We start from the raw sequence: 144,179 nt of genomic DNA, 5'->3' as shown, positions 1-144,179 counted from the left end.
TGGTGTTTCATACTAGACCTGACACAGAGGGTCAGGCAGGTGGTTCATAGCTCTGTTCTAGAAGATACTTTCACACGATACAGAACTGATCCTTGAACAATCTGGGTTTGAACTGCGCGGGTCCACTTATACGTGTGGGGTTTTTTTTTCAATAGTAAATACTTGAGTGTTACACAATCCATGGTTGGTTGAATTTGTGGATATGGAGGGTCAACTAAAGTTAAACGTGCATTGGAGGGTCAGCACCCCAACCCCTCATTCTTCAAGGGTCAACTATAGTTTGTTGTGGTCAGACCAGGTACTTCATTGGGTTTTGCTGTGTGGCCAGATTAGGAGGACAACCCCATCAAAAAGATGACCACAATCACTCCTTCCATAACTTTTTCTTATCTTTGCTTACTTACTTCACCCCTCTTGAAATTCTTTGAGTGCTATCCTGTTTTATTAGCAGCTGTTCACATCCATTTAAATATCTCCAAATCATCGAGACTAAGTTGCTTTTTCCCTGGCAGTGAACTGATGCAGATGTTACCATGTCGGGCATTTGGTTAAAGAATCAATATTAAGTGTGGGCATTCTTTTCCATGCACCCTGACATCACTCCCCTGCAACCCCAGGGGGGACGTTAAGAGGCAAAATTGATCATTCTACTTATTTTACTGAGAAAAGAATTCCCTTTTCATGTTCTTAATATCACGAGGGGTACGAGCCAGGTCACTCCCACCCTGACCGTGGTAATGCAAACGACCCTATTTCCATTGCTGAAAAGGAGGCCATCTTAAAACCGTTTTGCCTATTACAAAATCTAATGACTTCTTTTGTTCAATATAATCTTGCACCTTTAGAAATCTTTTTGAACTCTACGCTACTGAAAATTCCACAAATGTTCCCTTGACCCTCACAAATCTTTATCCTTTTGAAAATGTACAGTAAACATATCAATAAGCACTATTATCAAATGCTTCTGATTATATATTTCCACAAAAGGATTCTAGCTTTTATCATTTTTCCATCAGAATGTCACTTCTTGAGGCTGGAAATATCAAACCCTGCATTAGAATATCAAAGCTTGTAAAAATATATCACCTCCTTATAAATTCTAGTTTTGAAAACTGCTGTGTATTGAAGGGAATGAATAGGATTTTGCATCGGGCCTTTGGGTTATGCATGTACTTTATAGGTTGCTTCTTTTGCCTTTGAGACTTGAAGTGTAAGTAATCAATGTAGAAAGGAATTATTTAAAGTATTTCCCCCCAGCATCTAGTTCTTTTATTAAGAGCATAAAGTAAAAGGGGAATAATTATGTAGACGCTGTACATGCTTCATGGAAGAAGGAGGAGGAGAGACACGCTCTGCATAGAGTGATCAGATTTACCAAATAAAAATGCAGGACCGCCAGTTAAATTTGAATTTCAGATAATCAATCATTTTAAGGTAAATATATCCAAAGCAATATTTGGGACATACTTATACTAAAAATTCATAACCTATGTGAAATTCAAATTTAGTCAGATGTCCCTTATGTCACCTGGCAACCCTAGTTCTGAGAGAGGTGATAGGGAGGGACATGTAAGGAAGAGAAAAGAATGAGTGATGGGCTTCCCTGGTGGCGCAGTGGTTGAGAATCTGCCTGCTAATGCAGGGGACACGGGTTCAAGTCCTGGTCTGGGAGGATCCCACATGCCACAGGGCGGCTGGGCCCGTGAGCCACAACTGCTGAGCCCGCGCATCTGGAGCCTGTGCTACACAGCAGGAGAGGCCACGATGGTGAGAGGCCCGCGCACCGCGATGAAGAGTGGCCCCCGCTTGCCACAGCTAGAGAAAGCCCTCACACAGAAACGAAGACCCAACACAGCAAAAAAAAAAAAAAAAAGAATGAGTGATATATTTCACATCTACAAGGATTCACCAGACAGTTAAGGGAGACAACATAGCTTGGTGAAAATGAGAATAAAAGGTATATTAACAAATCAGGACGGACTCATGAAAAGATGCTCAACACTGCTAATCATCAGGCAAATGCAAGTCAAAACCACCATGAGATATCACCTCATGACGGTCATCATGGCGATCATCAAAAAGAACACAGATAACAAATGCTGGAGAGGGTGTGGAGAAAAGGGAACCCTCCTGCACTGTTGCTGGGAATGTAAACTAGTGCAGCCACTACGGTGAGCAGTATGGAGTTTCCATAAAAATACTAAAAATAGAACTGCTGTATGATCCAGCCATCCCACTCTTGGGTATATATCCGAAAAAAACAAAGGCACTGACTCCAAAAGATACATGCACCCCAATGTTCATAGCAGCATTATTTACAACGGCCAAGATATGGAAACAGCCCAAGTGTTCATCAACAGATGAATGGATAAAGAAGATGTGGTGTATATGTACAATGGAACACTGCTCACTACTCAACCATAAAAAAGAATGAAAATTTAGGCTTCCCTGGTGGCGCAGTGGTTAAGATTCCACCTGCCGATGCAGGGGACGCGGGTTCGTGCCCCGGTCCTGGAAGATCCCACATGCTGTGGAGCGGCTGGGCCCGTGAGCCATGGCCGCTGAGCCTGCGCATCCGGAGCCTGTGCTCCGCAACGGGAGAGGCCACAACAGTGAGAGGCCCGTGTACCGCAAAAAAAAAAAAAAAAAAGAATGAAAATTTGACATTTGCAGCAACATGGATGGAGTTGGAAGCATTATGCTAAGTGAAATAAGTCAGAAAGTGAAAGGCAAATACTGTATGTTACCACTTATAAGTGGAATCTAAAAAATAGAATGAACTAGTGGTTATAACAACAAAAAAAGTAGACACAGATATAGAGAACCAACTAGTGGTTACCAATGGGGAGGGAGTGGGATGTACAAAATACTGGGAGTAAGATAGGCTACAAGGATGTATTGTCCAACATAGGGAATATAGCCAATATTTTGTAATAACTGTAAGTGGAGTGTAACCTTTAAAATTGCATTAAAAATAAAAATTATTTTAAAAAATCGGGATAGAAAAAAATAGTAGCATTCATGTCATAGGGTGATTATTGCATTTTAATCATTGCCTAGCAGGTTCCTTCCCTGGGATAGTCTTAGAGATCCTGACAGATGAACGAGTGGTGCCGTCCTTGCCTAAGATAGGAGGTGAAAGGAGGAACATTGGATTCGGACTCAGGAATTCATACAGCCTGAGACCCGTGTTGGCCACGTGCCCTACTTTGCTGGACCTCAGTTGTCACACTTGGAAATGGAGCCAACAGCCCCTGTCTTGCCAACTTTCTAGCGATGTTCTGGGAATGAGAGGCCTTGACGGATGTCTCTTTTAGAGATTGTCAGGGAGGCACGACCTGATTTGTATCTTTTAGATGCTAAGTCTGGAGGATCAGAGACCAGAGCTGTCTTCTTCACTGCCTCATCCATAGCTCCTAGTGAAGACTTAGCACAGAGTCAGACTAAAACAAAAATTTATTGTAGGAGCAGATGAATATCAGTATATACATTGTTAAATTTAACCAGTCGTGTAGAAAACGGAAATGCACAATGTAATGTAAACGGCTGCTGTAACAGCGGATTAGGGGTGGAGACTAGCAGTTCCAGACCCTCCTGATTTCCCCAGATGTCAAGACAGCACAAAATATTGTTCAAATAAGTAAGTCCTTAAGTTTAGGAGTTACTACAAAACTGTTCCACGAATAAAAAGTAATTCTGTTGAAAGAAAAAGGGTGATGTTATGGAAGAGAAACTGGAAAGGCACACACACAAGTTACGCAGGGAATGTCCACCTCATTGGGTAGAACACTTTTTTATTCTCATCTTTCCTCTCTCAGTGGGGAGTTTTATTTGCATAACAAGACTCCAATCACCCATCGATGTGGCACAAGCCAAAGGCATTTCACCCCCTTTTTGCTAGTTGATGATCGCATTGGCATTATGTAGGGTCCCAAGCATGAAAATGATCAACGTGTAATTAATTACTATTCATCATGGGATGAAATAGAAACCAACATGATTGAGATGTTTGTTCGCAGGAGCTGAACAGTCCTTTTCCATTTAATAAAAAAGTGATCATTTTGAGCCTAATAAAGGCCTAAGCAGGGGCTTCCCTGGTGGCGCAGTGGTTAAGAATCCGCCTGCTAATGCAGGGGACACGGGTTCGATCTCCTGGTCCGGGAAGATCCCACATGCTGCAGAGCAACTAAGCCCATGCACTACAACTACTGAGCCTGTACTGTAGAGCCCGTATGGCCATTCTTACCTAGATTAAAAAATAAATACCTAGATTAAAAAATAAATACCTAGATTAAAAAATAAATAAATAAAAACTAAGATTCCAGTCGACTCGCTTTTAAAAAAGTATTCATAGACTTCTCTCCTATTACAAAGTAAGCCACCAGTTTATTTAAATGATTTTAATCTCTCAGGGCTTTATCTTCTGTTTCTCCTGCACTCATTTCATGTATAGGGGAATGTTTGCTCTGTGAGACCTGTACCCAGGTTCTGGTACTGTATTTCCTAGACTCTTTTATACCTGGGGTGAGTAACTCATTCTAGGTATTTAATCATATTTCCTGAAGACACCTAAGTTTTAACATGTGAAAGCGAGGTCAAGTAACAGTCATCTGTGATATCACTGGCTTCCTTGAGTCCATATCTAGTCACTTAACTTTTCCTTTGAATTCAGCTCCTGACTCTCCCTGCATCTGTTTTTGTTTTAATTTTTAAAAATTTTATATTGGAGTATAGTTGATCTATAATGTTGTGTTAGTTTCAGGTGTACAGCACAGTGATTCAGTTATACATATACGTATATCCATTCTTTTTCAGATTCTTTTCCTGTTTAGGTTATTACAGAATATTGAGTCGAATTCCCTGTGTTATACTGTAGGTTCTTGTTTTTTATTTACTTTATATATAATAGTGTGTATATGTTAATCCCAAACTCCTAATTTATCCCTTTCCCCTTTGGTAACCATATAAGTTTGTTTTCTATGTCTGAGTCTATGTCTATTTTGTAAATAATTTCATTTGTATCATTTTTTTTAGAATCCACATACAAGTGATATCATATATTTGTCTTGCTTTGTCTGACCTCACTTAGTATGATAATCTCTAGGTCCATCTATGTTACTGCAAATGGCATTATTTCATTTTTTATGGCTCAGTAATATTCCATTGTATACGTGTACCACATCTTCTTTATCCATTCGTCTGTCGACAGACATCTAGGTTGTTTCCATGCCTTGGCTACTGTGAATAGTGCCGCAATGAACACTGGGGTGCATGTATCTTTTCGAATTATGGTTTTTCTCTAGATATATGCCCAGGAGTGGGATTGCTGGATGATATGGTAGTTCTAGTTTTAGTTTTTTAAGGAACCTCCATACTGTTCTCCACAGTGGTTGCTTCTTTTCCTTTTAAGATGCAAGAATTATGTCCTGGAACTGGGCTATTGTGATGTGGCCTCTTTACTGAACTTCTCACGCTCATTTGCATCTACCCCTATTCATCTTTCATTTGCTACCCAATTAATTTCCCATCGTATGATAGATAGATCCAGTTCCTGAATTTTTGCATCATCCCACACTGAAACTCCATACTCATTAAATGGTAACTGCCCAGTTGGGGAAATCCACGTTCCACAGAGACGGAGACTCATTACTCTAGCCCCCGGGATGACTCACCATCTACTGTGAATCGCAGATGTTGCCATAAAAGCCCTTTGAATTATCTGGTCCTTGGAAGCAGCATACTGGTTCCCAAATGGCCCCCGGTGGTCGGTTTAAATGACCTGGCCACGGGGAATTAGTACATTTGGGGTACTTATCATTTATATTTTACTTGCCCAAGAGTCTTTTCACATTTCGCACAAATGCCCATGCTCTGGTGAGTAAGGAAGGAGAGGCTGTAGAAATCCCCCATCCACACTTGGGAGGACCAAGGTCAAGGGCTCTCACCTCAGCATCATTAGAATCACCTGCAGGGTTTGGAAACCACTGATCAGCGGTTCTCAAACTGCCTGACAGTCATTGGCCGGGGAAGGGGGGCTTTGAAAATAACCGACCTCTGAGTCCCACCCCAGACAATGTGGTTGAATTGGTCTGTGGCAAGACCTGGGAGAGGGAGCGAGGGATGGAGAGAGAGAGAGAGAGAGAGAGAGAGAAGAAGGATATGGAAGCACTATATTTGATAACAAAAAAATAGTTTTCCATTTTTGCAGTCAGCCAAAAATACTGCATTCATTTAGTTTGGAGTGGAAATGTACTTAAATTTTTGTATATATTTTTATTAGATAATTATAAGAATTTGTTTTTGGCCAGGTAACTATTTTTAAAGACATAATACGGAGGGTAGACTATTATGTTTCGTTCTCTGATCCCAAGTTTCCAATACTCACCAAGCCCCATCTCCATGAATAGCGCTGTCCTAGGACCCATGACTGGAACCACATCGGCCCTTCATCCTCAAATTCACATCAAAAGTGCAGAGTAAAATTATTTTTAATAGCTATTGCTGTTTGAAAAATTTTAATAGTTTATTTCATAATGATGATAGTGATTACTGAGAAGTATACTTGAGAGACCGCAGTGGTGTAATTACTTTACATCTTGTATCTCATATGGTCTCTCCAACCAGCCAGCAGACCTCTGTTTTATGCATGAGGAAATTGAAATTTCCTAAAAGATGACTTTTGCCTACTAAGTATCAGAGTCAAGAATGAAACTCAATTCTCTGACTCCAAAGCCATGCTGGTCACCATTGAAGATGAATCCATTCAAATGGCCTTTCCATGGGACGGGGGTGAGTAGGGGGATGCTTGCAGGACTAGTTTGCCTGGGGCCCCCATTCCACTAAGCGCCTCAGGTGAAGACCTTAAGCGTTGTCTACAAGGAAGGCTGTGACGACACAGGAGTCCCACCGGAGGATGGGAGAGAGGCGTCCGATGGTCACTAAACCATTTCAGGCTTCTGTCTCATTCGCCAAAAACAGATTGGCAGTGGCTGTAAATTAACATTTTTATAAATGCCATAATTATCTTGTGACTAGTACCGTTATGTCACAATGTTTTTGCCTGTGTTGACAGTATTTATTTAGAAAGTGTCAACATTTACAGTACTCCACAGTTTGTGTCAACTTGTGTTGGCATCTCTCTTTAAAAAAAAATGAAAGGAATCAGCTGGGCTTTTTTGGCCTTTACGGGGCACCCTGATCTTGTAAGTGAGTTGCTGCTGGTATGAAAATAAAACTGTGTAAATGATAAGGGATGTCAAGGAGAGGGGAAACTTCCATCAGGCAGAGTGATTATGGTCATGGTCAATGTCAGTTCATCCAATGATAATTTTGTCTTTGTAATCAGACAAAAACACAAAACCCAGGAGAATTAACAAAGGGATCCCTAAAATCCTAAAGCACCTCATCCTCTCTTGAAGACATGTTTTCTTCCATCCTGAGGCAGCGTCGCCCTCAGGTGAGGTTTATGTTTTTATTTATTTTTTATTTTATTTTTTGGCTGTTTTGGGTCTTCATTGCTGCTTTCGGACTTTCTCTAGTTGTCGCTCGCGGGCTCTAGAGCACAGGCTCAGTAGTTGCGGCGCACGGGCTTAGTTGCTCCGCGGCATGTGGGATCTTCCCGGACCAGGGCTCGAACCTGTGTCTCCTGCTTTGGCAAGCAGATTCTTAACCACCAGGGAAGTCCCTGGTTATCTATTTTAGATGTAGTCGTGTGTATCTGTTAATCCCAACCTCCTAATTTATCCCTCCCCTCCCCCCGTTTCCCCTTTGGTAACCATAAGTTTGTCTTCTATGTCAGTGGGTCTATTTCTGTTTTGTAAATACGTTCCTTTGTATCATTTTCCAGAAGTGTTGTCTCTTAAGAGAGGACTTCAAGTTGAGGAGAGATCAGCCAAACATCCAGGAAACACAACACCCCGGGAACAGCCCTAGAGGTGAGTGGAGGCCTCACACATTCTGGGATCTCTATGGTTGCCCACGGTCAGTGGAGGGGAAGGGGATGGGGTTGAATGCTTGGGCGGGTCGGTGTGGGGTGAGGGCTCCTGATATCAGGCAGAAACCAAATGAGGACAAACTTTGTTACCCCAGCACGGGTTTGGGGCTTTCGCCTGAGGGCAGTGATGAACTGCTGGAAAGTTTTCAGCAGGAGGTGGCCTAATTAGATTGCATTTCAGGAAGAGTTTCCCCTGCCTGCCTTTGTCCCTAGGCTCACGTTAGAGTCTGTATCGAATAACTTAATCTTTAATTACACATTCCATAAACAAAAAAACACCAAGCTCCATTGAAAGGGAACATTATCTTATATAGCACTAAAAAGCAAACACTGCATATGATAAAACACTGTGGATGGTAAGATGGATCTGAAATTAAGTGATACGAAACTGAAAAAGATGTCATGTAAGAATGTATGAAATGCCCAGAGTCACTTAAGGCTTTGATGTCTTCCCAGTTTCTTTCTCCAGCGAGTTTGGGGGTTGTGAGAGTTCAGACCAGGCTTTACACTTCTATAAACGTGGCTTTAGAGAAGTGTATGCTGCATGACTTACTGACCTATTTTTCAATCAGTTATGCAGTAGGTGTTAAATGCATACAAACGAACTGAACTAGAAGATATCCTCTCATTTGAAGGGAAGACCAAAAGTTCCGGCGTGTATGAGCCGTTTTCATCTTTAAGAAATGGGCCATTTGGGAGAAAAACTACAAAGAAAATTTGTAAAAATTCACTGCATGAAAAATATCAAAGCCCTGCATGACATAATTTAAAGAATCATACATTTCAAACAGACTTGTGACAAATCAAAACAAAACAAAACCAAAACAGTCCCATCTGCCCATTTCCCACTCATCACCGCCCCCCCCCCCCTTATTTTTGGCCACATCACGTGGCATGTGGGCTCTTCCCCGACCAGGGATCTGCAGTGGAAGTGTGGCGTCTCAACCACTGGACCGCCAGGGAAGTCCCTGCCCATTTTCCCCTGCTGGAGGCAACCACTCTATTTTGATACATTTGGGGCATTTATCTCTATAGTTCTAAGTAGTATGTTTTATTGAAACGTTCCTTTTTGTTCTGGTTCTTATTGACTTTATTAAAAGAAAATTCAGAGAACTTTATTTGTGAATACCAGGATTTACACCTGAAATGGGGATAACGATCTCCACCTTGCACACACAGAAGGAAATTTGTGGGAATCACATCAGTTAATGGAGGCGACAATGACTTCATATATTACACGTGACACAAATGGAAAGTCTATTATTACTTGACTGCATACAAGAATATTGAAAACTAGACTTATCTCTAGGTCCTAGGAGAATACTTAGCAAATGATAGGATTTCAGTAAACATGTGTGGCATGAATATACATACAGTGTCCAAAACAAAACCGTCAGGTAAAAACAGAAATTTTCATGGTGAGTGTGTATCTGAATGTGCTATTGAAGGTAATTCTGGTTGCTATGACAAAGAAACCCAACACTATGATGGATACATGTAGTACTTCGATCGTGGTGATGGTATTTTGGGTGTATGCATGTGCCCACACTCATCAAAATGCATACATTAAATATGTGCATTTTTTTGGTATATCAGTTATACCTCAAAAAAGCTTTAAAAATCACCCTGAAAAAATAAACCGAAAAATATAAAATGGCTCAAACTCAGTAGAAGTTCATTTCTCACAGCTAGAGCCCTCCATGTGGTTTTTCTGAATCGCTGACTAGAACCCTTCAAAGCAGTAATCTGTTCCATGTGTGGCTCTGGCAACGTCAGCACAAAGCTTCTAAAATGGACGTGAGGGACTCCCCGGCGGTCCAGGGGTTAGGACTCGGTACTTTCACTGCCGGGGCCCTGGTTCAATCCCTGGTCGAGAAACTAAGATCTTGCAAGCCACGCGGCGTGGCCAAAAAATAAATAAATAAAATGGATGTGATATCCCATGACAAGATGGAAAAAAGGAAAAAATAAGCAGAGAAGGCACATCTGCATCTTTAAGACACTTAATATCTGCTTATATTGCCTAGTCAAGGTGTGCTCACATGACTCCATCTAGATGACGGGAAATGGGATGCTGGGAAATAGTTGTGGGATGAGCGACTGCTTCCAGCAAGAGCACATTTGATGAACAGGTAGCCATGCCGTCACTGTCTGTGTCTTCGCCAACCCAGGTATTCTGGTTCGGAGCCAATGCTCTTTTGACCTTTTGATGCCTGCGTTAAATTGTGTGTGTGTGTGTGTGTGTGTGTGTGTGTGTGTGTAAAATGAAAAAACGCTTCTTACTTTGTTTCAAAATATAAAGACATGCAGTATTTTCCACATTGTGGTACAGAATTTCTTTCTTCCTCTTTTCCTTTACTGAGATCTTCCCAATTCATATCCATGGACTGGTTGGGTGTTCTTGATGGGCAAGGATTCTACATATTCTTCCGACTGTCCAGTCAAACTCCATGCACGGAATTGGTACTCAGTAGCTATATTAGTAAATCAAAAATATTTAAAAATATGTGGGTATACTGACGAGACCTCTTTCTTTGTAAGCAGAAAGAAACCCACTTGGGTTAACTTAAGCCAAAGGTGATTTAATGGACAGAGATTAGGGGGTTCCTGGAACTAGTGGGAAGCTTGATACTGGCTTGGGAATGGCAGCTCAAGGCAGCCCAGGGAGACTGGGCATGGGGACTTCATTAGTGCTTCCTTGGCACAAAGGGACTAGAAAACAAGCCACTTTTGGGGTGAAATGGAACACAAGCTATATTCAATTCTTTGTACCACTGTTCAAGGTGGGGAGAGCGGTGTAACTGGTCTAGCCTGGCTCACAGTGACCAGCTGAATAGAATGCATCCGATGCTGAAAAAGAATTCTTATGCAAATAAATATGGGATTGTTAAGAAAGAGCAACTGATTCTGGGGGAATCACGTGGAGAAATGAATACATAAGAAATGCCCAGCACATTCAGTATAATTTATTTTATTTTATTTTCAACTCAAAGCACCTAGTCCTCTGGGGGTAAGTATTATTTGCATTACAAGACTCCAATCCCTCACCATTGAAGGGAAAGTCAAAGGAATTTTGACCTCCCTTTGCTAGTTGATTTTTAATATTAGCATTACTTGAGGTTGGGTAAACACATTACTACATCTCATTCTTAGTCCAAAGCTCAGAGACAGTTAACTTGCCATTACTATTGATTTGTCATAAATTGCTTCTCATCGTGGGTATAAGTAGGTACCATACAGATTAAGTCGCTTGTTAGCAGAAGCTGAGATTCAGTTTCATCCACTTATGAGTTCATCACAGAAATGAAATTCAGTGACAGAAAACTCTCTCTTTCTTTGTCTTTGTGTACACACACACACACACACACACACACACACACACTTAGGGCAATACATTTTTATGTATATAGGGAAGCTAAAGGGAAGAAGTGATGTAGCATGTGCATAAAAATTCAATTCACATGTATAAAGAGAGAAAGGAGGTAATTTTGATGTTCTTTCCCCTGCAACGTCTTAAAAAACAAACAAACAAACAAAAAACAGTTTAACACAAAAGCAAGAGGGGCCAGCCATCTTCATTCAGCCTCTGTTAATGCAAGCGGAGTCAACCACGAGATGCATGAAATACTCCATGACCAAAGAGGGATCGTAATTGAATGTTTCTGTCAACGGAGGCCAAGTTCATCTGTGAAATCTCTCACGGTCTTCGTTCCAGCTGAAATGCCCGTATTGAAGGCAAAAGGCAATAAAGAGAACACCTTGCCCTTTCCCTGACCAGCTGAAAGACCTGATTCGTGAGTGTGTGGGACCAGCCTGAGTGGGTTCCTTAACTGCAGTCTTGGCACGTCACATGTCACTCCCATGTGACATCTAAGGGCAGCAGAAGTGCTTAGGGGAAGCACTAGTGTTACCGAACACAAGTCCGTGTGCCTGGCGCATCGTGAGGCCAAACAAACTGAAATGTCAGTTTGGAGCAGAGAAAGGTTTATTGCAGGGCCAAACAAGGAGAACGGGTGCTTTTGAAACCGTGGAACTCCGACTGGGACTTGAACCAATGCACTGGGACTTGAACCTACGGTCTTGTATCTGAGATCACACACCTGGTCTCGGGACTTAATGAAGTTCCTGTCTTGATGTCTCATTGCAGAAAGAATCCAGTGAGAGACAAAGTGATAGGTAAGAAGTGGATTTATTTAGAGAGAAACACACTCACAGACAGAGTGTGGGCCATCTCAGAAGGCGAGAGTGGCACCAGGGTATAGGGTTGTCAGATTTTAGAGCAGTGGGTCATTTCATAGGCTAATGGGTGGGAGGTGTATTCCAGCTATTTGGGGCAAGGGGCGGGGATTTTCAGAAATTGGGCCACTGCCCACTTTTTTACCTTTATGGTCATCTTGGAACTGTCATGGCGCCTGTGGGTGTGTCATTTAGCTGATGTGTTACTATGAGCGTATACTGAGGCTCAAGGTCTAGTGGAAGTTGACTCGTCTGCCATCTTGGACCCGTTTGGTTCCGATAAGTTTATGTTGTGTCCGAGGGCTACGTCATTCTTCTTAAGGTTGTGCCCTGCCCCCTTCCCTCCAGTTTGAGTTTGTGCTCAAAAACCCTGAACTCCCCAATGGTTTGGGGAGAGTTTTTATAGGCAAAATTTGGGGTGAGGGATGCAGGGTGCGTGACTTTCTTCTGATTGGTTGGTGGTGAGATAACAGGTGGTGCTCCAGGAAACTTGTGCTCAGCCTGAAGTTACCATCCCCCACCTGGGTGCTGCACTATTGTTTCTTGACAGCTCCTCCTTTGTTTCTTCATCCCCTCCCTTCCCTAATTAGCAACTGTTTGAGTCTGCACTTTGGTACTCAGGGAAGGTATAGGCGGCTGAAGCCTACAAGTAAGAAATAGGGGACTTGGAAAGGCTTTGGTGCCCAGGAGGGTCCCACGGGATCCTGCTTGGTTTCAGCCTCAGACCCTACCTCCTTCTCCTTAGTCCAGAATATATACACATATGTGAAATAAAATTTGTATTTTATGGCAAGACAAGAAAAATTTAAACGTGAAAAATTCTTTTCTGCCCTTTGCCCTCTCCTCTCTCCTGCACTGTGCGTTGTGTATCTGCATTAGGCATCGACCAAACCTCCCCCCGTCAGATAAATACCTGCTCAACCATAAAGAACAACATTTTCCCAGCATCAACAAGACAGCTCCTTAAAAGATGACGTTCTGGGCTTCCCTGGTGGCGCAGTGGTTGAGAGTCCGCCTGCCGATGCGGGGGACGCGGGTTCGTGCCCCGGTCCGGGAGGATCCCACATGCCGCGGAGCGGCTGGGCCCGTGAGCCATGGCCACTGAGCCTGCGCGTCCGGAGTCTGTGCTCCGCAACGGGAGAGGCCACAACAGTGAGAGGCCCGCGTACCGCAAAAAAAAAAAAAAAAGATGACATTCCTTCCTGATCTTGTAAGGGGTCACATGACCCACCACAATGGCAATTAGATCTGGATTACGTAAACTGTCAATATATGTCATTTGATGTACAGCCGTCTGTCTCAAAAAAACTCATATAAACTATGTCTTCACTTCTAACGGGCGGAACAGTTCTCAGAGCTTTCTGAGATGCTCTTCCCGGGTTGTAACCCTCTAATTTGGCTCGAATAGCACTTTCCAATTTTTTCTTCGATCGAATGATTAATTTTTCATTGACACATACCTCACCTTGCCTGGCTGTCTTTCAAGTTCCTCATCATTACGTGGATTCCCCGTGCACATGTTAATACCTTTGATCTTCTCCTGTTAATCTGCCTTATGTCGTTTTAATTGCCAGCCAAAAGAACTGAGTGGGAAAAGAGGGAAAATTTCTTTCCCCCATACACTCAAGCTCGAGCTGATTACATCCACGATGCACCCTTGGCTTCTGTGCATGGGGTGGAGTGAAAGGTCTTTAGGCTGAGTCTGAAGAACTTTTGTTTCAACCAAATGGTTAGTACTTGCATTTGCTGGTGTTCACCATCTAAGAAATGATGGCGCCCTTGTAGGTCATCGTGTCCTTGCAGAAGACGCCGCACCCAGAGAAGGCGCCAGGAGGGAGGAGGAGCCTGACGTTCCTTGGTACGGCAGCCTTGCCCCTTATTTCTGTCTTGTCTGTAACTCTTGGAGGTGGCAAAAGCCAAAGACAACCTTGTGAGTAGCTTTGCTTTCCATATTGATTTCCCTTCCTGGGAATGACGTCAGTGGGTACAGCTGACATTAACAAAAGAACAAGCCTTTGAAATACGCATCACTGTCGTTAACTGAATCCACTTACTGCGCAAGTATGCTTTTGGTTGATTTTGCTTGATGTAATTAGGGTTTCTCAACCCTGGCTGCACAGTGGCGTGAATAATCTTAGGAGCTTTTGAAAATAATCATGCCTGGGACTCAGCCCCAAAGACTCTGATTCACTTGTTGTGAGATGAGACCCAGTTGATGGATGACATTATTAAACAACTTCTAGGGTGATTATAATGCGCAGACAGAGCTGAGAATCACTGACCAGCTTCTGTGATCTCTGCCGGGATGATTTATCATTTGCATTGGAATGTGTGTCAGGGCAGCTCCATGTCCTGACAGGCTACGTACGGAGGAGTTCTCCCACATTAAAGTGTGACAGTGACAGAAAACTTGAGATACACTCTGCTGTGACCATTTGTTATGAACACCAGCATGCATGTGTCACCTGTGTTATGACTAGTGGCAGAAAATCCTCAGAGCCAGGATCTGGGGGGATGTGTTTCTAATGATAAAATAAATGTTCTAATGTCGAAGTTTTGCCATGGCTCAGGAGAGTAAATTATAGCTCTGGGTAAAGTTTAACAAAATAAGCCATAAATTTGGGTTGGGCATCAGGTTCCCAGTTTGCTAGACTGGAGTTGTTTTGTGGGACTGTAAGGCAATGATCAATTCTTGTTAATTAGGATTCTCCCTGTCTTAGAACTTCTCTTACCTGTTATGACCAAAATGGACAGAGAAAGGAAGCTCACAACAATGAAGTTGTCATGATTTTTAAGAAAAATTATGGTGATTTAAAAATACCTATCAGATGTGCCCTTCAGGGTTTTTTTTTTTTTTTTTTTGCATCTTTATTGTGATGTAATTGACATAACGTAAAATTCATTCCTTTAAAGTATACAATTGACTTTTTTGGGTACGTTCACAAAATTGTATAACCATTACCACTATCTAATTCCAGGATATTTTCATCACCTCCATCCCCCCGCAAACACTGGCCCTGGCAACTACTCATCGGTTTTGGTGAATTTTGCCATTATGGATATTTCATAGAAATGGACTCATATGATAAAATGATACAAGGATAAATGGAATTATAGGATAGTCTTCTGTGCCTGGCTTCTTTCACTTAGTGTATTGTTTTTAAGATTCTTCATTTCCTAGCATGAATCAGTACTTCATTTTTTTTTTTTTTTTTTTTTTTTTTTTTTTTTTTGCGGTACACCGGCCTCTCACTGTTGTGGCCTCTCCCGTTGCGGAGCACAGGCTCCAGACGCGCAGGCTCAGCGGCCATGGCTCACGGGCCTAGCCACTCCGCGGCACGTGGGATCTTCCCGGACCGGGGCACGAACCCGTGTCCCCTGCATCGGCAGGCGGACTCTCAACCACTGCGCCACCAGGGAAGCCCAGTACTTCATTCCTTTTTATGGTCGAATAATATTCCATTGGATGGATAGGCCATACTTTGTTTACCAATACATCAGTTAATGAACACTTTGTTTCAATTCTTGTCTATTATGAATAATGATGATGTGGACATTTGTGTGCATGTTTTTGGGTAGCCATATGTTTTCGATTCTGTTGGGTATTATTTAGGAGTGGAATTGCTGGGTCATGTAGTAACTGTATGTTTAACTCTTTGAAGAATTGCCAAGATGTTTTCCAAAGCAGTTGCACAATTTTACATCCCCACCAGCAACGTGTGAGGGTTTCAGTTTTTCCATTTCTTTGCCAATACATGTTATTGTCCAACTTTTAGATTCTAGCCGTCCTAGTGGGTTTAAAATGGTACCTCATAGTAGTTTTGATTTTTCACTTCCCACTAACGATGTGGAGCAAACTTTCATGTGATTATTCACCATGTGAATATCTTTTATATAGAACGTTTAATTCAAATTCTTTGCCCATTTTTACAATGAGGTTGTCTTTTGATGTCGAATTGTATGGGATGTTTATATCTTCTGGATACAAGTTCCTTGTCAGTTATATGAATTTCAAATATTTTCTTCCATTGAGGTTTGCCTTGTCACGTTCTTTATGGTGACTTTTGGTGAACAGAAGTTTTAATTTTGATGAAGTCCAATATCTAGTCTTTCTTTTGTCACCTATGCTTTTGGTGTCGTAGCTAAGAAGCCAGAACCTAATCCAAGGTCATGAAGATTTACTTCCGTGTTTTCTTTTAAGAGCTTTACAGATTCAGAAATTACATTTAAGTCTATAGTCCAATTTTGAGTAACTTTTTGTATACGATGTAAAGAAGAGGTCTAATTTTATATGCAGGGTGGGGTGCCAATCCCGCCATTCTCCACAATGTTTAAAGAGAAATCTGAATTTTTAAATATGAAATCTCAGGACTTCCCTGGTGGCACAGTGGTTACGAATCCGCCTGCCAATGCAGGGGACATGGGTTCGAGCCCTGGTCCAGGAGGAGCCCACATGCTGTGGAGCAACTAAGCCCGTGCGCCACAACTACTGAGCCTGCGCTCTAGAGCCTGCGAGCCACAACTACTGAGCCTGCATGCCACAACTACTGAGCCCACGCACCTAGAGCCTGTGCTCCGCAAAAAGAGAAGCCACAGCAACGAGAAACCTGTGCACTGCAACGAAGAGTAGCCCTTGCTCACCGCAACTACAGAAAGCCACACACAGCAACAAAGACCGAACACAGCCAAAAATAAATAAATAAATTTATTTTAAAAAATATGAAATATCATGTATTTGAAATTTTGGTAACTAATTTTTTTTAACATTACAAGATCAAAAAATCAAAAATATCTGTGTGTCTGATTTGGCCAACAAACCACTTTCAACCTCTTACTTTAGCTCCCTGCACCTCATTTTCTTCAACTCTAAAATGAAAATAAGAATGCTTGACTTGAAGAGTAGTAGGGATTTGAAAATTCATAATATTAAATCATGGCTCTTGGACTATCATGAATGTTTGATAAATGTCAGCTCCTCCAGGTATCCCCAATAATTTATTGACCTACTAATTCTCTCTTGGTTCCTTCCCCAGATAAATCTGTGTATAACAGGCAGGATTATATGATCACACAACTCAAATTGATCATCCAAAGAGCACTCACTGTTTTGCGTTCTAAGTGGCACCTGAAATTCCAGAAAAAACAATTTGTAAGCCTAGAGGGGAATTCATAAATGAGGTCAAGCCTTTGACTTATCGATACTTTCTAAGCCATTGACGCCCTTTGAGCAGCTGTTGTATTTTGGTACATACCCCATTCTCAGTGCATTTGGTTGAATTCCTCTTTCTTTCTCTTTGTCTCCGTGTCTTCTGTCTCCTTTGTTCCCCTTTTATCTGGGGAATGAAGGTATTAGGGAAGTATTTCATTTGCCCATTTTTCTTTTGAGACACGGCACAAGAATTAAGTTGCAGGAAGGCAGGGTTTCCGTCCACTTTGCTCACTGCTATAGTCCTGCCAGTCTGTCAGCTAATAGATGCTCAAGAAATCATAGTTAAATGATTTTAAATGCATAGCTAAATGCATACATAAACTTGCAATGTGGAGGGTTCCTTCTGCTCTTTGCCTGGCACGGGGTGCAGGGGTGACATGAATAAGTGGTGAGGCCATCTGTGCTCACCATGCAACCAGGTCCTCCCCCCAGCACGCGGGGAACGGCAGGTGATGGAGGCTGTGCCCGGGCATCAGGGCGTCACCAAGGACCCTGCCACGTGCTCCTCTCCGTCCCTGGGTGCAGTGCTCATGGCTTGTTAAACAGCTCCCCTGATGAATGTCATTGAACGCTTCTCTCCTGCTTCATTTGAATAGAGGTTCGCATGTATCCCTCCGTACAGTGAATTTTGTGTCATGGGTGTTGGATTGTATAGCCTAGGTGGAGAGGGAGAGAGGGGCCCCATCAGCGAGTTCCTTCCGTCTGTTTATCATCCATCCCTGGGCCAGGGAGCAGCGTCCGTGTCACCTGCAGAAGCAGACGCTCCACTGTCCTGGTGTCTGGAGAAAAGACGACGCCAAGATGAAAGTCCTGGAGCGTCTTTCATCTCCCCGCGCTCGCTGCTTCATCAGCATCGCGGCCTCGCTGCCAAGATTGATGAAATGCTTAGAAGCGTCCCAGCTCCTGCGCCCTCAGTGCCGTGTGCGCCGGCAGCTGCCACCTCGTCCCACCTGTGACCCACGCGCGTCTTCCCGGAACGGCCAAAAACAAACTTTCTCCACCCATTTGAGTTTCTTGTCAAAGTCGATCAGCAATGTCAATCAAGTCTGTGCGCTCAGTTAGGAGCTTAAAGGCGTCTGAAAACCAGACCGCCATCCTGGAGGTGGAATGTCTCTGCATCCATCGGATAAATAACCCGTCACTGTGCCCAGCGAGGAAGAGGGGCTCCCAGAGGAAGGTGGGTGAGTGAGCTGGGGTCCGGTCATGCAGAGTCTCAATTTTTTTGTTTTGTTTTTTATCAACTCTTTAGGTAACAAGTTTGTTATGTTCACTACATTATCTGAAATCCCACACTCTCCTATGGGGAAGTGATATTAGTCCAGGGTTGGATTATGGACAGTTTGAACAATAAACCATTTTGCATTCTTTAATCCCTATCTTACTCTCCCACTGCATTTAGGATAAAAATGTTTAATTAGTTTTTATTGGCATATAGTTGCTTTACAATGTTGTGTTACTTTCTGCTGTACAGCAAAGTGAATCAGCTATACATATACATATATTCCCTCTTTTTTGGATTTCCTTCCCATTTAGGTCACCACAGAGTGTGGAGTAGCGTTCCCTGTGCTATACAGTAGGTTCTCATTAGTTACCTATTTTATACATAGTATTAATAGTGCATATGTGTCAGTCCCAATCTCCCAGTTCATCCCACCCACCCACCTTTCCCCCTTGGTATCCACCATACATTTGTTCTCTACGCCTGTGTCTCCATTTCTGCTTTGCAAATAAGATCTTCTATACCATTTTTCTAGGTTCCACATATATGCGTTAATATGCAATATTTGTTTTTCTCTTTCTGACTCACTTCACTCTGTATGACAGTCTCTAGGTCCATCCACGTCTCTGCAAATGACCCAGTTTCGTTCCTTTTTGTGGCTGAGTAATATTCCAGTGTATATATGTACCACATCTTCTTCATCCATTCCTCTGCTGATGGACACTTAGGTTGCTTCCATGTCTTGGCTAATGCAATAGTGCTGCAATGAACATTGGGGTGCATGTGTCTTTTTGAATTATAGTTTTCTCTGGGTATATGCCCAGTAGTGGGATTGCTGGATCATATGGTAGTTCTATTTTTAGTTTTTTAGGGAACCTCCGTACTGTTCTTCATAGTGGCTGTATCAATTAACATTCCCACCAACAGTGCAAGAGGGTTCCCTTTTCTCCACACCCTCTCCAGCATTTGTTTGTAGATTTTTTGACAATGGCCATTCTGACTGGTGTGAGGTGATACCTCATTGTAGTTTTCATTTGCATTTCTCTAATGATTAATAATGTTGAGCATTCTTTCATGTGTTTGTTGGCAATCTATATGTCTTCTTTGGAGAAATGTCTATTTAAGTCTTTGGCCCATTTTTGGATTGGGTTGTTTGGTTTTTTTGATATTGAGCTGCACGAGCTGTTTGTATATTTTGGAGATTAATCCTTTGTCAGTTGCTTCATTTGCAAATATTTTCTCCCATTCTGAGGGTTTTCTTTTCATCTTGTTTATAGTTTCCTTTGCTGTGCAAAAGCTTTTAAGTTTCATTAGGTCCCATTTGTTTATTAGGATACAATTTTTATACAAAGAATTGCATAAAGAATGTGTCCAAAAAGTACAAACTTCCAGTTATAAGAGAAATAATTTCAAGGGATGTAATGTGCCGTGTGGTGACTATAGTTATATTGTATATTTGAAAGCCACTAAGAGAGAAGACCTTCAAAGTTCTCATCACAAGAAAAAAATTGTAACTATGTGAGATGCTGGATGTTAATTAAACTCATTGTGGTAATCATTTCACAATTTATACAAATATCAAACCATCACGTTGTACACCTAACATCAATACGTTGTCAATTAAAAAAAATAACGTGGCAGATGTTGTTGAAGGCTTTTAAGTGGAAAGGTGGTGTGGTCTGATTTATTATTTAAAACAAAAGACACGAGAGGGATTGGGAAGGCAACTAGGGGCTCTTTAACTGCCCACACAGGAGGAGACGGTGTGTGGACAAGGCTGGTGCCGAAGGAAGTGGTAAGATGTGGACAGATCTGCCGGCTCCTTTAGTAGCTGTGGTTCTGTCCCCACTGCTGTACACGGGTTGGACGATCGTCTGGGTGATAGAGGTGGTAGATCTTTCTGGGTTGAATCTCCTTGGGGAGCCCTCAGGAACCACGTGGCTTCTAGTAGATTAGCCGCAGATATTCCCAGCTTAGCTGAGCAGGTGGGCATGCCTGGGAAAATGGCTTCAGCTGATGAAAACTGGAGTGTGAGCACACTGAACAGAGCCTACCCATTCTCAAGTCTTGATAACTAGAAAATAATAAGGATAACCAGCTGCCTTGGGGTACCCAAAGGAGACAGTGTTTCCTAAAGCATGGTACCTCCACAAACTGTCTTTCTAAAACCAAACTCTTTAAAAATATTTGATGATAGTAATAGCCAGCATTTATAGATGGCCTCCTCTGTACCAGGCACAGTGCTTTAGTGTTCAGGGTGGAAGAAAGTGGTTACGGGATAATGCAACATCCATTATCTAACTCCCTTCTCCTTGATCATCTTTGAGTTGCAGTGGCCAAATTCTAGCCAATGAGGTACAAGTAGAACTCTTCCATAGGATTTTGTAAAAAGCATTTGTTTTGCTAATAATCACTGCCTCCCTTCTGTCTTTCTTCTTCTTCCTGCTGTAGACACAGCTGCGATGTCTAGAGCTGCAGCAGCCATCTTGTGATTATGGGTCAAAGGACCAAAAATATCAAAACTTTTGGTCCAGACATCACTAAGCCCCTGAGCTAAAGTCATCTGTTTCTAGACATCTTGTCATATAAGGAAGATAAACCTGTTTATTATTTAAGTCACTGTGGTCAGGTTTTACTACCTGTAACCAAAAGCATTTCTTACTGATACACAAATGCTGTATCATTTTATCTTTAAATAGTGCCCCTTGTTACAGAGGACAATATTAATGTTATTTATGGTGGTTCAGCTACTAAGTGGTAGAACCACGTTCTGTGCCCAGATAAGACGAACCATTTCTATTTTGTCTTGTGGCTTCTCTGAAAAATATTAGCCTCAGAGAATAAGTTCTTAATACACCATGTTGTGGATTATTTAGAAAACTACTCTAACATAAAATAGAAATTACCCTCCCAGAGGTAACAGCTATAATTTGTTTGGAAAGGGCATCATTTCCTGTTATTTAAAATCACCGACATGCACTCAACCCTCATGCCCTGCCTTACTATGTATTTTTATAACACTTACCACTTTCCAATATCCTTTATAATTTGCCTACTTTTGTTTATCACCCTGTTTTGCTGAAAGACCTGCTTTCAGCTTCAGGTTCAGAGAATTCACCAGCAAAATAACCACTCCACACTTTAGTAAGCAAGAAATAAGAAAATTTATTATATTAGTAGTAAGTTTAGTATAAGGACAAGTAATATATATATATATATATATATAGAGAGAGAGAGAGAGAGAGAGAGAGAGAGAGAAAGAGAGAGAGAGAGAGAGAGAGAGAAATAAATGTACGTATATCACCAAATTGGGACAAACAAGCAACATCACTAACCTGGGAGGATTTGCATCACCAAGTTGGGAGAACAAGCAATACCTAGAGAGATAAAAGCGCGTACATTACCAGTTGGGGAAACACCACGTCCAGATCCAAGCAATGCTGGGAAGTCCCTGGAACAGCATTCTGGAGTCGCAGTTGGGAAGGGTCCCAGGTGGTGCGTCCACCCCTCGCGTGAGACTTCACAGTACTGCTCAGAGGAGTCCTGCTTTTAACGCCACGCCGCAAGCGGTCATCATCAGCGTACGTGCAAATACGCAGCTCCGGCTATTATCATAAATGCTTTGATATTTTAGTCGTAAGTTTCAGAGTGTTCACTGATCCCTGGGAACGGGCCAGATTCCCAAGGTCCAGGAAGCTTCACGACTTACTCCCTTCTTTATCTGTCGGTTCTCAAGACCTACCTTCACCGTTTTTGCCGACGGGCACATGGTCCGGCAGTTCGGCATGGAGCTTCTTTCAGGGTTTTTATTTAGTCAAAGGCCTACTGTTGCCTGTGAAGCCTGAACAAGACTATGACTTTTCCCAACAGCCCACCCCCAGCCAGAGTATAAACGTCCCAAGGCCGAGATCTTTGTCCGTTTTTATAACTAGCAAATTCACAGGAATGCATGAGATGCCTGTGTGTTCCCGCAGCTACATACCTGTTTCATAAAAACTGTTCCATTTGTTTTCTTGAAATAATTGGCTCCCTGAATAAATGAAATGTAATTAATACACGCATAGATCATAAAACAGTGCCGTGCCCAGCACACGGTTAGGGCTTAATAAATAGTGACTATTGTTCTGATATTATTATAAAATTGGTCCTCTGTCTTCTAAATAAACAATAATCCAGTCCAGAGGCTAGATGGGAAAACATGCCATGCCACTCTCTCTCCGTCATTGCTTTGTCGCCATCTTGTTTTCCCTGCGTCCAACCCACCATTCATCTCCAGTTAGAAAACCAAACTCACGAAACATTCATGTTAGCAAGCTGCTGCTTCCCTGCCGCTGCTACACATGTGCGCTTGCAGAGCAAGGCTGCCTGCATCTACCCCAGCAGAAGCAAGTTTTCAAGGAGAGTATTATTTCAGCGTTATTCTTTATAGTATTGTATAAAAACCATTTTACTGCAGCTATTAAAGCAATCTGCGTAAACAATTTTTATGGCTGAACGATACTCCAGCATATGCCACGCTATCATTTACTTAACTCTTTATTGTTGGATATTTAGGACATTTCTTGTGTTTCATGATTACGAGCAGGGTGATGATATTCTTCTTGGACATAAAAGAGAAAGTCCTCCTTGAGGGGAACCTTGATGATGGCATAAAAAAGACAAAACTCAGCTATAAACATCTGTGGGGGGATGATTTGCTCTAGCTGAGATAAAAAGTACTTTTATGGAGGAGGGGATTCACCAAGGCCCTGGGAAGGGAGCCCTGACCTCCCAAAGCCTGGTGTGACCTGCACGCAGGTCCAGAGAAAAGATGCCCCAGGCTGAGGACATGTCACTGGGTGTGTCCGCAGAGGTTTATCAATATACAGGAGACACCATAGTGTTCATGCATTTATTCATTTAATGAATATTTATTGAGCACCTACTATGTACCAAGAATTTTTGGAGCAGAGCTTCTCAAAGTGTAAACATCCCCGACCAGCAGCATCAGCATCACCTGGGAACTTGGTAGAAATGCAGATTCGTGGGTACCACCCCAGACCTACTGCATCAGAAACTCTAGGAGTGGGGACCCCAAACCTCTTGTTTTGACAAAGCTTCTGGGAGACTCTGATACGTTCTAACATTTGAGGATTATGATTGTAAAGTGGCCCAGGATTACAGCAGTGGATAAAATCCCTGCTTGCTCTGAACTTACAAGGTAATGAGAGGAGATAGACAGCAAGCATGTGTTTAAATACCACACAATACGTCAAGTGATGAGTTTGGAGGAGGAAAATAATGCAGGGGTATTTGGGCAGATACCTGAAGGGGATGAAGGAACATCTGGATACTTGAGGGAAGTGCGTTCCAGACAGAAGGCACGGCAAGCATGAAGACACGCCGAGATGCTCTGGGTGGGCTTGTAAGAGTCTCTGTCTCCACACCAGGCAATAGACTAGATTGCTGAAGTACCGTCTCTGTGCTGTTGGGTTTTGCTGTTTGTGGTGATTAATTTGATCTGTCAGCTTGACCTCGCTAAGGGATGCCCACCTAGCCGGTAAAACATTATTTCTGGATGTGATTATTTCTGGAAGAGATTAGCATTTGAATCGGTAGACTGAGTAAAGATAATTGTCCTCACCAGTGTGTGTGTGTGTACGCGGGATGCGGATGGGGGATGAGGGCTTTGACAGCCAAAAGAGAATAAAAAGGCAGGGAAAGGGTAAACTTGCTCTCTGCTTGAGCTGAGATGTTTATCTTCTTCTCTCTGGACCCAGATGGAACTATGACCTGGTTCTCCAGTTTGCATAGGGCAGATGCTGGGACTTCTCAGCCTCCACGATCACGTGATCCCATCCCTCATAATAGATCTCTTCCTGCGTATATCTATCTATGTCCTCTGGGTTCTGTTTCCCTGGAGACCCCTGACGAATACACAGTTGGTTGGAGATCTTGCAGTGGAGGGTAGGGGACCCAGAGATGAGGATGCCCTGGGTAGTGTGGACAATGTAAAGAGTCCCAGGAGAAGAGTCCAGGAGAACAGTGTGTGTGTGTGTGTGTGTGTGTGTGTGTGTGTGTGTGTTTGTATGTGTGTGTGTGCGCGCGTGTGCACGTGCAATGCTGACTGTTATTCTGACTTTCCCCGGAAGATATGCATTAGCTCCCAGATCTGAAACCATCCAGGGCAATTTAAAAAGCATTATGGGGGGCTTCCCTGGTGGCGCAGTGGTTGAGAGTCCACCTGCCGATGCAGAGGACATGGGTTCGTGCCCCGGTTCGGGAAGATCCCACATGCCGCGGAGCGGCTGCGCCCGTGAGCCATGGCCGCTGAGCCTGCGCGTCTGGAGCCTGTGCTCCGCGACGGGAGAGGCCACAACAGTGAGAGGCCCACGTATCGCTAAAAAACAAACAAACAAACAAAAAAGCATTATGGGGAATTCCTTGGTGGACCAGTGGTTAAGACTCTACGTTTCCACTGCAGGGAGCACAGGTTCCATCCCTGGTTGGGGAACTAGGATCCTGCATGTGGCACAGTGTGACCAAAAAACCAAACTAAAACAACAAAAACAACTATAAAAAAATTTTAAAAAGCATTGTGAGTTGATGAGTTTCTCACTCTTTCCTCCCCTACTCAGCAACCTCAAACAGGATGAGGGTGAGACGGGGTGAGAAAACTTTGAAAAGCTTTGTGGAGCGTGGGATTAGAATCCTTGGCGTGACTGGAGAAGCTCTCCAGTTGACATCATCCTCAAAGAGCCCAAGATGACTACAGTCCTTTGCCTGAAGTCATCAGGTAATGCAAGGACACGACTGCAACTGTTCCTAAAGTCGCCTCCTTCAGAGTTGCTTTTTTTAATTCTGAGAGAGGCTCATTAACATGAAAATCTGCCATCTGCATTCGGTCAACCCGTCGATCCTGAACATATTATCTGAAACGTTTTCTCTGTTACCGAGCTGTCATCTTGGGAATGAAAGAGATGAGGCGCTGAATGGGTTTTGATGGGCTCGGGAATCAGAAGAAAAGTCCAAATGATCTCAACTCACTTCTTTGATGGTGTTATGATTTGGGCTTCCTGGTAAAATCTTGGTTTGATTAATAGGAAAGTGTGTATGTCCCTAAGTGGCATTTCAGAAGAGAAGCGAGACATCCATGTATTTCAGTGTCATCCTCCTGTGACTTTGCCCGTGTAAGTGATGAATTCTAACGTATGACTGACTCTCAACGTGTGTGCCCTGGGTTGGGCATGGTGGGATGGGTCTTACTGCTATACTCATACTTTAGACCGGGACACAGGAGCGAGCGAGAGTCCTATCGTGCAAGTTTACAGCTGAAATTAGACGGCAGGGATTGGTATTTCCGTTTGCCATGCGGAGGGACCCTGATCACTGCTTTACGTTTGGAAAAGGGAAAAGACAATCCCCTTCATTGAGATACTGAATTTGGTTACTTACATGGGCCTGGGACAACCTTTGAAACGTACTAGACGTCTCCCATGAAACGGCATCTGGGAAACACTTGGCAGCCGCTGTCAATGTAAATAATTCAGTGTTAACTGATTACACACGTGCTTCTGAAACCGACATGCCACATGGAGTAATAGGATGATGGTGTCATGGAAAGTGATGATGTGAGGATTTTTATTCCTACCCCACCTCTGCGGGTTGTAGCAGAGAGAAGACTCGGGCTTCTTTTGATTCATCTATGAATCAGTCATGGACAGATGTTTAAAGAAATCCCATGTTCTGTGGTCTCTACACTCTGAGAAAGGATGGTACTGTTTTAATTTAATGATGACATATTCTCTTGGGGAATCTGATTTTAATCAGCAATTTTGAAATAACATCTACTTGGCTAAAATGAACCAATCTGAGTCATGGATTGTCTACTCAAGTGTCCACAGTTTATCACGGGGGTGGGAGAGAAACAATATGGTAGAAAGGACATTTTTTTTTTTTTTTTTTTTGTGGTACGCGGGCCTCTCACTGTTGTGGCCTCTCCCGTTGCGGAGCACAGGCTCCGGACGCGCAGGCTCAGCGGCCATGGCTCACGGGCCCAGCCGCTCCGCGGCACGTGGGATCTTCCCGGGCACGAACCCGCGTCCCCTGCATCGGCAGCATCGGCAGGCGGACTCTCAACCACTGCGCCACCAGGGAAGCCCAGAAAGGATATTTATCCAGATCTGAAACTCACATAAGACCTCATATATAATCATATCACTTTATCTCAAAAGACCGTCATTCTACTTGGGAGCAAGTATTTAAAAGAACATTAATTTGTAAGCATTTAAAATTTTACATGGTTTTTGTTACCTTACTTCTAGAAACTTTAATAGACATAGAGACTTAGAATAAGCCCCTGGTCTGGGTGTGATTCAGCCTCTGAGAGATGAGGGTAAACACTTTTTTCTAGGACTGTCACCTACCCCAGATTTCTCACCCCCTCCTTACATTAGAACTCATTAACCACAAAGAGACTCCCACAGACCTTTTTCTTCCCAGAACTGAACTACTGAACTCAGTGGTGACGGGCTCCTTATACAAGTAACCAATTGCTTATTGTCTTCTCTGCCCTTAGATTGTGAGCTCCTGCTCACTTTTAATTATTATTGTTTTATTATTGTCTCAGCATCTTTCTATAAGGCTGGACCTGACACACGGTAATATTTGAAAGTGGATCCATAAGATCAAAGCACAATTATGCTGGAAAATTTGATGTGTCCCTGGAATCAATGAAAATGTAAATGCAAATAGAAAAAATGACTACGTACAACATGGGCATGTTTTTAAGCCAATTTATAATTTTCATTTGTGGTCAGCAGGCAGCTTAAACAGAAGTGAGTTCAAACAATATCATTTCTAGTTCCTTGCAAAGATTTCCGAATCAAAATCTCAGCTTTGTAACTGGTTAAAAAAATAGGCTCTCCTGTACCTGAAGGATATATATATATATATATATATATATTTTTTTTTTTCTGAAGGATATTTTTAAGAAATTCTCAATTCTACCAGACAGAGCCATGATCCATTCATTTTCTCCGCCTGCAGGAAGCCTTCCCTGACTGTTGCAGACTCTTCCTTCATCTTGGCTCCATTGGCAGACTATTCAGATGGGGAACACCCTGGATCATCTCAGGGTGTGAGCTCCAAGCCATTAGGGGCCCAGAAGATGATATAAGATATAAATGGGGTTAGCCTTAGTGCTAGTTATTTTCTTAGCGTAACAGAGTAGGGACCCATGAGGCCTTCCCAGAATAGACCCCCCATGTCCTCCACCTGCCTTTTGTCTGTAGAAAAACTTTAGTCAAAGAAGAAATTTAATCAGAGAAGTGAGAACATGCAGAAAGAAAGGAAAACAGTCAAGCAAGACAAAATAATACTTTAGCCATTAAAAAAAGTCAAGGACCTTTAGTTTTTCCTCAAGACTATAGATAAGGGCTTCCCTGGTGGCGCAGTGGTTGAGAGTCCGCCTGCCTATGCAGGGGACACGGGTTCATGCCCCGGTCCGGGAAGATCCCACATGCTGCGGAGCAGCTGGGCCCGTGAGCCATGGCCGCTGAGCCTGCGCGTCCGGAGCCTGCGCGTCAGGAGCCTGTGCTCTGCAACGGGAGAGGCCACAACAGCGAGAGGCCCGCGTACTGGGAAAAAAAAAAAAAAAAAAAGACTATAGATAATATTCTGAGCCATGGTCTTTGACCTGTTTTGCAGATACTGAAACCCGCACCAGGTGGAAGAAGTTAACTGTCGGCTGCCCACAAGCACATAGACCCCAGAGCGGTTGGAACCAGAAGGTTGATGATGCTGACTCCCAATTACCTCATCACCAACCAATCAGAAGAAGGTCCATGAGCTGACCACGCCCTCTTTGAGCCATTGCTATAAAACTCCTCCGTAACCCCCTCCAGGTCAGGACGCACAATTTTGAGGGCATTAGCCCGCTGTGGTCCCCTTTACCTGGCAAAGCAATAAAGCTACTTCTTTATACTTCACCCAAAACTCTGTCTCCGAGGTTTAATTCGCCTCGGGTGTACAGAGGCCAAATTTTGGCAACGTTAGTGCTAGTTATTTTCTATTATGTCATAATCTTCATAATCTTATTCATAGCACTTATCTCTATCTGAAATGATTGTTTCTTTGCTAATTGTTTATTATCTTTTTCTTCCCATTATGAGATAAGCTCCAAGAGAGAAGGAATCATATATGTCCTGTTCAGTGAAGTAATGCTGATGACAGGAACTGTTCCTGACTCCTAATAGGTCCTCAATAAATATATCTGTTGATGGAATGAATGAGGCCATAGTGTCTACACTATAATAAATATTCATGATTCCTTCTGAATGGCTGAAGTTGCTTTATGCAAACACCTGTTCCGATGACATTTTCCCTCAAATGATGCAGCAATAAATATTCTTGTGCCTGTAGATTTGGTGGCTGGTGAAAATATGAGTTAGATATATTCCTGAAAGTAGATTGCTATGCACTGGAAAGTTTTTATAGATACTGTCAAAAGGCCTTCAAAAGGTTAAGCAATTTGCATCCCCATCAGAAGGGTGCAAGAGGCCTTTTTTTCCCAGGCCCTAAGCAAAACGGATAGTATCAATGTTTTGAGCTTTAGAAGGAAGTTTGAAAGGATGGAAAGATGCTCTCCTGCTGGAGACCTTCCTTGGGTACAAATCTCAAGGGTATAATGTCAGGAACAGAGGAGGGTTCATATTGTCAAAACGTGTATGTGTCTGTGTGTGTGAGCAGGGGTAGGTGTGCAAGTGTGTGTCTGTGTGTGTAAGTATGTGTAGTTGTGTATCTGTGTGTGTAGATGTGTAAGCAGGTGTCTGTGCGTGTAAGTAGGTGTAGGCGTGTAAGCGGGTGTCTGTGTGTGTCTGTGTACAACCGTGTGTGTTTGTCTGTGTGTGTAAGTACGTGTAGGTGCGTAAGTGGGTGTGTGTGTCTGTGGATAAGCATGTGTCTGTGTGTGTAAATAGATGTAGGTGTGTACGCAGGTTTCTGTGTGGGTGTGTAAGTAGGTGTAGGTATGTAAGTGGGTGTCTGTGTGTGTATAAGCTTGTGTCTATGTGTGTAAGTATGTGTAGGTGTGTGAGTACCTGTGTGTGTCTGTGTATAAGTGTCTGTGTGTTTGAAAAGACTAAGTTGCTGCTTGAAAAACTTGGAAGCTCCAGGAAGTGTCACATTGACTCTAAATGAACTTCCTCAGGCGAGGATGGGAGTTCGTGTGGGATGGAAACTTCAGAACTTCCTTAGGACTCAAGGTTTGCCAAGCCCCCATCAGCCTGGGAACAAGTAAGAGAAACCAAGGACCTCATTTTCTTGGACATGGTTCTGTGACAGCCGGGAAATGAAGGAAGGTTCTTCCAAGTGTAGGGGCAGTTAGGAAAACATTTTTAAAGCATAACACCTTGTTAGTTAAACCTGGAATCAAAACCTCTGGCCAAGTCAGTCGGGAGGCAGATTTGCCATGGAATTTGATGTTTGGTGCAACTTTGAACTTTGATAGTCATAATAGTGAGATATAAATAGATGAATACAATCTCACTTGATGTGCCCGTTTTCAAATAACAGTTTTGCCATAAAGGTAATAATTCACTCACAGTTGTAGAGCTTTAAAACGTGCAGCTTCAGCCATTACAGTGGTAACGCCACTTTGACTAATAATCAGATACACCTGCCACTCTTTATGAGGATCAAATGAGAATTATGCAAATTTTGAATTATTTTCCATTTCCAGGAGTGCACTCTCCTCAGAAAATAGCCCTGCTCTGTGTTAAAAGCAGGCCACGACACAAAAGCCTTGGTACTCCCTGCCACAGATAAACACTGAATGGTTTCAAAAAGCCTTGGCTCATTGCAAAAAGATGATGCAGTTAGAGGTAGGTAAATTATTTTCAAATCCTCCTAACAGAATAGATTTTTACTGAGTACTTAATATGTAAGTACTCTCTGTGCTAGGATCTCTGTTAAATGCTTGTAAGTATTTATCTGCTAACGATGATTCTAGAGGTGGGAAAAGTTACTTTCCCCATTTTACTGATGAAGACACTGAGCCTTAAAGATGGTAAAAGCAATTTTTCTTCCTTTTTTTAAAAATTTTATTTTATATTTGAGTATAGTTGATTAACAATGTTGGGTTAGTTTCTGTTGTAAAGTGATTCAGTTACACATATATATGTATCTATTCTAGCAATTTTTCTACACTTATACTGTCAGTGAGTCATAGAGCCAGGTCTTGAAGTGACCCAAGAAAAACCTACCTAATACCTTCTCCTCAAAAGAACAAAACCCTGGGGCTTCCCTGGTGGCGCAGTGGTTGAGAGCCCGCCTGCCGATGCCCGGGGACGCAGGTTGGCGCCCCGGTCCGGGAAGATCCCACGTGCCGCGGAGCGGCTGGGCCCGTGAGCCATGGCCGCTGAGCCTGAGCGTCTGGAGCCTGTGCTCCGCAACGGGAGAGGCCACAGCAGTGAGAGGCCCGCGTACCGCAAAAAAAAAAAAAAAAAAGAACAAAACCCTGAGGCCTCTGTGATGGAAGGAAAGTAAGCGCTATCCCACCTCCACCCCAGGGAACTGGGAAAAGCATCAAAGAAAATTCCTCTCCTCCTGGAGGAGAGAAGGAAACCATTCTGGGCAAAGAACATTAGACACCTCTGTCATGAGTGTTAGTCAGCTCGTGCTGCTGTAACACAATACTTCCCCAAAGCCCTCCCTTCCAACACCACGGCATTGCGTGTCAGGTCTGGAACTGATGCTTTCCTGCAGTCTGGGGCTAGGTCAGCCCCAGTGGGACCAGATGGAGGCAGAGTAGGGAAAGGCTATTTCCCCTCAAGAAAGAGAGAGATGGCGAAAGCAGGGAATCAAGTGCTCATCATAAGCGGTTGTCAGAAGAGGAAATTGGAAAAAAATTTGGGCCACCTTGTGATCTAAATTGAAAGCTGGGAGGAATGTAGCCGGAGAAGAAAGAAACAGGACATCCAAGGGCCAGACAAATAGTTCTCTCATTCTCCTTCTATTGTTTTGCTCTGTTATGAAAATAAATAAAATGCTGAAGCAATTTAAGAAACAATTTCCTTTCTTTGGAGCAAAACTCTAGCTTGGCTCAGAAATATTGCTTTTATCGTCTTCCCACTGTTTGCAACACTACAAGAACTGTTTACTAGAGTGCTATTAAAATGAGATGGGGGGCTTCCGTGGTGGCGCAGTGGTTGAGAATCTGCCTGCTAATGCAGGGGACACGGGTTCGAGCCCTGATCTGGGAGGATCCCACATGCCGCGGAGCAACTGGGCCCGTGAGCCACAACTACTGAGCCTGCGCGTCTGGAGCCTGTGCTCTGCAACAAGAGAGGTCGCGATACTGAGAGGCCCGCGCACCGCGATGAAAAGTGGCCCCCGCTTGCCACAACTAGAGAAAGCCCTCGCATAGTAATGAAGACCCAACACAGCCAAAATAAATAAATTAATTAATAAACTCCTACCCCCAACATCTTAAAAAAAAAATGAGATGGGACGTTTTTATTTGTCTGCAAGTTTATACACGAGAGCCAAGACTTTGGATGCGTGTGTCTGGAGGGGAGGTGAGGGGTGTACCTAAACGCACAGTTTAAAGTAAAGAGAGAGAGAGAGAAAGCAAACCCTCTTCTTCCTCCGTGTACTCAGACCTGCAGTCTTTGAAGGAGTGAAGGCATGGATGCCCTGACTGGATGGCTTGCCTCTCTTCTGAGCAGTAGGGATAAAACAATCTCTAGCCCAGGCTGGGGGGCTGTCACTCCTTGGCTATCTCAGTCCTGGTCTTGGTGTTTGTGTTTAAACACCAAGTTCAAGGAACTGAGTATTTAACTAAGGAAGAGACAAAAAAGCAAGGTCCTGGGTCACTGATTTGAAGTATATCCGTGGGTACTACAGATGCATCTCATCCTTCCTACTCCGGGTGGGCAAAGACTGCCCCTGTCTCTACTATAGTTGCATCTCAGGCGTGAGAAAGCATGAAGGAAGTTGGATGCCCTCTGTGCGCTGACGGATGCTGTATTTCACACAAGGCTGGAATAATCCTTTCCTTTGTATGAAAAGGGGATGCTAAAAATGTCAATTTCTCATTGGTCAACACCATAATTGCTTAATTCCGATGAATAGCAATGGAAAGGGGAAATTTTGCACCTGTGATTTAATCAAGGCGCCAACTGCTTTATCCCACTAAGTGTTGATCTATTTTGCCAAGTTTCTTCGTTAGGCCAAATGTTTAGAGAACTCCGCCTCCCAAGTATTTCCCCAGAGTTAAGAGTTCCACCTGTTATGATTGAAGGGTCATTTCAATAAGAGCAACTTTTTTCCATCACAACTTTTCATTTACTCTGTGTCCCGTCCCCGAATAGCATCATTTTCATGAGGATAAAATGCCTCTGTAATTAGATGGTCAATGGCTAGCATTTCAGATTAAATCCAAAGTCCACCCTCCTCAAATAGCAATGACTTCATTAAAATGGCATATTTTCATTCCATTTGATAACATAATATAATGTATTTGGTAACAACCGACTTTAAGATGAGCTATTGAATTAAGGTTCTTCAAAAACCATTGGGATAAGACCCTAATGCACCACTCATGATTTTTATATCGAGGAGGGGTTACATCAGGGATGGGGGTGTGTGTGTAAATTGTCCCTTCTCTGCAGCCACTGGGATCTTGATGGGACGGAGGAGCTGACAGTTTTACATACCAGGGACATCAGTTATCGGGTGGTTCTAGAGGGGGAGGGCAGCTTTGATGCTAAGCTTCAGGGAATTCCTGAGAACTTGCTCGGCTCCAAAGTGAGTTTGAAGAAAATGAATTACCTTTACAGACCTACTCCCACTGAAAATGGTGACTGGTGTCTGTGACACCACAGTCCCTAAGGAGACAAGTTCAAAAGTTGTGTGACCCACGATTGACATGCGAGCTGTCCACGAATGTCTTCACATCCTGTGCGTTCTCTAGAGTTTTCCAAAGAGTGAGTATGGCTGCATTTGACATAGCCAGTGATGACTCCATCAGATCGGCTGATGAAAACCCTTGGTACAAATAGTGATGATGTGCTGGAAGTGGAACAGGGGTCCTCCGAGGATGGGTGTCCAGCCACAAGAAGGGACAGCCTCCTGGGAAGCTGGATCTTACAGCTGCTGTGTCCCTGTCTCTCTCTGTCAGCCTGGACAGCTGGGTGGCTGTGCTGACCTTGGAGAATCCTCCCGTGTCTTTCCTCTGCAGCTCACAACGGCCATGTCCCGTCAGTCCATGTGTAGCAGCCGCAGTTGATGCCTGTCTGAGATGCCCATTCTCTGCCTTGTGGGTCAGTCACGGTCACTGTCTGTGGAAGAAGAAGACAGGAAGTGCTAGTTATGGGAATGTCTTCTGTCCAGTAAGATCTGCAGCTCTCGTGCTTTCTTCAGTATCTCTGCAACGCTGACAGCAGACCATGCCCTGTCTGTACCTTTGAGACCCAGCCCCTTTACAATTATACAGCTTGTGAGCATTTGGGCTTCTTTCCGGCATTCTCTCATGATTTAAAATATTCTGACTCTGACTGACAACGTTTGCATAAGGAGATGGGGGGGAGAGGTAGACGGGGCGGGTTGGGGGGAGAGAGAGAAGAAGAGAGGTCTCTAATATTTATTTTAAAATCTTTAGTATTCTTTAGGGTAGGAGCCATAGGAGACCAGCAGCTAATGCACAGGCCAGTTCATATTTTTGTCTTCAGGAGACCTCCACATTATTTCTGTTTTCTGAGAAGCCCATGAGCTGTGTCTGCAATGTCACCCCAGTCTGGGGCTGCTATTAAATTAGCAGCCACTGAGCCCCAAGCAGAAGAAAATGTCCTACAGTCCCTGAAGAGCTGACATCTTTTGAGAATCCTCTGGCAGTCCAGTGGTTAGGACTCGGTGCTTTCACGGCTGGGACCCAGGTTCAGTCCCTGGTCAGGGAACTAAGATCCCACAAGCCACGCCGTGAGGCCAGAAAAAAAAAAAAGTTGACATCTTTTCCTCCAGAGCCAGACCCACAGTCATGTTCACAGCTCTGCCTTGGCAGTAGAGCTCAGCAAACACATCCCAACGTCCTTTCTGCTAAGTTCAAAGTGTTGACATATCTTAGCAGACTTTGGTCTGTGTCGAAGCAGAATGTCAGCTTTCTCTTTAGAGCATTAGAAACCAAAATGAATTTGAGCTGTTTTGCAGGGTGGGGGGGGAGGCGGGGATATTTTGACATTCTTTTAACATTTATTTCACCCCAAGGAGCATTTCCGTGCTTCTGGGAAAGTGCTTGGATTGATCTCTGAGAGGGAAGACACAGCATGTCCTTAATTTGACTGTTTTAGGACCAGTTAAGGTTCCCTGCTCTCAGCCAGCAGTGCAGTTGGTGAGCCCGCAAAAGACACTTCATTCCACCCTGTGTGACGCTGTAACGGTGCAGGCGAGTGCACGAAGCATCTTTTCTGAAAATGCAGATCCCCAGGGAGGGGTGAGCACACCGGAAACACGAACTCTGGCCATCTGGGAGAGGATTATTAGATCTTGATAGAGAGCTTTACAAAAGAGGGAGGTTATAAAGGCTGAAATCCACACATGATGCCTCTGTAGATTTTTCTTTCCTTTCCTTTCTCTTTTGTTTCCGTCAAGGGATTTTATTTTCTGTAGCAAAGCAGAGGGCACGAGAATGGATGTTTGGGAGATGCAGAAATAGGACAGAGACTCAAAATAAAGTGATAAGGAAAGAATCGATCATTCACGCAGTCAGGACAACCAGGATTTCCAGTGAGAGGAAAAAGCAGTGAGAATGGATGGGCAGGTTTTCTTCCTCTGATCCACGCAAGATGGATGGTACCCGGGCTATTCTGCAGTCCGCAAAAAGTCATAGCTGTGATATACAATATTTTACCAAGAGCAATGATACTGCGGTTTAAAGTCGGGGGGAAAAAAAACTTGCAATAGTAAACACTCTTGGTGAGATAAAGCCAATATTGTGCAGAGATGCAGCCACTTTGGAAGCAGAAGTAGGTTTGGGGGTGTCCCGGAAAGCTAAACCTACCCTTGCCTTTGAGCCCAACATCTTTGCTCCTAGGTGTACACGCAAGAGAAATACGTGCCTGTATCCAACAGAAGACATGGCTATAAATTTCCATTGCGGTTTTATTAATAATAACCCAACCTGGAAACAACACAATGTATATTCATATAATGGAATACTAGACAGCAAGTAAAAGCATAAACTCAAATTTCACTTCTGGGCAAGATAGAGTAACACGAACTGGATTCCCACCCCCTCCCCACCTAAAAAACAACGGCAAAAGAAAATAGAACATGTGAAACAACATTTTTAAAGGCATCAGACCACAGAAGACAGCATCCCTGAGACACAGGAGACAGGTGAGGTGACAGCTATGATCTCACTGGCTCAGGGCCTTGAGAGGGTTTTCTGGCCACGGTGCAAGGAAGGGTATCCAGGTGGAGCCTGTGAAAGTCTTGACTTGAGGGATGGAGTTGAGATTCCCCGGGAACAAGGCGGCTTGGGTATTAAAGAGAGGACAGCTCCGAGGGAGGGGGGCCTGGAGATCTGCAGAGGGTTTTCCGGGAGCCTTCAGCAGAGAGCTCATCAGCCTGTGTGTCTCAGCAGCTCCCCGAGGCAGAGGAACAGAACCATCTGGAAAGAGTGGTGAACAATCCTGTTGCTGATACAGGCTGGGAATAGTCCCTTCTGAGAACTTGGGGTGGAAATTCTTCATATACCCCCATGGCACGGAAATAAGCCTGAGGAGCACTGATCGGGTCACACTTACCAACACTGGATACACAGTCCGCTCACCTGGAGAGTTTTACAAGCCAGGGATGCTCAGCTCCCAACCCAGACCAATTCATCAGACTCTCTGCGGGGGAAGGCCCGCTAACTCCCCACGTGATTCCTACACCCAGCCAGTGTGGAGACCCACCACTCTAGGGCATTCTTCCCTGCACGGGTGGTGACAGAACAGGTGAGGCCACCTGGGTCCACATACTTTCCTTATTGCTGTTTGCTGTGCTTAAAATCACTGGGTTGGACAAGAAGCCCGTGATGAGCCTTGAGGTCCTTCTGACCAATTCTGCTGCAGACCACGTGTGTCGTGCTCCCCAGGGCCATTCGTCTCGGAGACATCGCTTTCCTTGTGTTCCTCTCTGCTTGTGCCTCTGGTTGAAATGAACATGGCCACGTGTGGCTTTAATTTACTTCGCACCAGATCCATTTGCCTGTGCTAAGGTCACAGGTCCCGGGAAGATAGTAGGTTTTTCAGCAACTTGATGGGCAAGACCAGAGGGCGACAGGGAGTGAACCAATCTGGATCCTCAGTCTCTAGGAACAAGAGATTTTCGGTTTATCCCAAGGGGCAGAGGGCTGAGGAGTGAGGGCTTTTACTACTCAAAGGAGACCCGGTTGAATTATAACAATCTGACAACAATAATAATCTACCGCTAATAGCAGTGTAACCTGATATATGTCAATATACATCAGTAAATCAATAACCTGACATAAGGCCATCTGGATGTCTGATGAGACCTCTCCACCTGGATCCCTCTGTGTTATCTTAGTTTCTCCTCAAATCACTCCAGTTGCAAAGTCCCGCCCTCTCAGACTCCACAGCAAATCGACTCATAACAGAAATGTACTGTGGGGAGCGATACATTAGGAGTTTGGGATTAACATACACACGCTACTATATATAAAATACATAACCAACGAGGACCTACTGTAGAGCACAGGGAACTCTACTCAATATTCTGTAATGACCCATATGGCAAAAGAATCTGAAAAAGAATGGATATATGTACATGTTACTGAATCACTTTGCTCTACACCTGAAACTAACACAACATTGTAAATCCACTATACGCCAATATAAACTAACATTAAATTTAAAAAGAACTGTATTGAAGATTTGGGTGGTTACCCGAGTTTGATTAAATGGTACAGAATTCCCCTGATTTCTAGCTTCACTTTATCTCCCACCCCATCTCTACCTCTCAGCTCCACCTCAGAAGTTCTCACCTTCCCCCACCCAAGGTGCTCCAAATTCTCCAGTTATATGAATATCCTCCCCTCAGGAAGAAAGTTGGGCCTTAGATGCCTGTCGTACACAAAGACGTTGGATTAATGTCAGCCCTTCACATAAAAACAATATTCCTCTTAAGAAAAATGATTATCTAGGGCTTCCCTCGTGGCACAGTGGTTGAGAGTCCGCCTGCCGATGCAGGGGACACGGGTTCGTGCCCCAGTCCGGGAAGATCCCACATTCCCCAGAGCGGCTGGGCCCTTGAGCCGTGGCCGCTGAGCCTGCGCGTCCAGAGCCTGTGCTCTGCAACGGGAGAGGCCACAACAGTGAGAGGCTCGCGTACCGCAAAAAAAAAAAAAAAAAAAAAGAAAAATGATTATCTAGAACGTCTTCAATCTCATTACGGTAATAAGAAAAACTGGCAGTGATAGTAGCAGCTAATGTTTATCGAGTGCTTTCCAAGTGGCAGGCATTGCTCTAAGAATCTGGGATTAATCATTCCTAGAATCCTCACTGTACCTCTCGGAGGGAGGTGCTGTGTTTAATAGACTTTATTTGTTTTAGAACAGTTTTAGACTTGCAGAAAAATTGTGAGGATAGCGCAGAGAGTTCCCGTAGACCCTACCTCAGTTTCCTCTACTTTGCATAGTACTGGTACCATATATTTGTTGCAATTAATGACCCAATGTTGATACATTATCATTAGCTAAAGTCCAGTGTTTATTCTGATGGCCTAAGTTTTCAGCTAATGTCCTTTTGCTGCTCCATGACCCCATCCAGGATGTCACATTACACATACTTGTCAGGTCTCCGGGGCCCCCTCTTGGCTGTGGGAGTTTCTCAGATTTTCTTACCTTTTTTTAAAGGTGAATATTCATACTTTTTAACTGAGGTATAGTTTATTTACAACATTATATTAACTTCAGGTGTACAACAGAGTGATTCAATAGTTTTAGAGATTATGCTCCATTTATAGTTATTATAAAATATATCTTTGTAGCTTATTTATTTTATACATAGTAGTTTTTACGTCTTTATCTGCTCCTCCTTCTGACCCCTCCCCCTTCCCTCTCCCCACTGGTAACCACTAGTTTGTTCTCTATATCTGTAAGTCAGTTTCTGTTCTGTTGTATTCATTTTTAAATTTCTTTTTAAAAAAAATATGTATTCTTTTATTTCTTTTGGCCTCACTGCACTGCATGCAGGATCTTAGCTCCCCGACCAGGGATCGAACCCGTGCTCCCTGCAGTGGAAGCGCAGAGTCCTAACCACCGGACTGCCAGGGAATTCCCCTATATTCATTTTTAAAAACTGAAGTATAGTTGATTTACAATGTCGTGATAGTTTCTGGTGTACAGCAAAGTGATCTCGTTATACATATATATACATATTCTTTTTCATATTCTTTTCTGTTATGGTTTATTACAGGATATTGACTATAGTTCCCTGTGGTCTCCAGTAGGACCTTGTTTATCTATTTTATGTATGGTGGTTTGTATCTGCTTGTCCCAAACTCTTAATTTATTCTCCTCCACCCTCTTTCCCCTTTGGCAACTGTAAGTTCATTTTCTATGTCTGTTTCAGACTTTCTTATTTTTGATGACTTTGATGGTTTTGAGATATACTTCTCAGTATTTTGCAGGATGCCCCAGGGCTGGATGTTTTTTCTCTCATGTTTGCACATGGGGTTATAGTTTTGGGGGAAGGAGACCACAGAGGTAAGGCGTCATCTGTTACCATGTCATACCAAGTGTACGCGCCACCAACGCGACTTATCATAATTGAGCTGACCTCGATCTCCTGGCTGGGCTCCGCACTGTAAATTTACTTGTATTCCTCCTTTTCCACGCTGTCCTCCTTGGAAGGAAATCACTCTGTGCAGCCCACACGGAAGGAGTGGGGTGGGAGACGCAGGTTATATTCATCCTCCTTGAGGGCAGAATGTCTACATAAGTTAGTTGGAATTCTTGTGGCATGGAAAATTTTCTCTTTGCCCCATTTATTAATTTAGTCATCCTTTATTTATATCAGTATAGACTCATGGACAGTTATTTTATACTTGGGGTTATAATCCAGTACTGCTTCATTTATTTATTTATCTTTGCTCCAAGTGTTCCAACTTTGCCCACTGGAAGCTCTTTCAGTTGGCTCCTGTGTTCCAGTGACAAACCAGCAACAATGTGGAATTTTAAAAATGCATTTCCTTAATTTCTGGCACTTTAAGATGTTCCAGACTCATCTTATGTATTTCATGCCCCAGTCCTAGCATCAGCCTTTCTCAAAAGAACCCTGGTTCCTTGAGGGATGGAGTTGAGATTCCCCGGGGACAAGGCGGCTTGAGTTCACAGGGTATTGGACAATGATATTAGCAACCAAGATCTAGATGCTAGGTGTGCTCACGGCTACTGGGTGTCATTATTTTTAAGCCCTTTCAGCTGCTGAAGCAAGGAGATATATGTAGGTATACTAACCCTTGTATATCTAACACATATCTATAAATATTTCTATACGTGGCTGTCTGTATCTATGTGAAAGTACACGTGAATTCATAGTGATGTCTCCAATTCTGGTCCATTACCACAGGGATTATTCCAGTGTCCTCTTCTTGTTTGTCTGTAAATTCCAACTCCCACGATCAGAGATATGGTTCCCACCATCTGCCATCTGCTTACTGAATTGTTCAATTCTACATGCATGCTATTTTTAAAAACTTTGGAAATAATTTTAGACTCACATAAAAGTTGCAAAAATAGTACTGAGAGTTTCTGTGTACCTTCCAGCCAGCTTTCCTAATAACATCTTACATAACCATGGTGCAATTACTAAAGCCAAGAAATCAGCATTGCTGCGTTACTCTTAACTGACCTATACGACTCCTTTGGATTTTACCAGTTTTACATGCACTCTTTGTGTGTGTTTGAGTGTGAATAGTTCTATGAGGTTTAATCGTATCTATAGATTCATATAACCACCACCACAATCAAGAAACAGAAACAGTCCATCACCCCAGGAAACTCGCTAGTGTTACTATTCTCTCCAACTCTGACTCCTGTTCTCCGTCACTGTAATTTGGTCATTCAAATCATACAGTATGTGACCCTTCTAGGTTAGCTTTAAAAAAAAAATCAACATAATGCTCTTATAAGCCATCCAAATTGTTTTGTATATCAGTAACTCATTTGTTTATTGCTTAGTATTTCATCCTGAGTATGTGCCTTAGTTTATTCATCCTTTCACATTTTGATGGACATTTGGATTGTTTCCGGTCTGTGGCTATTACAATGAAAACTGCTGTGAACATCTGTGCAGAGGTTTCCGTGGAAAAACAAGTTTTCTTCTCTCCAGGATAAATACCTAGGAGTGGGATTGTTGGCTTACAGATCTGGTACCCCAGCCATGCAGCGGTTAAGAAACATGTCCGAGTTCATTCAGTTTGTAAGGGGACAAACCAAGATTTGGCCGTGAGAAGTCGAACCCCAGATCCTGAGTGTTTAACCACAATACTATGCAGCTATTTATTTGTTATTTCTTGCTGCACTGCACAGCATGCAGCATCTTAGTTCCCCCACCAGGGATCGAACCCGCGCCCCCTGCAGTGGAAGCGCAGAGTCTTAACCACTGGACCGCCAGGGAAGTCCTGTGTGGCCTTTTAATAACCACAATCACAATAATAATAAGACGCATGTTAACTGAGCATTTATCACGAACGGACCATACGTGAAGCTCTGCACTTTAACCATCTCTAATGTTCACAGCACCCCTGTGTGAGGGAGGTCCGTCCTGTCATGACCCTTCATTTATAGATGAATAATGGAGGCTTCAGGAGGTTAAAGAATGTGGCCAGGATGAGACAGAAGTTCAGTGGTTAGGGACCAGACCCAGGGCCAAAGCAGCTGCTCTCCAGATGGAAGGGGATCTGCCTTTGTTCTTGGCCGTGCAGTGTTTACCACGTGCATAAAGGCTGCTAATCCTACCTCCACGATGAGAGGGGAACACGTCTCAGTCAGTGTGACCTGGGGCCATGAAGCTTCTAGAAAGCGCTTCCCACTGGGAAGCAGAAAATCCAACTCATTCTTCCTGGGAGCATTATGGCTCTGTGCCAGCTTTGTTTTTGTTCTTCAGGGTTTTAGGGACAGTTTATTAACTGACAATTCCACTTCATACAGCATCATGAGAATTTTGGACCTTGAAATGTCAAACGAATGTCTAGGACTGGGGAGCTATTTGTTTTGACCGGATGATGGATGTTCCTACTTGAAGCATTAAGCCTCTTTGGTCCAGACAACAGCAATCACCTCTGGCTCTCTGATGCAATCAGAAAAGTATCTGGAAGAAATGTCAGGTGGCTGCAAGAATCTATGAGAACGGGATTTCCCTGGTGGCGCAGTGGTTAAGAATCCGCCTGCCAACGCAGGGGATACGGGTTCGAGCCCTGGTCTGGGAAGATCCCACATGACGCGGAGCAATTAAGCCCGTGCGCCACAACTACTGAGCCTGTGCTCTAGAGCCCGCGAGTCACAGCTACTGAGCTCTCGTGCCACAACTACTGAAGCCCGCGCGCCTAGAGCCCGTGCTCTGCAACAAGAGAAGCCACCTCAATGAGAAGCCCACGCACAGCAACGACGACCCAACACAGCCAAAAATAAATAAATAAATAAACTTAAAAAAAAAAAAAAGAATCTACGAGAAGACTGGGGAACAGACTCGAACGAGGTATAGAAAAATACCTTGGATTTTCTGCAGACAGTTGTTGCCAAAGGAAGTTCCAGTCTTTTCCGACCCCCTGCATTCATCAGACCTGCTCTGAGTTTCTGCTCTCCGTTACTTTAAGCGCCTGTGTATTCAAATTCTGCCTCCCTGGGCTATTTACAGTCTCACCTTTGCTTCCATTTATAGTTTGAAAACTGATTTTCCCGGACTGAAGACTTCTTCCTTTTTTTTTTTTTTTTTTTTTTTTTTTTTGCGGTACGCGGGCCTCTCACTGCTATGGCCTCTCCCGCTGCGGAGCACAGGCTCCAGACGCGCAGGCTCAGCGGCCATGGCTCACGGGCCCAGCCGCTCTGCGGCATGTGGGATCTTCCCGGACCGGGGCACGAACCCGCGTCCCCTGTATCGGCAGGCGGACGCTCAACCACTGCGCCATCAGGGAAGCCCCTTTTTTTTTTTTTTTTTTTTTTTTTTTTTAATTCCAAATCATGTGTAGGTGGGAATTGGTTTTCTAGGCGGGGAGCCCTCTTTCCACACTTACTATCTTGCCACTTAGGCCCCTTCCCCGGGTGTTGGCATTTCATTACAATATTGGCTTCCCACGGAGGGAGGATGTTCATTCCTTGGGGGCAGGGGGGAGGAATGGCAGGGTCCAGCAGAGCCACCACCAGTGCAGGCTCTTGGATGCCAACCTTGGCTAAGCCCCGTGTATTACTTCAAGGGGATCACTCTGCCGCATTTCACGGGTTCAGATCCACTTCCCTTCCTCAAAGAAGGCAGTGTGGACGCAGCCACCATGCTGGAAGAGAAAAAAGGGTCGCTGTCTTGGATTGTGATATAAGACTCTGGGTGGGGAGGGGCACATCAGAGTGGGGGGGAAACATCCCATCTCAGGCGACTGCAAAGGAGAAATTTTACCTGAAGGCCCAAGCCTCAGTATTTTGATTTTTACAGCCCATCCCTCCCATGTAGTGAAAGCCCATCCCCATTTTCAAAAGCTTCCTCCCCATAAAAATCTGCCCAACATCCTTCTCCCCCCTGCCTTTCACTGTATTCAAGTCATAGGTCTTGATCTTTTCACCCAGAAAAACAGGGAACATTTTCAGAAGACATGAATTCCCATAAGCCTCTCAGCTACAGGCAAATACTGTCCCCAAGAAGCTAGCACTTTGCCCCAGAAGCTCCATATGGAGTTAGTTTTGCCCACCAGTGGCTCCCTCTTTCTTAAAGAATGTCGTTGGGCTCTTCTTAAAAGTGGAGGTGAAAGTAATACTGGGGGAGATTTTGTGTCTACTTTGTTGTGGTGTTCTGTGCTGAAATGACCTATAATGGGAAAAAGAGACACTTGTTTTTTCACCATCTGGACCAAGGTTGGATTCTCAAAATATCACTCCAAGGCAGAGGCTGTGTTTTCTAGTGAGTATTGGATGCCCATATATATTCACAGAGGTGGGAGACCTATTGGGTTGGCCAAAAAGTTTGTTTGGGTTTTCTGTAACATCCTACGGAAAATCTGAACAAACTTTTTGGGCAACCCAATACTTCTCTTGCTGCCCTGGTGTATATCTCAAGATGTGTTTCACTGGATTCTATAGTCTTTCTGACACTGAATCTTCTGGGTACCCATTGATCAGGGAGACAGTGAGGAAGGGGTGAAAAGACCTGAGTTGGAATCATAGCTGACATTAATTAGGCACCCAATGTGTTCCAAGAACCTTTCCAAGTCCCCATATGTGTGTTTTTATGAAATCTTCACGTTAGCTCCGCAAATGGCATCGGTGGAGAAGTCCCCGTTGGTGCGTGGATTCAGGACTCCGTAGGTCATGGCTGAGTCATCGCCATAAGCTGTTTTGGGTCTGATTTGCTGCTCAGTAATTCCTGCGCTCTCTGTGTGCACAGCAGATCTTCCTACCGTTCTTCTTCCACGCAGGCCATGGGGATTTTGGTGGTGCTGTTTTCAATCCACGCTATTTCTTTGCAGCTGCTCTCAGTTGTGGAAGAATTTACCCACTGCTTCTCGGACTCTCTGGGCCGTGGTGGAACCCTTTGATATTTCCTCCTAGAACATCAGGCAGGCATTGCACTCTGTGGTCTTGCCGCTTCCCTGGAGAATGGGATGGAGACCGAGCCCCCCAAACCTGTCTGAGGTTTTGTGGTTCTGTCCCTGGGGACCCCTAATGTCCCATGCTCCTCAGGGATCAATAATGTCTATTCCTGCTTCCCCAAGTTCCAGAATTCCTAATCAGAGGGCTTCTTTTTCTTCCTAGTGGGGTAAGAGAGAGGTAAAGTATTCCTTTGACCCAATACGCATTTTTCCAAATTTCTTTCATCATCTTCTTTATATCTCCATGGAGAGTTTAGAGTTTTCAGTGGCCCCCGCCCCCCGCCAAAATCAGGTGAATACTCTTACTTTTCTTTTTCCATCACGTCCTACCTTCCTCGAGGCAATAAACATAGAATGCGCTACTGCTACCTAGATGTGGGTACGCGTCACAAGGCAACGTTTAATACATGGGTTCGTATTTCAAAAATACGTTTCTACCACTTGTGCCATATTCTTGAAGCTGTAGTTTGTTCACAAGTGGAGTAGAGATATATGCTGGGGAAGCTAGTATGTTAGTCTGAGATCTTCTGGTTTTTTTGGCCGTGCCGTGCGGCTTGTGGGATCTTTGCTCCCCGACCAGGGATCGAACCCGTGCCCCCTGCAGTGGAAGCTCAGAGTCCCAACCACTGGACAGCCAGGGAAGTGGTCCCAGTCTGAGGTCTTCTTACTTGCCTGTGCCTTTTGTGTTCTCGTTATTCTTCCACCTTTCCGTGACTCAATAGTCCACAGAAAGCAGGATTCTTTGCCTAAATGAGACACCATTTCCAAGCCCGTCCCTCTGTGCCTGTGTCATCACCTGACACACTCATCTATGTCATGGATGCCTCGTGCTCACCTGCCATCAGCCACCAGTCTCATTTCTGGGAACACCTTTTGCTCTTGGATTTCTCCTTATTTCTCTTAAAAGTTCCTCTTTGCTCTCCGTCCTCTTGATACTAGACTCTCAAGGCTCGGTCTTGAACGTCTTCTCCTACGCTCCTTCCCGGGGTAACTTCATTGAGTCTTGTGGCTTTAAATACCATTTTTCACTAGTGTCTCTCAAGGTCTTCCCTCTGATTCTAAGGCCCCATACCCATGTTTGAACATAACATCTCCTAGTACGCGTATAAAATATATTTCAGATTGAACACCTCCCAGATTAATCCTCATCCTCTCAGTGCATCTCCTGCCGTTTTCATTATCTCATTCAAAGGCGTCATCATTCATGGAGTTGCTCAGTCAAACTCCTTGAAATTGTCCTTGACGCCTTTCTTTTTCTTATAACCTAGAATATTTCCCCATTTCCGCTATTACTTCCTCAACAAGAATGTAAGCACCAGGAAAGCGGAATCTGGGGTTTGTTCCCTCCTGAATCCCGAGTCTAGAATGATGCCGACAGGTAACAGGAGCTCCAAACATATTTGATGAATGAACAAATCTTTTACGTAGCCGATCCCATTAAAGTCGTTTTTATTCTAAACTTTCAGAGGAATAAGATTATTTAAGACAAAAAATCCCTGTCTAGAAGATTCAAGAGTTGGTGTATTTCAGGACCAACAGTGTCTCACATTTTGATCTTCCATTTACCTGGTCCTCAGGGGCCAGGAGATCAGCAGGGCTGATGCAGAGGAAATTCTGGTGATCGGGGCAACATTTATACCATATCGTTGTTCGCAACCACATACAGAAAAGACTGAACTCAGGGCGTGCTTTAGAAAAAGCTTTCCAAATGACACCGAATCTAGATCCCCCCTCCCCTTTTTGTTGGGACAGCACAGTCTCCTCAACCAAAAATACACTGTTCCCCTAAGCCACTGCTGTCATAAAACACTGTTTGACAACACAGGTGCCGCCTCGTATTTTTAGCTCTTGGCTTTGGATGAGAGAAGCAACCGGAGATTTATGTGCCTGTCAAAGAAGGGCAGGATAAAGCACATTCTACCTATGCCTCATATATTTTTAGTTATATATTCCGTCCGTGGTGCTGGCGATATTCCCTTGTTTTGGCTTCTGTCTTCTCACTCTGCTTTGATTCATATTAATCACTAGGAGACGAAGATGTCATTTCTATGGGTGAGACTGAAAAGAAATTTACAAGTGAAGTAGAACGTCATTTTCTACGGCGGGGACTTTTCCTTCTCATCCAATCAATTCTCAGAATGTCGCCTGCTGAGGTCGGACACAGAGGCGTGCCATGTGGGTGAAGTTACTCTGCATACATACACTCAGGTCTTTTAACTCCTGGGCAGTGCAAAAGAAATGGCCTGTGCTGCTCATTGTTGACTACTGACAATGATTCAATCGCAGTCAGGACGGGTGGATGTCTGGCCTACAAGTCTTTCAGCAGCTAAAGGTTTGATTTGCATTGTGCCTGAGTTTTCAAGAGCCATAAAAGATTTCAGCCCATGGGATAAATCAGACTATGGATTGATGCGTGGTTGCTATGGCAACTGATACTGTCGCCATTTAATGACCTCATCAAACTTGAGTATTTGGTAACAGTGCAGAACCTGTACCTAATTTAACAACAACTTGTGACTCCATCTGAAACATCCCAGGAAAAAACTTAAAAGCAACCGGAAATAAATCACCTCAAGCCTGATATGTGTAAATATTTGAGCTGTGAGAATGGACATTTTCTGGAAAAGATTTTACGATTGGAAGTGCTATTTTTGATGAATGGTGCAAAACCATGATTGGTTGTAAGGGATATACCTTTGTAGCCAGACCAGTTTTTCCTGCTCACTTTCAAATAGGCAAAGAAAAATACATGTTTTTCCACAGGCTTCAGGGACGTGTTTATATCACTGACCACTGGAATTATGGAACGTGAGTTTTGGCCATGGATTCTGGTATTTAAAGATAAGATATTTTTTGGAGGTTGTTTTATGACATACAGATTTTTTTAATATAAATTTATTTATTTATTTATGGCTGCGTTGGGTCTTCGTTGCTGCATGCGGGCTTTCTCTAGTTGCGGCGAGCAGGGGCTACTCTTTATTGTGGTGCGTGGGCTTCTCATTGTGGTGGCTTCTCTTGTTGCGGAGCACGGGCTCTAGGCACGCGGGCTTCAGTAGCTGTGGTACGTGGGCTCAGTAGTTGTGGCTCACGAGCTCTAGAGCGCAGGCTCAGTAGTTGTGGTGCACGGGCTTAGTTGCTCCGCGGCATGTGGGATCTTCCCGGACCAGGGCTCGAACCCGCGTCCCCTGCATTGGCAGGAGGATTCTTAACTACTGCGCCACCAGGGAAGTCCTAAAGATATGATTACTACAGACTGAATCTGTGTCAAAAGTATTGCCAGTGGGTTAAATTGTTAATGGCGTTGGTCTTGATGACGTGATTATTTGTATTTCTATATATTCTTTTTTAAAAACTCAAATGTGTTTTGTGAAGAAAGCTACGTCCGTACTTTTCTGATTTTTCTGGTGTGTCATCTTGGTCAGCCTGGTGGAAATAAATTACAGAGTTAAGAGAGCCCTGCATCCTCCCATTTACATGTTTCCCCCAATTCCACATCACCATCCAGAACCATATAACAGGCTATTGGTGAGGTCCTACGTACCAATCTCATATTTTATTTTCAGAGTCAAGTGCAGAAGATGCTGTTAAAATAATGGGTGAATAGACAAAGAATGTACAGATAAGGTCAGAATTGTTTTCTCTCTCTCATTTTTTCTATATTATTTAATCTTTTGACTCTACCATCATTAATCTCCGCCTTGTATCAGGAGTTAGTTGTGTGCGTACTTGGCTACGTCTAGATCCTGAGCCCTTGGAAGAAGAGCTTATTTCTCGATTCCTGTCCCCCCCCAGTAACTTAGCCCAATTCTTCACCGCACGTAGTAAGTTCTCAGCCAACATTGCTGAAATCACTCATTGGAATTCCAAGACTCTGGGGGCTTCAAAGAGTGATGAAGTGGGGGGATGATTTCTTTTTAAACTTTACTTAATTTTGTTATTGGATGTGCATTAAATGTCTTTTCTTCAAAAGGTGTTGTGAACAGATATGACAGGAGAACAGTAAATACTTGTCATCTCATCTTAAAATCTGGAGCAAGTGGGTACCTCCCTACTCATCAAATTATTTAAATTTCTGGGGCATAAGCAAAGCACAGTAAGTGTCAGCCCAATAAATCTTTTGTTGTCCCCTCTTCGTCAAGAATAAGCACAACAAACACAGCCTTGTAAAGCAACAACACTTCAATAAAAGTTAATTTTTAAAAAGAAGACAAACCTCTCTTCTCTTGTGCATGATACCATCTTCAGCTCACCAGCTGGCAGCCCGGCTGCAGTTAAACAATGTTATCAGAATTTCTGGTTGGGTCTTTGAGTAACTGGAACTCCTGGGACTGGTTTTCAGCTAAACCGGCCCTGATTAGCATTTTGTGTTCGTCAAGGGTGTCAGGTCAGCCCTGCACCGTTAGAGATGCTGGAGCTCTGGTGTATTTCTACTGCACCATTTTTAATTATTCCACGTGCCTGTCTCGCCTGGCTGCCTTCAGAGAGTCTGCTGCCTCATGCCTTACTGAGTGGGTGGTGGGTTTAGCGATTTGACCTGGTAACAAGATGGTTAGAGGAGAGTGAGCACAGAGGCCAGAGCTGGACCACTCAGAACCTCTTTCCCGGGACTCTGGACTTGAGACACAGATTTTCTATTCAGTCTCTGTTAGACAGTGGAGGGGCCATGGTTCAGACTAGAGAAAGTCTACCTGCAGGAGGGCAAAGAAAGGGGCAGATGGTCAGAGAGAAGCAGAGGAAGAGAGGTCAGAAGCCTTTAGAAACAGGATAAAGAGAGGAGCTGTCTTGTTTATTGGGAATGATCACTCTTTGAATCCTTGTGTCTTTCCAGTAACCCCCCTCTTTGCCTCCACAAGGCAAAGCAGGTGCTATTCCTTGCAAATAAAACAAGGATTGGCCAAGTCAGAGTAATTTATAAAATAAATCTCTGAAGCATGTCTCTTCCCTCCTTAGGTGGGCCTGAAGTGGGCTCGGATCATGGCTTCTCTCTGCATGTATTGGTTACTATTTCTTTTCAAATTACCTGCAATGGATAATACATAGAGGAAGGCTTAGATATTTAAGGAAGTGAAGTTACTTGGTATTCAGATCAATGTTTATTTTTTCGTTGTTTTTTCTCTTCATTTTCGTGGTTAAAATACAACATACTATTGGGACAAAATAATCTGCATAATGACTTGAGTAAGAAAAAACACAAAATATTTGCCTTTGGTTGTCACTTGGCATTATCTAATGATATTTTACGATTCTTAAATGCAAAACTTTTGGAAACCAGTTCGAAATTGCCTCAAAGGTTCCATCAATTTACTGAGAAAACACCACCATTGCTATTTCTGGCTTTTTTTTTTTTTTTTCTGAATAATGGCTACATACGTAAACGTGGATATATATTGCATATATATGTGTGTGTGTATGTCAATTAATGTTTCTTTCCGTTTGGCAGTGTTTAATACAGCAAAGAAACTTTTGACAATACCTAAATACAGGACAGAATTCAGTGTTCCTAAGACGTTATAACCAGAGAAAGAATGAAAACGTTCACAGTTCAGATTGACCATCTTCTAGGAGTACTACGTGCTGAATTGAAGACTAACCCCCTACGAAAGCTTCAGCACAAATGGGTGGCAACCAGGTCCTCTTCTTAAAGTCCTTGGATGATGACAATTGTCAAATACTGGGGCCGAGAACATCAGGAACAAATGTAATAATAAAAATGTGGCAGAAGCAATTTTTCTATCAATAGAACAGCCCTTTTGTGCCAGGAGGAGTGTTTTCAGAAGATCAGACTCGTTTGGGGTTCTGTGTTTCTGTGCTTGAGGACTTTTTATATAAAATACATTCAACGTACAGGGATCCGGATCCATGCACTGCTGTCAAATATGTGTGTTTAGACACCCTGATGGAGTGACCCCGAAAAGAGGGGGCAGCTGAGGGTGCGGGGACGAAAGGGAGAATTGCTGGAGCTATTTCCTCGAACAGGTGAGGACAGATGCAACCTCATCTGGAGGCGGAGGGATCTTGAAATAGGAGCCCGGCCGGTTCCCAGATGCTGTAGGGGGGGTAGGCATCGGATGCAGTCACAGGCAGGTGGGAGCTTGGGGAAAACCTCGGCTGCTTCAATACTGTTCGCGAAATGGAAGTAGCTCGTGTCAGGAGATGGTTCGGTCAGCGACCCCGCTCGGAAAGGTCCGGTCTTGATCCGAGATTCCGCGAGCTCCCACGGACGCCTGTGCTGCTGGGATCCCCCACATCTTGGAGCTTCTGTTCTGCTCAGACAGGGGTGCTGGGAGGGACTTGCTCCTTAAAGGAAAGCGGATGCACGATGGTCTTGAAGCCGATGCCTTCCGGGACTCCTGGAGGGTGACTTAACGGGGCGTCTGAAGGCCTGTGGCCTCGACCTCTCTCCATTTCAAGTGCGAGCCCCCCAGGAAGGCGGGCCTTCAACTGTGGGGAGACAGCGCGTGTCTACACCGCCAGACCTGGAGAGGGTCTACACAACCCGCAACCCGTAGGTCCGCATCGCCGTACCCGGTGTGGGCCTACACCTTCCACACCTCGCGGGCCGGATTATTCCTCCGCGTGAACGCCAGGTGGCCCATGCGTCGTCATGTCATTTCACAATCCACAGCCTGAGAGTCCACGTCCTGAGGGTGCCCAAGACTGCAGGGTGCCGGTGTCGAACGTGCATATATTCATGACAAGGGGGGCAGAGTCACCTGAAGTCCTAGGACTGGGCGGCAGCTCTGGGGCCCTGATCCCGCGGCCCCACCAAGTGGCTGGAGTGGCCCCGCCCCTCGGCCCCTCGGCCCCTAGGCCCCGCCCCTGCCGCCTCCCGAGGTCGGAGCCGCAGGGAGGACAGGGGCGCAGGCGCAGAGCGGCTGTGGAGGGCTTGGCGGGGCGGGGCCGAACGGCTTCTAAGCGCAGGCGCAGTAGTAGGGCCGAGGGTGGGTGAGGGCGTGGTAGCAGTGCCGGCAGGTTTGCAGAGAGGGTGGGATGGATCAGGACAATGTTTTAAAAGTTTCTTTGAATAACAGGGTCTTATTGTATAGCTCAGGGAACTATAGTCAGTATCCTGTGATAAACCATAATGGAAAAGAATGTATGTATATGTATAACTGAATCACTTTGCTATAGAGCAGAAATTAACACAACGTTGTAAACCAACTATACTTCAATAAAATTTTTTTTTAAAGTTTCTTTGAACATATATGGATGTAGCATTTTTAAGAATCACATTCTGGGAAGAAAGAATTCCCCTTTCAAAGTGAAATATCACTGTTTTCCACTGTGGCAAGGCTGAGTTTGTGGAGGGGGGAAGAGTTGCAGAGAAAGGGGCAAATTAGCACTTTTTCCTTATTTTTTCTGATATTTTCAAGTAATTATTGATTAAGTCTGGGTCAGCCCCATTTTTACCTTTTTGGTCACATTTAACTACTCATCCCCAGTACAGAACGTTCCTAGTTTTGGGGGAGTTTTGGAATATAAGTGAAAACAAAATCCTCTCCCAACCCAGAAAAACCTCTCCACAAACGTAGTAGAGAAAGAAAACAGACTTATTATTGAATAACCTTTAAAACAGAATGTAATGTGCATCACAGGGTAGTGCCTAACAGCTAAGAGATTGGGAAAACAATAATCTCACCCTCGTATAAAGCCAACCCATTATATGCGTGTCCTCAAGTGAGAGGACTTTGCAACACCATTTCTCACACAGCTTTGGTCCTAACTTTACCTGATCATTGGGTTAGCTAATTGGCTTTCTCCAGAGGAAAAACAAACTTCACATCTTTATGACAGGGGGTGGTCTTGGGAGGGAAGCACCTGCCAAAGTTGAACGACTCCCATCCCACAGAAACTGGGAGATAAGGGTGCTGTCTTCCTTGAGGTGTACATTCCAGAGATGAGAACTGCTCTAACGAAGCATTGGAAGGCGGTACCATTGGTACACATTTTACAGATGAGGACACAGAGGTTAAGTTACCTGCCTGAGTTTCATGCATGGTAAATGAGAGATCCAGGACCTCTCTCAGAATATGTATTTTATCTTTTCTACCACATTTCTCCATGAGTCCCAGAAGGATTGACACATAGCTCCCTGGCTGGGGGGAGTGGGGAGGTTGCTGAGCCCCATACAGGAGACATTGTTACTGAACCAAACTTGGGTCCACCCGCCAATGTGCAGTAAAGCCGATCTACTGACACTGGGCTGTGACGAAGGAAAGGGCAGCGTTTATTTCAGGCACCAAACAAGGATCCAGGACAGCTAGTGCTCAAAACACCCAAACTCCCTGATGGGTTTCAGCAAAGCATTTTTAAAGACCAGGTGAGGGAGGGGCATCCCAGGACAGGTGATCAGCTCATGCAAAATTCTCTGATTCGTTGATGGTGAGGTAACAGGGTGGTGTCACAGTGGTTAACACTATCAATCCTTAAGTGCCAGTAGGTCTTGGGGGCTATGTGCTCAGGGTCATCGAGTAGTTAATTTCTTCCATTTGGTGTGGTTTTAGCATCTGTAAAACAACTCAGGAATGTGCATCAGATACTATTATCAGGGTACTTCAGAGAGGAGCTACAGCAGAGGATATGGGGGGGGTCTTCTGTCCCCGGGAAGGTCCCATAGGGTTCTGCTTGGTTATGACAACATGATTCTCACCCAACCAGGAACAAAATGAACAGTGCTGTCATCAGTGCACCTTGGTGCCCTCCTCTGAGTCCCCCTGTCTCTGGGAATTTTTATTATTATACTAGTAATAGTTCCAAGAACTCCTGTGGCTAGATTTCCTGTTGTTGAGAAAAGGAGAGTTCAGCATATTTACCAAGATGCTCTCAACCGCCCTAGTGATTCAAGTCTTTGTACTACTGTGGTCCTATTCCACAGGTGATAAAACTGAGGCCCAGGGTGGCTTCAATATCCAGAGGAGGACTTGAATGACTTCAGCTCTCAGGTAGGAGGAAGGGGAGGGTGAATGAGTTAGGTCACTGCCCTTTGCTATAAATGGATCTGGGTGAGATTCCAGGCTCTGCCACCTCCATGCTTTGCGACCTTGGGCAATGGCTTAACTTCTTGGAGTTTCATTTCCTGATCTTCAAAAAGAGGTTATAACTCCTGCCACAGGGGGCTGTTGTAGAAATTAAATGAGATGAACGGGGTTGTTGGCCAGGGGGATGCCAGAGTCCATGGGTCAGTCACTGCACTACATCCATCATTGTTCTTAACTGCAGGAGGTGAGGTGGGCCAAGTTTCTGAAGTCATTGCACATATTCCATCGCATCTATTTCCAAATACCATCACGTTAGTGTTTAGGGCTTAAAGATATGAATTGGTGGGCGGGGGGGGGGGGTGGTCGGGGGGGCGGACACAAACATTCAATCACTAATAGTGTGCTCATGCCCAGAAGGAAAGACAAAATATGTCCAAAAAGTCCTGAAGACTAACACATTTGTACAAAACAGCTGTGCTAAGGATGGTGCTATTGCTTCCAGAGAAGAGCCTCCGTATCCAACTCTTGCCCTGTCTTGGAAGGTGAGCTTGTTATTGAAGACCGGTAGCTCATGTTGGAGGAGGAGCAAGTGTTACCGAACGCAAGTTGGTGTGCCTGACGCACAGTGAGGCCAAACAAACTGAAACGTCGGCGTTGGGAGTGGAGAAAGGTTTCTTGCAGGGCTAAGCGAGGAGAATGGGTGGCTTGTGCTCAAAAAAGATTGAACTCTCTGTTGGTTTTCAGGGAGAAGTTTTTATAGGCAAAATTTGGGGTAAGGGTTGCAGGGTGTATGACTTTCTTTGGATTGGTTGGTGGTGAGGTAACAGGGTGGTGCTCCAAGAATCTTGAGCTCAGGCTGAAGTTACCATCCTCCACCTGGGTGAGGGTCTTAGTTCCTGCAGAAGAACTCAAAGATATTGTTCTGTGTATCCCTTGAGGGGGAACCAGGACCCTGCCCCAAGGCGGCACTATTGTCTCCTGACTGCTCCTCCCTTGTCTCTGCGTCCCCTCCCTCCCCTGATTAGCAACTGTTTGAATCTGCCCTTTGGAACTCAGGGGAGGTCAAGGAAGCTGAATGAAGCTTATTTCCTACAGACAAGAAACAGGGGACACAGAAAGGATTTGTACCGGGGGTGGGAGGTGGGCACAGGGTCCTGCTTGGCTTCACTATCACAACCTAGAGCCAAGGGGCCACTTCCAAGATTTAATCTCAGGGATTCTGGACCTGCCATCCATGTAGCTGCAATTTACCCATATGATCACACCAATCTGATATCCAATAGAAGATACTGAAAATAGCCTCACAAGTGCTGGTCCACAAAGCCAGCAGCTGTGAGGGTCAGAAGAAAAGGCTTGCATGGGTTAGAGAAAGGGGTCAAGGCCCCTACAGTGGAGAATGACGGACATAGCTTGGGGATGGTCACTATAGAGCTTGAAATACCAATTAGAGAGCATCTGGCATCTGTGCTTTACAGAGACAAACTTTTAAGCTACATTGATGAGCAAGAAACAAAATGCTCTATCAGCTAAACAGAGCCATTACTCGTGAAGTGAATGCAAATGTGACATTATCCTCTTTCATCACCATCTGATGTCATACTAATTAGTAGTAAAGATTCTATAAACCGGACCTGATGCTCCACTCTAAAATTAAATGGAAAAAAAAATGGGGAACATGATAATTTTGTCTGTATCTTGGGAATAAGAGATTATGCAGGATTATACCTCTGATTCTGACACCAAGTAAAGTTCTGGTACCAATTCCTGTGTGTGTGTGTGTGTGTGGTTTTCCCACACCACCAAGCAACCCTCCAATTGCTAGATGTGCTACAATTCAATTCAATTCTGACATTATTCACCCGGAATTAGCATCTGATCCCACAAGACTGCACACCCGCCACCTTTAGGTGCCAATCACAATTCCAGGTTGTTACCTGTGCTTCTGATAGATTCGCTATAGATGGAAGATTCCAAAGACTCCCTTCTTGGGTTTAGTTACTTTGCTAAAGCAGTTCATGGAACACAGAGAAGCATTTCATTGACCAGATGACCAGTTACTATGAAAGGCTATAACTCAGGAGCAGCCGGATGGAAGAGGTGCACAGGGCAAAGTATAGGGAAAAGGGGCGGAGCTTCCATGCCCTCTCCAGCTGCTCTGCTCCTCAAGTGTCCACGTGTTCACCAGCCCAGAGATCTTCAAACCCCGTCCTTTTGTGTTTTTTGAGGAGGCCTCATTGTTAGGGGAACCACTGACCAAAACTGCCTGCCCTGGACTGGCATGATAGTAGCCACATGCATGAGTTATCTTACAATAGGAGGTCCTGGTAAGGAACATGGAACTAACAAGCTACCACCAACCGGAAGAACTCGGGGAAGGTCAAAAGGAGAGAGGATACAGACACAAGTTGGTATGTCCTACCAACCTCCCAGAATCCTCCTCACTGGAATCCACCCTGGCTGAGCAATGCACATGCCACCAGGAAGGACCCTGAGTCAGAATGATCGGCCAGAGACAACCTGGAAACTAACCCCATCACCATAAAACCCGAGACCGCGAGCCACATGGCAGAGCGGTTCTCCTGGGTTCCCTTTCCCTGCTGCCCTCCGCCCCGGCGCCCCTTCCCAATCAAGTCTCCTGCTTTGTCCGCACATGTGTCTCCTCAGACAATTCATTTCCGAGTGTTAGAAAGAGCCCACTCTCGGGCCCTGGAAGGGGTCCCCCTTCTTTCAACATCACCACATAGGCACGATTGATTGAACCATTGGCCATTTATCCCCATTTGTGCTCACTCTGCAGGGTGCTGTGAAGGCTCAGCTATGCCCCACTCACCCCAAAGCTTCCCCAGCTGCATTTCCACTCACCCCAAAGAAGACTGAGAGCCACTGTGACTTATTAGTATTGTTTTCACTCTATCCCTTAGTTCCGTTAAAGAAGGCTCTCTTACCCCTGTCATCCCAGAGCTTAGCACAAGGCGGACCCACAGGGAGCAGTGCTTAGATATTGAATACATTGCCATCTATTGTTAGGTCCAAGTAGCATGGGAGAGCTCTGGAAGAAATGAAGAATTCAGAAATAAAATCCCGCCCTCGGGGAGCCTAATAGATCTGCATGTTTGCTGAGGGATGGAGAATGTGGGGGTATTATTCAAGGAAACCTCAAGCATGTAGGATTCTTCTTGTCCTCACCTTGTGCTTTGGGGTAATTGAAAAGAAACCTATGAATATAATTTAAATTTTTATACAATCTTTAAAAGTTTTTTTTTTTTTTTGCGGTACGCGGGCCTCTCACTGTTGTGGCCTCTCCCGTTGCGGAGCACAGGCTCTGGACACGCAGGCTCAGCGGCCATGGCTCACGGGTTCATCCGCTCCGCGGCATGTGGGATCTTCCCGGACCGGGGCACGAACCCATGTCCCCTGCATCAGCAGGCGGACTCTCAACCACTGCGCCACCAGGGAAGCCCCCAAAATTTTATACAATTTTTAAAGGTTATTTCCATTTACATTTATTACAAAATTATTGGCTATATTCTCTGTGTAGTAAAATACATCCTTGAGCCCATCTTACACCAAATAGCTTGTACCTCTCACTCTCCCACCCCTAAGAGTAATTTCAATGGTGAACTAAGCCTTCTGAACAACCAGGAATGGAGGCCTATTTCCATAGACAGCTACAGATAGGAGTGTCAAAGCATTACTTCTGCAAAAATTATTTTGTCTGAATTTGTTTATTAACTAAAAAGATGTCTGAGCAGAAATAAGACAATGGTTAGGAAAAAGGTAATGGAAATCATACGTGCTTTCATTTACTGACCTTTCCCTTCTTCGTCGTAAAGAATTTCAATTGCAAAAGCCAATTAAAAATTCCTCTCCTTCTCTCATGAGATAAGATAAAATATGGACTATAACATACAAATAAACTAAAACCCTGATGTAAGATCAGGAACACAATTATTTGCTCAAAAAACATCCTTTGCTTTCCATTCTGATCGCTAAGTGAGAAAGCATTTTGAAGTTTTTGAGATAGTAAAACAGGCTCTCTGAAGATTGTTGGAATTTCCAATTTGAGAGGAAGTTTTCTCAGACATCGATGATATAGAGATGAAAACTTCAACCTCCCTAACCACCATGAAATGAGCTCTTTCCCAAAGCAAGCATTTCAATCTCCTCTCAGGAATGCAAGGCAAGGGTTCATTCTGTTGTGAAGATCGCTCCCCGCACAGGTAAGGCGGGCAGGTGATGGGGAACCCGGCCAAGGTTGCCGCCCCCAGGGCTGTGCCTGCCCTTCCAGCATCAGAGGTCTCTACACAAAACTCTGATGGTCCTTTTGCCGGGAGGGCCCGCAGTAGGACACAGCAATGAAGTCTCCCTTTAAATATGGCAATGATTCCTAAAATGTCTTTGTTGACAGCTGGCGAGGCACAGAATAAACACAGGCCTCTTTGCAAGCAAGCAGGAATTAGCATAACCGGCAGCTGCTGCGTTACCCACAGACACAGAACCATAAAGAACCTCGTTCCTTCTGAAACAAAGTTAAAGAAGAGACACGCGTGGAATCGTGAGTTACCACCTGCCAATGTCCAGCGAACCAAAGCAAAGAAAAAGAAAAAAGCCATTGTTTCCAGCCTAAGCGCTCTCCAGAATTCGTTTTTCTAATTAAAATCGGAACTAATCTTACAATAAAAATATGGCAGTCCAGCGATTAAATGCCCTTGTAGATAATAAAAAAAAATATTGAATTCTTTCTCCATTATCCAAGAGGCAGCAGATCATTATCAGAGTCAGCTCTGGAAAGTGTTCAGTAAAAGCCTCCTCTGTTTTGCCTTCCCAGATGATGATCAAAATGCAAGAGCACATAAGAGGGAATCTGAGAAAGTAATGGTTTTGTATTCTGTTCTGGATGAGTGCCAGCCTGTGTGCCCTCCGAGACCATGATATCCAAATCTCGGGAAAGTCAGTCTCGGCGGCTATAATTAGACATGGAACACCACCCTATGTGACCATCGGATTTTCTTCACAGCCCAGCTCCCTTCTGGTGCCTGAGTGACCGACAACAAAATTATTTGCACACTCAGGTCAAATGTGTACTTTCCTCTTAGCAGAGCTGGGGATGAGTCTTAGGAAAATGGCTTTTTATTGCTCAAAAAATCTGTGACACATGGAGGGCAGAGAGAGCTCTAATTAATCGGTGTCTTTCTGTCTTCTTCAAAAATACCGTTTCCTGATGGATACGCCGGTGACTGCCTTTTGGCTGCAAATTTCTGTGTTTTGAAGTCTACCTTGAAGGCGTTGTTTTATTCAGACCAAACCTTTTTGAAACAGACTTTTATTTTCTCACGCCCGGTTACAATAAGGGATCTTCCCTGAAAGACTTTCTCTCTCTCAACCCACTGCTGTTAAGACGGTGCTGAATCCCCAGTCATGTTTCATAGTCCCCATTGGCTGCGAGGTACCTTTATACCTTCACAAAGCTCTAAAGGCAGCTGCCGTCAGGGCACGACATTTTTGTGCACCTGCAAAATCAGCTCCATGGCCTTTCTCTCCAACGCTGCAGAGGCAGGCTGCCCCGGATAGTTCTTTTTTTCCGCTTCAGTCATCGAAAGTAGGTCAATTTTAAAAATAAACACCAGTGCGTGGCCCCAATCCCAGAATGTGTAGAGGAGGCCTAGGGATGGTTCTGAAGTAAGAAAGAGACCGGTTTTAGTGTGACCGAGTGGCTTTATTTCCAAATTCTCTGCACATTTCAGATGGAAGAGAATGAAAATCCAATGTAGTCACTCAACCCACAGCGCTTGGTCACGTAGCATCACCCAGCCCCCAAGGCCTCAGTAGTAGGGCTGCAAATTGGTGCAAAATACACGAATTTCAGGACTATTGCAGGAATTATCAGAGAAACATATTTTTTTTAACTTCAGGGACTGAAAGGCATATGGATAATTAGAGCCTGGAACCGTGGGGTGGATCAGAAAAGGAAACCGTCGTCACCGAGGGCGGAGCTAAGAGGAACCGGAGATTGATGACTTGCTTGAGTCCCTGGATCCCAGCATAGCCAGCTATGCTCTTAAACATTGTATTTGAGTCAGACCACATTGAGCCACTTTTTGCTGAATCCAGTTTGAGTGGGTTTTCTGATAGCTGCAAGCAGGAGGAGAGCCACTGGGGCAGGGCTTCTGGATGAAGCTACCAACCTGTCCTACCCTGGAGGAGGGACATGAGGAGAGGGAAGACCATCAGCAGATGAGCACACATCCCTGGGGAGTCCTTGGAAAATCGACAGGCTGTAGAGCAGCCCTGGTGGTAAGCTCTGATATCAGGCAGGGCCCAGCAGCATGTGGCCGGTTTTCCTACCCCACCCTGTGTGGCAGCCTGAGGAAGAGGTTGGCCACGTGGTCTGTGCAACCTGGAGGGAGGCCAAACAGGAGACCAGATACAGACAGCTGAACGCGCCTGCAGTGGAACCACCAAGCGCGAGGACGACGCATCACAGAGGCAAAACTGCCCTTTCAGGACCACCTAGAACCCTGGATCCTCTTCTATCTCCCAGGCCTTTGAATTCCCAGACATTTATCCTGATCCGCACCTTCCAAGTGTGTTCACTCCTTCATGGATGAGTCAACAGAACACACACATGTACGTGTGTGCACACACACATGCACGCACACACATGACGTGGGTTATACAAATTAATTAATAAAATGGAAAGAATGCACCCTCTGAATACAGAGGAAAGAGCTTCTTTTTAATAAAGATTTACTAAAGGAAGTAAACATAAATTTCAGGGCTTCCCTGGTGGCGCAGTGATTAAGAATCTGCCTGCCAATGCAGGGAACACGGGTTCGAGCCCTGGTCTGGGAAGATCCCACATGCCGTGGAGCAGCTAAGCCCATGCGCCACAACTACAGCTAAGCCCATGCACCACAACTACTGAGCCTGCGCGTCTGGAGCCTGTGCTCCGCAACAAGTGAGGCCGCAACAGAGAGGCCCGCGCACCGCGATGAAGAGTGGCCCCCGCTTGCCACAACTAGAGAAAGCCCTCGCACAGAAACGAAAACCCAACACAGCCATAAAAAAAAAAAAAAAAAAAAAAATTAGACAGTCTGGGCCCACAAACAAGGCTAGTCCTGGCGGGCAAAAGTGAGAGAGACTTATAATTCTTGTCATATTGCTGTAAATATTGCCTCTGGCTGTCATCTACCTTGAGAAACTGAAGGAATTAAGTACAGGAAACTGAGGAAAGTGGGAAAGAGGTACAGCCAGCAGAGGGAGGAACTGTCTTCCATGTATCTGATTTCCCAGGTTTAAAAGAGTAGAAGGGGAGGATGGGTGTGATCTCTATTGGGACAGGTCTGTAAGGTCTCCTGCACGCCCCCGCACACCCTCCTTTCACCAGCAAATATGCTTCTCTAAGGTCCTCACACATTCTTTAAACGGATTTTTCCAAACGCAGGGTGATCACGCCGTGCGGCTAAACGAGGAATCAGGCCCCCAAACAGCCTGTCTGCTCACAGAGGAGCAGATTTAGGGCAACCCCGTAAGGAAGGAATACGACCCTGGGGACGCCCAGAGTGGCACCAGGGAAGGAAACTGGGAAGCATCATTAGTGAAGAACTCTGGGCAGAACTGAAGTCAAGTAGGCATTTGTTTCCCTTCCCATAATTGTATCTCTTATTTTAGAGAAACAACAGAAAATAGAAATTTTGTAGGAATCTAAGGCCAAAGTCGATCTCAGCATCTTGCTCAGCCATGTCCTGTTGTTGGTGAGGACAGGTTTATTTATTCATGACCCCATGAATATTTAGGATGGAAAAGCAAGACACCAAAGGGAAGCCCTCAACCGAAGCGGTATGGCTAGTGAGCTCACTCGTAGACTTCTTCTAGTGAGGCGATTTCTTTAGTCATCATGGAGAAACTAAACGAACTTCGGAAACCAATTGTAAAAGAAGGCTATGTATATGTAATTTAGTAAATGTCAATGTATACATGCAAATACATTTAAATATACATTATGTATTACATATGTGTTCTACACTTAGTAGTACCGTTTATTAAATATAACATGTAGAGCACATGTGTCATAGATACACTTTACCAAAAATTGTGAAATACACTGTATATCGTGTTTTATATGTAGAGTTTCAATATTATATATATTCTTTTTTTTTTTTTACTGTTTGAACGTCTACTTTAATCGATGTGATAAACTCTGGGGTCCAAGGGCTGCCGTGGGCAGCCGTGTGGCACCAGCTTTCTGGGACAGTCTCAACTTCTGAGACAGAAGACACTGGCCCTTGGTCAGGCCCCCCATCAGACTGCCACCAATTCTCAGTTCTTGTGACAGATGTTATCTCCTCAGGAATGACCTTCCCCTGGCTGTGAAGTGACCCGGATCTCCAGAGTCCCTGCACTGGTCGGGGTATGCCCGATTCCTCCTCTTCCCTTATAATGCAAGTCTTTTGGTAATAATGACCTGCATCTGTAGGACCTTAAAGAATTTTTGATACAGCAAGACAGAAATTTGTTATCTACCTTTTTTCAGTTTAGGTGGCAAACCTCTTCTTGGGTGATTAAAAAACAAAAATCAAAGATGAAAAGAAAATGGAACATGCAATGGAGACCAATTCTAGAAAAAAAATGATTTGTGCCAGTCCCAGCTGAGGCGCAAATCTGGGAAGACTTACCCTTTTTACAGAAATAATCTTCACCTTACCAGAGATTCATGCTCGCACTTATATTGTTTTATTTTAGTTAGTTCTATAGTTGCATAAATATTTCGCAAAGTAATGTAAAAAGTGACATAATATATAGCACAGACATGCATATTATATGTCCGATAAGGATCACATATATACATATTATATATCCAAAATGTGCCACAAAAAATAATGGATGACAGGGGTCCGTTTCTGATTACCCAGATGGCTTTTTCCTGTACTTTCTGCCAAGGGCACCCTCATCTGCTTTATTATTATCATCATTTCTTTTTTCCCCTCTCCTCAGCCACTGGTACAGAACTCCAGAGTCATTAGGAACCTGTCTGTGACATTTTTCTATCGTTAGACATGCAAGCTCTTCCAACCGCTTTGAAGTCCAATTTTAATTTCGATGCAAACTACTCCCATAGTACTAATAGTCTAAGAAGAACCTGAGGCAGACTGTGATTATCCAGGGCTGGCCTTTGCCATCTATTAGAATGTCATTTCCTCTTTTCCTGCCAAGCAGCACCCTTGAGCCTCCTGTTCACCCAGCCTGGGCCCCTACCCCCTGGAACACCTGTTGATCACATGAGATTCCTCACGTTTCATTGGCTCTTTGTTTATTTAGATGTCTGGGAGCAACAAAGTCTGAATTAAGGCAAGGCATTTATCTACATAGATATTTATAAAGAGATTTATGATGAAATTGGCTCATGCAATTACAGAGGTAGCAAAATCCAAGACCTGCAGGATGAATCGGAAGCTGGGGACCCAGGAGGAGTGACGGGGTAGCTCTAGTCTGAGTCCAGAGGCCTGAACCAGGAGAGCTGAGGCTGTGCTTCCAGTCCAAAGGCCACACAGAGCCCCACACGTGGGAAGAGCCTCGCTGATGTGAGGCGTTGTTCTCATTCACAATCATCAAACTCTTCCATTAATTTAAAAAAAAGAAAAAAAAAGAGGACTTCCCTGGCGGTCCAGTTGTTAAGACTCTGCGCTTCCATTACAGGGGGCACGGGTTCAATCCCTGGTCAGGGAACTAAGATCCCACAAGCCACATGGTGAGACCAATGAATGAATGAATGAATGAATAAATAAATAAATAAATAAATAAATAAAGCCACATATAGTTGGGTCTGGGTTAAAAAAAAAAGAGTATCATCAGATGCCCCCTCTCATCACGGTGGAGAAGGCCCTTGGTAGTGGCGGCTCACGTGACTCTCCTGCTTCCCCCGTCCCTCCTCTGCTCCCCAAACCCACGTGTCAGCTGCCCCAGTACACCCTGCTCTTTTTTGTCGCCAGCACTTTGCAACTGGGACACATAGCCCCGCCTCAGGCATGATCTCTGTTGGGAGTCTCTTTCTTCCTTCCTTCCTTCCTTCCTTCCTTCCTTCCTTTCTTTCTTTTCATGTTTATTTATTTATCTTTTTGGCTCACCAGGTCTCAGATGCGGCATGCATGCGGGATCTAGTTCCCTGACCAGGGATCAAACCTGGGTACCCTGCATTGGGAGTTCAAAGTCTTAACCGCTGGACCACCAGGGAAGTCCCTGCTGGGAGTCCTTTCTGATCTCCCCTCCCCAGGGCACAGTTCATCACTCCCTCTCCTGACCTGCTGCGATGCCTCCCATTTCTCCCTGTCTTGCTCTTACCTGGGTGACTCTGATTGTTGGGTAAGAGGCCTGTACTCATCAGAGCCTGCACACTCGGAGGAGAAGTTTCAGATCTTGGTCTTTCTTGACGTCTTAGCATATGATGGTGCCGGCAGACAGTCCAATGCTTGTGGAATGCATTAGCCAAGGTTCTGCTTGATTTTTTCCCATCTCATCACCCCATATTCCATTCTTCCCTTTCCTTGCCTCTTTTCTTTTCAATAGCTTTCTCACAATATAATTTGTACACTAAGATTCATCCGTTAAAGTCAATGCCATGATTTTTAGTCTATTCGCAAAGTTGTACCACCATCACTACCATCAGTTTTAGGACTTTTCCATCATCCCATTAGCAGTGGCTTCCCCATTCCCTTCTCCCTCAAGCCCTAGGGAAATGCCAATCTACTTTTTGTCTCCGCGGCTTTGTCCTTTCTGGGCATTTCACATAAATGGAATCATACAATATGGGACCTTCTGTGTCTGGCTTCTTTCGCTCAGCATCATGTTTTCAAGGTTCATCCACCCTGTGGCATGTGTCGGAACTCCGTTACTTTATACGGCTGAATTGTATTCAATTAGATGAATATGCTCTATCTTATAGATCACTTCATGTGTTGATGGACATTTGGAATGTTTCCATTTTTTGTCTGTTATGAATGATGGCGGTATGAAACGTTCATGCTTAGGTTTTTGTGTAGACGGCTGTTTTCAGTTCTCTTGGGTATATACCTAGAGTTGAAAACGGTTAGATTTCATTTTCACTTTATTCGGTCTACTCAGAAAGCTTGGCTTCCCCTGCTTTCATGGGAAGATAGCCACTCCTGCCTGTCCTTAGCCAAAAGGGACACATGGCCTTATTGCGACCAATCATATGAGTATGACACCCAGGCCAGGCCTCTCTGAGTCCTTCTCTTGAGAATTTACAGTTGCAACTGGAGAAGCAGCTGTAATTCTGATGTCTCGGGGCTGGAAGAAGGAGGTTGGGACTTTTAGCACTGGCTTCCCTCTCATGGTAAAGGCCTGTCTGCTCTGGGAGAGAGTAGAGGCCATCTCAGCAGGGATGGACTTGACCTGCAGAGAGAGGACAGCTTTGCATCCTCTCCGCACCCCAAGGTGCTGGCTCTGCAGCTGTCCCCTCTTCCCTCCAAGTCCATGAGATGCCCCCACCAGACACACGTGCTCAAACCACCACTTCGATTCATAGCTGTGTCTGGCTGTGTTTACGTCACTTGCAACTGTTGCTGAAAAACGCAGCCTCTGTTCACCAGTGCAGAATAGAAACACAGAGACAGAGCTTTGGAGGAGTAGAAAGGAGTAGATTTACTACTTTGCCAGGCCAAGGAGGCCACAACAGGCTAATGCTCTCAAGACTGTGCCCTGGTTCCTGGGAAACAGGAAGGGGTCAGTGTGGAAAATAAGGTTGCAGATAAGGACGTGGGCCGATGTGGTCTCGCATCCTTCTTTCCGCCCTGAAACACCGAGATCATTAGGTCTGGCATCAGGTGGTTCAGGTTCTGGTGGTGCTCGAGGTTATTGTTCCATGACCTTCTTTCTGGAATGAGCAATGCTCACAAGGGAAAGGAGTGTTATCTTGGAGGACTAAACATCTGGGGCGTAGCTCAACTTTAGCTAGGGGGCAGTCATTTTCAGGGTGCGATCGAGCAAGAAGGAGGGGGGAAAAACCTCAGTAGGAGATCGGTTAAATGGGCAGAAAGAATAAGGGCTGAATAAGGGCTAACATAATGGGGGTGTCTCAACTAAGTTTCTGCTACTGCACAACTGGATAAATCTTGCAAAATAGAATGAAATTCAACCAATAGCTTCTGAATGTCGATCATTTTCAAAGCTGTGTGTAAGGCAATTTTGATGATCAGAAGAGAGACATGACCCTGTGCTCTGGGAGCATCTTAGGAACTGTACCAGTCTTTTATTTATTTATTTTTAATATTTATTTATCTTTGGCTAAACCGGGTCTTAGTTGCAGCACGTGTGGTCTTCGATGCGGCATTCGGACTTCTTAGTTGAAACATAAGGACTTCTTAGTTGCGGCATGCATGCGGGATCTAGTTCCCTGACCAGGGATCAAACCCGGGCCCCCTGCATTGGGAGCGAGGAGTTTTAGCCACTGGACCACCAGGGAAGTCCCTGTACCAGGCTTATAGCCGAAATTCGGCCTCTGTACCCCGGTACCGAATTGAATCTCAGAAACAAGAGTTTTGGGTGAAGTAGAAAAGAATAGCTTTATTGCTATTCCTGTATGTAATCAAGCCTATGTTTCATAGGAAACATTTCTATTCAAAAGAAAAATCAAAAAGACTAAAAGGGAGCATTTGAGGTAATGTTTTGAACTTTCAAAGAAAGATGTTAAGCTGAGATTTCTCATAATTGTACTCCCTCCGTAGAATGATTGCTCCATTAATTTAAAAATCTCTTCCGAAAGGAGGAGGAGGAGTGAAGGAAGGAAAAAACACCTGAGCAGCAGTTCTGTTGGCGGAACAGACCCTGGGACGTGATCAAAACACTTTTTAAAAATGTGTTTAGCAGATAATCCTCCCTCTACCTGGTTGAAAACTTTCTCTATCCCACCACCAGGCAAAAAATAGTCCAGTGGTCCTGCCTAAACGAAAAGAACCCATCTAAGCTATTAATCAAAATTCTAAACATGATGGAACGTCAACGCTGGTCTCAGCCTGGAAGACTGCAGGGAAAAGGGTTTCTCTCTTTCTGCACCCACCTCAGCCCCAACCACCTGTGAGCCAGGAAGCAGACCCTCAGCTGCCATCCAACCTGCTCGTGTCTTGACCTTGGACTACCCTAGCCTCCAGAACTGGGAGAAATAGATACCTGTTTTTATAAGCCACCCTGTCTGTGGAACTTGGTTCTAGCCGTCACTTAGGACAGCGTCATCAGGAAAGACACAAGAAGTGAGAGAGATCAGGGTAAGGAGGAGGTGAACTGCAGGCAGAGGGGAGGGGGACGCATGTCCTCAGGGAGGGAAGGAGGGGTGTGCTAGGCATGCATCTTCATGCTGCCCTCACACCAGGTCGCTCTGGTTCCTGCCCTTCAAAACGTGCATTACCATCTGAAAAAATAGTGATGATTTATTGGTTTGTCTCACTTGCTAAAATGTTAGTTGCCTGAACATACAGATGGTGCCAGTTGCTGCTTCAGGACCTAGAAAACAGCGTGACAGATGAGATGTTCGGCCAGGTTTGTGGGATGAGTGAGGTAATGAGGTGAGGCTCCCTGTTGCCCCCAGTCCAGATCCCACACCGAGAGCCTATTGTCTTGCTCATTAACCTCATGGGGTTCTGTCTACCCAGAAGCACCCTCTTTGCCACTTTTTTGTCATCATCTTGCAAAGCTGAGCTCAGGTATTGGCTTCAACGCAGCCCCCCCTAATTTCCCACCCTGGTGGTCTCCTTTGAAACTCCCCAGGTGGGTGTCTGGTAGGCATCTCTGTTCCCAGTATTTGACTGTGGAACTAACTTCTTAAATTTGAATCCTGATCCTACCACTTTCTAACCTCTACCTGGGGAGTTTGGAACTTGGAGACTCTGTGAACAGTGATGTGAATCCCACCCAGGACGTGTGCAGGTCTCAGAGGGGCCTGGTTACCTGCCCAGGTGAGGTGCTATCGAGGCTGCTCTAGGGGGAGGGGCTGACACATCTAGAGTGAGTTAAGACCTGGGAGGCTGCATATCCTTATGACCAGGTGTGGGCCAGGCTTAGGCAATCAAGCCGTTTATGTCCAAACAGGGGCACTTTGGAAACCAAGGAGGACCCTGTGGGGCCCTCGCAGGGACAGACCCTCCCCCCAACCCCGTGTCTGCTGCTTCTTGTTGGTAGAGAAGCTGTAGCTTCTTAAGCGTTCCCTAGGTTCCAAAGAGCAACTTTAATCAGGGAAGTGAGAAAATGCAGAAACACAGAAAAACCATCAAGCAAGACAAAATAATAAGTTTAGCCATAAAACAAAGTCAAGAACCCTTAGTTCCTCCACAAGGGCTGTAGATAATATCCTGAGCCATGTCCTTAAGTTGTTTAGCAGGTACTGAAACCCCACCAGTTGGAAGAGGTTTACTGCGTGCTGACCACAGGCACTTAGACCCCAGACCGCTGGAGCCTGAAGACTGATAATGTTGACCCCCATGACCTCACCTGGTTACCTCACCACCCACCAATCAGAAAATTGTCCATGAGCTGATCACGTGCCCCATGACACTTGCCCTTACTTTGTCTTTAAAAAAAAGGCCATCGGGGAGTTCAGGTCTTTTGGGTGTGAGCTGCCTGTTCTCCTTGCTTGACACCTGCAATAAACACTGTACTTTCCTTCACCACTGTCGCTAGACTGGCTTTGCTGTGTGTCGGGTGAGTGGACCCAACTTTGGTTCAGTAGCACTTTCTTGAGTAAACTAGTCACAATTAACAGCCACGGTGGGGCAACAGGCAGAAACCATGATGTCCCTGGGCAAACAGGGGCTTTTGGTGATCCTGCCTATGCAGGACAGAAAACCAGTCCGGAGCCCTGCTGAGGACGGTCCAGGGGCTCCTGCTGCAGGACAAGGGGACCCCAGCCGTGAGAGAGTATGTGGGATGGGTAACAGGTTTAGCAGCTGGGTGGGGTTTAGGAGGGGAAGCAGAAGCAACATGCGCACAGCCCAGCACTTGACCCTTTCTGGGTTGGCTCATGACGCATTAATGCAGCAGCTCATGGAGAATTCTGCACATTTAAACCAGAGCCCCTCGGTCTATACCCCTCAGAGGGAGAAGCCCACAGCCCTTCCACATTTTGCGTTTAAGTGGTCCATGCATTCCGCATTATGATCTTTGGTGCACATTTCCTTGAATATGTTCTCCTAGGTGTATGCTGTCACTTGCTTAAATAGCTCAAATGTTGCTGGCAGAAAAGACGCAGTTCTGACAGATACACAGTGTGGAGCCCTTTAGCTAAATGTGTTAGAGCTACAGAGCCATGAGCAGTCTATGACTCACCCACACAAGGTACCGTGCTGGCTGGCACGTTTGCACTTAGAAGTGGGTATTTAAAGCAAAACAAAAATACCTATAGCCAGGCAGTCTTCTAAATGTCGCCTCATGGGATCATCCCCCGGGGGCTTCAGGTGTTTCCCAATGGAAGAGATTAAACAGTTTGGTCGGATGGGGGCCTTGGGTTAAGTAGCTGCTCAGAAGATTCCAGAGGACTACAGGCAGACCTTAGGGAGATTGTGGGTTCCAGACCGCCACAATAAAGAGAATATCGCAATAAAGTAAGTCACTTGAATTTTCTGGTTTCCCAGTGCCTATAAAAGTTATATTTACACTGTAGTCTATAAAGTGTACACACCTTAATTAAAAGTGTGAAGTGATGTCTCATTTTGGTTTTGATTTGCATTTCTCTGATGATTAGTGATGTAGAGCATCTTTTCCTGTGCTTCTGCGGAAAAATGTCTGTTCACGTCTGCCCATTTCTTAATTGGGCTGTTTGTTTTTATTTTGTTATTCAGTTGCATGAGCTGTTTAAGTATTCTGGATATGAACTCCTTATCTGTCATATTATATGCAAATATCTTTTTCCTATTCAGTAGGTTGTCTTTTCATTTTGTCAATGGTTTGCTTTGCTGTGCAAAAGCTTCTAAGTTTAATTAGATCCCATTTGTTTATGTGTGGGACCTTTTTGTTGTGCTTTGGACCTCTGCCATTGGAATTACCCTGCAAGATGATGTCTTCATTGCTTTGAACCACTTTGCAATTCCCTAAGAAAAACCATGTTCCTGGGACTGGCGAGAAAGCAGGTGCCACAATATTGTTACCACAGACTTGTTTCTTTAACTAGAGTGAGGAATACTTTTTTTCATATATTGCCTTTTTATTGACTCAAATAAAATCCATCCAGAAAACAATTTCCCTCCATTTACCATAAGTATTTGGTGCACAATAAAACGAGTAAGGCATTGCGATGTGGCAGGCTGATAGCGGCGATCAAAAAGGATCAACAGGAGATAAGTAACCAGATGTAGGTGCCACGATAAGAACAAATTCACGAGGAGTGTAAGTGGGTAGTCCCAGTTAGATAAGAAACCCCGAACATCACAGCATCCCCAGAAGAGATCATGGGCTGCACAGCCCGACGCAGCCACTCTGCCCCAAGGGGAAGAATTGCATCTTGCAAGAGTCTACCACTACCACTCACCTTTAAGGACAAAGGTTGTTAGGGGTGCACTCTGCTGGGGAAAAATTACTCACCTGTCTTTTCTTCCATAAAATAAAAGGAAAACAGCAGGGTGTCTCCCTGAAGAAGAGTCTGGAAGCACCCTCTGAATGGCACTCAGGTCTCCATCAGGGCAACAGTCCAAGACGTACCTTCCCAACTGCTCTGATATGGACACATTCCAAACTCTAGCAAAACACATTTGTTTTAATGGGTGATGGCTCATCCCAGGTTGGCTTTGAAGCATCCCAATGGCTAAGAGATTGGGGTTCTTCTTAAATATTATGCCTCTAGAGTGGGAGGAGGCATATCTCACCTAAGTCAGAAGACACCCAAACATAGCAAGGGGCTTCAAATGCAGGAAGGGGCCAAAAACACAGATGTTCCTGTCACTGTGAGGATATGCTCTGGGGTCCTCCACACAACCTCTGAGAAGTTGCGATCTGTTAACTTTGCTTTTTAATTTTCCCTTAGCATTTTCTAACAGGATACTAGTAATGATAATATCTAACACTTAGCACTGATTATGTGAGCTAGCTATAACTGTCATCATGCCCAGCTTACCAACGAAGAACTAAGTAGCTTGTCTCAGCTCTGGCAGGTAGAATGTGATGGAGTCAGGACTCTAAGCCCTGTGCTATATCCCCTCTACCTTCCATCGTCCTGAGGGCATGTAGTCTCACTATGGGTGTCTCCCACACGTAAACCAAAAAGGGGCACTTTTCTCTTTCAGTTCCCTAGTTGCCGTCTCCAGAAATTTCCCTTTGATTTACTATGTCAAAAGGTTATTGATATCATCAACTGCATGGTGCATTCTGCATCCCAGTCATAAAAAGCCACATTGCAGTCACGAGCTGTTCATTGAAAATTCACTAATAAAATTTATCAGCACTTCTACCTACTTAATACACAGGATAAAAAGGCATCATAAACTCAACAAGAGTGGTGTTAGGGATAGATTACATTCCTATAAAAATCAGACCAAACTGAAGGATAGAAAGTAAATTGATTTCATTCATCAGATAAAAGTACGTGTTCCTTGTTGTAAGAAAGAAACTTGACATAAGCTTTAATGTAGATTTTGAGAACCCGGTCATCCTTCTTTTCTTGCATTTCCACAGTCATAATTAATTGACGTTGTACCATTCCAGTGGTAGGTAGAATAATGGCCTCAAAGATGTCCACGTTCCAATCCCCACAATGTGTGAATACGTTACCTTATGTGGCAAGAGGGGCTTTGCAGATGTGATTCAGTTAAGGGCCCTGAGATGGGGAGATGCTCCTGGGTTACCCAGGTGGCCCAGTGTGATCACGGCCGTCCTAATAAGTGAAAGAGGGAGGTAGGTCAGAATCAGAGGAGATGTGAGGATGGAAGCAGAAGTTGGAAGGATACTTTCCATGAGGCAAGAAATGTGGGAAGCCTCTAAACCTGGAAAAGGCAAGTAACAGATTCTCCCCTGGAGCCCCCAGAAGGAACACAGACTGGTCAACACCTCGATCTTAGCACAGTGAGACCCATTTCAGACTTTCGACTTCTAGAACCGCAAGATAATGAATTGGTGTTCTTTTGAGTTACTATGACTGTGGCTAATTGTTACAACAGATGGAGAACTGATGCATCCCCTCTGAGCGGAAATTCTCTGAGGGCTGGTATCAGACCTCTGTCATTAACTAATGGCCTGGGAGAGCGCCGGGGCCATAATGGACATCATCACACATGTTGAATGAGTAAATAAATGGGTTAATAGGTTAAGACATGTAGCTTCTGGCTAAAAATGTTTTAAGCACCCCTAACCCTATACCTCACTAACAAAAATGGTCTGGCTCTGGTCCAGCGTATGGGCAGCAATATTCCGGCATTTATCTGGGCACTGAGACTCTATCCATGGAAATTGGGGGTCATCTCCATCTCCTTTAATCTAGCAGTGCTGGTGTAATCTCCCATGAGCCTGCCCGTGGCACAGTTTACTGATTCTGTACAAACTTTCAGAATCCACTCTACAAAGACACCAGCTATCAGAATTGATAGGAATTGAATAGGAATCAGAATTGATGGATAGAAAGTATTTGCCAACTCTCTCTAGAGGCATGAGGCACAGCTGGATCTTGGCGAAAGTGCCCAGGTAGAAGGAAGTTCTCCCCAGCATCTGTTATGTTGAGGACACCTACAGGTGGAGGCATTTCTGAAGGTGCAAGTTTTCCTTGTCCCCAAAACAACTTCACACTACCGGAGGGTAAACCACATCCCTCAGGTCTAACGCGTGAGCGGCAAAAGCTGCCCCTGACAATTATAGATCGTTTCTTTACGCTCAAGAGGAAAGCATCTTTGCTTTTTCCCCTTAGATGACCGCTTTATGAATTCAAACAGAGACCACCCCAGAAAACAAACATTCGCGTTAAACTAAACGTAAGAATGCAGTACACATAGGACGAGCCACGCGTTAACATGTAGCACGCTGTTCAAGGTAAACAAACGTGCAAACTAGGAAATCATTACTCAGAAGCAGCTGTCATCAAGAGAGCAAATTCCCAGGGAGCAGAGCGATAGATTGGAGCGACGTGGGAAGCCCTTAACACAGCAGCAGCAGGTGGGCAGGAGGCCACGGGCCCCGGGGCCCGAGGCAAGATGTACCAGCCGTGCCTGGGAGCGAAGAATCATCTTTTGCAAAGTGTATCTTTACATATCATCTCTAAAGAAGAAGTGCGTTAACAATGCATTCTGTCGGGAATACAGAGTTGGCTGTCCATTTTTTTCTTCACTGAAAAACAAAGAGGGACCGCAGAAGTCTGTTCCGATCTCGTATACGTGCTTTCTGCGCCTCCAAAGCCCTTTCTAAGGAGAGGGGCCACTAGCGTGACCTGTGGCATCCTGGACCGCTCTCAGCCGCAGCAGTGGCAGAGTTGGGGGCGTGAACTCCCGAGACGCAGGCAAGCATCTGTGCACCCCTCAGCCCTTCTCCCCATGATGTCACCGTGGCTCAGGGATGCTGTCGAAGAGAATGAGAATTCTTTTTTTTTTTTTTTAATTTTTATTGGGGCAGAGTTGATTTACAATGTTGTGTTAGCGTCAGGTGAACAGCAAAGTGAATCAGTTATACATATACATATATCCACTCTTTTTTAGACTCTTTTCCCATATAGGTCATTACAGGGTATTGAGAAGAGTTCCCTGTGCTATACAGTAGGTGTTTATTAGTTATCTATTTTATATAGAGTAGTGTATATATGTCCATCCCAATCTCCCAATTTATCCCTTCCCACCCCCTGCTTTCCCCCTGGTAACCATAAGTTTGTTTTCTACATCTGTGACTCTATTTCTGTTTTGTAAATAAGTTCATTTGTACCATATTTTTTAGATTCCACATATCATATGATATTTGTCTTTCTCCGTCTGACTGACTTCACTTAGTGTGATAACCTCTAGGTCTACCCATGTTGCTGCAAATGGCATTATCTCATTCCTTTTTTTATGACTGAGTAATATTCTATTGCGTATATATACCAATTTCATTCTTTTTTTTTTAACATCTTTATTGGGGTATAATTGCTTTACAATGGTGTGTTAGTTTCTGCTTTATAACGAAGTGGATCAGTTATACATATACATATGTTCCCATATCTCTTCCCTCTTGCGTCTCCCTCCCTCCCACCCTCCCTATCCCACCCCTCTAGGTGGTCACAAAGCACCGAGCTGATCTCCCTGTGCTATGCAGCTGCTTCCCACTAGCTATCTATTTTACATTTGGTAGTGTATATATGTCCATGCCACTCTCTCACTTCGTCCCGGCTTACCCTTCCCCCTTCCCGTGTCCTCAAGTCCATTCTCTAGTAGGTCTGTATCTTTATTCCCGTCTTGCCCCTAGGTTCGTCAGGAACACTTTTTGTTTGTTTGTTTTTTAGATTCCATCTATATGTGTTAGCATACGGTATTTGTTTTTCTCTTTCTGACTTACTTCACTCTGTATGACAGACTCTAGGTTCATCCACCTCACTACAAATAACTCAATTTCGTTTCTTTTTATGGCTGAGTAATATTCCATTGTATGTATGTGCCACATCTTCTTTATCCATTCCTCTGTTGATGGACACTCAGGTTGCTTCCATGTCCTGGCTATTGTAAATAGTGCTGTTATGGACATTGGGGTGCATGTCTCTTTTCTAATTATGGTTTTCTTTAGATATATGTGCAGGGTAGAATGAGAATTCTTTTTTTTTTTTGCAGTACGTGGACCTCTCATTGTTGTGGCCTCTCACGTTGCGGAGCACAGGTTCCGGACGCGCAGGCTCAGCGGCCATGGCTCACCGGCCCAGCCGCTCCGCGGCATGTGGAATCTTCCCGGACCGGGGCACGAACCCATGTCCCCTGCATCGGCAGGCGGACTCTCAACCACTGTGCCACCAGGGAAGCCCAGAATGAGAATTCTTGAAGCAACTTTATTAATAGTTTAAATCTCCAGTTGCATCACCTGCTAAATTTTGTTGATTCTTCTCTTTGCCTGTGTATTTAATCCTTTCTTTGCATTACGGGTTCAGCTGATGAGAAGATGAATCAGAAACCCACAGTCCAGGAGATCAGGCCACCGCCCCATGTCAATGGCTGCCATTAGAGTGGAGGATAAAATTCAAAGCTGTTGCCATGATTTGACTCTGCCTCGCTCTCCAGCTCCATCAGTATCCATTCTCGGGCCACACTGACCTTCCTTATGCTGCTCAGAGATGTGAGTTTTTCTCCCTCCTGGGGTCTTTGAGCCCAGAGTTTTCTCTTCCCCATCAGCCCTTCCACCGTAGCCTCCTAAAACCACCTCCTTCTCTCCACTTGGGTCTCAGCACTAATATCCCTGCTGAGATACGGGATCCATCCCCTGGGGCTAGGACCACCATCTTGGAACTCAAAGTCCCAGTACAAAGACTCGATGGCCGCATTTCCTACCTCCTGGCCCAGGTTCTTAACCACATACCAGGCTTCCCGTCTGCTTTCTGCAATGAGAATCCTTTAAAAGATGAAAAGCTTCTGAAATTTGAACATCTCCATGTATTCCCTGAATATAAAATTCTAATTGCCCACGGAGCACAGTAAACCTCAACAGATTCTTTCTTTAAAAAGTAAGAGTAACTCACACACACAGTCTTTCAGTGTACCAGCACCCTTCCAAGTCCTTTATATATCATAACTAGCTTAATCCTCGTAAGAACCCTGCAGGACAGAAACGATTCACATTCCAGTGTGACCTATGACAGAGCTGAGGCACAAGAGGTGAAGTCGCTTGCCCAAGGTCAACAGCTAGTAACAGAGCTAGGATTCAGACGCAGGCTAGGGTTTGGGTCCAGACGGCCGTGCCACGGAAGAGATTAGTGTCTTCTGACAACACAGTTCCGAGAGCAGAGGCATGGAATCGGCCTCATCCCTTTTAGAAAGAATCATATATCCAAGCCGAGTAAATTATATCTTGTAGTCTATACATTTCCCCAAACCACAAATGAAAGAAAAATACAAAGTTTAATTGAAATGAGCACGACTATTTTGGACAACTGTTCGGCGGAATCTACTAAATCTGAACAAATATATAACTTTAGATATTCCTAAGTTATATATCCAATGGATAGGTGTGAATACGTCACTGAAAGAAAGGTGCTAGAATGTTCTAGCTGCACTGTTTGCACAAGTCAGAAAGTGGCAACTTCCCAAATGTTTATCAGGAGTAGAATGGAGAATGAACTAATAAATTATACTATACAGCAGTGAAAATGAACAATATACAGCCACACACTGCAGTGGAAACAATTCTCACAAATATAATGTTGACTTGTGTGAGCCCAAGTTACCAAGGGATCCCATTTCTTTAAGGCAGAAAAACAGGCAATGCTAATCCATGCTGTTGAAGGTGGTTGCCCTTGCGGGGGACATGGCTGGAGGGGGACAAGGGAGCTTCTGCTGTGCAGGTGATACCCTATCCTGCTGTGCAATCATATATTCGCTTTCCACGTGTGCGCATTTCAATGAACAGTTTTTACAAATTTAATTGATTGACTTTATTTCAATACGTCCTGTTCTTCCTCTTCTTCAACTTCGTTTAGTACTTTTATTTATTTTTGGCTGCATTGGGTCTTCGTTGCTGCGCGCGGGCTTTCTCTAGTTACGGCGAGCGGGGGCTACTCTTCGTTGCGGTGCGCGGGATTCTCATTGCGGTGGCTTCTCTTGTTGCGGAGCACGGGCTCTAGGTGTGCAGGCTTCAATTGTGGCACGTGTGCTCAGTGGTTGTGGCTTGCGGGCTCTAGAGCGCAGGCTCAGTAGTTGTGGCGCACGGGCTCAGCTGTTCCACGGCATGTGGGATCTTCCCGGACCAGGGCTCAAACCCGTGTCCCCTGCATTGGCAGGTGGATTCTTAACCACTGTGCCACCAGGGAAGTCTCCTTTTAGTACTTATTTTTTGTTTCCCTTCTTGGAAATTCAGTGATGTCTAAAATAATTATATTTTATTTGTTGTTCATGTTTTCCCCCAATCACGTTTTCTTCCTGTGGTGGTAGACCGATTCTCACCTTGGAGCGACTAATGGCTGTTTTATTACAGTGAACTCAGGTGGCCCAGAGAAGGGAAAGCTCTGCTGAGATGGAAGATGGAGAGAGTTCTCTCCTGTCTTCAAGCCTTCCTGGTGTTCACGGTGTTCAGGTGAGTTTCATCATCCAGCTGGCAGGAACCCGAGTCCCCCTCCTGCAGCTGAGGGCAGGGCTGACTTCTAACAAGTGCCCCCTGGGGGTTCCTTCTCACGGGTCCTCAGACCTGAGCCAGATTTGGGGAGCCCAGCCTGTGGAGTTTAGCGCATGCTCATTTGTAATCAAGGCAGCAGCTGGAGAGAAAACTTCTGGCCAGGTGGCCATGGTGGAGGATGACAACATCCCAGATGGTGTGACCCCAGTTTCTCATAAACACGTGCACAGCCTCCTGCAATGGGGGAAACGGCCAGTGTTCATTGCAAGCCTTATGCATCTTGCAAAATTCTACTTCTAGCAAATTCTCCTGGAAAATAATTAGAAAAGCAATGAATCATGGTATCGAAAAGGATTTGTGATGGTGACATGTATGACACAGTTTAAATATCCAGGGACAGGGGACTGCTTGTATAGAATCTAGCCACACACTGAAATACACAGAAAGCATTTAAAAAATGATGCTGCAAAAGAAAATTGTGCTTAATGACATGGGAAAATGACAATTAGGTACAGCGAAAATTAAATCCAGCAGCATGCACTGTATGCTATTTTAAGAAAATCTATAGCAACTTTAATATTTTTGAGTGAAATAGCGAATATTCTTCATACATCATATTAATTCATACTTTAATCTTAAAATTGCCCTGGAACGGGATAATGGTTTTAGAAAAAAGAATGAAAAACTATATATCATTTCTTAGTAGAACAAGGTTACTGCTTTATTCTTCTAAAAAATTGTTTTAAAATAATTACAGATTCACAGAAAGTTACAAAGAAACACACAGGGAGATCCCATGCAGTCTTCACCCAACCTGTCCCCAAATTAACATCTTGTATAACTGTAATATCAAACATCAAAAATACTGCAAAACGGTGAGGTCAAAATCGAGAAATTGATGACACTGGTGCAATCTATAGAGTTTATTCAGAGTTTACTGGTTATACAGACAGTTCTCTGTATTTGCGATTTCAAATCAACCCACGGTTGGTTGAATCCACGAATGCAGAACTTGCTGGTATGAGACCGACTCTATCAGTTATTTTACATAAGGGACTTGAGCACCTGCGGGTCTTGGTATTCATGGGGAGTCTTGGAACCAGTCCCTGCGGATACTGAGGGATGACTGTACGTGCATTCCTGTGTGTATGTCTGAAGTTTTATCACACGTGTACTTTCGTGTAGCTACCACCCCAAGCCAGGTGTGTAACTCTCCCTGCCACAAAGCGCCTTAATGCTGTCCCTTTATGCCCTCCCAAAGTCCTGGCAGCCACGATTCTGTTCTCATTGCTATAACTGTGTTATTTCACAAATCTTATATGAACGGCATCTTCAGCATGTATCCTTCTGAGACGGACTCTTCCACTCAAAATAATGTCCTTGAGGTTCACCCAGGGCACCCTGTGCGTCAGTGGTCCATTCTTTTGTTTGCTGAGCCGTATTCCTCAGTAAGGCTGGGCCACCGTTTATCTAACTGCTCATCTGTGAAAGATATCCAGGTATTTTTCTGTTTGGGGCTACTGCCTGAACATTAGTGTACATTTTCTACATAGAAATCAGTTCACATTTCTTTGGAATAAATGCCCAAGAATTATTGGGTCATGTGTTAAGTCCACTTTTAGTTTTAAAGTGAACTGCCAAACTGTTTTCCAGAGCTGCCGTACCATTTTATATTCCCAGGTGTGAAGAGTGCTTTTGTCAATGTGTCTGTTTTCTTTTTTTTATTATTACTATTATTTATTTAAAAAAATTTTTTTTTCTCAGCTGCACCGCACGGCTTACAGGGTCTTAGTGCCCCGACCAGGGATTGAACCCACTCCCTTGGCAGTGAGAGTGCAGAGTCCTAACCACTGGACCGCCAGGGAGTTCCCTCAATGTGTCTGTTTTTTTAAGGAAAAAAACAAAAAGACTGAAATGACATACACTAAGTACGGTTAACCACCACGGGTGGTAGAATTGATAAGACTGCAAATGATTTTCTTTTTTCCCCCTGAATTTTCTACCTTGAATATATGTTGCTTTTGTAGTCCAAAAAAAAAGTTACCGCTTTATTCAAGAAAGTGTTAGGATACTCTTGAGCTGGGATCAGACGTAATAAAGGATCTTACAGACTGCAAAGTGCAGGTTTCTAAGGGCTTATGTGGCAAGGATCCTCCCCAGCTGATGTGTCTGAATGAAATATTGAGTTTGCTCCCTATTAATTATATCCCTGTTTTACTGCTGTTGTGGGTAACCATAACTGGAATTTAACCAATATTTGAGTCAAACACAGTACAAGCTGGATTGACATGCCTTGGAGATCACAAGTGAGTGAAGATAAAAGATGCTTTGAGAACCACAGTTTTTAGTTGGCAGATGAAGGGAAAATCATTAGCTGGTGGCGTATGGGGGACAAGGTTTCTGAAGGAATGAATCTGTTCATTTTCATTCCGAATTCAGGGATCTAGCTGTATTTATTGTTCCTTCCAAAAACCAATTTAACCCAAAAGGGACACATACAGAGATTGTATTTGATGCTAGTTTTGTCACCAAAGCTTAATATTTGAATCTCCAAAATAGATTTTTAAAAATAAATTTAACCAGAAGCAGAGATTATAAATTGCACTGTTTATTATGTTTCACTGTACCCAGTGGAAGTCATTTTAAACTAAATCCTTTTTTTTCCTTAGTTGTCAGGGTAAAATTAATTAGAACTGTGGACTGATTATGTTGGTTCATGTGTATTTCCAGAACTCCTGGAAGTTTGTTGTTGCTGGGTGAGGCAAGCCGAACTATAAAAACCCTGCAAAATCAAACAACACCTGTGAGTCTGGAATTTTCTTCCCACTTTTCTGAATCCCTAAAGCAGCGCTTTGCTTATTTTAGGACCTCACAAGGGACATCTGGACAAAAACTTTCAGGCTGGAGGTTCCCGCCGGTAGCCTTTATAGCAGTGTTGGTGCAAAATGAATGAACACGTGACACTTGAAATTCTCACCCCTGCCACCAGAAGACAAGGGGAAAATGGCAAACATCCTAATTGCACTTCAAAGTTTTTTTGCCCAGAGTTCAACTGACCTGTTGTTTTTCTACATGGAAAGTTGGATGAGAGATGCACGGATGTCTCTGCTACTTGGAGATTTCTCTGTAAAGTGTCATCTTGCCCATGGCAGCCAGGAGAGAGGATATTATTTCCTTAAGCCCTGTGGCCTCTGCTGCTTTGTAAGACAGACTCAGGTTTTCACATCCTTGGCAATTCAAGCCGCAGAAATCCATGAGAGGGAAAATGTTGGCCCTCACCTCATGCATCTCCCTCCCCTGGTCTCCTGACCTATTTTGTTATGTGGATAGGAGAAGAGTGGTTATGTGTGCTAAAAATTGTTGAGACCCTCTGAGAACAGGGCATCCATGGGCTCCCAGAGGGGACATGGCGGTGGAAGGAAAAATGGATCAAGAGGGAGCATGCACGGGAGGGGGGTGGGGAAGGAGGCAGCTCACCACGGGGACACTGTGAGCTGGGTGCAGAGAGAGGGGAGGATGGATGGACAGAGCTCAGACTTCGGAGCCAGGCTGCCTGGGTCTGATGCCAGCTGTGCTGCCCCCTCCATATGGACCCTGGCAGGAAGGGTCTCAGCCCCTCTGTGCTTCAGTTTTTTGTTTGTAAAATGGAGGAGTTGCTAGCTCCTGGAGCCTGACACTCATACCCAGTGGCATAAATCACCTAAATATGTACCCTAAAAAAATTATAACTTCTGAATGGAGTGTGTTTAATATGTACGTAGATGCAAACAGCAAGGTCCTACTGCACAGCACGGGGAACTATATTCTATATCCTGTAACGGACCATAATGGTAAGGAATATGACAAACGACTATATACATATAAATATATATATGTGTGTGTGTGTGTGTATCTATCTACCTATCTATATATAAAAAACGGAATCACTTTGCTGTACAGCAGAAACTAATACAACATTGTAAATCAACTACACTTCAATAAAATAAAATTTTAAAAAATGTACATGGATGCTTGTGGACAGTTCTTCATGCAAAGATGATATTTAATCATTTTTTAGATGATTCCTAGTAATCCCATGATCCTTTTCTCCCACCTCCTCAAACACACACACACAAACACACACACACACAAACACACACACACACACCCCTCCTTCTATTTTCTCTCTCTGGCTGTTTTAGGTAATATAATTCCCAATGTCTACCGTTGGTCCTACTTTACGGTGAATTGTGCTGAAACATTCTCGGGATGGGTTTGTGTCTTCTGGATGAGGCTGGAGGAGTGTCTGATTAAATGTAGCTCATATGAGACCCACCGTGAGGCCCAAGAGCTTCAGCACGGGGAGCAAAGACCCTGCTGCAAGGAAGAAGTGTTGCTGTAATCCGGCCTCTGTACCCTGCTACCAGACGAAATCTTGGAGGCAGTGCTTTGGGTGAAGAAGAAAGAAATAGGTTTATTGCTTTGCCAGGCAAAGGGGGCCACAGCAGGCTAATGCCCTCAGGGCCGTGTGTCCCGACCTGGAGGTGGTAGTGAGGAGTTTTATAGCAATGGTTCAAAGAGGGCGTGGTCAGCTCGTGGACCTTCTTCTGATTGGTTGGTGGTGAGGTAAGTGGGAGTCGGCATCATCAACTTTCTGGTTAGAGCTGGTCTGGGGTCTACTTGCCTGTGGGCAGCAGACAGTTAACTTCTCCCACCTGATGGGGGTTTCAGTATCTGCAAAACGGCTCAAAGATATTGTTCTGTGTATCCCTTGAGGGGGAGCCAGGACCCTGCCCCAAGGCTGCACTCTTGTCTCCTGACTCCTCCTCCCTTGTCTCTGCATCCCATCTCTTCCCTTACTAACAACTGCTTGAACCTGCCTGTTGAAACTCAGGGAAGGTCACGGAGGCTGAATGAAGCCAATTTCCTGTACGCAGGAACTGAGGGACACAGAAAGGCTTTTGTGCCCAGGAGCCCTACAGGGTCCTGCTCGGTTTCAATAGGACTGAATTTTATGTGTGTGAGGCCAGATATGAGAGTTCAAATAAAACACGATGAGACTTCCAACACAGGGAGATCTGTCACAGCCCCTGCCTCTGGCTGTGATGAGCCGGAAGCATCCAAAACTTGGCTGACGTCATCACTGAAATCGAGAAGGAGATGTCGTGTTGTATTGTTGTTACATGGCTCCGTCCTTGGGTTACCTTGACATTCCCCACCCCAGCCTTACTTTTAAGTTAAACTTGCTGCTATTTTGAGGTTGCCCTTACTTGGACATCAAAGAGCAAAATTCCCCTCCCACCATGTTCTCCCTGATTTCAGCCGAGGATCCGACTCCTCGAAGACAAGGTTACTGGGACCACCTCCACCATGCGGGTTGTGCTGGGGGCTCAGCGGAAGGCGGGTCTGCCTGGTCTCCATCTGCAGGGGCTCCACGCCTCCTTTATCCTCCCGTGTGCCACACACGGATGTAGTCCTTGGGGCATTCTGGTCACCTTGACAAGTTGAGTCCCCGCCCTCACGGTGCTCACACACAATGGGACGGTTCAGACAATGCGCATGAAAACGAATAAACACACAACTTCTAGGTGGGAAGAAACTACTAGGTAGGAAGTAAACGGGGTGATTTGACGGAGAGAGACTGGAATGGAGGGATGGAGCAGCTGTAGTCAGAGAGGTCCAGGAAGGGTTCTGAAGGGGATGGACAAGCATGCTGTCCTCCAGGAGGGGGCAGGCAAAGGAGCCAGACCTCGGCAGGAGCTCCAGGCAGAGGACAGACAGGGGCAACATCTGGGGCAGGAACCGGCTCAGCTTGTTCTAGAAACAGAAACAGGCCTGGGGTCCCGAGGGTGTGACCGTTGACCACTTGACCACGTGTCAACAGACCACCTAGGAGACAGCTTTTGAGGGCAGTGATTCCAGATCTGTCGAGGAAAGAGGACGGTCTTTGGAAATGCTTTGGTTTGTTGTTCTTTTCCAACTATCTCTTACCCAGATCGCAGCAGGATGTGAGCTGGTTCATTTAAACAATCTGTGCCCCACTCGCATCAAGGACGCATGGAAGGCACTGTGTCCAGACAGGATTCTCTAAGAATCCCCAGGTGCGGACGCCATGTTCGTAACTCTTGTGGCAGAACAGAATCAGAGCTGTCACATGCTGTATGACATGTGCCATTCGTGTCGGCACATCAATGGCATTGTCTCATGATAGTGGGATAGGGGGACGTTTCCCTAGAAATTACATAGGTTAAGACAACCCTATTGTGCACTGTTGTTCCCCTGCGGTTGTAATTCTTACCTGTGTTATACTAGCTGGAAGCTTCATGCTTACTTTTATTATGACAAAAGCTGATTTTCTTTCAATCAGTGCTTTAATTTTCCACTAGGATGGTAAGAAAACTCATCTTTGAGAACAAACTAAGCCGTGTTTTGTCGGTTGAACAGTTTAGGGAACCAGCAGCCGTGGGCAGTTTGGCGAACGTGAATCTAATGACAGGATTTGCTACTTTTCATGGAACCAAAGTGGAAGAAAAGGCTGACATCCTAATCTATGGAAATAAAACAAAATCACACATGCTATAGCGGGGATTTAAAAACAGGTTCGTACATTGGAGAAGACCTGAATGCTTATGAGGGCCTGGATGATTTAAATGACTGTGCATCATTTTAGGTGTGACACGGTATTGTGATCGCGTTTAAAAAATGGTTGTTATCCTTCAGAAAAGTGTACTCAAATATTTACAGATTAGATGTAAAAGAATCTATCTCTGAAGGGATTTTCAAAGGTGGCAGAAACATGTGGACACAGACAAGGTCCAAGATTTTGCTTATGCTGACCTGACCATGTGAATACTTGGAAATCGACTCAGTGTTTTGACCCCATGACCACACAGTCCACTGCCATCTATGTTGTCTCCAGACTTTGGGCCTTCTTTTTTTTTTTTTTGCGGTACGCGGGCCTCTCACTGCTGTGGCCTCTCCCGTCGTGGAGCACAGGCTCCGGACGCGCAGGCTCAGCGGCCACGGCTCACGGGCCCAGCCGCTCCGCGGCATGTGGGATCTTCCCGGACCGGGGCACAAACCCGTGTCCACTGCATCGGCAGGCGGACTCTCAACCACTGCGCCACCAGGGAAGCCCTGGGCCTTCTTTTTATTAGGTCCAGACCCATCTTTAGAGCCTTTGTTCACAATTTTTCTTCCAAATATGCAGTGATGAATCCGTTCAGAGCTGGTTCTAACTTCCACACACCACAGAAGCTTCCAAATGCGTTTTGGCCGTGGTGAGAATCCTTTACTGAAAAGTCCTCTGAATGGAATAATTGCATAGACATAATTCCAGGGCTCTGTGCTATGTGAAATTGTAAATAGCGCTGACAATGTAATTTGCATTCATTTATGACACAGTAGCTCATTATGGCTCCAAGTTTCATCCCCTCCATTAACAAGCTCATCTGTTTCTCTGATAGAAGCTTGTTTTGTGTGAGATGTGGCTCTTTGCTCATAGAGATGCCTGGGAGTGTGGACTGATGAGAAGTGAGCATTTGTGGTGCTGATGGTGGGAACATGGCAGAGTGGTACCCCAAAGTGTGTTTTCATGGCAGCTAGAGAGCAGTGGGTATTGTGAGATTGGGTGAATCGTTATTTTTTTTTAATTTTTAAATTAATTTATTATTAAGTTATTTATTTTTGGCTGCGTTGGGTCTTCGTTGCTGCGCACGGGCTTTCTCTAGCTGCAGCGAGTGGGGGCTACTCTGCGGCGCGTGGGTTTCTCATCGCCGTGGCTTCTCTTGTTGCGGAGCACGGGCTCTAGGAGCGCAGGCTTCAGTAGCTGTGGCTCGCGGGCTTCAGTAGGTGTGTGTCTCATGGACTCTAGAGCGCAGGCTCCGTAGTTGTGGCGCACGAGCTTAGTTGCTCCGCGGTATGTGCGATCTTCCCAGATCAGGGCTCGAATCCGTGTGCCCTGTATTGGCAGGCAGATTCTTAACCACTGTGCCACCAGGGAAGCCCTGAATCTTTATTTAAACATGTGCATTTTGCTTGCTTGGATCCCAGGAATTCTTACATTAAATAAATGATTAAAGTAGACTCCCTCCACCACCAATAAAATAATAATAATAATAAGGAAGGGGGGAAGAGGGGGAGAAACGTACAGCCAAGTACCATATTGCTTGTGGACCTGTTCATGGATCAATTTCAATTTCTTTGTGATTACTCAGGATCCTCTGCTCTACCAGTTACTCCGCTAATTTTTTTTTTTTTTTTTTTTTTTTTGCAGTACGCGGGCCTCTCACTGTTGTGGCCTCTCCCGTTGCGGAGCACAGGCTCCGGACGCGCAGGCTCAGCGGCCATGGCTCACGGGCCCAGCCGCTCCGTGGCACGTGGGATCTTCCCGGACCGGGGCACGAACCCGCGTCCCCTGCATCGGCAGGCGGACTCTCAACCACTGCGCCACCAGGGAAGCCCTACTCTGCTATTTTAAATCTCGGATCCCAGGTGTTGGTCATCTTTCTAAAAACATCGCGTCTGCTCTTCGTCTGCCAGCCAGCATCCGCAGCCTATTCCTGCTGGACCGTGAGATAGGCGCTTCCCGCCCCCAGGGGCTGTTGGGATGGAACTGCCCCTCCTCTCCTGCATTCCCGTGGGAGTCCTCTTTTGATGGAGGTTGGTTAAGACAAAGTTCTGCCTTTCTGGTGCCTCTTTATGAGATAAACTTCTCCCTGCTCCATGTCAGGCAGTACGGGGAGCCGCCTGCTGTGTTAGCCCAGGAAGTGGACAGCCCCCCGCCCCTAGCTGCCGGCCTGGGGGGCAGCTTTATCGGTCGTGGCTCTTTGGGAAGAAGAGGATGCTGAGACTGCTGACACCTACACTCGACGGGGCAAATTTGCACCGCCTGGTCTGAAAGAACGAGGCTACTTCTTTCGAATGCTTGATCAAGACAAGAGGAGACTCCTTCCAGCTTGATCAAGACAAGAGGAGTCACGCTTAGGGTGTTACTTTCTTACTGGTCCGGTTGACCAATTCTGTAACGCTATCATTTATTCACAAATTAATTTTGATTAAGAAACAACAACAACAAAACCAAGTAAACACAAAACTCTGAAATATTTGCAGAGACTCTCTGACCTGGCTCTGTGGCCCCAGTACCAACACAATGCCTGGAACACAGTGAACACGAGATAAATTCTGTGATGAAAACCAAAAAAAAAAAAAAAAAAAAATTGAATGAGAAAGATCTTCCCCCAGATTAATTCTAACTGGGCTTTTGATCCTGCTCTAAATATAGCATCAGTCAAGAGCTTAAATAGAATAAGATCAGATGGAAACACACAGGCCCACGGAAACCTGGGGAATAAAGTTATCAGTTAATTTCCACCTCTCTGTGTCCTTTTTTTCTTTCCACATAAAAGTGTGGCAGGAAAGAAACCCTTTAGGATATAAAATAATCAGCCTCTCACTGCTAAGAGAGGAGCATTAAAAAATATTCTGCATAAGAAGGAGTTTCCTGTTCCTGTCCAGGCATGTTCTGTAAATGTCAACCTATAGATGACATTTAAGATCCATTGATGTCCAGTTTTTTAAAAGGAAAACTTTACTTCTATTACACTTATTCTAATGTTCTTGTCTCTATTGCATTAGTTCCCTAGGGTTATTTCATTCTATTCTAACGACGTGAAATGTAACGCTCCTTTTTTATGGAAAATTTCAAAATACATCAACATAAAAAATGGAGCAATATGTAAATGGACTTCCAAATACTCATTACGAAGTTTTAACAGTTATTACTATTTTGCTAATCTTGTTTCTTTGCATTCACTCCACCTGGAATATTTTTTAAAGCATTCCAGATATCAAAGCATTTCATTAGTAAGTACTTTGGGCTGCATCTCTAAAAAGGACTTTAAGGAAAGCATAACTATAGCAACATCATTACAAAATTAACAATGATTCCTTAGCGTCTTCTGATAGTCAGTCAGTGTTCAATTCCCTGATTGTTTCAATGACTGTTTTACCCTTTGGCACGTTTGAATCAGGTTTCCAGGCGGATCTTTACACGATTCTTCTCAATCTCGAAGGTCATCAGGGAAACTCATTAAAAGAAAATGAAATAAATATATTTACCGAGATTGGGAGGAAAAATAAATGTAGTAATGTCCGGGTTTAGAGTAATCATATTCGTGAAAATGTGCAAAGAGTATTACTCAAGAGGTGGTGGCATTATTTAAAATAGCGAAAGGATGGTGATGATGATGTCAAGCTCCTGATATGTAATGGCACAATTTTCTAGATGTATTGGGCAAATTTTGAGGTCGTGAGAACAATACTTGAGCAACTCTGTCTGGATTTAAATACCTATTCTGTCACTTATTAACTCTGTGATCCTAAGACATGTTACCTAACTACTCTTTGCTTCCGTTTCCTCATCTGTAACCTAGAGATTAAAGAGTTCCTTTCTCATGGGATTGTTGCAAGGATTAAATGAGTTATTATATAAAGAACTCAGAACATAGCAAAGAGCCTGGGACATTGTAAGAGATTCATGTACTTCTTATGTTGTTTTCATTATTATTATTCATATTATTATTTTCTCACACCAGTGATGAATAATTTGAAAATGTTAATATTTCTAGCCAATAGTTAGCAATAATTTTTTTTATAATTCTTACTTTATAGGAAAAAGACAAATTATTATTATTTTAAATACGATTTTAACTAAGACTGATTCTAGTATAAGTTTGTTCAGTATATTTAATTCTTCTATGGACTCTTTATGTGAGTCCTCTGCCCACATGTTAATCACAGTTAAACAAATATGAAAGTACATTTTATTTCTAAAGATTTTGCGAAAAAAATGTTTACATGATCATGAGCTTCTTAGGCTAATTCACATACCAAGGTGCTTACTAAAGAATAACTAAATAACATATTCTCTATCAGAAATAAAGTTTTAAAACATGAAATCATTTTAAAAATAAAAATATTGAACAAAATCTGAATGTGATTTACGTATAGCAAAATATCATAAAATTTCAGTCCTATTCCCAGAATCAGGAGTTTATGTAAAACTCCCTTTGCAAGACATTTCCACAAATTATAAAGGGAACACAAATAACTTAGAAGGTAAACTATAGAAACAGCTGGTGCAATAAAAGTCTTGAAATCGTGACATGCCAAAGGCTAAAGTTTATCACACACACTCATGATTGATTTATTCCGCGTGCAGGACTTCAGACTCCAAAATTGCATTTCAAGGCTAAACTGTTGGTCCAGCCACGTGGGGCAGAGAGTTCCTAGAAGAGTCTGCAGAAGATAGCGTTCAACGCTCTTCAAACTCACACTCTCTGCATACCTCCCATCTCTGATTTCTTTTTCTTTTTTAAAAAATTTTTATTGGAGTAAAGTTGATTTACAGTGTTGTGTTAGTTTCAGGTGTACAGCACAGTGAATCAGTTATACATATACATATATCCACTCTTTTTTAGGTTCTTTTCCCATATAGGTCATTACAGAGTACTGAGTAGAGTTCCCTGTGCTATACAGTAGCACAGTATATCTATTTTATATAGAGTAGCATGTATATGTCAATCCCAATCTCCCAATTTATCCCTCCTCCCCCATCCCCTGGTAACCATACGTTTGTTGTCTACATCCATGACTCTACTTCTGTTTTGTAAATAAGTTCATTTGTATCCCTTTTTTTAGGTTCCACATGTAAGCGATACCACATGATATTTGTGTGTCTGAGGTACTTCACTCAGTATGACAATCTCTAGGTCCATCCGTGTTGCTGCAAATGGTATTATTTTGTTCTTTCTTATGGCTGAGTAATATTCCATTGTCTATACGGACCACATCTTCCTTATCCATTCCTCTGTTGATGGACACTCAGGTTGCTTCCATGTCCTGGCTATTGTGAATAGTGCTGCAGTGGACTTTCTGCGGCACTATTTACTGCTCTTCCTGTTCTACTTTCTGTTCTTTCCCTGGGTATATGCCCAGCAGTGGGACTGCTGGTTTTCATTGTTCTCCCCTACTTTTCAAGGACCTGTGGGCATGGGGGTCTACCTCCTCCCCCATCACTGGAATGATGGATTCATGCTGGGAATCTTCCAGCAGGAACAGGCTTGGCAGTGTAACTGCCACCCCCCAGCCCTCCCCCCGTGTAGTTGCTGCGTGTCCCCTGAGCTGATGCCTTCTTCCCCTTGGGGAGGGTGACAGGATGGGGTCTTTGTCCTTGTAGCTGGGAGCTGGTAGCTGGGGGCTCTTCAACCCCAAGTAGGGGGTCCTTTACTGGGGAAGGAGGGATTGGGGTGCTGAAAGGACCAGGTCTGAGTTTCAGTGCTGCAGGGAAACTCATCACAGGCAAATAGACAGGGAACCCCTTGTCTCTGCCCTGGTTGACAGGTGGATTCCCAGGAAAACAAGGTGATGTCCACCTGCAAGTCCAGGAGATGTGCCAAGGGTTCAAGGTCAGGGTGAGGAAAGGAAGACACACAGCAAGCAACAGGGGCATAGAGGCACTTGAGAAGTGATCCTGTGAGTATTTCACCCCTCTGTGAACTGCGGGGAGGGAAGATCCCCCGGCGTCATGGTTCCTGGGTTATCACCTGCCAGGTGGGGGACAGAACCCATCCAGGAGGACCCCGGAGTGTTTGTTTTTGCACGAGTTCAAGGAGGATGCAGCTCCTTGAATACAGAGCTGGCTCCAGAGATACCGCTGAGTGAGCAAATAGGATGCCTCGAAGCACAGATGATTCCGGATGTGTTGTAGCGATTCAGAAGGATCTGGAGAGTTTGCTCATTTGATAACGAGCATTTTATGTTATTTCTCTTTTTCATAAATTTGCCATTGAAGCAATCTCTTTGGGTTTTTATTTGTTGGCCATTTTCTACTTTCTGTTCTTTCTAGTCAACATTATTCGTACTTTTGATAAGCCATTTCCTTCTTGATATTCACTACTTGTCAGTTAAAACTAAGAAGTATGGCTATTTCAGGGAGTGTTAGTAATTCTTTCAAGGGCTGAAGGGAACATGTGAGCCATCATCCAGGCAGGTAGACTGAAGGGTTAAGGCTTCTCCAAAAACAAGGCATAATTTTTTTCTTTTTTATTGAACAATAAAACAAACAAACAAAATCTAATGCCAAGATTTCTTTTTAGGTGTGACTGGAACTTGAAGTAAAGGACAGCATCAAACGAATGCATATAATAGAAATCTTTAATGATCCACAAATCATGTGGCCTCTGGACCACACCTTATGGGGGTTGGTTACCAAGGGAACCAACCAAGATTTAGAGGGTTGGAACTTTCAGTCCCACCCCCTGATTTCCTGGGAGAGTAGGGGGGCTGGAGGTTGAATCAACTACAAATGACCAAGGATTTAATCAATAACGTCTATGTAATAAAGCCTTTTTAAAAACCCAAAAGGAGGGGTTTGGTAGAACTTCCTGGCTGGGGAACACATGGAGATAAGGACATGTTGATAATGAAATGTTGTGAATGTTTATTGCCATAGAAACATGTCCTAAATGCTTCCTGTAGATTAAGTTCATTTAATTTTCACAGAAATCCCACGAAGAAGTAACTATCACTGGGCCCATTTATAGATGGGGAAACAAAAGCACCAGGAGATTAAGAAACACATCCAGCCCAGCAATTGCACCCCTAGGAATATACCTGATAGAAATGAAAATATATCTTCACACAAAAGCGTATACAGGAACGTTCATAGCAGCATTATTCATCAGAGCCAGAAGTGAAAACAACCCGGGTGTCCATCCACTGATGAATGGATAAATACCACGTGGTACACCTGTCCTCTGGAATATTATTCAGCCATGAAATCAATGAAGTTCGGACGCATGCTACCCCAGGATGAACCTTGAAAACACGATGCTAAGTGAAAGAAACCAGACACAAAAGGACAAATATTGTATGATTCCACTTATATGAACCCTCCAGTGGTGCAGCCACTATGGGAAACCATATGGAGGTTCCTCCACTTATATAACCTTCCACTTAAATGAAATCTCCCGAAGGGAGATTAGTAGCTGCAGGCTAGGGGAAGGGGTTGGGAGTCACCGCTGCTGGGCATGGGGTTTCTTCGGGAAGTTCCAGAAATGATTAGCAACCATCATCACTGGGATTAGTGATGATGGTTTCACCCCTCTGTGAATGTCCTAAAAGAACCACTGAATTGTGTACTTTAAGAGGGAACTCTTTTTGGTATTCCGTTTATATCTCAATGAAGATGTTACTCTAAAAAGAAAAAAAGATGTCCAAAGTCACAGGAAGAAGTGACAGCTCTTAGAGCTGGAGTAGAATCAGGCTGCCGCGTGTGTGCTCCTAGTTTCTCTACTATGGGCCATTTATTCTTAACGATAATTGAACAGAGACAAGATTTTTTACTCTATGGAGAAAACGAATCCCTGCTCTGAAGATTAAAACCGCTGTAATCCATGGATGTTTTCAAAATTAATTTCAGTTGCTGCAGCTGTTTGGAGACCCGTAGAGGATAGTGTGTGCTGACCTCATTTACTATTAGCATCAGGGAGCTGATTTTATAGTTTTCTACATAAACAGGTGTGATAAACCTAAATTAGAAAACAAATTACAGAAAAAAAATGAAAGAAAACAAATTACAGTTGACCCTTGAACAATAATGGGGACTTACAGGTGCTGACCCTCCTTGCAGTGGAAAATCTGTTTTTAATTTTTTTAATGTAAATTTATTTGTCTTATTCATTTTATTTTTGGCTGCATTGGGTCTTTGTTGCTGCATGTGGGCTTTCTCTAGTTGTGGCGAGCGGGGGCTACTCTTTGTTGCGGTGTGTGGGCTTCTCACTGCGGTGGCTTCTCTTGTTGCGGAGCACTGGCTCTAGGCACACGGGCTTCAGTAGTTGTGGCTCACAGGCTCTAGAGCGCAGGCTCAATAGTTGTGGCGCACAGGCTTAGTTGCTCCGCGGCATGTGGGATCTTCCCGGGCCAGGGCTCGAACCCGTGTCCCCTGCACTGGCAGGCGGATTCTTAACCACTGCGCCACCAGGGAAGCCCCCGTTTTTAATATTTGACTTCTCCAAAACTTAACTATTAACAACCTACCATTAACTGGAAGCCTTACTGGTAACATAAACAATTGATGAACATATATTGTGTATGCTATATGTATTATATACTTATATTATATTCTTATAATAAAGTAAGCTAGAAATTATTAAAGAAATGCAAATCAAAACTACAGTGAGGTCCCACCTCACATCCATCAGGATGGCCGTCATTAAAAGTCTACAAGTAACAAATGCTGGAGAGGGTGTTTTGAAAAGGGAACCCTCCTACACCATCAGTGGGAATGTAAATTGGTGCAGCCACTATGGGAAACCGTATGGAGGTTCCTCAGAAAACTAAAAATAGAGTTGTCATATGAGCCGGCAATCCCACTCCTGGACATATATCTGGAGAAAACCATAATTCAAATGGATACATGCATCTTTATGTTCAGAACAGCACTATTCACAATAGCCAGGACATGGAAACAACCTCAATGTCCATCAACAGATGAATGGATAAAGAAGGTGTTGTGTACATATATAATGGAATATTACTCGGCCATAAAAAGAACGAAATAATGTCGTTTGCAGCAACATAGATGCAACTAGAGATTATCATACTAAGTGAAGTAAGTCAGACAGAGAAAGACAAAGACCATATGATATCACTTATACATGGAATCTAAAATATGACACAAATGAACCTATCTACAAAACAGAAACAGACTCACAGACATAGAGAACAGACGTGTGGTTGCCAATTGGGAGAGGGTTGGGGGAGGGATGGGCTGGCATTTTGGGGGTTAGCAGATGTTAGCTATTATATATAGAATGGATAAACAACAAGGTCCTACTGTAGAGCACAGGGAACTATATCGCACTAATAAAAAGCAGTTGGGTCAGAGGGACCTGGAATTTTTTCCTGGATCTTCCATCAAAATGTCTTTGATTTTTGGCAAATAAACGCTCCACAACCTCGGTTTTGTCATTGGTAAATCTAGATGATTCATTAACTGGTTACTCAAAACAATGGCTTAAAATGATCATGTATTACCCATCTTGGGTCCGGTTGTTGCCTGCGGGTCCTCAGGCATCTCTTCTATGACTGCTGTCAGTTACGGCTGCCGCCCTCTGAAGGGCGTCCTCTGTGGCGCAGACATGGCCGTGAGGTTGACCCCCTGCATCCACTCCTGCTTTGCTCCCTAGTTCTAAAGGTCTAAGTGTTCGATCTGGGGGCACATTAACTTCTTGTTACCTCAGTCACCTCACTGGTAAAGTTAGTAAAAGTCATGAGTTAATAAGTACTAAGGGCGGTAAGTAAGTAGTAAGTAGCTGACCAGTAGGGCTGCCCAGAGTGTTCAATGACATGCCCCGTGCGCTGTTTGTTAAAGCCGTGTCTGGAGGTGGCAAGCGCTTTATCAATTAGCTGCTAATGTTTTGAGGATGCTGATGAGGGGCTGTGGAAACGATCCCTCCCTGAACCTCACACTTGAATCTGAGCAACACATTTTGGTCATGATAGAGGCTTTTATGTGGGACACAGACACTCACAGGTGGTTCTGTGAAGACAAGCTGTACGGCCCATTGTCGTCGCTCTTTTGCTTTCATAAAAGAAGGTTAATAGAAAAGGTGTACCTGGCCCTGAAGCCACTATGGGCTGGAATTTATTGAGGATAAAGTAATTCTATTAGTGTTCCAAAATTCACCTCCTGACGATGGAATAAAAGGCTAGGCGGATTTATCCTTCTGCGTGTCTCCCTGCCCTTGAGGTATGTCTTTTGAAAGCTGCAGGTACCTTCTCTTCTTGAAACATTTAAATGTGTCCCCTTTATATCAGTAATAGTTGAATTAATGGAGGTGTTCGGGGCAGGCAGGGGACAGGCTGCATGGCATGAGTCCTCGCCTCCTTCAGTGGGTGTCAGTCTATAAAAACACCATGTCATTGGTTGAATGTCAAGTGGATTAACATGTCAGACCTGGGAACAGTTGCCTTGTAGCATTTAGAGAATGGAATACCATCCTAGCTTAGCATCTCGCTTATGGTTAAAATATCAGGATTTACATCTTTCTTTGCCACAAGATTATTTTTCAACAGCTTTAAAATCCTAACAATATGACAATGTCTTCTAGACCTTGTCCGCAGAATTCTTGAAGCAGACCGGCGCCCGGTAACAGACGTATTTAGCCGGATTCATATGTATGTGACTGAGCAAAGACGAATAGCTCTCCAATGGAGCATGAAATGACTTCAATCTGTAAAGCTCGGTGTGGTCTTACCTGCCTGGCCCTGCCTGGGCTTCATCCCGCGACGTCAATTTGGAGAAGTCTCAGGGGTCAGAACCTGAGAATAGGTAAGATTCCCCGCCCCATTACATATAACACACTCTTTAACTTTTCCTTTGGAGCACGGACTACAGATGGAATGAGATAATTATTTGTGCAGTTGCTTTGTCTTTTCAAAGTCGTACCCCTCCATATAATACTAGCTGGAAAGGTGAATTCAATAAAAGAGCAGTCAATGGGGAACTATCCTGTGCGCCCCCAACTAAAGAGAACGGCCATCACTCACCTCCAGTCAGCCGTCTCCATGCAAGGAACGGGCCCCTAATTAATTACTCTTCCATATTTTAGTGGGAAAAAGGAGGTGCTATTTTTACCTGCAACATTCTGATATTTAAAAGTGGATGATTCATTTAACTAAAGGACACACACCATGCCAGGCAAACAGATGGCCCCTGGGCTGTCACTTTGCAGAAGACAAATGTCTGTCTTACTACTGGTCCCCTAGATCAAAAGGAGAAAGACCTACAGCATCTCCAGACACTAGACGGATCACAGAAAAGAGGTTCAACCTGTATTTATTCAGTGACTGTATCTGACAAACTAGAAATCACCATGCAAAGCGTTGGCATCCTTGGGCAGGGAATGCTATTTACTTGAGTCGAGAAGTGTAGGAAATGCCATTTATTTCTAACTATGGCTCGCTTAGAGTTATTTCTAAGTTCCTCTGAGTTTGTTTTCAATTTCTTATTATGAGACAAGGGCATATAGTTTGTGGATGGAGTACCATTTCAGGAAGGACAACTCAGTTTTCAAAAGCCACCCAGGTGGAGAGAGCACCGTTTCAGAGTTCTTTGTCAATCTTTGGGATTTCAAGGTTAGAGAAAAAGGGTCATTGGCTTCTTTTGGTTTCCATTCATCAGACATTTTGAAAAAGCCTTTCACTCATGCCCCCTCATGGATGAGTGTGTCACGAATCAAAAGCTGCACAAAAACAACGTTGAAGGAACAAGAATGTCATTAATAACATTAGTGTGAATGTCATTAATATCATTAGTGTGAATGTCATTAATATCATTTGTGTAAATGTCAGTGCTTTCGTTCCGTTGGACATCATTTATTGTTTGGAAAAGGAGATCAAAGGAAGGCTGAGAAACATACAACCAAAGCCCAGAAATGGGGATGTGGCCTGAATCCATCAATGACGAGCTCCCAGGGAGGTTCCGCTGGAAGACACACTGGGATTGGCTGCTCTCTCTGTCCATTTCGATCCCCCAACCCCTGCCCAAACCCAGACCTGGTTTTGCAACGGGACTGCTGTTGCCAGCCTGCTCCCAGGTCACCATCTCTCTGTCTCCTTGTGAATCCCGTGCCAACAGAGACAAATTGTCCAGCAAGATCATCAGTGTTTTTACGACCTATAACCTGATGCGGTGGCATCACCTTTACTGTCATTCTTATCCTTCCCCTGCTGAGGTGTCAGCCTTCTCCTCCGGAATCTTCTCGCTGTGGGGCTGATCCTTCACGGGCTTGTGAGTGAAAACTGGAGCTGGTGGTGGTGGACCACAGGGATTAAGCCACAGAAGTCGCTTCTTCCTCCCGTCCTCCATCCCTCCTTCCTTCTCTTCAGGGGGCATATCCAGGTCCTAGCATCTGACTGCACGTTGCTGGCTCGGTGACCTTGGGCTGGCCTCCCTGAGGCTCTGTTTCCCCACCAAATCATGGGGACCGTCCCATTCCCCTCGAATTGTGGCTGGGAGTTTATAAAGACGATCAGGCAGGATGACCACACGTTCAGTTGTTCAGGGAATATTTGCTGATGGCTGACTGTACAAGATGGGGGAAGGCGAAATACAGGTTTTTCTTAACTCCACTCATTTAAGCAGCACCTTCGTGATTTGGGGGTCTCTGCAGCCCAGTTCTTAAGGAGCCCTTTGGATGGGAGAAGGCGGCCCTGCCTCTGGGTGGTTTGCTCGTTACTGGGAAGGGCCTGGGGAAAGGGCTCCCGGTGGGGAGAGGGTGGGCTCTGCCTGTCGCCTAGGGCTGGGATGCTATGGTCCACACAGCTCTGCCCCACGTACTTGGATGCGTGAGCCGGTCGGACATACCTCTTTGAGACAGTTACCTAGAGACGGGAGTGGCCAAGAGAAAGGGGTGTGCCCCTCAAGCACCTTGGGGACAGTGACCAGTGACGGGGCACCCCTTTTTTGTGGCCTCTCCCCAGACCTGGGCTGGACTGGCAATAGCTCCTTGGGGGCAGGGTCTTGTCGAGGAGGGAACACCTCCTCATTGCTGCTTGGTGGTGCCAGGCAGGCTGGTTCTCAGGCGTCCAATTCCCAGGCTCCTGCAGGGAAGGGTGGGCACCCGCTCTGTGCACCTGTGAAAATAAATATAGGAAAGCTCATTTTAAATGGAGTCAGGGCGCCCTGAAGGGGAAACTCACCCGTACAACTTGTTGCAGCCTGTATAACCGGCAGGAAGAAAGGACATAAGAATGTTACTTTTCTATTGGTACAAAGGAAGACATTTTTCACATAGGAATTTTATCTCCTGCTTTTAAAAAAAGAAAAAGGAGGGGGCTTCCCTGGTGGCGCAGTGGTTGAGAGTCCGCCTGCCGATGCAGGGGACACGGGTTCGTGCCCCGGTCCGGGAAGATCCCACATGCCGCGGAGCGGCTGGGCCCGTGAGCCATGGCCGCTGAGCCTGCACGTCCGGAGCCTGTGCTCCGCAACGGGAGAGGCCGCAACGGTGAGACGCCCGCGTACCGCAAAAAAAAAAAAGGGAGGAAGATCCCTTCCTGCCCCAGCAACAAGGCACTAGCCCCCGATTGCAGCCAATGAGGGACCGCCACAGCCTTGAACTCTTGTTCTTCTCCAGTAAACGTTTGTTCAAGACAACCCTCCCCAATTTCCTCCTAAAACCTAATAAAAGCAAGCCCGCCTCCTTCGTTCTCCAGACCCGCCTACGACTCACCATAGCTGGCTGGTCCTGAGTTGCAGTTCTCGGCTATTCCTCAATAAACCCATTTTGCTGCTGAAAAGAGCTGCCTATTTTATTTCTAAGGCTGGCACAGTTTTTTTAGTGCTGGGTGGGGCCCACTGACCAGGCTGCACCCAGGCTGGCGGGGCTGGGTGGGCACAGGGACCCGCAGCACGACCGTGCTGGCTCTTTCTTGCTGCTGGGTGGCGCTGGTGGACAGGGCTGGACCCCGGGATCTCCTTGGCTACATGCAGTGCCAGTTAGGGAAGGGGACTTCTCCCCACTTTGTCTTCACAAAAGCCTGATTAGACTGTCAATGAAAAGATGTTGCCCTTGCATCAGCAAACAGAGGGTGTTGCAGCGATCAAGCCGTCGCATGACAGCTACCCCTACAGTGAGTCCTAAGGAAACTCAGGATAGAAGCAGGATGCCCCATCATCAAGCCATCAGCCACTTCAACCAGCACCCCCAAGGCAGCGCACCCTGAGGAGACTCAGGATGGAAAAACACAGCACACTGGCCCTAGATAGCTAAGGTGCGTATCAAAGGAACGATTCCAATGAGCCTAGACTTTTGCAACGTCCCATATATAGAAATGCACTATGGGACTTCCCTGGTGGTGCAGTGGTTGAGAATCTGCCTGCCAATGCAGGGGACAGGGTTCGAGCCCTGGTAGAGGAAGATCCCACATGCCACGGAGCAACTAAGCCTGTGAACCACAACTACTGAGTCTGCCCTCTAGAGCCCATGAGCCACAACTACTGAAGCCTGTGCGCCTAGAGCCTGTGCTCTGCAACAAGAGAAGCCACCTTAGTGAGAAGCCCACGCACCGTGACAAAGAGTAGCCCCCCTCGCCACAACTAAAGAAAGCCTGCATGCAGCAATGAAGACCCAACACAGCCAAAAATAAATAAATAAATTTAAAAAAATGCACTAAATCCTTTAACTTGAGGTGTCTGGTTTTCTTTAATTAACAGTCATCTTTTGATGTTCTGACTACCTGGTTTCATTGCAAAAACCCCTATATATCCTGGCTCATCCCTTACCTCTTCAGAGCAGTCCCTCAGAGCTATCTGAGAGTCCTGTCTGCCACCCAGGCTTGAAGTTCTCAGAAAGTCCGCCAAATAAAACATAACTCTCAACTTCTGTGTTGTGCACTAGTTTTAGTCAACAACCCCTAAACGTTAGGTGCCTGGGGATTTTATCACTCTGTCTACGGCCCACTTGTCCCAAAGTGACCATCCGCAGTGTTCTACCACCATGAACCCCGAGGATGTTATGATCCTTCCCACAGTGAGAGCTAAGGAGGAGGAGGAAACATCGACATTGCATCATTGTCGCTTTTCATATCTTCTGAAATCATGGGGGAAAACAGGTTCATATCAGAAAATTACCTCCTTCCATCCAGCCCCTTCTGGAAAATGGATGGTAGAGCCCATGACTGTTAGTGTTGTACCTTTTGTTTCCTAGAGCTCTTAGGGAAGTGCTAACCAAACTTATATCAGAAACGTCGATATCTTCTTAGCAAAGGGGCCATGGAACAGAGGGCATTAGCCCACCGTGGCCCCTTTTGCCTGGCAAAGCAATAAAGCTCTTTTTTTCTACTTCACCCAAAACTCTGCCTCTGAGATTTAATTCGGTGCTGGGGTACAGAGGTTGGATTTGGCTTCAGCAGGAGGAATTTTCATGATCATCTGATGTCCTGAGACAGTCCTAACAGGGACCAAGTGGTTGCCTTGTAGTGGCTGATATCCTTTCAGTGAGACCCAGATGGGTAAGAATACTCCTGGGTTAGGTGCATCCTGGCAGATGTTTTACTAGCTTTGTCAGGGAGCAAAGTCTTCTCCATAGAACAGTCACGTTGTCAAAAAATCGCAATGATGATTACCCTCTACATGGCACTGCTGGAAACTGGTGGAGAGGGCTAGAAGGAAATGTGCCTCACCATTGAACAAGGGGTCCAGATGCTTCCGGTTATAAGGAGAAGAATGTCTGCAGTTTGATTATTGGGACCTGTGTCATCCTTGACCACTTCCTAACTGCAGGCCCAATTTTTCTATCTGTAAAAAGGGACGCTGTATCTAAAGGTCAGGATCAATTGCAAAAAAGGCTTTGAATGCACGTAGGCAAATGGCACCCAGGTAGGCTATTGATCTGTAAACTTGCCTTTGCTGGATTTTCGGAGCAGACATTTACAAGTGGGTCCTGTTGACATTTGTTCTAAAACCTGCTCCCTTCATAGAATCTATCTTCCTTTTAACCCTCTAGATAGTTTCCTTTTAATATTTTGACCTTATGGATGAAGCAAAACCCCAGATAAATCAACATTAGGACTTGTTAGCTACTTCAATAGTTTGGTGACAGAAGAGTCTTAAGTATATAGCTTGAGCTTTGAAACGAAATAGGTTTCATTTGAATTTGCTGTATTAATACTCTCCTAACAGCCACGACGAAATTAACTTTTCTGTGTAATTCACTTGGAAGATAAGCAGCATTGTCCACACCCAGCAACCAAAGCAGAGGAATGACCAATATTTAAGAAGCTTGTATCCTTTTCTAAAAGGAGCTTAGACTTATGTTTCCTAATCAACATTTCCTGACATGGCCCAAATAATTTCGTTGTATTGGCACTCATTCAGAGATGAAAAAGAAGGGGTTAAAATAGTTCAGGAGTTGTTCATTCTAAATTGGTATCATATCAAAAAGTCAATTCTCAAAAGAAGAGATGAAAAAATCCTTATAAGCACATGAAAAAAAATTCATCATTGACCAAAGAATCAATGAAAATAAATAAAAGAATAATGAAAAGTTTTACTTTCAGTCATGGCAAGTTAGGTAATTCTGCGATCATTCTAAGGTAATGAACCCTTTCTTTGAGGACAACAAAAAAGAGTGAATGCAAATGATAGCCAAAGTTTATTAACAAAGAATTCCCAAGCTAGTACCTAGAGTTTTACAGAGACCCAGGGTCGGGGGGGGATGGTGATCCAGGATTCTGAGACCTCCTTACCTCTCTGGAGGCCAATTTCAGAGGAATTATTGGATGTACTGGAGGCTGAGAGGTTCATTTCACAGCTGTTTGATGAGGGGGAAAAGGAATAGGGTTTGGGAATACCTGGATGGGGCCTTGACAATCCCCCCCACATTGTATCTGGGTCAGGAGGGGAGCATCTTAGGAGAAAATATGACCCAGACTTAGGTTTTCCTTCCCAAGGACAGCATCTCAAGCCCAATCCCCTTTCATTAACTTTTCCTTTTCCTAGATAGGTAGAAACAGATCTAGACTTAGGTAAGGAGAGACTTTATGCCAAGTGATTACTGAAACAGGGGAGAAGAACCACTGTGATAGGGGAAGGAACTATTGTAATGGGGAGAATGTTCCAATCTGAGATCAGCAAACCTCTCAAAGTGCAGGCAGAAAAGGGACTTTTCTTTTATAGGGAGGAGTCCACAAGGCTAGGAAGGATCTGGTGTCAGAAGTGGAATAAGCCCAGGGATTGATCAGACAGTTGATCAGGACTGGTTTTCCCAGAGGTCAGCTGATTGTCAGAGGTGGTTGTTAGGAGGGGCTATTCCTTGTTCTAATGCTCAAGTGTGGGACAAGTTTTAGGGGCTCAGGGAAAGGAGAGAAGCCGGATTCAGGTTTGCTCAAGTCGAACTAGTGGGAATTTTGGCCAGATTGGTTGGTGGGAACAAACAGTTCTGCTAATCGTTCACCAGACAGTGAATGGGAATTTGGAGGGCCTGTGTCTGGCCTGTCCTAGGTAGACACGGTGTCATCTTTGGGTCTTATCTAAGTCATATGGGAAAGGGTGACTTCTAATTTTTGCAGTGATGCATAAGAGTAGGGAATATTTCTTGACCATCACTGTTTTCCAGGAGCACAGGTCTCACATAAAATTCAACACTGTCAAGATCCAGACAGGCAGACACACATGCACGTGGGATTGCAAACCATCATGAGAAAACAGAAAGTTTGGGAAATCACGTGACAAATGTTAAGAGTGGTCTTTCTGGGTGCTGCCTGTACAGATTCTTTTTCTTTCTTCTTGTGTATCTGCAGATATATATATATATATATATATATATATATATATATATATATATATATATATATATATATATATTTATATTTATATTTATTATTGGTCTATTTTGGGTTGTTACAGGGTCAAGGGAGAAAATTCGTATAACTAGAATCACAAAGCCTAGCACAAAATAAGTGCTCAAATTTACTTGTGGTTAATCGTCATCACAGTCATGGAATTAAAATAATGTGAAAAAGCTACTTTTCAAAGAACAAAAGAGAAAAATTAGTATCTTACAAGACTTTCTATTTCTGCCAAAGTTTCCTCATAGGAGCAAAGCATGCACAGACCTCGACTGTTACTCCTCTAGCCTAATGATTGTGCAGGAATTTGTCATAAATCCCCCCTTGGACCTTTGGAGCACCTCTGAGGAAAGGCAGTGGAAGACAGGAAAGTATTCCCACAATTTATTATTGCCGTTACTCAGTGGGGTGAGATTCCTTACACTGGCAGATCCAGGCTTGTCTGTGCCATAACCATGAGTACCTTCTATCCAGAGCCACCTGGGGAAGACTGGACTGTGTCGCGGTGCCATCTCGCCCCCTGTGGGTGTTTCGCTGAGGCTGCGGACTTGATGCCAATGCTTTTTTCTTCTGCCTGGAAGCTCTGGAAGCATCTTAGAGGCTGTGTTTAGGATCCCCTTTCCTTAAACGCTCTGGATTTTGTTTTCTCTCAGTTTGTCCTAAAAATGAGACAGGGAGGGAAATATTTCAGACAACTTGATTTTGTGATTCTCACTGGGTAATTACATCTGGTAACTCAGGGCTCTGTTTGGAAGCCCGGCATGTGGGCGGTGTGACAACTCCTGACACGCCTGGGAAGATGAAGGGGACTGTGTTCTTGGCCATTTCACTTCAAGTTGAAGGTGAGCCTGGTCACTTGGGACAGTGTCTTCACTCAAGGCTGAGAAAGTTCACAGGACGACTTGGCCCCTGAAGCTGGTGAAACCCGGAGCTGACACTCAAGGCAAATTAGAAAGTAAGAAAGGGGGCCACTCATATATCCAGAGGAAACTCTAATTCAAAAAGAAACATGCACCCCAGTGTTCATTGCAGCACTCTTTACAACAGCCAAGATGTGGAAGCAATCTAAGTGTCCATCAACAGGTGAATGGATAAAGAATTATGCGGTACATATATACAATGGAATATTACTGAGCCATAAAAAAGAATGAATTAATGCCATTTGCAGCAACATGGATGCAACTAGAGATTATCATACTCAATGAAGTAAGTCTGACAGAGAAAAACAAATATCATATGATATGACGTATATGTGGAATCTTAAAAATGATACAAATGAACTTATTTACAAAACAGAAAAAGACTCACAGGCATAGAAAACAAACTTATGGTTACCAAAGGGGAAATGGGGGGAGGGATGAATTAGGAGTTTGGGATTATACTACTATGTATAATATAGATAAACAACAAGGACCAAATACATAGAATAGGGAACTATACTCAATACCTTGTAATAACCTATAATGGAAAAGATCTGAAAATGAGTATATATACATATGTATAACTGAATTACTTTGCTGTACACTTGAAACTAACACAACATTGTAAATTAACTATACTTCAAAAAAAAAAAGAAAGTGTGTCACTGAGTAGAAAACCAGGTTATGGGCATGGGCTTTGAAGTGCATCCAAGTTTATTCAAGTGGAATAACATCTGTGGGCCTTCGTTTCTAGTTTCTTGTTTGTAAAATACATCTATTACTAGAACCTACTTCACCAGCCTCTGGTGAGGATTAAATGAATTAAGATGTACAGAACCTTAGAACAGTGCCCTGCCCATAGCAAGCCCTCATTAGGCGTTGGTCATTATTAAATTTCAGCCTGTGAGCCAAAGCCAGCCAATCGAGTTATTGTAAAGGATGTTATTTTCTGTACAGTATTATGTGTTTCTCATATGCATACACGAAACATGCAGAATGATGAACAGTGGCTGTTTCATTTAGTATTCTTTGTGTCTTTTAACTCCTTAGTACTGCATGTGAACAGCAGATAGCCTTTATATATCTATATCCATATCTGTACCTACAACTGTATCATCTATAACTATGTATCTTCCTGTGTTTATTCTAAAACACGACATAGTGAAGTACGTTTTTATTCCTACTAACGTAAACATGAGCTTTCATAATCCACTCTGTGTCTACACCGTTCCTGCTCCTGCCCCATTTTGCATCATCCAGAAAACAGACCACTGGACCCTGGACACTGACAGCACGTTAACAAGCACATATCAGATGTGACAAAGGGGCTTTTCTACTGGCTTCATTGGAAATATCACTGGGTGATTAGTGGCCACCAGCTAATGACTTTGAGTAAGCATTTCTTACAATTAGTAGTGACTAATGAAAAATAAATAGGGCAGTAAATCCCACTGCTGACATTACGGTAGGGAAATTCACTGGCCTGAATAGCCCTCAGTTTAGAACTTGGAAGCAGCACCAATGAGAGGTCCCTAGATTAGGACAGTATTGCACACGGGATAAAGCTTTTATTGTGTGCAGCCAAAGGGCCTGGGGTCATGCCTCTACTTTGTCATTTACTAGCTGAGGGACTTTGGGTCAATTACTTAATCTCCCTGGGCCTCACTCTCATGCATAAAATACGGTTCCTGATAATAGTATGACCCTCACACATAGGGTCACGCATGTGCTGTTAGTATCGTTAGGTAGAGTGTATCAGTCAGGTTCTTGGTAGGAGACAAATAGCACATTCAAAGGAGAAACTGGAGTAAGCTAATACAGGAAATACTTGAAGAAGGGTGGACAAAGTTAAAGGAGCTAATGAGAGATGGCATAGCGCCTGAGAGTATGCACAAGCATAGTCATGTCCACCTCCAGCCTTGAAGGGAAGAAAAGTGAGTGTTTACCAGACCCAGTGAGAGCTGTGGCCATGGGAAAAGGACCCACCAATGGAGGCACACTCTTCCCTGGAGTAACAGAGACACCACCGAACCATGGCAGGAGGAGAGAGAGGGGAGCAAATACCCCGACCTCTCTCTGCCCTCGTCCTTGGCACACCTGCCCATGCCTCTATCGGCTACAGAAGTCAGAGGGAAGGGAATTTAGGGGACGTGGTACAGAGAGGCCAGTCTCCTGAGCTCAGAACAGGGCAGGGACGGGAAGGATGGGCAGTGCATCCGGAGGGGTGAATGGGAGCTACCCGACCCAGAGGACAGTTATCTTCAAGGTCAGCTGCTGTAGACACTCAAGGCAAAGAAATGGAGGAAATATTGCCTATACAGTGATGTCTCTCTTTGCTAAGAGCTGATCAAGGGACAGATATTGCTGTCACCATCACTCCCTTTTTAAATCACTTTCCTGTGGTTTAGCTAGAATCCGAACTGGTGACCATCCTCTCAAGAACTGGAGACTAGAAACAGCAGCGAGCGTTTCTGTAATGCTTTATAATTTACAAATCGCTGTCGTATATTGAGTCACTCTTGAGCCTCATAATGAGATTGTTTCAGTTCAATATTCAGAAACATTTATAAACGAAGAAATTGAAGCATGGAGAGTTTCTTTGGCTAGGGCTAAGACTCGTGTAATTTAGAGATATTGAGGTAAAATTATTATAACATAAAATGAACCATTTTAAAGTGGATACTTCAGTGGCATGAAACACGTTCACGATGATGTGCAACCATCACCTCTAATGAGCTCTGAAACATTCTCATCAGCCCCAAAGGAAACTTCGTACACATTAAATCGTCATTTCTTCATTCTTCGCCCATCTCCGGAAACCACCAAACTGCCTTCTGTCTCAATAGATGTGCTTATTCCGGCATCTCATGTAAATGCAATCACACAACATGTGGTCTTCTGCATCTGGCTTCTTGCACTCAGCATCATATTTCTGAGTTTCACGCACGTTGTAGCAGGTGTCAGTGCTTCTTTTTTTTTTTTTTTTTGGCTGCGCCATTCAGCTTGCAGGATCTTAGTGCCCCAACCTGGGATTGAACCCGGGCCCCTGGCATGAAAGCCCTGAGTCCTAACCACTGGACTGCCAGGGAATTCCCAGTGCTTCATTGCTTTTTACGGCTGAATAATAGTCCATTGTATGGGTATGACCCACTTTGTTTATCCATTCATCCATTCATGGACATTTGGGTTGTTTCCATCTTGCGGCCATTGTGAATAATAGTACTACCATGACTTACTGTGTAATTTTAACCGATGTCTTTTTAGAAAATTCATGGAGATGATTTGAAGACCTAGCTTTAGAGCACAAGATCTCGAATTTACGCCTCCCCTTCCTTGATTCAGCGACATGCTTGGAGGGCTTTTAGTGGGGAGCAGGCTCTGTCCTAGTCGCTGGGACACAGCAGTGAACAAAATAAATTCCATCTCTCGGGGCACCATCGGTGACTTAGGTGATGAACACAATGGTTCCACAGAGACACACTGGCTGATGGTAAGAGCTGCGGAGAAGCCAGGCAAGGGAGGTGAGAAGCACCATGGATTGGAACAGTTGGCCACCCCATACTGAAGACTCCAGAGGACGTTCTCTGATAAGGTAACATTTCGGCCGAAGCTTCATGGAAGTGAGGGCAGCAGCGTTTCAAGGGAAGAGTGCTTTAGGCAAAATCAAACCCAGATTCAAATCCCAGCTCTGCCAAAAGGCAGCTGTGCTCCCTTGAGCAAGTGATACAGGCTCTCTGAGGTTCAGTTTCCTCCTTTGTATAGTAGGATAAACAATGCCTGTCTCGTAAGGCTGTCTCCTCGGTACCTTGAGAATGCTGTATACGGCTCTGCTTTTCAGCCATTGGTTGTTTCGATGCAGAGAGCTCTCCACGGTGCATTTAAGGGTCTGGCAAATGCTTTAAGAACAAAACTGGAGGGTGGCATTTACTTCTCTGTGCTTTGTTCTCTTCAAGATCATGGCCCCTCCAGTGCCGGCTTTTTTTTTTTTTTTTTTTTTTTTGGCCACTGTGAGCACAATTTTTGCCTCTCCATGCCCATGGGATTGCTAAAAGCTGTACTGGATTCTTATGATATTTAGTTCAAAATACTCTCTAAACACACGTCTGATGGAACCAAAACTAATCGGGCAGGTACTTCTCCAGGTGGGGATGCCAGAAGATCAAAGACAGTAGCCAATTTCAGGTAATCGGAAACAGCAGCAGAATTCTGTATATATCATGGCCCTTATAACATTTAACAGTTTTTGTTAAAGGGCCATCTCTTCCTTTCACTCTTAAAGTGTTTTCCAGATTTTGCTTTAAGTTGAGATGCCGGAAAATCCACATCTACGTAAGGAAAAGCAGCCTTCCCCGCTCAGGTAGACGTTTATCTAGTGGCTGCCAGGGAGTTTACCGCTGAATCCCCTGAGTGGTAAGTTACGTGAACAAAGATGCTTGGGAATATCCAGCCTTCAAAGAACCGAGGAGTGAGAAAAAAAGATGGAGGTAGAAAAAACAATCTGGTGCAATTCTTCCATATGATCTGCTCTCGGGTCATTTCAGATACTCCACGAGCTGCTCGGCACTTCTGGACTGTGATTTCTCTGAACCCATCTGCTTCTCTCAGTGCCGCCAAAGTAGCCTCTTATCAAGTTGTCGGGGCAGTGATGGCCTTTGTGAATTACCTCCCCAAAGCCCACGCTGAATAGGAAGTCACCAAGAGAGTGACGTGTACAGGATAAGGGCTGCCCTCTCGTGTCCCCGCATCACGTATCGGTCTTGTCTGTTCTGGGTTTCAGGGGGTTCAATGGTTCTCTTATGAAGCTTTGCCATTTGGAAGAGTGTGGCTGCCTCGATAAGAGACATCAAACCTTACAAGTTTTGAGATAGGACTCAAACACCTCTCCGTCCAGTGGGGATGTCTTGTTTTACAAGCCGTCGTAACTCTGAGCCCCCAGTCCTTCTTCCCTTGCTGTGCTAAATTTGTATATCAACCCCTCTTTCATTCTCCAATAACAGGCTCTTTGCTACCCAAGACCGTTATGGAAGGTATTGGAACTGGTGGACTTCACGGGAGTGGCCAGCTTTGGAATAAGGATGTCCAAAGTTGAGGAGGAGGAGGAGAAACTGACCAGGCAATGGACCAGAAGATGGCTGGAGAGGTGTGGGCGGTTACACGTCTAAATTCAGCACTGGCCTCCATCACTTATGAGACAATCAGTGAACCTCACTGTGCCTCAGATGCTATGGCTACAGTAAAGTGCTAGGAACACCGACGGCAGAGCCTTGCTGGAAGCATTCGGTGAGAAAATGCGTGCAAAGCTCAGTGCCTGGCCCGATCCACACCGACCTCTCCTCCCTTTAGTAAACACGCCACGCCAGGAACAAATCTATGTCTTCTGTTAGCTATCTACTGATGCCGCTTGATCAAACCAGAGTTACTTACTGTAACCCTACTCTGTGCAAGGCATGTTCTAGGAGGATTGACAACTTGAGAAATACATTTCAATATGATTAAAGACAATTTTTTTTAATGTATTTGCTCTGATGGATGAGCTCATGAGCAGTCAAGAAACCCTGAGGTTTCCAATCTCCCAAGTGGTCCCCTGTCCTTAAAAATCCAAACTCTGAGAGGGTCCCTTCACATAAAACACAGTGTGACGGTTGCCCCCAGAGTCATATAACTGAGTGGTGACCTCACTGCGTTTACAATTCAGAGTTCTTTCTGCTACTCCTGAACTTTCCTGAGCAGGGAAGGAGTGGAGGAAGCTGCGGTGACCAGGGAAAGTAGACAAGGTGTCCCCATTTGCCTTTTGCCTTTCCTTTTTCCACCCAACATCTTGTCTGTCTGGGACAGAGAGAAGGGACCAGACATTTCACAAGTGGCTTTGCAGACAAATTCCTTTACGGATTCTGTCACCTGCAGTCTTCTTCTCCCCATTGCTTGAATTCAACAGAAACAGATTTTACTGTTCTAACCTCGGGACATTTTGGAATATAGAAAGCAGGTGGTGCCCCAAATCAGGGGTGATCTGGATAAGAGACTAATGAGGTAAAGTCACTTTATCTCAGACTCCTAAAATAGTCATAAAAATACACAGTTGCAGGTGCTGGGTTTCTAGGCTCTTCCCGGTTGCCCGGAAGCCAACTTTCATCGCTGAAAAGCTCAAAAGCCACAAAACAGGCCATTGCTATGAAGGTGTGCAGGAAAGGAGGCACAAATCTGGATTGATTGAAAATCTCCCTGTTTTTTTATGTTGGTGACAAATTTAATTTAGTTGTTAACATTGTGCAGGTCCACACTGAAAGAAGCAAGGGAGGCTCAGAACAGACCTTTGAGAAGCAATGTAGCCTGCAAACATCAGGGTAAGACCCCCAGCATCAAATTTGGTTTGAGATTTGAGCTGCAAGGAGTTTTTTCAGATGAGTGGTCTGGACGCTGTGAGCACAGCTGGATGAACCCAGGGTCTGTGGGTTCTGAGTGGCTCCCTCCTAACTCAAGGCCATGGAGACGGGCTCCAGCTACGTAAGGCATGGACTTCACATCTGAGCCCGGAGGCACAGAGCACAAAGCCTCCCAGCATATTAAGGGCATTATCAGTTGAAGATGGATGGATGTCTTTCCATCCTCTGCTAATGTCTCAGCTCTGCGAGGAATTTAAACCTCAGCTTTGCATTACAAATTTAGGAAGGGAACCAGTGATAGGAGCAAAGTCGGTATAAACCTTTCTCCTGAGAAATGCTGGAAGCCATGATCCAGTAATTATGCATGGATGTGTTTCCCATTAAGCCAATGAAACATATACGCAAACAGAGTCCATGAATACACAAGTTGTCTGTGTATTATGTTAAGGATATTTTTAATGTTTCATGTGATGTCTTGTCATCCTAAATAGACACAAGAAGTTTGTTTCGCGATAAAATAAGAAGAAAACCACATTGTACTTGAAGGTCCATTGATCCTCCAAGGACAGAAATGAGGCCAGTCTTTTTCGAATTCCAGGTGCTACTAGAATCTGCTGGTTCCAGATGCTAACATGTTCAGAGAAAGAACAATCTCTATTTCATGGTGGAGGGACTGAGCCCAATTGACCCAAGTTCAATTCCTAGCTCTGCCATGGACAAGCTATGTTGTATCCAGCATGTATCTTAGATTCTTATTCATCAGTGAGGATGATATCAATTTTTATATGTTTCCATAATTTCAAATAAAGTATATAATCCTGACTCAGGTTGTCTTAAGCAAAAAGCAAGTTTCTCTTATTCAACAGCAGGAAGTCCAGCTGACAACAGGCTACAGAGTTGATGGATTCAGAAGCTCAGGGATGTCATCCAGGATCCAGGCTCTTTCTGTCTCTCTGGTCTACCATCCCGGGCCTTCCCTTCATCCTCAAGCAGGGAGAAAGACTGCTGTAGCAGCATCTAGACATAACAGCATCTAGACATAATATTCACTCGTAAAAGAGAAACCTTTTCTTTCTAATGGCTTTTTATGGAATCAATGCATTTTTTCTTCACCAAGGACTTCCCAGTAGAACTTCCTTCTTCTTGGAAAATGTCAAGTCACATGTCAATGGATGAACCGATCAATGCCAATGAAACCATTTACCATGACACCAATTAGTTGTACCCACGGAGCTAGGGAAGGATGAGCTTATGGCTCTGTGTAGGAGTTGTGTCATCTGGACAAGATTGGGACTCCACTCCGTCAAGAAAGAGTGATGATGATTGGGAAGGCAACCAACAAAGTTCACCCCAGAGACTTTCACTCCTGTCACTGTAAGGTACCCCGCACATGTGAGCTAGGATTATATCGTAGCTTTGGGGACCTGTGGACACTCATACTACTCATACTAATAGCATGAGTACCCATACCGCTCACCTACTCATATCATATTAAATGATGAAAAACCGGATACTTCCCTCCGGAATCAGATACAAGAGATGTATTGGGGGGTCCTTAAGCCCACCCCCAGGTTTCATGATTCACTAGGAGGACTCCCATGATTCAGCATATAACCATACTTATGGCTGTGATTTATTACAAAAAAACAATAGAAAGCAAAATCGGCAAAGGGAAAAGATACATGGAAGTATCTGGAGGAAACTGGGCTCAACCTTCCAGAGTCCTCTCCCAGGGGAGTCACACAGGATGTGCGTAATTCTTCCAATAGCAATTTATGACAACATGAGTGAGAAGTTGACTACCGGCGAAGCTCGTTGGGCCCTCAGCACCTGGGGTATTTAGTGGGGGCTGGTCACATAGGCACCTTCTGCCTGACACGTACCGGAATTCCAGACTCCTAGAAGGAAAGCAGTGTTCAACGTAAATCATATGATTTGCAGTTTAGTAGGCATAGGGAAATACCTTTACCAGACACCAACCAAGAGCTTCTAAGCAGTGTGGTCTCAGGTCTGCTATGTTTTCTCTTCACACAGGAGAGAATGTTGCACTGGACCTTACACCATCTTAGAGAGATAAAGAAAATGTTGGCGAGGGACTTCCCTGGAGGTCCAGTGGTTAAGACACTGTGTTTCCACTGCAGGGGGCGCGGGTTCGATCCCTATGCGGGGAACTAAGATCCCACATCGCATGCTGAGCACCATGGCCAAAAAATAGGAAAAAAAATCTACCCACAAATAAAAAGCTTCCAATAAAAAAAAGATGTTGGTGCATATTTATACAGCAGCTACCATAAAATTTAGATTATACCTACACCTGGTCTATATCCCACCAACATAAAATTGAATTGTTCTCTAAGGTTGCTTACTCAAAAGGGCAGGTACATTCTTGGAATAGTAAAAAGTTTGTTTAAGTAGATCTAGATCTGCTGATCTGTAATATTAAGGTCATAAATGTTTGTGGGAAAAAATGCATTTAAGATGATTGCTATAGAAAAATGTGATAGGTGTGCTATGGTGTAAACCAGCCGTTTCATCATTAACCTGCTCTGTATCTCCCTGACTTCATGTTTAAACTTCACTACTAGGCGAATGACCTGCCTTTAACCAGAAAAAGGAAATCTCCTTTGTCCTGGATTTTTCTCTTTATAGACCTGTGTGTAAATCCTTGTGATGCTGACAGACGCTTTCCTAAAAATCAGTGCAAATTAGTGCCTTCCCCCGCCACACCCTTTACACAGAAAGACAAACCTCTTCCTTCACCTGCAAGTTTTCACATCACCCACATCTTTCTTGGTGAGTTTTTTGCACAATGTGGTGCTCTGGAAAGAATAAAGTCAAAGAGATGGGATTAACCGTAAATGATTTTCTCACGTGGAAGGAGATTGGGTACCTTGTTACATTTTCCTCCCTCCAGTTCCACGCATATGCAGTGTGTGTTGTAAGATGCTACAGCGGAACCTTTCGCCTCCACAGGGTCTTTTGTGCATCATGAATATCTCTGAACAACCCTCCCTGCTTTCTCCCCTGGTGCTTTCTCCAGCCAAGCTCCCTGGGATGTGCTGGTGGAGGGGAGAGTTTAAGTACATTGCCTCCAGCCCAATGACTGCAAAGAAACCTACAAAAGAGCTCTGTGGAGCCCATTTTCCTTGACACAATCTTCACATTTTCTTGCACACTATTTCTGCAAGGCTGTTGCTTTCATTACTTGTTTCCCAGTACAAGCCAGAAAGTAAAAATCTAGAACAAAGACTTTCGTGCATTCTGTCTTGAGGTGTTTCTGTATTCGCCATCATCCTGACCCCCTTACCCCATCACTTTGGGCACAAGGGCATTCTCCAGCAACATTGGCTGATAATAAATAAAGAGGTTTGGAAAAAGTACCTGGTATGCATGTGGCATTATTCTATTGTCACACATTCAATTTATTGGGTGGACCTTGGGGCAGAACATCATTTTAATGAAACACTTTGCAAGTCTTAGCTGAAGAGATGTGATCAGCATTACTGTTCTGCACACAGTCATGGATTTACTAAACCATGATTACGTTTATATAACAAAACTTTGCATGAATAAAAAGGAATAAATATAATTAGTATTTGGAAGGGCAAGAACGGCCGAATGAAAATGTTCATTTTTTATTAATCGCATACATTTTGCATGAGGAGATTACTTTGCCTGGTTTGGGCTAACATCACAGAATTATTGTATATAATTGTGGAAACAGCTAGCCTGTGACAATTTAATGATATTTTGCAAAACCTTTGTTTTGAAGGCTGCTCGTTATCAGCTGACTCCCCAAGTTGATTTCTTAATCACAGAAAATTTCTGAGGACAATTGACGCAGCTATAGCGGTTCGCATGTCGCTGTTACGTGCTGCCAGCTCCTGTAGCATAATCTCCCTCTATCCAATTTCCACTGAGATGCTTCAAGGGGACGGACAAAGGCCAATAGCAGTGGGTGATGGGCCCTGGGTTTACCCTTAGTGTTTTGACCCTGGGAATCTGTTCATCTCACATCCAGCTTCGTATCTCCTCGGCTGGTGCATTAGTTTCTGAGATCCATTGTGAGAAAGCACCACAGATGCTTAAACCACAGAAATGTCTTCTCTCACAGTTCTGGAGGCTAGAAGTCCAAGGTCAAGGTGTGGGCAGGGTTGGTTTTCTGTGGAGGTTCCGAGGGAGAGTCTGTTCCAGGCCTCTCCTCCAGAGGCTGGTTTGCTAGTCATCGCTTGTAGAATCATCACCCCAACCCCAGCCTTCACCTTCACATGGCATTCTGTGTGTGTGTACCTCCAAATTTCCACTTCTTATAAGAACACCAGTCATATTGGATTAGGGCCCACCCTAATGACCTCATCTTAAGTAATTGCATCTGCAATGAACCTATTTCCCAATATGGTCACGTTTTGAGGCACTGGGTGTTACGACTTCAACCTATGGATTCGGGGGGAACACAATTCAGCCCATAACAGCTGGTCACACATGAAAGCTTCTTGCACGTGGACGTCTGAAGACCTGAAGGACAGAACTGCAGACTGTCCTTGCAATGGACTCACCTGCAAGGGAACCAGAGAAGACACTCTCTTTTGACAACTGCATATGGCAATAAAACTCTCTTTTTACTCTGCCTCTAAAGAACTGCACGATTGCTGGTGCAAATTTCCTTTAGCAATCTAAATGGTATTTTCCTCCAGCAAGGTTTCTGTTTTCCAGGCCTCTCCAGATCTGAGGAGTAGACAGAGCACCTATTCTTTGGGCTTCTCACCATCTTGTTTCCCATCCTCTTTTCCCTTTGTATCAATACCATGGAGGTATTCAAGGCCTCCTCCCACATCCCCCTCAGTCTTTGTAGCCTGGGTGGGGGGAGCTAAGCCATGAAGAGACAGAAAAAGAACATTTTCTATCCCTTGGGCCCAGGATCCAGCCATGCCTGAAGCAATGACTTTCTCTGAAGCACTTCTTTCATTCGGCACATGAACCAAGGCTTTCCCTTTTTGCTGAAACACATCTGAGACGGGCTTGTCACTCTCAACAAAAGACCTGATGGGGACTTCCCTGGTGGCACAGTGGTTAAGACTCCGTGCTCCCAATGCAGGGGGCCCGGGTTCAATCCCTGGTCAGGGAACTAGATCCCACATGCATTCTGCAACTAAGAGTTTGCATGCCACAACTAAGGAGCCCTCGAGCTGCCACTAAGGAGCCCGCCTGCCGCAACTAAGACCCGGTGCGAGACAATAAATACATAAAAATTTTTTTTAAAAGTAATCTTAAAAAACAAAAGATCTGATGAGTATAATTCACTTAGGAAAACATAAAAATGCAGAAAATAATTGAAGTCCATTCCAGAACAGGTGTTTTTCATTAGACTTGTCTCCTGAAACTTTTTGAGTCAAGGCGCCATAAATACCCAAAGGGGAAATGACGGTAAGCTCTTCTCCTAGTAATTGCAGGAAAACAAGAGAGTGGGGCTGCTTCCGGGAGCTTCATCCCAGCTCGGGGGACGCTGCTTCTCCTGTCCACGTTCCATCCGCCAAAGCAAGTCACATGGCCAAACTTGGCATCAGTAAGGTGGAGAAATATGGTCCTCCTCTAGTAGGGGGGACTTCAAAGCCACAGGGCAAAGGATGAGAGTGTACGTAATCAATACAGACAGAGGGAGGCATTTGGATAATGATCCAATCAACTGCCTGTGTTATTCTCTCTAGCTCCATGAGCCCTCTCTGTAAGCAACAGCCTGCAGTGGCAAGAGGTCACCTTGGACTTTAATATGGACCAGGCACTGTGCAAAGCACGTTGCATGACAGTTATCTCGGGGTATCCTCGCAGCCAACCTGGGAGCTAGGTACAAGGTATACACCACTTATACATGAGAAACCGGAGCTTCAGAGAGTTGACGCAAATTCCCGGGGTTGCACAGACCTGGCAAGTGGAGTTGGCAAGGGGACCCAGCAGCCCGACTCCAGAGCCTACACCCGTCTCCCGCTTCTGCATTTGTTGTGCTCAACAGAGGTAATGCGTGAACGTCTGCCTTCTTGCGCATTTTGACAAGTCTTTTATCCGGCCTTATCTTCTTGCAATGGATCTGTTCTGGGTGACAGAGGCAATCGTGAACACAGCATATAAGATCACTGCCCAGGGTTTCCCTGGTGGCGCAGTGGTTAAGAATCCGCATGCCAATGCCAGGGACACAGGTTCGACCCCTGGTCCGGGAAGATCCCACATGCTGCGGAGCAACTAAGCCCGTGCGCCACAACTACTGAACCTGCACTCTAGAGCCCGCGAACCACAACTACCGAGCCCGTGTGTCACAACTACTGAAGCCCGCACTCCAGCAACAAGAGAAGCCACAGCAATGAGAAGCCTGCGCACCGCAACGAAGAGTAGCCCCCACTCGCCTCAACTGGAGAAAAGCCCACAGGCAGCAACGAAGACCCAACACAGCCAAAAAGAAAAAAACGATCCCTGCCCATAGGAGCACATGTTCCAATGTTGTGGGTACATGGTGATAAACACATAAATAATTTTAACGAATGATGTACTGTTCCAACAAGAAGGCAGAGTGATGGAACAGAGCGTCTCTAGGGCATCAGGAGTGAGTGAAGGATATGTGATTTTATGAAGATGGGGGTCAGGGAGGGTCCTCAGGAGGAGGTGATATTTTATTTTAAACTCAAGGGCTGAGAAAGACCAAGCTATGCAAAATCTGGGGAAACCCTGATCCAGGCAGAAGCAAGTACAAAGCAAGTAGCATATTTGAGAACCAAGGATACATCGACTGTGGTTAGAAACTATCGATGCTTAATTTCTCATTGCCCTGATCTTTTCACCTGCAAAACAAGCATTAAAATCCCTGCTTCCGGGGCTTCCCTGGTGGCGCAGTGGTTGGGAGTCCACATGCCGATGCAGGGGACATGGGTTCATGCCCTGGTCCGGGAAGATCCCACATGCCGCGGAGCGGCTGGGCCCGTGAGCCATGGCCGCTGAGCCTGCGCGTCCGGAGCCTGTGCTCCGCAACGGGAGAGGCCACAACAGTGAGAGGCTCGCGTACTGCAAAAAAAAAAAAAAACAAAATCCCTGCTTCTATACCTTGGCAAATGTATTTATAATCCTGTGTCTAAAAGCTCATAGTACATTTTGAAGCCACATAGACATATAAGTGATTATGGTTGCATACATATAAATGGAACTTATTATAAAATTGAAATGACTTTTGACAATGGATTTTCCTGTTGATTTCCCCTACTCGGCTTTCAGGCATCACTGTGGGACGCCTGGTGTCTGCGGTGATGTTAGTTAAAGGTCGGGCTATGGTCAGTCTCTTAGAGGGCTTAGTGCTGTATTTCTTAGCTCTCTATTGCTGCTGGGAAAAATCACTGCAAATTTAATGGCTTAAAACATATGACAGATGTTATATATTGCATACATGATCTCACTGAGAGGCACAAGGGAATTAGATGGCAGGGCACATGTCTTAGAAATTTCACATGTGAAACAGGAATGCCCATTCGTCGTGTGGCAATCCTTCAGCTCAGTACGAGAGTGTCCAAGGTCTTCAGCTAAACATTCTTCTGCCCTTGAGTTTATGTTTGTGAGAGAAAATATATTCAGTTCGCTGAAGTGGGACTTATGAATAATATATTGGAACAAATCTCAAATTATGATTCTCTGGTAGTGAGAGCACTTACAGTTTATCCTCGTTAACCACAGCTTAACATAAAGCGTGGTGACGTTTATTGTAGGAAATGTAACGAGGGTTTTGAGTTTCTTGTGGGTAGGTTGGGGTCGTTTTCTTTTTCTCAACCTTGCATTCACCTCCTTGTCCACTTTCCCCTGTTCTTTTCCTGTCCATTGCTTTTGTAATCTCTTCACCTCATGTCTTTTCCACTCACTAAGGGGATATGATGCGGAGGATTGTGGTAGTTCATAAAAGACAACCGTGTAAAAAAAGAATCCCTGCCGCCATTCATTCTGCCCACTGATTTAGGCACCAATCCCTACAGGTTTATGTTTACATATTTATCCCAACACAGGACGGTTGTCACTGAGGCCTGCCTACGTCTGTGATGTTATCCCATTGACGTAACCGATTGCACACCTCTTGGAGGGTCTGCACAATAACTTTCCCCTTCCGGGTAACATTGATCACCTTCCCTACTAAGGGAAAAGAATAATGATGCTATAGGAATTGCAAAATTACAAAGCTCTAATGTTTGCATATGGACTGATTCTTACACTCCGATTTTTGAGTAATTTAGAAGGGAATCAGAACAAATGGATACCAGAGGGGAAAGGGGGGTGGGAGGAATTGGGAGATTGGGACTGACACACATAGACTATTGATACTATATATAAAACAGATAACTGATGAGAACCTACTGTATAGCACAGGGAACTCTACGCAACACTCTGTGGTGACCTAAATGGGAAGGAAATCCAAAAAAGAGGGCATATATGTATATGCATGGCTGATTCATTTTGCTGTACAGTAGAAACTAACACAACATTGTAAAGCAACTATACTCCAATAAAATTAATTTTAAAAAAAAGAATTTGGAAACATATGAAGTTGTTTATAGCATGAACAAAATACAGATGATTAAACGCAATCCTTGACTTTTCCACAGCCTATCAAGCATGTATCTCCTTCAATCCCATCTGTGAAATGGGTATAGTAATAGCGCCCACCTCCTCGGATGCTATGAAGGTTCCATAAGTGGAAAGACATAAAGTACTTAGAATAGTAACACACACACACACACACACACTCTCTCTCTCTCTCTCTCTCTCTCTCTCTCTCATACTGGCTAGCTGCTATTACGTTTATAATATGGCAATAATAGTGGCACCTCCCTTTGGACCCAAGGTCATGGTCACAGTGAAAATGCCCAGTGTCTGCCCCATAGAAAGTGGTCACATATTGGACTCTTTACTGATACTGTCAGCATGGTGACTCCATGTCTAAGTATACACATATCAAGGTGACTCTGACCCTGGCGGAATCAGTTTCAAGTTGTCACCCAGCTGTAAGCGATGTGGTCTCCAATGCTAAGTGTCTCGCAGGAAAAGGGTCCTCTCCACCCGGAAACCCTGCGAATCCAAAGAGCTCAGCTGGTTGCATCGTTCAAGCCCTTCCAGGCCAAGAAGAATAGGACCTCGTTACAGCCTGGGATCCGCTCTGCAATGTGATGGAGGGCACGTCAGCAGCTATTACTAAGATCAGTGTGAGGAAATCACTCGGGGGGGATCTAAGAAAATCTGTGGATAGCATCGTGGAGATAGTAGCAGGTAGAGGGAATCAGGCCTTTGGTCTTGGTCCGAGACAAGGGAGTGAGGTAAGACTTTTTATTTCTCCTCCTGGCAGCAATGAAGCTTGAACAATTTGCTGAGACCAATCACATGACAAGTTTAACTCAATGACGGTGGCCGGGGTCAGACTGGGGCCGGCAAGCAAGTCCTCAGGGTGCGATTTTCTTCTTCTGTTTTGTTTGTCTTTAATTAATGCTTATTGGAGTGCAGTTGCTTTACGGTGTGGTGTTAGTTTCTGCTGTACAGCAAAGCAAATCAGCTCTATGTATACATATATCCCCTCTCTTTTGGATTTCCTTCCCATTTAGGTCCCCACAGAGCACTGAGTAGAGCTCCCTGTGCTACACAGTAGGTTCTCATTAGTTATCTGTTTTATACATAGTAGTGTATATACGTCAAGCCCATTCTCCCAATTCATCCCACCCCTCCCCTCCCCCGCCCCCCCACCCAGTATCCATACGTCCATTCTCTACGTCTGTGTCTCTATTTCTGCTTTGCAAAGAAGTTCATCTGTATCATTTTTCTAGATTCCACATATAAGCGATATTATACGGTATTTGTTTTTCTCTTTCTGCCTTACTTCACTCTGTATGACAGTCTCTAGGTCCATCCACGTCTCTGCAAATGGTACCATTTCGTTCCTTTTTATGGCTGAGCAATATTCCGTTGAATATATGTACTACCTCTTCTTTAGCCATTCTTTTGATGGGCATTTAGGTTTCTTCCATGTCCTGGTTATTGTAAATAGTGCTGCAATGAATATTGGGGCACATGTATCTTTTTGAATTATGGTTTTCTCGGGGTATAGGCCCAGGAGTGAGATTGCTGGGTCATATGGTAGTTCTATTTTTAGTTTTTAAAGTAACCTCCATACTGTTCTCCATAGTGGCTGTATCAATGTACATTCCCACCAACAGTGTAAGAGGTTCCCTTTTCTCCACACACCAGGGTGCAAAATTTAAGGAGTCCCTTGCTTTCAGGCTGGGCAGGGGCAGGCAGGCGACTGAGCACTGGGTGCCTCCTTAAGTTTTTTTTTTGTTTTTTTTTTTGCGGTACGCGGGCCTCTCACTGCCGTGGCCTCTCCCGTTGCGGAGCACACGCTCCGGACGCGCAGGCTCAGCGGCCATGGCTCACGGGCCCAGCCGCTCCGCAGCACGTGGGATCTTCCCGGACCGGGGCACGAACCCATGTCCCCCGCATCGGCAGGCGGACTCCCAACCCCTGCGCCACCAGGGAAGCCCCCTCCTTAAGTTTTGAGTCCTGGGTGCCTCACCCTTGTCCTGACCCTGGAAGGTGGTTCATATTATGTAAAAGTTCGAGAAACTAAGGGTGACGTCACTCCATATGTTTCCTCAACCTTAAATTGTGCCCTCCTTTAACAAAAAAATCTGTCTGTAACTAATTACTGTGAATTAATCCTTTACCCCCCTAGCCTACTTCATTTGGAGCTGAAAGGCCTCTGGGCAGCTAAAGACAAGTTCTTGATCACACCTAACCTGCATGCAGTGTCAGGCAAAGAAAGGGCAGAAGTAACCAGTGGCTTTTCGAACTATAGAAGGACTATTTGGACAGCTGTTAACTCCCCGTCCCCCCTTATCTGAGGGTGGCTACAAAGCCTGGCCCTACATTTCTGCGTGTTTCACCTGTCCCTGCTGGCCCAGGGTAGTCCACAGTGACTGACAGCCACTGAGCCCCTACTCCAGGCTCCAAGTGTTAGGTCAGGAACCTACTTAAATTCCCCGGCCGCCCTAAGCAGGAGGAATGCTGCGACCCAGTTTACAGGTGGCAAAGCTGAGGCCCAGAGGTGCAGAGGCACATCCTTAGTGTCCCTTGGCAGGTGTGGGAGCTCCACAGCATTCCCACGGGACCTACCATTGGCAGGAGCCTCTGTAATGTTCTGCGGGTGCTGGGTGTGGTCACTCGAAGGTGAAGTGCACGACGATGAGGCTTCCTTCCCTGGGCGCCCACCCTGTTCTGGGCGTGGATTCATCTAATGTTCACAGCCATGGTCTCAGGCCAATGTTACTATTAGATTCCCTTTATCCTCGCATCTTCCATGGTGGGTCCGACCCTCCCTTCCAGCAGAGAGGATGGAGCCCAGGGAAGGTATATAACCTGCTGTGAGCTTTCTAAGCTCAGCTTAGCAGAGAGGCTAACCGGGCACCCTTGGGTCATCCCACAATTGCTGTGTACTTCAGCAATCTTATCTGTAAAATGGCAGGAAATCGTTCCTATCCTATGGGATCGCGGTCAGGAATACTTGAGTTCACTTTGGTTAAGCATTTAAGGAAATAGCAGGTGGGTAGGGCGTGTTTTCTGAGACTAGTTATGGTTATGATGATGGCCCTGGGTGGTGGGAAGGGTTCACAGGTGCTGTTGAGCTCACCGCCCTGCCCCCGCGATGGAAGGCCCTATCCCAGCAGGTTTTGCTGACCCCATAAGGCCGCTCCCGGATCTCGCGCACACCCAGCTGTTCATGGGAATGACGTGGATGTCGTCTTTGATCTTCTCTCTCTCTCCTCGCTTCTCTATCTGATCATGAAGCCTAGTCAATTCCACCTCCTAGCCGTGTTTCTCTCATCACCACGATCGCAGCCCTAACGTTAATCCAGGCTTCACTGTTTGTCACCTGGCCTATTACAATGGCCCCAGAGAACGGGAAGGGGCTTTCGGTCCATTTCAAACTGGAACGTGACTGCACCATTGCCCTGTGTAAGATGGGCTGCGTGACTTCACTGCTGTTAGGACAAAATCCAGATTTCATGTGAGCCTCCAGGATCTAGCCCCACTATGTTTCCAGATTCCATTAGTCTAAGGCCATTTTCCCTCCCGAATGTGTGTGCCGTGTGCTCCCAGATCAGTCTAACGGTACTCGGCACTGCTGAGGTTCATTTTTGTCTTCCCCTCTGTGAAGGTGGGTGCCTGTCCTGTTCACCCCTCCCTCCCCAGCAACCCAGATGCCTGACACGTGGTGTGTGGCCCAACACCCGTGGGAAAGATGGATAAATGAAAGATTCCAGAGCCCATGCTATTTCCTCTACGCTGCATTAAATTTCTAGCTGATCCAATGAATATGTCTGTGGTTTTAAAACAATCTATTAAAGCATTTCAGTTTGGAGGCTAAAAATATCAGTTTACCAGATTCAGCTGACTGGTATTAATTTAACCGATTGATGAGTTTGTTCAAGAGCTCATTTGGTTTTTTGCCAGATAGTTATATAACTTTTTATATAACGGTCTTTACTAAATCTAGAAAAATCACAAACTAAAAATATATTTTTCTCTATCAGGGGATCAAATATAGATTTGGCTACAGTAATATCCTCCAGGAGAACTATGCTAAGAAGAAAGTGGATCATATGTTTAATAATTCCCTTTAAAATTGGACCCCTATAGGGAAAGGTTGGGAAGATTCTGCACCAGAAGATAAAGAATGAAAACCTCTGGGGGTGGAATTGTGAGAAAAGGGACGATTTCATATTTTCATTAAAAATATTTCAGTGTGAAGATATTTTAAAAAATAAAAATAAAATATTTATGGCTAGTTTATAATATTAGTAAAATATTTTCTGAAACATTGAATGGGAAAAAGGACACAAAATTATCAGCAAATAGAAGAGAAAAATTGGGGGGTCTTCCCTGGTGGTCCAGTGGTTAAGACTCCCAGCTTCCCCTGCAGGGGGCATGGGTTCAATCCCTGGTCAGGGAACTAAGATCCCACATGCCATGCAGTACGGCCAAAAAGGAAAAATAAAAATAAAAAGAGAGAGAGAGAGTGAGAGAGAGAGAGAGAGAGAGAGAGAGAGAGAGAGAATTTTATAATTATCTTAATAGATGGAGAAAAATCTGACAAATTTATGCATGTCCATGATGTAAAAAGGAAACATGTAAAACCATAAATAGGAGGAAAGTATACTGACCTGTGATAGAATGTCCACAAAATATAACCTACAGCAAGTCATAACTAATGGCAAAATATTGAAAGCTATCTTTCTGTGTCTGAAAATGAGAAAAAGGTGCCCAGTATGATCACTTGTATTAACCATTGTGCAGAAGTCCTAGCCAATCTAATGAATAAATAAAAAGAAAAAATATATTTAAGGATTGAAAGAAGAAATGAAACTGTTATTATTTGCAGACGACATGATTGTATATGCAGAATAGCTAAAAGAATATAGAGATTTTTAAAAATCAATAAGTAGGGGCTTCCCTCGTGGCGCAGTGGTCAAGAATCCGCCTGCCAATGCAGGGGACACAGGTTCGAGCCCTGGTCCAGGAAGATCCCACATGCCGTGGAGCAACTAAACCCATGCGCCACAACTACTGAGCCTGCGCTCTAGAGCCTGTGAGACACAACTACTGAGCCCACGTGCCACAACTACTGAAGCCCACACGCCTAGAGCCCGTGCTCCACAACAAGAGAAGCCACCAAAGTGAGAAGCCCGCACACTGCAATGAAGAGTAGTCCTTGCTCACCACAACTAGAGAAAGCCCGTGGGCAGCAATGAAGGCCCAACACAGCCAAAAATAAAGAAAATCAATAAGTAAATTTAGTCAGGTAACTTGCATACCAAATCAATATAAAAAAATCAATCATGTTTTTGTATCACAGTAACAGACACTTAGAAAATGAAATTAAATGTTTCCATTTAAAATAGAATAAAGAGAGAAGATAATGAAGACTAAATCTAATGAAAGATATTCAAGACTTCTACGATGGAAACTATAAAGCATCATTCAGATAAATTAAAGAAGGGATGTCCAATGGGATATACCATGGTTCATGGATTGAAGTCTTAATATTGCAAACATGTTAATGCAGTTATATATAATGTCAATCAAAATCCCAGAGGGTATTTAACCAGCTGATCCTAAAATTTATGTGAGGGGACCTCCCTGGTGGCACAGTGGATAAGACTCTGCACTCCAAGTGCAAGGGGCCCAGGTTCGATCCCTGGTCAGGGAACTAGATCCCACATGCATGCTGCAATTAAGAGTTCACATACTGCAACTGATGAGCTCACCTGCTGCAACTAAGGAGCTGGTGCAACCAAATAAATAAATAAAAGTTTTTTAAATTAAAAGAAAATTATGTGAAACTACAAGGAACCTGGAATAGGCAAGAAAATCTTTAAGAAAACAGGTGACTTTGGAGAAACTACGCTATCAGATTTAATAAAATGCTTTAGTTATTGCATCAGAACGGTATTGGTGCAGGGAAAGATAAACAGACCAATGAAACAGAATAGAGCTCCTGGAAACACATCTGCACCTTTAGGGACCCTTGACTGGTGGCAAACGTGACCCTGCAGTGTGGTGGGAAAAGGGACTCTTTTCAGTAAATGGTGTTGGGTTCTTCAGATAGCATCTAGAAAAAAAATCATGATCATTACCTCACACCATATACAAAAATCAGTTTCATGTGAATTGTAGAGCTGTAGGCAAAAGGTAAGACACAGGATTTCTATAAGAAAACCTGCTGTTTGTATAAGCAAAGATTTCTTAAGCCAGACATAATAAGGAATACACACAAGCATTGATGATTTAGACGACATGAAAACTGGGAACTTCTAGTTATTAAAAGACCACATTCAGAACGTGGAAAGTTAAACCACAGAGTGAGAGAAAATATTTGCACATATAAAATCAACCAAAGGCTCATATCTGAGGCATATAAGATTTCTACAAATCAATAAGCAAAAGACATTTAAAACCCATTAGAAAAATGGCAGAATTCTTAAAAAGGCACTTTTGTTTTTGTTTCTTTTTTCTTTTTGTTTGTTTGTTTTGTTGTTGTTGTTTCTTTTCTATTTTTTGCTGTTATTTGAAAAGGCACTTTTAAATATTGGGGAGTGGGTGGTTGATATCCACAATCAAAAAATATATCAAAATGTTGACGTACAAGTTAAAACCTATCAACGTAGCTGAAGATTTGAAAGCCAGACAAATATTCAGTATTGGTGAGGATTCTGAGTAACGGGTTTTCTCATATTCTATTGGTGGAAATCAAAACTAGTCCAAGCATTGTAGGAAACCATTTGGTGTTATCTAAATGAAACATATTTATAACCTCTAACCCAGCAATTTCACATGTGCACCAAAACACATGTACAAGAATGCTATTAGGGGCTTCCCTGGTGGTGCAGTGGTTGAGAGTCCGCCTGCCGATGCAGGGGACACGGGTTCGTGCCCCGGTCTGGGAGGATCCCACATGGGCCCGTGAGCCATGGCCGCTGAGCCTGCGCGTCCGAAGCCTGTGCTCCGCAACGGGAGAGGCCACAACAGTGAGAGGCCCGCGTGCCGCAAAAAAAAAAAAAAAAGAATGTTATTAGCAGGATGATTAAAATATCCCCAAACCAGACAAACCCAAATGCTCAGTATAATGGGTTAAAATACATTTTGGTGTATTTGAAATATACCAAAGATAAAAGGCGCTGAGTATAAATACATCATGTACAAAGTGAAAATGGACACGCCACTGATATACTCTGAAGAGGGACGGCTCTTACCGAATGAATTCGGAATGAAAGAAGCCAGGCAGTAAAAGAACATATACTGTGATGATTGCATCTATGAAAAGTTCAAAACAGATAGAATTGACCTAGGGTGTTGGGATGTGGGACCTGGGGCAGTGATTGTGGGTAGAAGGACCAGGAAGGCAAACCACAGGGAACTTGGAGACATTTCTAATGTTTTATTTATTGACCCAGGTGAAGGTTGGACATCTGTGTTCCCTATGTAATAATTCATCAAGCTATTCTCTTCTGATTTGTGTACTTTGAAGATCAGTTACAGTTTAATTTTAAAAATTTTCAAAAATTGTATTGCAGGTGTCCAATTTTAAGTGAAAAATCTTGGACCACACTGTGTCATTTATTCAGTGCTCTGTATCTTGCGACTACTCCATAAACACCGATGAATTTGCATTAGTTACTGGGAATATCATTATGGTGAGTATTGTTTTCCCAGAATGTACGTGAGAGGAAAGAAGTCTCACATCACATCTCAAATAGCGTGAGCCCCTCTCTTTGTGGAACCCTAGCGGGCAGGCATTCTCTCGTCTACGGAATTGGCATTGTGTTTCTCCTGGTCCCTCAGAACAATGGATGAGGGAGAAGCTGGATCAGGGTAGATATTTTGCTGCAAGCAGAGAGTATTTATAATTATGCTGATTTATCCTTTAGTTCCTTTTCCCTGATGAGATTCTGATCCACGAAGACGAGATGGCTAACGACCAAATAGATGGGAGGAATAGCACTTTGCTATTGACCCTGAAAAATGCAGGAACGCTGGGTTAAAATTATGGATTGAATATGCTTTAAAGGACTATATGTGTCTCATTCATTTAGACTCCCAGCATGCTTCATCTTTATAAGATTAGTAAGAGCCATGAGACCCTCCACAGTTGAACTCCTGATTCGCATAATTGATTCTGCATCGATAAATATATTCCATTACCCTGGACCAAAAATGGGCAGCCCTTCTCAATTCTTTTGCAGGAAAACATTCTCTTGCTTTATTGGGGGGCGGCAGTGGGGGGAAAGATGATATTTATATAGAAGACTGATCAGCATTAGAATAAAATATCTATCTAATAGTCTGAGCTCTCTCTTTGGAAGAGACTTCTCCATTAGCCAAAAAAGTGTGTACATATCAGATTGTCTTAAAGAGATTCACGCACAGCTGTTAGAATTAACTTCTGTTAAGGGAGAACAGTACAGTGAAGCGTGGAGATGATATACGCAAACAATTTCCCATTATAAATACAGATTATTTTTTCTTTCCATAAACTACGGCTGTCACAATAAAAATGATCCACTCTGGTGGGAAGAAAGAAGTGGCAATTGGGAAGCAGAAGGAAGGCATTGATGTTTCGCTTCATCAAATTACGTGCCTTTTTATCTTCTATATAAATGGTATTGTATTTAGTAGCTTTGCATATTTAATTTATTTCCCAGACTGCGTACAATTTTCCTTGTGCTGAACCAGCTTCCTAAGGCCCAGGGGAAAACCCTGCATCTCGGATTCGTCCTCAAATGTGTTTGGTGTGAAGTGCTGGAAAGCCTGCCCATCCTCACCTGTATACCCTGACTCTCACTGTCCGTCTCCATGTGGACACTTCCTGTCACTCTTGCCACCCAGGTCACTCCACAGGGCTTCGCTCATGTTGAAAGAATGGTGCAGGTCATTGCGGCTGCAGCCTCACTTACTCAAGGTCCCTCCTTTGAGCAAAGCTGCAATAAAATCTACATGCCGTGTCCCTGAGAATACTTGCACGCCGCCAGCACTCATGTGGACACTGAAATGAGGGTGAATTATTAGGGTTTTTTTTTTTATTTAAAAAAAATGCTCTTTAATTGTGGTCAAAGTCACATGATATAAAACATACTCTTTTAACCATATTTAACTGTACATTTCAGTGGCACTAAGTACATTCACATTGTTGTGCAACTCTCACCATCATCCGTCTCCTGAACTCTTCACCCCCCTAAATTGAAACTCTGTCCCCGCTAAACTCTAACTCCCCATTCCCACTCCTCCCCAGCCCCTGCCCCCTGGCATCCACCAATGTACTTTCTGACTCTATGAATTTGGCTGTTCTAGGGACCTCGGAGAGTGTCACATAGATGTGGTTCAAGAATGATCTCACAAATGATCAGTCCTGCACTCTTGTTAGGAAGCTACTGGACTAAGGTTTCCGCCCAAACAAGGGAGTAAAGCAAGAAAGAGAAACACGCAGGAAATGGGGGTGTCAGCACAGGAGAGGGTCCTGAGGATCCCTGGGGTGAGGGGAGACCCAAGCGGCTGTGACCAGGCCTAAGGGCACCCAGGCCACACAAGGCAGGTCAGCAGGTGCCGGAGGCTCTTTCTGGAAGATGATGGTTAGGCTCGTGGTCAGTTTCCTGCTCTGTAAAATGGGTCTAATGTAATGAACTCCCACGGAGTTGTGAGGAGTGAAGACATCGTGTGTAATTGCCAGTCTTGCCCCCTCCCCACTTTCTCTAAGAAACATTTTATTTTACATGTAAAATTTCCAATAAAGATTTCCCAAAAGGGAACTCCAGAAAGCTCTCTTTCCTAAGTAGAATAGGACTTTACTTTTCCTCCAGCAGGGTGAAAAGTTAATGAATGACACAATTTAAAAATTGTCTTATTTTAGTAAAGACATCATATACATAAGAAACCACTATAACTCACATCCATATTCTGAAATAAAACAATTTCAACGGCTTGTAATTGGTTTAAATGGTAACGTTTGTGGAAAGCATGATATCAGGGAGTATTAAAAAGGCAGGTGGCCAGCTCTCTCTTTATTAAAAGGCCATGGAAGAAACATACATTATCCCAGTTCAAACGAACCTCAAAAATGTCTTCCCTTGACATTCAGCTTCAGATGATTTAAAATTTACCTCCTATAGCCTGTCCCACTTTTGTATTCTTAGCCGCAGATAAAATAGTGGCTTTCATTGTTAGGCAAACAGCTTTGAGGACCCAGGGTTCAGTCCTGTAGCTATTCTCATGCTTTACTCTACATGTTATCTTTCTTTGTAATCCTATTATGGAAAGAAGAAATGTCTCACAACTTTGATTTAATCTCCAATTCCAAGTTGCAAGCTTTGTTCCAGTGATCAAACATACCTGATACCCCTGCCATGGCAGATATGAAAGCTCACATACGTGTGTTTCCGTGTGTGTGTTTATATCACACAAAACACATCATCATTTTGAAGTCGTCACATATGAACATGAGGGAGGGAGGGAGGACTGCAAAGTGCCCTGTGGTTCTCATCTAAAAGGTATGACGTTTATTTTTAGCAAAATTTCCCTGAGCATTTTCAGGCAAGCCCTTGATAGGCAAAGGGGGTCAGAGATAAACTAAGACACAGCCCCTGCCCTGGAATTTCTTTCGTTCTAGGAGAAGGACACAGTGCACATAGAAACAGCTGCTGTCCAAGGTAGACGCAGGTCAGGAGGGGGATGAGATGCAGGTGTAGGGCCACAGATTCTCTGGGGTGGGAGCCTTGCCCACAAGACATGGGAATGACCTGGGTATCTGGGGACGGTGATATCTGAATCAGGTCTTGAAGGATGTTTGTGTCAAGAGGAAAGGAAGAGCATTCCTGGTAATAGACAACACAATGGACCAAAACTCTGTTTTGGTGAGATGACTTACGTTCTGAGTATTTAAAATCAGGAAGTGAGATGTTTGAATGAAAAGGATACTTCAGATAAAGGTAAATTGCTGCAGTCACTATGGAAAACAACATGAAGTTTCCTCAAAAAACTAAAGATAAAGTTACCATATGATCCAGCAATCCCACTCCTGGGCACAGATCCAGAAAAGACGAAAACTCTAATTCAAAAAGATACATGCACCCCAAAGTTCACAGCAGCACTATTTACAATAGCCAAGATATGGAAGCAACCTAAGGGCCCACCAACAGATGAATGGATAAAGAAGGTGTGGTATAAGTACATACACAATGGAATATATATATATGTATGGGTACACACACACACACACACACACAATGAATATTACTTAGCCATAAAAAAGAATAAAATAATGCCATTTGCAGCAACATGGGTGGACCTAGAGATTATCATACCAAGTGACTTAAGTCAGAAAGCGAGAGATAAATACCATATGATACCACTTATATGTGGAATCTAAAAAAATAATACAAATGAATCTATTTACAAAGCAGAGACTCATAGACACAGAAAACCAGAAAACAAACTTATGGTTACCAAAGGGGAAAGGGCAGGGAGGGAAAAATTAGGAGTAAGGGATTAAGAGATACACACTACTATGTATAAAATAGATAAGCAGGACTTCCCTGGTGGCGCAGTGGTTAAGAATCCACCTGCCAATGCAGGGGACACAGGTTTGATTCCTGGTTCGGGAAGATCACACATGCCGTGGAGCAGCTAAGCCTGTGCACCACAACTACTGAGCCTGCGCTCTAGAGCCCACGAGCCACAACTACTGAGCCCATGCACCGCAAGTACTGAAGCCCGCGTACTATAGGACCCACGTGCCGCAACTACTGAGCCTGCGTGTTGCAACTACTGAAGCCTGTGCACCTAGAGCCCATGCTCTGCAACAAGAGAAGACACTGCAGTAAGAAGCCTGTGCACCGCAACGAAGAGCAGCCTCTGCTCACCGCAACTAGAGAAAGCCCGTGCACAGCAATGAAGACCCAATGCAGCCGAAGAAAATAAATAAATTAAAAAAATTTTTTTTAATAAAACAGATAAGCAAGAAGGATTTACTATATAACGCACAGAATAATATTCAGTATCTTGTAATAACATATAATGGAAAATAATCTGAAAAAATATATATAACTGAATCACTTTGCTATACACCTGAAACTAAGGCAATATTGTAAATCAACTATATATCAATTTTCAAAAGGATCCGTCAGGATTAGGGAGAAGAGAGAGTAACTCTGAGCTGATCTGAGCCCCCAGAGAAGACTGAATTCGGAACAGATCCAAAGTGAGGGGGTCAGTCCTAGCCTAGGCTTGCAATTCAACCATAACTCTCATTTATTCAGGATTCAGGAAATAGTTGGCAAAGATGGTTTTTCGGATACTTACCAGTTTGTGTTCAACTATACATGAGCAGCTTGAAGGTTTTAGAATAAATTACACACAGCATGGATAGGTCATAAACAGGGTTGAGAGGGTAGGACTAGAAACAGAGAGTTAGGGCGTGGTGCCGTATACGTAGATGAAAAATGCCTATTTTCAAAATATCACAACGTATATTACAAGGATATGTGAGTTTTTCTAGACAAATATCAAACATGCTAGGGTGGCGCCTTTGACTAAAAAATGAATGGAATTAAAGAATTAAGGTAAAAAAGAAAGAGTGAGGAAATGGACATTTCATGACCCAGTGATGATAATGTGATACAAATCACGTAGTATGGTCAACTCAACCCTGTACCCTGAGGACATTTTTTAAGCAATAAAAAAATTAATTTATTTTAAAAGAAAATTCCACAAACTGATGAGTGTAAACATGCATCTGAGTCTCTAATTAGATGATTTCTGTTTACAGGGTCAAGTTTAACTGGGCCTAGAAGCCCATAGATTCTGAAGAACTCAGTCTTTTTTGGATTGAATAGAAAGTATGATGAGACATGGGGTCTCCAGTCCAAATGCCCACAGGAGCCACTATGGAGAACAGCATGGAGGTTCCTCATAAAACGAAAAACAGAGCTACCATATGACCCAGCAATCCCACTCCCGGGCATATATCTGGAGAAAACCATAATTCGAAAATATACATGCACCCCAGTGTTTACAATAGCCAAGACATGGAAACAACCTAAATGTCCATCAACAGATGAATGGATAAAGAAGGTGCGGTACATATATACACAATGGAATATTATTCAGCCATAAAAAAGAATGAAATAATGCCATTTGCAGCAACACGGACGGACCTAGAGATTATCATACTAAGTGAAGTAAGTCAGACAAAGACAAATATCATAGGATATCACCCATATGTGGAATCTAATTAAAAAAATGATACAAATGGGGCTTCCCTGGTGGCGCAGTGGTTGAGAGTCCGCCTGTCGATGCAGGGGACACAGGTTCGTGCCCCGGTCCAGGAAGATCCCACATGCCGCGGAGCGGCTGGGCCCATGAGCCGTGGCCGCTGAGCCTGCACGTCCGGAGTCTGTGCTCTGCAACGGGAGAGGCCACAACAGTGAGAGGCCTGCATAACGCAAAAAAAACCAAAAACAAACAAAAACAAAACAAAAAAATGATACAAATGAACTTATTCATAAAACAGAAAAAGACTTAACAGATATCAAAAACAAACTTATGGTTACCAAAGGGGAAGTGTGGGTGCCGGGCAGGGGAGGGATAAACCAGGAGCTTGGGCTGAACATACACACACTACTATATATAAGATAGATAACCAACAAGGACCTACGGTATAGCACAGGGAACTACTCAATATTCTGTGATAACCTAGATGGAAAAAGAATCTAAAAAAGAATGAATATATGTATATGTATAACTGAATCACTTTGCTGTACACCTGAAACTAACACAACATTGTAAATCAACTCTACCCTGATAAAAACAAACAAACAAATGCCCACAGGAGCCAGGGGCATGTAGTCTCTATGGGGGCATGACCCCCTGGGAGGCAATAGGGAGAGCTGGGGACTGTGGCACCTAAAGCAGGCAGTGTCTGCTTCCTCCCTTCCCACTAATCACTCCTATGTGGGTATGTGGACTCAGTCATTACATTTTCAGTTATTTTACTGAAATGCAACTATCCTATATTTAATGTAAAATCTTCAAACATGTTAGAACACTGACAAGAACAAAGGGGTCATTTCTGAGAGCCAGATCCAGTGCCTAGGTCACACTTGCAACCTTTGACCCAGATCATGCCACCTGACTTCACCTGTCCCTTCACATCTGACATGCCACGAATCATTCAAATATCTGACACATTTCCAATGAGTGCACACAGATGACAACAAAATCCCCACTCTAACCACAGACCTAAGATGATCAGCTGCAGTTTTCCACTGAGAGGATCTTCTAAAAGGTTTTTATTGCCAATTTAATTATACATATTTTTTTGAGATATAGATAGTCAGATATACATTTTAATAGTTTACTTAGGTCTACCTGTGTATCTAAAGCCATATGTAAAATAATATATTCATCTATATGTGCACATTTCATGAATTCAACTAGCATTCTTCATAAACGTCTTTGACATTAATAATGTCTTCATCATCACCCTTGCCCTCATCCATCCATTTTAAGGGCATCACTTTCATATCTAAGTCATTGGAGAAATAGCAGCCCGTGATGCGCTGGGATCACGGCCACGGTGCCGCTAACATTCCTTTAGGGCAGTCATCCTTGTTTCTTTGTGCCTGGAGGTGCATAACTGCAAGGGAACCAATCACTGTGATACCGACCAGGGTTCTTGGCTTTCCCCAATCGATAGAAATTGACTAGAGGCCAGGTAAGAAATTCAGGCGAGGCTTTATTGGGGCCCCTTCTGCAGCAGAGGGGAGTGAGAACAAACAACAGCTTCCCCTGCTTCCTCCCTCCCTGAGTGGGGGGCGAGCTGGTTCCCTATATGGGGTGAGGGGAGGGGTGTGTCCAGCGGTCTGGCCAGAGGCGTGGCTTAGGTGGTCTGCCCACCCCCGGTGGTGTGGTGTGGGGGGCATGCGCAGTGCCCTGCATTTGCTCCTGACACCTTGTTTTCGCTCCTGACCTTCTGTTTTTGCTCCAGGCTCTTCAAAAGTGGCAACTGGGTTTCTTGGTCTCTTTGTGTCTTTTGGGTCCTGAGTTTGCCCCAGCTGCACACACGCAGTTTTTTTAGTCCGCTCTACCATCTTTTTTTTTTTTTTTTTTTTTTGCGGTACGCGGGCCTCTCACTGCTGTGGCCTCTCCCGTTGCAGAGCACAGGCTCTGGACGCGCAGGCCCAGCGGCCATGGCTCACGGGACCAGCTGCTCTGCGGCATGTGGGATCTTCCCAGACCGGGGCACGAACCCGTGTCCCCTGCATCGGCAGGCGGACTCTCAACCACTGCGACACCAGGGAAGCCCGGGTCTTTGTATCTGTTGCTCAAGGAGAGGTGTGTCCAGGTGCAAGCACTGCAGCAAAGGGTCCCAGGTCCCAGCAAAGGGTCCCAGATCCCAGCCTGTCTCAACTGGACAGAATTTTCAGGGCCTATTGAAATTGCAAGTTCATAGAAAATCCCCAAGGCCGGCAATTGTGAGGGTGAGACGCCAAGGACGGTAGCAAAGTCTCTATTGCATGACTTGCCTCTCTCTTTTTTACCGTTTGGTTCCATTGACCTCATGAATGTCCAAATCCAGCAGCAGCCAAGCTTGATTCCGGATGAAGTGTCTTCCCCAGCGCGTACCTCACTGTTGAAAATAATATCATTGGGACATTGCCTCACGGTACCAGGGGCTTTTCTCAGAGGTAATTACTGGGGAACACACACTTCCACACCGGGTACCAAATGCTTGTTTGTCTTTATAGCACAACTGATAAATTGGACTAAGCCCAACTCTCCTTTCCCTGTTGATCGTATCATGATGAGGCCGAGTCCCATGGTTCTCTGGATCTTGGGGTATCACTCGAACGAAACTTAGGGAAAGAAAATAAAGCATAGAAAACCTGGATTGTTGGCAAATTCACCTCCAGTGTCAGGAAAAGGCCACTCCGTCGCAGGTGCCATATGGCCCCAAAAGGAAGTCACTAGGACATTTTCACCAGCACATGCCTGATCTACTGTGACAGGTGCTGTGTTGCCAGAAGGTACATGGGTGTTTCCCCTTAAAGAGCAGATCTGGGGGGAGGGGATCTGAATGTTCTGGGAACCTCTGAAGCTTGCCTACCTATTTTCCCTTGAAATACATGGCTGCTCAAAGCATCTGTCTAACTTTCTGGGGTCCTGCAGGAGAAGAGTGTCTCCTGTGAATTCTGCCTGTTACCTTCTTTCTTCCCCCCGATTCCCCACCCCAGTGACTGGGAATTTGTCCCACCTGGGATGTTTCTGGTGCGCATACTGTTTGGTGGCTGAAGATACAATAGCAGGTATGGAAATTCCTCTGGATAAACTTCGAAGTAGGGTTTATACTTAAATTACTAGGTAAAATGAGGCAAAGGCCTCTATGAGTTCGTTCTCCTCCCTTCCCATATCCCAAATCACTGATCACATTAAATTGAATTCTGAAAGTTTCTAAAAAAAGGATACCTGGTTATTGTATGACTCTTGCATTGACTATATAACTTCTGTTGCATATTCCTCTATATGGTAGAGCTCTTAAGTCCTTGTTTCCTGCCAAAGCCCCTCTTGGAATGTATCCATCCAGATGGTTCTCTTGTGTTAATGCAGTAGGGGAGTTTTAAATAAAGAAATCTAACACAGACACCATGGGAAAGGGTCCCAGGGTTCAAGGATAATGAGGAAGCTGGTTTTCCTCCTGCAAAGACAAAAGTGACATCTTCTTAAAATTGTTAATTCAACTTGAAGGGAGAAATAATTACCTCTCTGGCCACCACGTTGAAATGTCCACGGAGAGGAAAATGGACTTCACCCACATTAATTCCGTGGGTCACAGCCAAAAAATGCATTAGCCGAAAAAGGACATAACTCCGCTAGGTCAAAAGCGTATCCTTGGGCTTCCCTGGTGGCGCAGTGGCTGAGAGTCCGCCTGCCGATGCAGGGGACGCGGGTTCGTGCCCCGGTCCGGGGAAGATCCCACATGCCGCGGAGCAGCTAGGCCCGTGAGCCATGGCCGCTCAGCCTGCGCGTCCGGAGCCTGTGCTCCGCAACGGGAGAGGCCACAACAGTGAGAGGCCCGCATACCGCAAACAAACAAACAAACAAACAAAAAAACCAAAACAAAACAAAAGCGTATCCTCGAGAGAATACAGTGTAATTTCGGGGGAGATTCTAGTTAGAATCAGATGGGGACTTCTCTATTTTTAACGAATGTCTCATGTATTGTAGTATAAGCAGGTCCACAGCTGGAAGCCGGGCGAAGCAGGGATTGGGCATCTGAAATGCTTTTCCAAGTCCTCATTGATTCATACCTGTGTTGGCGGCTGGCAGTGGTCCTCGTGGTACTGACCTTGGCAGTCATTCCTAGCATCAGATCCTACCACACAGGACAACTTCATCTTCACTCTGCCCAGGGCGTTCGGACAATGACACCTTCTGTTTATTCGTGGCCATAGATGATGCCTACCCCTTAAAAATACAAAGCCTAATTGATCAAAGTTCCTCCCTCCGCAATGGGAAAACAGGCCTGGCCAGGAACGTTTTCTCACCAGCCTTAACGGGTCACTCTAGCTATATCATTTGATATGATTGCTTTCACACATTCAAACTGTCCAAAAGAACTCTGCGTTCTGTAATTAGACAGTAATTCAAGTCAGGAGCATAGAGCGGGGGAGTATTCTATTTTCCCCAAATGCTAGAAATCAAGCATTCATTTTTGAGGATATACATTTTGGGATGATTGACGGTCATTTTGCTCAAGGAAGAAGCAGGAAGAAGAAATCTGAAAGACTTCATACTGGTTTTCAGGCAGCTTCCTTACAGCATCCAGTGTGCTCTGTTCTGTGCGTATCAGATCTGAAAGTAATGAGCAAGTTGCTGTAAATCAGTATATGAAGTGATGCTCAAATGGCAGCCTAGTGCTTGAAGCAGACACTGGGGACGGTGCCCCATTCACCTGGGTATCCCTTGCACACAGCACAGACTTCAGACTTCCTCAGTGGTGGCTGAACAAATGTTGCTCACACATCGAGATGTATACAGAAACCGGAGGAAATGATAGAAACATTGGGGCACGTGGAAGATAGCAGCATGGTGGAGCCTTTGGTCTGGGGGATCTGGCCCTGACTCGCTGACTAACCCCTCCTGACCTCAGAAACATCATGTGACTGCTCTGAGTTTCAGTTAAACCCTTTATCAATCAAAGGGCTTAACTCTAAGGCTGGGAGGCCCTGGCTTCCTGTGTCATGAGGCTCCAGGGCAGAGACAGGCATGTGGGTCTGGGTATCTATGTTTAGGGCTTGAAGCTGATGCTGTGGTTCAAGCAATGTAGCTCTATCCCTGTTCTTTTACCAAAAATCAGGGATTACTTGGATGCAGGTGGTTTCCTCTTCTTATTGATCAGTTCACAGCATCTATTAAGCACTGATCGTATATAATTGCCAGTGGGACCTTGGCTCAGGGATCCAGGGTAATGATGGCAGAGGATTTTCAATGGAGGATACCCTAGTGAGGACAGCAGATCCAGGCTTCATGGAGATCACAGAGTAGTAAAGTGAGACCCATCCATCTGTCCACCCACCCATCCATCTAAACACCCATCCATCCGTCTCCCCATCCACCTGCCCACCTATCCATCCATTCATCTATTCATCCATCCATTCATTCATACACAAGAACTGATTGAGAATCCACTCTGTACACGGGGATGATGGAAAATTGTCCCTCAGCTCCTAAGTAGTGATGGCAATAGATTTACACTGGGGGACAATCTAAGGAGGTGTGGTGAATTTGAGCGATTTCCGGGCTGGGCTGAGCAAGGAAAATATTTGACCACAAGGTGGCAGTAGCAGACAATGGGCTTAGTTGGGGGACACTGACAAGTTTGTGGACAGAAGTCACCCACCTCATGAGACTGTCTAGAGGCTGTGGTGTGGCGGCCGCTACCCAGAAAGAGAGGAGAACAAGGAAACTCTGGAGAGGGGTCTTATATGTCCAGGCGATGTCTCTTAGGAACATGGCAGTGGCAGTGGGGGGTCTCTGGGTGAGAAAGTTCCAAAGTCCAGTAGCCAGGAGACAGGTTCTAGAATCCAGGTGACAGGTCCTGGAATCCAGGTGACAGATGCTGAGGGCAAGAGGGAAGGTGGCACACAGAGGAGAGAAGAGCTCAGACTGCGAGCTGGTGAGGTATTGGGGCTTGGGGTCCTGGGGAGGAAGTTCAAGTTGACCAATGGTTTCTGGGGGACTGAGAATCTATGTCCTCCTGACCGAATATCCCTGTGCCTAGCACAGTGCCCTGCACAGAGCTGGCATTCAATGCCTCCCTGCTGCAACGATCGGTATTTGATGACGTCTCAGAACAAATCCAATAAGAGTAGCTGGAAAATAATCATCCGAGAAACGCAAATCAAAACTACAGTGACGTACTGCCTCACACTGGTCAGAACGGCCATCATCAAAAAGTCAATAAATCAAAACAGTAAATGCTGGAGAAGGTGTGGAGAAAAGGAAACCCTCCTACACTGTTAGTGAGAGTGTAAATTGGCGCAGCCACTATGGAGAACAGTATGGAGGTTCCTTTAAAAACTAAAAATAGAACTACCATATGATCCAGCAATTCCATTCCTGGGCATATATCCAGAGAAAACCATAATTCGAAAAGATACATGCACCCCAATGTTCATAGCAGCACTGTTCACAATAGTCAAGACATTGAAGCAATCTAAACATTCATTGGCACATGAATGGATAAAGAAGATGTGAGATAGATACACACACACACACACACACACACACACACACACACACGATGGAATATTACTCAGCCATAAAAAAGAATGAAATAATGCCATTTGCAGCAACATGGATTGACCTAGAGATTATCATACTAAGCAAAGTAAGTCAGAAAGAGAAAGACAAACACCATGTGATATCATTTAGATGTGGAATCTAAAATATGACACAAATGAACATATCTACGAAACAGAAACGACTAACAGGCATAGAGAACAGACTAGTGGTTGCCAAGGGGGCGGGGGTGGAGGAGGGATGGAGTGGGAGTTCGGGATTGGCAAGCTAGTATATAGAATGGATAAACAACAAGGTCCTACTGTATAGCGTGGGGAACTATATTCAATACCCTGTGATAAGCCATAATGGAAAAGAATATGAAAAAATATATATATATATAACTGAGTCATTTTGCTGTACAGCAGAAATTAACATTGTAAATCAACTAAACTTCAATAAAATTTTTAAAAATCTAGCAGAAAATAACACAGTATTGTAAATCAACTATACTCCAGTAAAAATTAATTTAAAAAATAAATTTAAAAATCTAGATTTTTAGAGTCTCTTGAAACTGGAAGAGCTATTCCCACATGGGAGCAAGTGGCTGGGGCCAGGTGGATGTATGACTTTCAACGTTGCCTACCTTCCCCAGGCCCACAGTTTTCACCTGAAGTCCTTATTTAAATGTCTAGTCTGGCCTCTGCATGCATGTGAATTTGAGAAGCCAGGAAAAGGAGAAGATAGGAAATGGCCTGTTTCGGATGCTTTGATCCCTTCGATTGTCTCAAAGCTCTTGTAAAGCCCAGCCCTGGCTAATGACCCTTGGAATCATCAGACTCAGAGCCTGGCAGGGGCACCCCTTGGATGTGTGAATTCATAAGTGGGCTCTGGAGTTTCTCTGTAGGTTACACCCTAGCAGATCATTGCTTCTTTTAGAGAGCTTCTGTCTCAAATTTTATCCCTTTCCTTAATAACTACCTCCCTTTTGTTCTACGTGGGTGAACCTAATACAATTTCTCTGAACATCTGTAAAGTTAATTCATCTCTGTCGCCTTGTGTTTGAAACCGAACCAAAAAACGACACTAATCTCTAATTTATAACAAAGCAGTGGTGCGTGAATTTCATTACATCATAGGGAACTAAAAGACAGACTTTGTTTTATCTCAGGATGAACTTGGTGAAGGCCACTTAATATCACATTTGTTCAGTGAGTTGAATAAAGCTGGCTGCTCTGTTTGCTCCCGAGGGTATTAAATATATACTCAGCCTTTTCAACCTGTGACTTTTTCCTCATTCTTAGCTGAGAAAGATTCTCCTCTGTCAAAAAGAAATACTTAGATCAAGTCATTTAATCCCTGAAAAACAGATGGATTAAAACTCCTTTATTAAGTAACTCTACGCAATTTACTTAATGTAATAGTTCTGCCCACACAGCCAAGTGGGGCCCGAGTACTGGGAATTATTGCCGCACATGTTAGGTATCTTATCGAGAAAAATTCACATCCTGAAAGGTGGTTCATTTCATGAGCAATTTGCTCCATTTAAATAGAACTCATTTTGTAGGCTGAGGTTTGTGTATTTAAATTATTATAATTTACTATTGCTACTCAGGAAAGACAAATCTCAGGTGGGGTGAGTTTCTAGCTCATGAATTCTCTGCGAAGACAAAAGAGTTTGTCCACTGCTCCTGCAGACACCCACTTTCCCTGGGGACATAAGTTCCTGCAGGTCTGTTACCTGTAACCGGCAGAACAGAAATGAGGCACACAGCGACCAACAGAAGCAGTCAGGTGGTTCTGAAGTTGAAATAATATGCTCAGGAGACCCCTGTGTTTACTAAATCTATTTTTGTTGTTGTTGTTGGCCACACCAGGCAGCATGTGGGACCTTAGTTCCCCGACCAGGGATTGAACACACGCCGCTTGCAGTGCAAGCACGGAGTCCTAACCACTGGACTGCCAGGGAAGTCCTACTAAATCCATTTCTGACAAAAATTCCAAAACTACATGGCAGCCTCCCCTAACACCGTGTGAGATTTCAGTCTACTTTCCCTGGCTTCAGGCTTACCAGATAAAGTATAGAACATACAGTGCAATTGGGGATATACTGCTACTAAAAATGGAGTCCTCAGATGAGATATAGGATAGGTTGCCGTTTGGGAAATACTTAGGCTTAAAAAATTATTTATGGTTTCTCTGAAATTCAAATTGAACTGAGAGAGTTGGGGTAGGGAAAATTGGAAGATTGGGATGGACATATACACACTACTATATATAAAATAGATAACTAATAAGGGCCTACTGTATAAGCACAGGGAACTCTACTCAATACTCTGTAATGACCTATATGTGGAAAGAATCTAAAAAAGAGTGGGTATATTTATATGTATAACTGATGCACTTTGCTGTACACCTGAAACTAACATAACATTGTAAATCAAATATACTCCAATAAAAAAATTTTTAAAACGCACAAAAAACCCCCCCAAAAAACACAAAAAAAACCCAAATTGAACTGAGAGTCCTGTATTTTTATTTACTAAACCTGACAACCCCCCCCCCCCAGTGCCAGCAATTCATCACCCCCTGCCTCAGCCTCCTCAGGGCAGGACTTCATTTTAATACAAGAAGAAACAGCAAATACACATCAGACAGATGCTGTGTCCAAGGCCTTTCACTCTTGTTGGCTTAGAGTTCTCTTTGTGTGAGGGATGATCAAAAGTAGCTACAGAAGCATTTTTTTTAAATTAATTAATTTATTTTTGTCCACTTGGGTCTTTGCTGCTGCGCACGGGCTTTCTCTAGTTGTGGTGAGCTGGGGCTACTCTTCGTTGCTGTGTGCGGGCTTCTCATTGCGGTGGCTTCTCTTGTTGCAGAGCACGGGGTCAGTAGTTGTGACACACAGGCTTCAGTAGTTGTGGCTCGCAGGCTCTAGAGCACAGGCTCAGTAGTTGTGGTGCACAGGCTTAGTTGCTCCACGGCATGTGGGATCTTCCCGGACCAGGGCTCAAACCCACATTCCCTGCATTGGCAGGTGGATTCTTAACCACTGTGCCACCAGGGAAGCCCTTCCAGAAGCATTTTAAAGCTTCTAAATCTGACATGTATGGATTGAGGAGTGCAGATCCTAAACTTTTATGTTTGGAGGGATTCATGATTTGACTTTTAACGCAGAGAATCACTGTAGAGTAATTAAGAATATAGCTGAAAGAAGTGGGACATATATACAATGGAATACTACTCAGCCATAAAAACTGAAATAATGCCATTTGCAGCAACATGAACGGACCTAGAGATTATCTGACTAAGTGAAGTAAGTCAGACAGAGAAAGACAAATACCATAAGATACCATTTATATGTGGAATCTAAAATATGACACAAATGAACTTATCTACGAAAGAGAAACAGACTCACAGACACAGAGAACAGACTTGTGGTTGCCAAGAGGGAGGGGATTGGGGGAGGGAAAGATTGGGAGTTTGGGGTTAGAAGACGCAAACTATTATATATAAAATGGATAAACAACAAGGTCCTGCTGTATAAGACAGGGAACTATATTCAATATCCTGTGATAAACCATAAGGGAAAGAATATGAATAAGATTTATATATATAAAGTATATAGCTGAATATGATATCTGATGTGATTATGTGTGTGTGTATGTCTATGTGTGTTGAATACGTGTATGAGCGTGTGTGTGTGTTGTGTTGAATTTGGGTATATTTGTGTGCGTTTGTGCATGTGGACACGTGTGTATGTTAAGCACATCGCGCACTTGCATACGAGTGTGTACACGCTTTTGTGTAGAGTGTGTGCATGTTTCTATAGGTGTGTGTGCATATGTGTGTGCATATGTGTGAGACACTGTAACTTAGGGGTCATGAGTGAGGGTCAAAGCCAGCCTGCCCTGGGGGGAGATCTCACTTCTTCCCCAGTCACCCGTATGAACCACAGCAGCCCCTTCAAATGCACATGCTTGGGTGGCCTCACGTGTTGAAGTGAATAACAGAATCTATATCATGAAGGGATTGAAACTATTTAATAAGCAAACATACCTAATACAGATCAAGTGGTTAGAATGATGTCTGTTATATAATAAACCCTCAGTAAATGTTGGTTATCATTATTTCTGTTGTTATCATCGGTAAGGTCGAATGCACAGGAAATTTTTCCCCTGGGAAATCAGTTACACTCTTTGTGCCTTTGATTCTTCATCTGTACATTGTGGATAATAATAGTTCCTACCTCGCAGGGTTGTTGGGAGGGTGAAATGGTTAATTCACATCACTTGCTTGGGGGGCAAGGGAAGTTCTTCCTTGAGAATGGGGAATCTGGAGCAGACGGCCTAAGGGTGAGTCCCACCTTCACCAACTATTGGCTGTGTGATCCTGGACAATCAGCCTCTCTGAGCCGCAGCCTTCTCATCTTTAAGTTGGGGGTAGTCCGAGAACCCATTTCCTGGGGTCACTGTGAGGGTGAAATGTAACCATGTAAAGTTCTAAGAATAGCACATAGTCAGTGTCATGTAATTGGTGAAGGGACTTGAAAGCGTTCCTTTCCACTCTCCCTCCCCTGGGTCACGGCCCCCCCTGCTCCACTGCTAAGCCGTGTACGTAGCCATGAGTTTTTCTGAGCATAAACCAGCTCATCTGTCTCCAGGCAAGGACAGGAAACTGCTGTCCCCTTTAAAAGAGAGAAGGTTTGCAGTGACGCGGTTATACGTTGAAGGAAGAGGTTTACTGTCATGAAAGATCACGATTAGGTGTTGCCTTGAAAATAATCCCTCATCATGGTTGATACACTCCATCCTGGTCCAGGTGGGACAGAACGTTATTCAATGAAAACACAGGTTCCAGAGACAGATGGTCTGGGTTCAAACCCTGCCTCCACTGTTTACCAGCTGTGCTCTTTGTGTGTATTTCTCTACTTCCAGAATCCTGTTCTTTGCATTCAAAACACAGATATTAAACTAACTGTATACACCTCAAACAACTTTAAAAAATGTTTTCAGTTTTATGCAAATTAAAGGTTACTTTCCATTTACAGCTATTACAAAATTATTGACTATATTCCCCATGTGGTCCAGTACATCCTTGAGCCTACTTTATACTAAATGGTTTATTCCTCCCACGCCCCCACCCCTATATTGCCCCTTCCCCCTCCCTGCAGCCTCATATACATATATTCAGAGTCCCCAAAGGAAAGTGGGGGCAGAAAAATAGTTTAAAAAACAATGGCCAGGACCTCCCTGGTGGTGCAGTGGTTAAGAATCTGCCTGCCAATGCAAGGGACACAGGTTCGAGCCCTGGTCCAGGAAGATCCCACATGCCACGGAGCAACTAAGCCCATGTGCCACAACTACTGAAGCCTGCGTTCTAGAGCCTGTGAGCCACAACTACTGAGTCCGTGCGCCACAACTACTGAACCCACATGCCGCAACTACTGAACCCGCATGCCACAACTACTGAAGCTTGCACGCCTAGAGCCCGTTCTCCGCAACAAAAGAAGCCACCACAATGAGAAGCCCGCGCACTGCAATGAAGAGTAGCCCCCGCTCGCCACAACTAGAGAAAGCCCGCGTGCAGCAACAAAGACCCAATGCAGCCAAAAATAAATAAATACAAATAAATAAATTTATTTTTAAAAACCTCTAACTCTACTTATCTTTCAGCATATTCTAAAACACCATATAATTGATGTAATTAATTTAGTTACACATATATACAGCCAAATGATTAATAGAATAAATGAAATTCATACATACACATGCATAGGTGTACACAAATACCGGGTACTTGTTTAAGTTAAAATGTCCTATTAGGGACTTCCCTGGCGGCCCAGTGGTTAGGACTCCATGCTTCCACCGCAGGGGACATGGGTTTGATCCCTGGTCGGGGAACTAAGATCCCGCATGCTGTGGCACAGCTAAAAAAAGGAAAAAAAAGTGAAAAAAAAAATTAAATGTCCCATTATTTTTTTCCTTTTGAATCAGTTTTTCTTTGAATAAATTTAACTCATTGCCTTTCACAAACTCAATTTATTTCAATTAACCATAAACCGGTACTATGAGTATTTTGTGTTTTAATGCTCAAGATTTTCACAACTGGGCCAGCATGAGCCTTTCGTTAAAGATCTCTTCCCCTTTAGAATTCCTTCCCATGTTTTAAAAATATTCTTGCTTTCTGGCAACAACAGCAAGTTGCTGACCTCATTTTTGCCCCAGGGCTTAGAATCAGCCACTTTCCAATAAGTGCTGGGTTCCTTTGGCTGAGTTAGTGTTGGAGACCAGAATCTAGGGTCTAGTGGGCACTGGTGCTCGGCAAATGGGCTGATGTCTTGGTATCTTGCCTATTCTTATGGTTCTTCCAACTACCGTCTCTATGATGATGACTGCCAAATAGGTACCCCCAGGCTGAAACTTTCCTCTGAGATTCAGGTGTACATCACCAGTTATAGAGTAGACCTGGAATTTTAAAATAAGGCTTTCAACAAGTAGAGATGTTTTGCTTCATGTAGGCAAAATATTGGCCTGAAAGAACTCTTTTTAATTCAAATTGTAGTATTCCCAAAAAAGAAATGGAACAAGAAGGAAGATCTATGAAGATCAAAATTCAGCCTAGCTTTGAGGAATAACCTGTTTCATGGATGCTTAAACAGAGAGAAGAAGAAATAAAGAAAAACAGAAACAGTAAAGGGAGGAAGGAAAGAAGGAAAAAGAGGGAAGGAAGGAGGGGAGGGAGGAAGGGAGGGAGGGAGAAAAATAGGAAGATCAGAAGGAAAAGATGAAGAGAAGAGGGAGGAAAAAATCAGAAAATCCTAGCAAATGAGCTAGGATTTTTCCTTTGCACAGCAATGGAAACTATAAACAAGACGAAAAGACAACCCTCAGAATGGGAGAAAATAATTGCAAACGAATCAACGGACAAAGGATTAATCTCCAAAATATATAAACAGCTCATGCAGCTCAATATTAAAAAAACAAACAACCCAATCCAAAAATGGGCAGAAGACCTAAATAGACATTTCTCCAAAGAAGACATACAGATGGCCAAGAAGCACATGAAAGAATGCTCAACATCACTAATCATTAGAGAAATGCAAATCAAAACTACAATGAGGTATCACCTCACACCAGTCAGAATGGCCATCATCAAAAAATCTACAAACAATAAATGCTGGAGAGGGTGTGGAGAAAAGGGAACCCTCTTGCACTGTTGGTGGGAATGTAAATTGATACAGCCACTATAGAGAACAGTATGGAGGTTCCTTAGAAAACTAAAAATAGAATTACCATATGACCCAGCAATCCCACTACTGGGCATATACCCAGAGAAAACCATAACTCAAAAAGACACATGCA

This window comes from Grampus griseus (genome assembly GCF_964374135.1).
Source record: "Grampus griseus genome assembly, chromosome: 12".
NCBI classification, from domain to species: domain Eukaryota; kingdom Metazoa; phylum Chordata; class Mammalia; order Artiodactyla; family Delphinidae; genus Grampus; species Grampus griseus.
The sequence above is the reverse complement of the archived record's forward strand: the minus strand, read 5'-3'. Positions refer to the sequence as shown.